Here is a 144179-nt window from a genome sequence, read left to right on the forward strand (position 1 = left end):
GTCATCAGGTCTTCACATGTACTGAAGGTAAAAATCACACTGGTGCTCTTTACTGTGGCGAGCTACTGAAATGCCTAATTATCCATTATATTTAACATTTTTGGCCATTACAATTATTGCCATGTGGACAAAACTTAATGTGACGCCATATGAGGCATTCTAGAAAATGTGTTTCAATAGGTATCAGGAGTCATTTTTTTTCAAAAAAATATTGTAAGCAAAAGTGTTGTGTTGGACAATAGCACAATTGTGGGAAAGTAATTGAAATGTATTTATTATTTGATTATATATTTATAATAACAATTCTTTGATTATTTTACTCTGATTATATGATAAAATGGTTGTTTTAACCATATAGTAATTCATATTTTTATAATGGATTTCCACAGTTTATGATGGACAAGGGTAGAACAATTAAATATATATTACAAGGCAAAAAGTAGCAAAAGTGATGAATAAGTGATGAATGCACGGTAAAAAGTTTCTAGGACAGTTTTTAATGTGACCTTCATATAACCATGAGGAAAAAGTTAACAGAAAAATAACCATTAAAAAGTCTGAATAAAAATCAACCCAAGGGACACAAGAATACCCAATGCCCATAAATATTTATTGTACATAGTATGATTTGTGCAGCGGTTTAAATATGAACATGAGTTAAGTTTTAAGAAAGCTGCTAGTGAATTTAATTGGCATAGGTAGGTTGGAGTTTTCTGCGTGACCTCTTTCCTCTGACATTTCTCACTGTTTCTGCTCTTTCTTTGTTCTGGCTGCTGGGAAACTGTATCTGGGGGTTATCTCTCAGCTTCTCAGTCTATTTTTGTATGTGACGGCAGTTAGTTGCGTGACCTTTTGCTAGATGTCATCAGAGTGTTTTGCCCAGTGTTTGTGCAGTTGCGGTAAATGGCAGCATCCAGAACTTTCTCTGCCTTCCGTGCGTTAATCTCCAAGACTGCCTTCCAAGTTGTTTTTGTTCATCAGCCGGTTTTATTGATCCAAAGTAAATGAAATGATATGTGGCTGTTGTCTACGTATAGACAGCATTTATTAAAAGTGGAAGAATTGTGCTTGAAAAAATTGTATATTCAACTGATTTTATATAACATAATCATATGTTGAAAGTTATTTCAAGAAAAGTTGGCAGCAGCTTGGTGATAGAGATTTCCTCACCATGACCATTTTAAAATTAAATCAAGGGCCAGGAGATGGTGGTGAACGTTGTATTTATCCACACAAAAATAAATCTCCTACCCCTGCATCACAGCCAATCCTCACATCATTCCACCTGGCTGATTTCAAACATTGAGCGACTGCTATTAGACACAGCACAGCTGGAGAGAAAGCAGCAAACTGGAGCTCAGAAAAAGCTTTTAGTACACTGATCTGAGACCAGCTGCACAGACTTTCTTTCAATTACTACGTGTAGTTTTTGAAAAAAGGGGCAGCTGCTCCTAGGTCACTGTAAAGTCTCTGTCACTCTCGCTAAGAACTTTGCACTCTCTTGTCTGCTTCAGTGCAGACAGACTCAGACGGCTCTCGCTGTTGACTCGCTGGCTGACCGCACAGCACCCGTAATTTCCCTGTCCATCTTAGGCTTTTAGTTACCAGAGTGAATTGGTGCAATTACAGTCATGGGCCAAATTAGGCAGCAGACTTAGAACAAAAGTTTTCATGCAATAAAAGTTTTAGAACTCATATTTGCCTCGTAATATGAACATGAAAACATCTGTCAACAACAAAAAACAGATTAATAATTTTCAAATATCCTCTTATTATATTATATAAATTAGTTGTTTAAGAATCCCCCAAAAAAGGGCTTGACATTTTAAGTTCAGTAAAGACATTTGAATACAATAAGTAAGAAATGTAATTTATGTGTCAGGTTGATATGACTTCAAATCTTCTATCATTGCAGCAATTACCTGTAGATTAAGATTTATATACAAATTATTTCCTTTATTTAGCTTAATTTAGATCAATAATATGTGCTTCATATCACGTTTTTAATGAGAAAAGAAGTTTGATGTGATATAAATGATCAAACAATGCAAGCATATTCATTATTCATAACACAGTACATGCTGGGAAGAGGGCAAATGCATGAAGAACAAATCTGTACTTTCAGGTTAAGATCGATTGATTTTCAATAAATTAAATAAATTATTATTCTAATTAATTAAACATTAAAATTTAATATCAGGTTAAACCGTTAATCAAAATATTTACACTAAATTAGGAGTTCAGCTGTGTTAAAGATTTTACAAGCTATTTGGCACCTCTCTAAAAGAATTGGAAAACATTGGTGTGGCTATTTGTCTCTGTCACTGATAAATTAAAAACAGTAAGATATTAGTTGTAAGAGTCACCTGAACAAACAGTGGCAGTGTAAAGTATAAACTACCACATCTGAGATGACAATGACACACAGCCTTGAATTAATTCCACATCCTCGGCTCGGCTTGCAGGAGATGCCATGCCATGTTTGAGTCAGACAGGTGAAGGAGTTTTGACATGATCTTACAATGTATCTCTCACATCGCCTCAGGTAGAGCAACGATGCGACAGGAACATTAATAACAAAGTAAATATGAAGGGAGAGAGATGCTCCTAGTAGATTTTTTCATTGTAATGTGAACAAATGAGGCCAATTGCTCTGAAAAAAAGAGTGAAAGCAGCTGAAACTTTGATATTAGCCTACAGACAACAATACGAAGAAATGTGGAAATCAAAATAACCACAGTGTGTTCTCATGACTCAATGGACAACTTAAAAAAACCTAAACAAAAAATGTGACTTGGATTTTTTAGCTGTTAATATGATTTAGTCAGATTGTGATTGTATTAGTTAAGGATTGATTTTAGTTGATTGAAAAACTTTTAACAAACTCAACTTAATCTGTAAAATGAATTAAATGTAAACTTCAAAGCGATCGGCTGATGAAAAATGGAGGCGACAGGTGACCAGTGTGTGTCCTCAATATCAGCTTCTGTCTTTGAGGGTAATATTCAGTGCCTGGCCTCCCTTAAAGAGCAGCACATCATTTGCATTCCACCCGTCTCTGTGATCTCCTTTTGGATTAAATCAAAGTTGTCCATGGATTTATGCTCTTCTCTTTCATTTTGCGCTTATCAAAAAGGTTGATTGTGTACAACCTGTTTCATTTCGGACTGAAATTAAAGCACTGTGCAGGAGAAAGGAAATAACCAGCTGTATCCATGCAGCTATGATTTTCAATATTTCACGCTACTTGTTAAAATTATTGCACCCAAATTTGAATTTTGCATACTAGTTATATTACTTTAACTGAATCATCATGTATCTTCATAAATCTTTTATTGTTGCTGGTGTAGCGTTTGGACCAATCAGACACCCAATTACTTGTTATATTTAACAAATAATCTCTAATGCCCCTTCACCCAACCAAAGGGCCAACTATGAGGGTCTGTGGACCCTTCCCCCGAAATGCATCTAACATCTCAGAAAGGCAGAACAGGCCTCTGGTTCTATGGCAACCAATCTGATAACACTAGTTTTATTGCTCAAAGGAATGCGGGCAGAGCAACACTCACTCCATTTCCCCTTAGGAAAGATACATAATGCCCATAAAATGGATGCTTCTCTAATTAATTAATAGGAAAACCTTTCTTAGAATGAACACACATATCCTTCGGGTCATTGTGTATATTGTTATTGTCCTTGTATATTGTCTTTTGTATTGTATACTGTTTTATGTATGCTTCTGATAGAATCACTCGTTCATGTAACCTTAGCTATTCCATGTTTGGTCTAGCAATTCGTCTTCGGATGATCTAATTGAGAGTGTATATTATATGTTGATACCTATGCAACATATCAGTGTTCTAAGAATCTTTACTAGTTTGTATATCAACATCCGATCCAGTTCCATATGCAAATTACCATGCTTGGAGACAAAGAGTTGTAAACTTTCCCTCCAAAGTTCAAGACAACATTGGCTCTTTGACATCCGAAAGGAGTGACCTCTATAGTAGATAAAGCTCTCACATCAGTGACCCCGGCTGCCAGTCTGCAGTACTTTCAGATACTGAGAAGATGAGGATGTGAGCTAAAAGTCTTCTGTACCTTACGTTTGAGCCAGGCTTCGGCCTTGACTTTCCATTCATCCAAGATCCTAGGATCTCATCTGATCTCATCTCTCTTAGTTCTCTCATCACCTTCATCTGGGAGAAAACTCTCCCGAACATCACCGAGCCAGAATAACATCTTTTGGAGTTCATCACCCTTCAAACCCGGAAGAAGTTGAAGAACTCCAACACCACCAAACCTTCAAACCATCAAAACCTTCATCCGAGACTACATCCGGACACTCGTTCAATGACCAAGGCAATGCAAGTATCGCACATTTAACTAAATGAAACAGAGGTTTAGTATAAGCGGTAGACCCCGTTGTAAAACGGCGCCGATGGTTTTTAACTCAGGTGGTTCTGACTCATTTTCCATAACTGCATTCTCTGGTTTCTCTAATGGCTTCATTCATCCACTTTAGCTCCCCTTTTGTATGTACGCGGGAGTGTATGTTTGTTTGTTAGACTAGTTTGTGTTAGTGTTTAGTTAATAAAACTCTTGTGCACAAATTACATGAGTTTCTGATTTTTCGTCCCTTTACGATTTTGATTCTTACTACATGCTCTAATGCATTAATACTTAGGAAAGTATTTTCTGTGGCCACGAAAATATCCTTTCTTAGAGTTGATATGAACTTACACGGAATGTTCGCTGGACGAAACAGATTAGTTGATGGCAATTTAATTCTGCTGTAGTTACTACTTGCAGCTGATATAAATAATTGTAATTAATCATAAGTAATTGTAATTATTTATATACATTCCCCTTTTGAGTTGATTTGCTACACTGGTAAAGCTGTGTAGCCACTGAAATATCTTTTAATGTGGTAATTCTATTGTATTTTAGCATCACTTATAAGAATAATATGGCTTGTTTATGCCTTTATGCAGTTGTCAGGTTCATGTTCAGTCTATTCAACCATCATGTTGTGTTTCAGTCCTTTTGGATTTTCCCAAAAATTAAAGTTCTGTCATTATTTAATCACCCTCCACTTATTCTAAATCTGTACAAGTTTCTTTCTTCTTTTGAGTGCAAAAGATGATGTTTTGAAGACTGTTGATAATCAAACAATTGATGGTATGACAAATAAGGTTGATGGCAAATAAGTCTGTTAGTGTTTTGGATCATTATTTGATGTCAAATCTGGGTCCTGAAGCAAATCAAGGCCAAGTAGTTCATGAGATTATTTTTGTGCAGCATGGTCTTGATTTGAAATTGTGTACTTAATATTGTACTTTTTTAAATCACCTCCACATTAAACCATTCACTTAAATGTAATATTTAATTAGAATAAAGCTTCATTTAACCCATTTCTATTAGACACAGCTGGAAAGGACAGACTATATCAGAAATATGTTCTATCCTCCAAAAGGTGCCTATTAAGGGAGATTAATTAGCATGCAGGAAGATGTTTGATTACAGGGTTCAACTTATAGTCGAGATGAAGGCTCATGTGTTATGCTATCAAATGTAACCTCTAAGAAATGTCCTTGTACAACAGTAATAAAGTATTGGAAATGTGATGCTTTGATAAATGTAGAGGATGATATGATCACAGAAGATGAGTGAAACGCTGCCCTCTAATATTTTGCTTCCTCTGAGGTTTATGAAGCTGATGGAGAAAATGCAATTCCAATAGGTTACTGCATGCTTCCCTGTAAGGTTTGTTTAAGATTGGATGCATTTCCTCTGGGGTTCGGTTATATTTGCTGATGGTTTTGGTTATGTTTTATGGATGTTATATTTCCTATTTTTCCCTTATTGGATTCATAGGGCCACAAATTGACTAGACATCATATTCTTTCATTTGAACAAAATGCATTCTGTTTGTTTATAAATACATACAGCACTTCTATCTGTAGCATTAGGCAGTCCTTGATTAGCATGATTTGAATAAGCAGTCTCTTATGCCATGCGACAGGCAGACAGAGAAGATTTGCACCTGCAGGTACGGCCTTGTCACTTCAGACACTCATCACTGCTCTTGGACAAATTCCAAACTCTTGGAGTTAACTTTAGTTATCTGAACTAAAAATCTATTTGGGGTAGTTTCTGGGTCAAAAGAATAGGACAAAAATATGACAAAATTTGTGGACAATTTTTGATGTAATAGTTAAAAGAGGTCATTTTCCCAAGAAGTATAAATATTTCCATGGTCCATGCGAATTCATCACTAGTATTTACTGATTTTTTTTTTTTTTTTTTGAATTTGTAAGTAACACAAAGATTATTGGGGTATGATTTAAGAGAGAGAAAAAAAAATATTTCAGTTTTTCTACTTTAAAATGTCACATGCAATTCAGTGTGTAACTTGCCATTGCTTCCCATTGTTTGTCAAATTTACTAGCAATTTCTGAGTGAAAATTGTTTCTACACTGTTTTTTTTTTTCAGTATAGGTCACTTAAATGAATGTCATGACATTTCTTTACGAGGCATTTTAGAAAAAAATAAGTTTAATGCTATTGATGTTCCATTTCCATGTTTGAAATGAAATGAGGGTGTGTAAATAATGGCGAATGAAAATTTTTGTGTGAATTAAACCTTCAAGAAAATAAAAAGGTGAGGGGAAAATATGATGATGTGATAATGACAAGAGAAAGAGTAGGATTTTAACACTACAACATATTGGTCTGTTCATTTTTTAATACTTCACATGTAAAATTCACTTCATGAATAATTAACCAAAATGTATTACATTCCCCATTGTTGAAATCTTGTTCTGCTTGACTGGAGTTGATTGACAGTGTCTCAATTTTCTGCACAAAAGTGAGTACAACTAAAAATAATCACAACGATGTATCCTTCCAGATAAAATGCTGAATCAAATAAAGTCCTGAGATGCTGAATCAATACTGAGATTATGGTTTGCATCTAAGTTTTAAAGCAGGCACTAGCAGCTACAATAAACCCCAGGTTCATTTGCATCAGGGCTACAAACAACATCCTAAATGGGAAATATATATACATACATATATATACCGTATATTAGTGCTGTCAAACGATTAATCGCCATTAATCGCATCCAAAATAAAAGTTTTTGTTTACATAATATATGTGTACTGTGTGTATTTATTATGTATATATAAATACACGCATGTATATATTTAAGAAAAATATGTTACGTTTAAATCTTAAATATATTTATATATGATATAATTTATATGAATATAAATGTATCCATGTAAATACATGTAAATATTTTCAAAATATATGCTGTATGTGTGTGTCTTTATATATACATAATAGTACACACACATATACCCAGTACACACACATATATTATGTAAACAAAAACTTTTATTTTGGATGCGATTAATCGCGATTAATCATTTGACAGCACTAACACACACACACACACACACACACACACATATATATATAAATGCCCCTAAATGTAGTGGAGTTATGGCAAATTCCTACAATTCTGAAAGCTGAAATATCACAACATAAACATTTGATCAACAATCCAGTGTTGATTGTAATCAAACCCACTCAGTTTTTTTGATTAGCTTCTGGTTATTAAGCTAAAATGTCCCTAATGAAAAGGTGCAGTTCACTTCTGTTTAGGCTGTAGGCAAGAGGCTGAGATTGCGTCAATGGAGTGATTTGAGTTGCTGGAGGAAATTAGTGAACATGAAGGAGCATGAATAACCGAAGTGTCACCTCAGCCATTCCTCTGTGGCAGAGTCTCTAACGCCTGTCATCCCTCGCTTTTCACAATCAGATCAGTGCAGCCAGAAGAAATAACAATCTAATGATGCAGAAAGAAAAAAAAACAGTTTATGTGAGCACCTGCTTAACCCTGTGTGTTCAGTGGAAAACATGACACTGCCAAAAGGTTTATGATGCTGAAGATGGTACAGGAGTGGTGATTCTGATCCAGTCATGGAATATTATAGTATATTTGGGTGTTTTTTCAACTTTTATGTCCTACTTTTATGTGTTCAGTATCATTAAATCTAACTATTTTTGCTTTTGCTATATGAAGGTGACAACAAAACTGCTTTCATTGCTTTTTTTCCTGTAATCTTTTTGCCAATAAACACAATACATCATACATGTGGAACTTTAAGGAAAACAACAAATTGGATACTTTTTGTAGACAAATTCAACGTGACAAAATGCCTTTGCTGAAGACACCCATTTCAGAATCCCGAAAAGCATCATTCTTTCTGACCAAGTATTATTTCTTATTGATGCCCTGCTATAAAAACATCAAGTACTGAGCCACATAAAAATGAGAATTATTGGTCTGCTGGTCTAATCATGACACTGTGATATCACTGGAAAGCACAGCACAGTAATAAAATGATGTTTTGCCCTATAGCACTTTGTAACCATTGCCTGACGGAGGCATCTATCTAATAATTTCTCTCTGTGATAGAATAACCTTTTATTATAGACAAACAGGTATCATCTGACCCTTCAGGGTCCACAGTGCGGATAAAGAAAGAAGAATGCACGAGTCTAAACGAACGGCTTTGTTGAGCCTTACACTACTGACTCTGTTCTTATTAAACAGGGGAACACCAGACTATCAGGGGAGTCTGGATGAGGATAAGCAGTAAATTAAGATGTCAATTAGCAAGCATTTGCTACTTCTGTGTCACGTCTTTAATTCAATGAAACTCATTGCTTTGAGCTGCACAGTATTTAGTGAACTGTACACTAAAGCCTTTTAGGAATCTGATTCATTTTAGAAGCCCTGCATGGGTATGTCATACGGGTATGCTTGAATTTAGATTCAGGCATTCAGCTGTGTAGTGTGTGCATATCAAAGTAATATCAGCGAATGATTTCACACCGCATACTCTTTGGTGTGTGTCACAAAATGGGGTAAAATATATTAGATTAATTTCATTTTCTTGCAGTTTACCTGACCTGATTGTAATTTACCTGGCCCTTTGTCTCAGAATTTATTTTATTTAAAGTGGTATATTAAAACAGATGCAGAGACTATAAATGGTTATTGTATATTTATATTATGCATTTATACTGTGTGTGTGTGTGTGTACACAGTATTTATGTAAGATTTTGTTAATCTCATATTCATTTTAGTCTATTTCACCACAGGCTGTCAAAATCGTTTAATTTCTACTTGATTTTATGGGTTTTAACTCGATTGTCATCAGCAGTTAATTTCAGAGTGTTAAAAAAAAGCAGTGAACTCATCACTGCTGGTCATCATGTTTTTATAAGGCTGCAATTAAACATAAGTCAGTTTTAGTGGGTTGACATTTTTACAGTGTAATGGTGCAGTGGAGGCTTTGTTGGACTGAATATACTGTATTTGTAGTTTCATTAGTGCATTAGATTTTTCATTGATTGTTTTGTATTATATAAAATAATGGAGATCAAAATTAAAGAACAATTTATGAACACTTGATTTTTTTGAGAAATTATTCTATCTTCATTGTTCAAAATTTAAAGAAATTTTATTTGTGGCTATATCATGCTAGTAGAACAGTGTCTTACAAAATAACCAAGGCACTGCAACAAAAACCCTTTGTTTTGTGGAAAACACAGTGATCAAAATTAGAGAACAGCAATGATTGTAGCACGAAGAACTAAAATTTCTGAAGGTTACAGCAGTCGGAAATTAGTAGGAAGTGTACAGGCCCATGCTTTGAATGACTTCAGTACATCTGCGGCCGCAGAACATCACTAGTTTCTCACACTGCTCTGGTGTGATCTTGATCCACTCTTCTTTCAGCCTCTTCCATAGTTTGGTGACTGTAGTGGGATTCTTAGCTATAACTTTGTCAACAAGAATTTTCCAAAGATTTTCAACCGGGTTTAGATCAAGACTCTGGGCCGGCCATTTCATTATTTCAGTGTTCTTAGCTTCAAGGAACTGCTTTACCCATTTTGCACTGTGACAGGAGTATTTTCTTGCATGAAAATTGCAGGCTGAATGAGCGATGCTTGCAGGGAAGGAACTGCATGCTGCTGCATTCAAATTTGCATTCAAATTTTCAGTTAATCAAATTCAAATTCAATTAATCTGCTGCAGAAAACATCCCCCAAACATGATACTTCCTTCTCTACATTTCACTGACTTTTTACACACTCGGGGTTCAGTCTTTCCCCAGTTTGACGACGAACATAATGTTTCCCATCTGCCAAATAAATTAAACTTGCTTTCATAATTGAAGTGAACTCAAATTCTCTTAAACGTCGAGTCACTGCTGAGACAGATCCTTACCCTGTTCAGCTCTGAACTGGTGAGCAATTCCAGCTGCAGCGTTAAACCGATTGCCCGTTGAGATTCTCCACATTATCCTATCCTCTCATGCATTTGTCTTTCGTGAACAACCAGCATTTTTGGGGGACTTGAATGAGTTAGTGACATTGTAAAGATATTCTAGAAATCACACATTTGGAACGACCAACTTCTGTTGCAATGGCAATGGCTGCCTTCATCTGGACAACCTGCTGTCGGAGGACTTCAGTCATTTTAGAATGGCTCGCCATCTTGCAAAGTCAGTGAAAACTGGAAAGTTAGGCTGCCAGTTAAATAGAGATGATCAGATAATTAAAGAAATTAGCACGTGGTGCCAGATTAACACCAATAACTGGGAGGTAACTGAAAGTGTTCTCGAATTTTGATGCGTGTTCTTTTTCAAATATCTAATTTAAGTTTTTTTATACTGTGCTTCAGTATATATTTAACTCAATGAAATATGCTTAAAAACCTGTGTTTTTACTCCTGTTAGGATAACCTCTAATAGGACTAAGCAGTGAACTTGAAACTTAGGAAATTGTAGGTTGTTCTCTAATTTTGAACTCCACTGTATATATGTTTGTGTGTGTGTGTGTGTGTATTGTGTATATATGCATATGTTTTATATGTACATGTGTATACTTGTATCTTTTATGTTTATTTGTTTTTCTTTACAGATACAAAATACCCCATAATGCCGATTCCTCTTGGCAGTTCAGTTGCATGAAATTAATACGGCTGTTGACTGAGTGCTCTGAACATATTAAAATCTCCATATATCACATCGGCAGTGAATATGTAAACACAGTTAACTAACAGCCACATATAGTTACAGTCATCATAAAACAGAAATTAGAGTAATGAATCATCCACATAGTCGCTCTACAGAAGTGTCCTTAAAGACACAAATGTTACTTACACAAGCACACACTATTCCCTCTGCTCACACGTATGCACACAGGGCTCTGATCTCTGAGGACAGGCTCCGAGGGACACATCGACCTGAGAAAAACAAGCCCAATGGTCATAATGAGAGGCTTTTCATTACAGGGCGCAGGGATTGGTGTGGGGCGGGGGTGCGGAGAGCAAAGAGGGGCTGAAGGAGGCAGATGCTCAGCGCTGTATAATCACAGCCTCCCTCCTGTGCCGCTGGACTCATTTGTTGCATTTCATTTGTGGATCTTGAGATTAAATGTGATGCAATAATGCCATCTCTGGAATACCTGCGGGCGTTAGTGAATCATTAAGCACTGCACACACACGTTTGTATGATACACCCACATAAATGCACAAACAAAACTGTCACACACACATTCTTGCACACGCACTTGAGGAACAGTAAGAATCAGCAGCAGGAGAAACTTGCGTTCATGTGGCTGCTTCAGTGGCGCTGTGGGTGAGAGGGGGTGTGTTCGGATCCCACTGGAGGAGCCAGTTACGCCGAGGATGCGTCAGGGAGCATGACTGCTGCCGGAAAGGGGCATGACATGATCTGTCAGAAGGCAGTGTCTCTCATAGTTGACCTCTGTACGCAGGACAGCCCGCGGCTGGACCACAACACCTGTGAGGAGTTCCTCTTTCTCATCTCCAATCAAGAGTACAACCACAAGGATTCAGGTAATGACCAGACGTTTCCTTTAGATTTATGGTTATGCTGTTTGTAGAGTGGATTGTTTTGTTATTGATGATGTTTTTCTGAATGAGAATCTCATTTAAATCAGAAATGGTTTTATTTTGGCTCAGGAACAACTGTGAAGCAGAGCCAGGCTGGTATCAAGTTAAAAATTACCTACTCTCAGGATAGCATCACTCACGGTTTGACTGCATTCCTGTGTGGGTTGTAGAGGAAATAATTATTTAAGTCCAGAACTGCCAGCACTGCCAGACAAAGATTCCTATCAGATGATACTCTTAAGGAAATTACTTTGGCATTAACGGTTTCAGTGTCCCCGAGAGATAAAAATAGTTTGGATTTGCCACAGTGCTTATAAACCGTGACAGAAAAATTACTGTGTGCTCATGCTTTTATCAGAACTATGTTGTATTATTATTAGATGTGGACTAAAACGTTTGATCATGTGTGGTAGCCTTATCTGAAACCTTTTTTTTGTTTGGTAGCAGGCATAGATTCAACATTTTTTTCTTGAGTTAGCATCCCATAGATCTGTTAGAACATGAACAAACTGCCTTTTTTTGGATAAATTAAATTAAATGTGATTTTCAGTGACATTACGGGGCTTGGAAAGTTGTAATGTGCACATCTGTGAAATCATTGAAGATGAAAGGGCAACCATTTTGAAAACGCATTGCATTAAAAGTAACCATGTTAAATTTATTAGTAAACAATTATTTTAAAAATCATATTATTAATCTTTTATTATTATTATTAATCTTTTATTAGTTTTGTTCATATTTAAAAAGCATTGCATTAAAACCAATCATTTTATATTGAATGAAAACAAACTGTAAATTAGATTTAATTACCTTATTCATATACTTTTAAAGCTAATTTAAAATGGCTGCTTTTAATGTTTATTATATTTATAAACATTAAACACACACAAGCTGTAAAAGTAATTAAAATCAAAAAGGCAATAATAATAATTGCATAAAATGAAAAAATAAAAACCACTATATTGTATATCAAAATAAAATATTTTTCATGAATATTTTTCATTCTAATCTAAAATGTTTTAACGTTATGTATATTGTATATTTCAATGTATTCTATAATGTATTTTTGAAAAGTAAAAATGTATTTATTTAAATTCTTAAACTTGAGGAGAGATTTGAGGTATAAGGGCTTTTTGAAGGTCTCTTATATTATTTTGCTCTGCTCAATCAATTCGCTTGCAACCAGACTGGAGGTATTTTTGGCTGGTTTTGTTGTTGTCCTTCTGCCATGTCGATGTGTTGACAGACCCCTGCTTGGAAGAAATGTGTCAAGTGAATGTAGACAAAAATCTTGTCACTTTGTATTAACCTCACGAGGCAAATCGAAGGCCCTCCAGCCCACCATTGGCATCCATGGCTGAGCCGTGGGGGCACTAAATGCCACGACATGTTATCGGACCATCACTGTGAATCACTAGTGCCAGATAAAAGCTGAATAGAGGCTCTTTTCTTATATTGTTGAGCAGATTTAAAACCAAGTGTCTGGTTTCCCTCGGAGGGAAATGTCAAGCAGCTTGCTGTGTTTGAAAAGTGGGAGGAAACATTCCTCAGGAGTAATTCGCATGGAAAATCTCACATTGTGAGATAATTGTGCGAGAAGGTGATAATCTTGCATGTCTCAATGACAAAATGTTGTTTTTGTACTATATTTGTTTATCATTTTGGAGCATTTCCTCCTGCCTTTTTGCTGGCTGCTAAATAATTGCGATTCTGTAAACAAGCCAATTTTCGGTGTCTTCAAATGTCAGAAGCCTTGTCTAAGACTGAGGCATTCAACATGTGCGTCTGTGATTTCTAATCTCTGGCGGATGCAAAATTTGAAACATTCTGACAGAAATCAAAAAACAATAACATGTTTCTGTGTTTCAAATCCAAGCGTGTCTGTTCCAAGCACACTGAGGTAAATACTACATGGCTCCAGGTTAGTTTGAAAGTATTCCAGCGTGAAAACCTTCATGGGATTGGGTACTGAAGCACAGATGCTGTTCAGGGAAGGCAGGACACAGTGTGGCTGTGGATGATGGATGGAAAGCCCTGCACAATCCTATTAACAGTCAACAGATGTCTAAAGATGAGACACACAGTAGAGGAAAAAAAACAACATTTACCTCTATGAGTTTGGAGTGCTGTTTAACTGAAAACAGACTGACGCTCTCACAGTTGTCCTTGTCCGCATGAAAACATATTGAAATGATGGATGCCAGATCACAGGTGATGTGTCAGATTTCCACATCAGCTCTAATTAGATTGTATCTCATTTTCACAATCCCATCATGGCTTTATTAAGCCAGACTCCCTGCAGAGGACATTAGTAGCACATGATTATTCATTAGACTCTGCTGCATTCTTTGAAAGGATGGAGAAAGTTTTGCTTTGCAGGTGTGGATAAAAGCAGTAGTGCAAAATAAGCCACTTTCTTTGTTGTGCTTTAGAGTTTTGCTCTACATGCAAATACGTTTTCAATAATTCCTATGTGTCTCATCAAGTCTTTTATAGAAAACACAGTCTTTAGCCTGCAAATTGGCCGGCAGCCATTTTGGCTCGAGAAGATAATAGACTTTTGCTGCACTGGTGTTAACGGAGGCAAATAGATGCTACGACAAGTCCAACAGCACTGGCTAATTTACATGATTATTATGTGTCTTTCTGACACTGCGGTAATTGTTGCTGTGGTAGATGAGTGTGTGTGTTGTTGGAACCCAAGCTTGAGGGAACTGGGGTCTGAAAAGAGAGAGGTGTGAAAACCAGTCTGTCTGATATAAGTACAAGCTGCAGCTGATGAATACAAATAAACCATGTCTATACAAATCATTAAAACAGCTCACCCTTTTTGGTATATAATTCTTAGTTAAGGATCTTCAATAATGTCAAGCTTTGCTTTGGTCACATTATCAGATAATGCCAGTGGAATAGGAAGTGCTATATATAAACCAAACTGGTGCTTCTGTATAATTTAATCTAATAAGGAAATATTACATGAGCAAGAGTGATGTGGTTCACAGCTGTAACGGAGTGACAGAAGCATGAGGCGTGCGGATCCATCTGTAGAGCTTTATTAAAAGGCGTAGTCATGAAACAAGCATTGGTCGATACACAGCAAACAGACATAGATGAGGCAAGACAAAGAGTGTTCCTAGGACAAGCGTGGGTCTTCGATCGGAGAACAGTATCCAACAGGGCAAGGCAAAGAGAGATAATCCAGGTACGTGAGCAGTAATCCAGGCAGGGGCAAACACAATCCGAAACAGCAAGGCAAAGGGTTAAACCAAGATACACAGGCTAGAATGAAAACAGGCAAGGCAAGACTATGACTATGAAAACTACGATACACTGTAAAAAAAATTCAGTAAAATTTATAGTAAAAAACAGCTGTGGTTGCCGGAATTCTACCGTAAAAAATACGGTAACAACATTTTAGGTTGTACTGTTTTAACTTAGATTTACAGTTAAATACTGTTATTTCATTAACTGATATAATGTTAATATACCAACCTATTAAAGTACTGAAATCTGTTTTGTACCTTTGAAATACACTGATAACCACCAAATGCAGGTGGTGATGAGAAAGTCACATAATGAACCAAAGCCCATCACAAGCAGCTTTTAAATAATAATATAGAAGGTGCACAGTGTCATTCACACAACACTAAACACCATCATGGTGAGACTCATTAAACTGAAATATGCAATAAACATTAATTTAACAACATTAGATGTAACATACAACTGTAATAAAAACTAAGAAACATAGTTATTTCAAAGAAAAAACATCAAATTCAAACAAAATTTGAAATGCAATGCATGGAATTCTGGGAACGTCAGTTTACGTTTTTCCCTGTAAATTTTACAGGAACTTACCGTTAACCATTTAACAGGTTTTTACTGTAGCATTTTCACAGTTTTTTACTGGTAGCGATGTGTGCTTACAATACTCGGCAGTGAGGAAGAGGAAGTCCAAAGTTTATGTAGTATGTCTGATGGGAATTGGCTGTGTAATCAGTGCATTCAGCTGTGTGTGTATGTGTCATCAGTGCAATGGATGATGGTAACTGTAGTCCAGGGTGAAGTGCAACAGTTAGTGTAGTGCAAGAGTCAATATGATGAAAGAGCGACCTCTTGTGGTGAATCAGCGGAAGTTCATAAACCGGATTTGTGCCAACAACTGTGCTGGTATTCAGTATGGATATAATATTGCTTTTATTCAGCGGTTAAAAAACAAGAAGTTAATACTGACTACCTTAAATTATAGATACACTGATGCCAGTTCATTTGTTTATTTTTGATATTCTGAAAAAAATTGACAACAGAAATCATCTCCAAGGAACATAAATAGTGGTGTTTCCTTTTTTTTGTTAACAACTTTTTATTAAATTTTCTTCTGGGAACAGTAGTAAAAAACAAAAAGCTACTGAGCAAATTTAGAACCCACCCCCACCCACAATAAAATAATTTTTACAAGGATTTTAGAAAAGATGACAACATTAAAAGCTGAATGCCATAAATTTACATTTTCCACATTAGATCCATGTATACGAGAAGCTGAGAGTTCCATCGAGATAATGTCCAACAAATACACAGTCCAGGTTCGTCTGTCCATTGTGTGAGGATTTCAACGGTTGAATAACAATTTTTTTGCTGCTGTGAGAGCAGCTAACAGTAAACATCCTTATTGGATGCACAAGGTGAAGTCCCAAAAGTCATTCATGAAAAAATGGCGCAGAGTCAAACATATCTCTGTACCCAACAAATAGAACAGGTCCTGTGAGAGCTCAGTCCAAAAAGGGGTCCAAAAGAGAGAGGGGCACTCCCCAAAAATACAATGTGAAAACGTACCTAAAGATCCTTGCGAACAGAGATTACACTTAGGAGAAGATGACAGATTCATATTCAGAAAAAAAAAAAAAAGCTTGAGAGTGTGATTCCTTTGGTCCAGATCTATCTAGAATATGCAACATTACAGAATTCATATCTGCACCCAATACAATTTCAAAATCCGAAAATTTCAAGAGATAGGTTGACAAAACAGAGAAAAAGTAGGGTCAGGAGTACACGGGGCATAAACTGAAAGAAATACAATATTCCACTCTTGTTTTTATATCTGTTATTCTATCGTCTGTATCACAATCTTTATCTAAAATAGTAATATTTCTATTGTGTCTTCCGCTCCAATATTAGGACACCCTTGGTTTTAGTATCCGAAGATGAGTGAGATACCACTTCATAAAACTTATTATTACACCTGCGTATGTCCTCCTCTTTCAAATGGGATTCTTGAACTAACACTATGGCCCCGTTTACACTAGTGCATTTTCGTTTTAAAACGCATAACTTTTTCTACGGTTACGCATATCGTTTACACTACTCCGGCGTTTTCAAGGTTGAAAACGGACACTTTTTCGCTACAAACCCCGTTTTAGTTTAAAAACTCCAGGGTTGCGTTTCAGTGTAAACGGACCAAAATGGAGACTTTTGAAAACGATGGTGTGACTGCCCACATTCTCTCTGCGTATCCTTGACGACCATGTAAACAATAACATCATGCACATTGTTGTACCCATATACAGTGCCCTCCAAAAGTATTTGAACAGTGAAGACAAAATTGTTCCGTTGGCTGTGGAGTCAAGACATTTACAAATATGATGAAAAGATGAATATGAGACAAAACTACAGAATGTCACATTTTATTATTAGCGCTTTCAACGTTTTGTTCATCCCACTCATTGATGTGAGCATAAGTATTGGGACAGTTGAAAATAAGGCAGATATAAAAGATTAAAAGCTATTATTTAGTTGCAGATCCCTTGCGCACAATCACAGCAGTGAGTCTGTGACCCATAGACATCACCAGACTCTTGGTCTCATCTTTGAAATACTTTTCCCAGCCTTTAATGCAGTCAATTCCAATTGTTGCTTGTTTTGGGGAGTTTCTGCCTTTACTCTCCTCTTCAGCTGGTGCAATTCATGTTCAATCGGATTTAAATCTGGAGATTGACTTGGGCAATCTAAGACTTTCCATTTCTTTGCCCTTATAAATTCCTTGACTGAACTGGCAGGGTGTTTTGGGTCATTGTCCTGATTCAATATGAAGCACTTCCCAATGAATCTGGTGGCATTTTCTTGAATATTGGTAGGCAAGATGGTTTTGTACCCTTCCAAATTCATTCTGCTACTGTCATCATACAGTGCGTTTTCGTTTTAAAACGGCGTTTTAGAATGAAAACAATCCTCGTTTACACTGGCGTTTCACTACATTACACAACCGAAAACGCACGTGACCATTCATGCAGGTACAACCGTAGATATGTATAGGTAGATCCCTGTTATTTAGATGCTTGGAGCGGTCAAATGAGGATCTACCCATACATATATATGGGTACAACAATGTGCATGATGTTATTGTTTACACGGTCGTCAAGGATACACAGAGAGAATGTGGGCAGTCACACCATCGTTTTCAAAAGTCTCCATTTTGGTCCGTTTACACTGAAACACAACTCCGGAGTTTTCAAACTAAAACGGGGTCTGCAGCGTTTTCAAAAGTCTCCGTTTTCAACCTTGAAAACGCCAGAGTTGTGTAAACGATAGGCATAATCATAGCAAAAGTTATGTATTTTCAAACGAAAACGCACTAGTGTAAACAGGGCCTCAGTGATTTAGAACAAATTGGTTCAGTAAATGTTCCATGAACTCACTCATAAAGACGTATGCCAGAAAATTCTATGTCTGAATTCATAGTATTCATAAAACAAGATTCTGGAGTGCACATTCAATGGACGCTTTACTATCCCATGAGGCAACGGGACAGGATTTGTAAATGGCAGTAAGTGACGCAACTGACGCTGGATGGTCATGTGACAGTGGCAACATGGTGGATGTATACTACCCATATTCATACTATAGTGTAGTACCTATTAGACAGTATGCCGTTTCTGACACAACTAGTCACTTTTTTTATTCCTATTTAAATCAGTGATTTTGAATGAATGTGTTGGTTGAATGATTAATTGACTCATAATGACAGTCACTTATTTTGTTCCTAAACAAAACAGTGTTTTAATAAGTCGATTTAGTGAATTATTAAATTATTTCGTTATAAAGACAGTTGCTGCATCCAAAAGCGCATACACTCTGAGTAGGTGCTTATTCAAAAGAAGTAATTACTTTGTGACTATTAAAAAAACTTTGTATATAGTATGACTTGTGTAGTATGAATGTAATTCAGGCCGTACTACATTCATCATGCTGCCATTGTCGTGTGACTTACCAGCATGAGTTGTGTCTCTTCTCTGTCATTCACAAATCCTCCCCCTTGGCCTTATGGGATAGTAGTGTCTACTGTATGCACACTTACGAACCTCGCTGGAAGTAGTAGGTCATCTGGGTACATTTCACCTACTGTTTTTCATCTACTATTTTGTAGGTAAATATATTCAGAAGCTGCCAATCACTGGCCCTGTCCCAAATGCCACACTTCAAGTGCACTTGCGGTCTTGTGGGCATACAATGACAGCCATATTCATGTGTCCATTAAGTCCACGAGACCATAGTGTGACCTATCTGTCATTTTAGCTTTTAGAAGTGTGCTCACAAGTGCCACCTTTGTGGCCCCCTTTTGATGCGCACTCGATGCACACTTCTGCTGAGCCCACACTGAAGCGAGCTCTGCAGCAGACTTCACCAGAGTAGCCAAAGTGGCATTACGTCACAAAATTGTGGACTCTGAAGAAGACCGCAACGGTTTAGGGGGCGATTTGGGACGGGGCCACTCTTGTTCTTGAATGAATCAGTGAATTTCAGTGAATGATTCATAAAGGCCATCACTTGTCACCACCTACTAGCACACTCTAAAAAAAATGCTGGGTTAAATACAGCCCAGTGCTGGGTGAAATATGGACATGAAATAAATGTTTAACCCAACCTTCTGGGTAGTAGCCCAACTGCTGGGTCAAAACAACCCAATAGCTGGATTTGTCCATATTTTACCCAGGGCTGGGTTGTATTTAACCCAGCATTTTTTAGAGTGCATAATTAATTAACCTAGAAAGAATCTCTGAAAAATATATAATATAACATAATGCTGATTATTTTAACATTACCTTGTAATAAGATCTTTTACAGTCCCTCCCCCATTCTCTTTTAGAATGTTACCAAAGGTTTCCTTGCTCATCTCAAGAGTGAAGAGAACCCCAATAGAAAACACACTGTGCCATTTGTGTGCCCATACAGAAAAGCCTATTCTTGATCTCACCAGAACAGCAGCATAATAGAGTCAACTTACACCAACTGCATGACCAAAGCTGCAGGGTAATTGCTAGACAGATTAATGAAGGGAGGGGAGAGGTTGCAGCACCCTCATTGCTAACTGGATGAGAACACTTCATGCTTCACAGACCAAATTGCTAGCAAATTCCACTGCTTTTATGGCCTAACAAAGAGTATACCTTTTTGAAGAAAAACATTAGTCATTAGCAGTTTCACTCTATGACCCTGTTTGCACATGGTATTAAGATCCGTCTCAGGTGAGCCGATTACTGCTCAAAATTTGTGTTGTGCGACATGAGTCATCATAAGTATATTGGAATATCTCCTTAAAGCAAATTCTGTCCGTGCTTTGGAGTATACCAGCAAATAGATAACCTCAAAGCTAACAAGCTTTAACTAAAAGCCAGAAATTTGAATTTCATGGGAACTTTAAACCATATAAGGTGAAAGTTTTTAGTAGCTTTGACACTAATTCATTAGAAATGATTTCAGTTTTGTGTACTTATTATTCATTGTGTTGTATTGAGCCAATCAATCATTGCAAATACATTATATGGCATGTAATATCTTCCTTGTCAGTGTAATGCAAATGAGGAAGCATGTTTGGCAGCAAACTCTTCCTCTTGTTCTGTGTCATGCTGTGTTAACAGACAGTCTGGGTGTTACGGTGCTGCTAGAGCATCTGCTCCAACAATGACAAAGCTTTACAGACATTATCTTCCCTGTTTCCTGCAAACCGCTCAGTTGAAGAAGCTGTGTTTTCTTGTAAAGTGTTATCTTGAACCCCCTGCAGTTATGGCCATCACAGTAGGGGCCGACTTTATGGGCATAATGTGAACAAGCAGAACCGTACTATCACGGTACATCAGGGACAAAAAGAAAAAGATCATATGTGAATTATCTTTCACAAAAATTGATTATTTTTGTTGTTGTTTTTTACTTTGCATGTATGTTTTTGCATAAAAAACATGCATGTTTTTGCCTAACCTCATGAGATGGCTTTTAATCCATGCCCCTTTGCTTTAAGGACTTCTAGATAGTTGTGTTTTTACTTTTAAAATTCACTTTCAGCAGATCAGTGTTACTGGTAACTACAGCTAAACTAAAACTATTAAAAATTGGTTGCTATCAAATCAAAATTGTGAACATACAGGGGTTTAATGTTAAAAGTTTTTTTTTTTTTGTGTGTGTGTGTGTGTGTGTGTGTTTGCCCTGGGACTACAGAGAAAAAATTAGCCACCCTGACTAAATCTGCCACATTTTTACATTAAACTTAATTTTACATTACCTAAACGAAAATTATAATTGGCAGCTTATCGAAATAAGTAATACACTGTAAAAAGTGATAAGTTGACTTAACTTTAAAAAATTGAGGAAACCCGTTGCCTAAAAATTTGTAAGCAAATGATGATTAAAAAAAATAAGGGAAGTGAATTGTCAAGTTCACTTAACTTTAAAAAAAAAATATTATTATTTACTTAATAATTTTAAGGCAACAGGTTTCCTCAATTTTTTTAAGTTAAGTCAACTTATTACTTTTTACAGTGTAATAATAATAATAATAATATAAATAAATCATTAATAATATATGAAATATAAATATTTATAAATATACTTACACTAAAGTTAAAATGAAAATATTAAAGTATGAATAAATACTAATGTAATAGTAAATTATAGTATTTAAGTATTAAATAACATTGTAGTAGATATACATATTTACAATTCACAGTCTTAGTCCTAGAAAAATGAAAACAACCGTATTGATGACTTATCCTGAACTGCACAGAATTTTGTTCAATCAAATACTTTAATAAGAATGTCCCGCCTCCAATTCCACCTGCAACTGACCAGCAAGTAGCAAATCATGATTTATGACATAACTAAAACATACTGGCTATTCATTTTTTTAATTTTTTTTTAAAGACAAGCCCTTCAGTATGTCTCACCTAGACTTGCTATTTCAGTAGGAGAGAAAACTGCACTCATCAAGCGACTGCATGGCATCTTTAAATTTCAAATCCGAAAAAATTGCTTGTGGCTACATAAACAATCTTTTACTAACTGAGGCAATCAGACAGTAATTGAAAATTTATGAAAGGATCAAAAGGCATGCGAGTAGAAATTTGGCAAGACAGGCCTATTTGATTTGATTAATGCAAAGTCAATTGTGTATTTTAGAGCTGCATTTACAAGGGAGATTGTTGACAAACTCCTTTAGATGATACATCTGAAGGTGTTGATTTGTTATGCTTATGACTTTATTTTCATGATAAACTCTCCTAGCAGCATAATCTTCACCTTTTTGTACCGTATATTATGATTTCATGCTCTCTGGCCTTTTTAAGACACTCATGACTGTTTTTAATCATGCATGAAAGTTGGTGACCTTTAGGCCACTTCTTTAAATTCCAACATGCAAATCTAGAATCCACATAATAATTCATTTTCTCTCAGATGACTGTCTTTCACTGCGACGTAATCCAGCGAGGCGGGTAATTACGAACAACATAAGAGTGTATGTTTTCCTGTGATGTCAGTGACATGTTCTTCATTGGCCTTCTGCTGCTTTAATGTTCTAAACAGTGTGTGAAAACAAGCCTCTCGTTCAGCGACAGCACAATGTCTGAAGCCTACTCCACTCATCTGTTTACGCGCTGAGCCATTTCAGTTCATTAAACTTCAAAACAGTTATATTGTGCAGCCGAACAATAGACAGCGGTCCAAAAGAAAACCGTTATCTCTCCACACAAGCACTCTCGTAATGACATTGTGGATTGAATTGAGTTTGGAGTGCACTCGTCACCAAACCACAGGCCCGCCTCGTAAAAAATGCATTCATGAGTTGCGGGTCGAGTTAGATGTAATGTAATTAGAAAATGTGTGATGTACATAGAAAAATGTGGAATGAATGCAGTAACCATTAAAACAGGTGCTGGAGAGGGCGAGTAAAGGGTCGGGATATGAGACCCACGCCGCATGTTAAACAGCCACGAGGAGTCATAGGTGGCTTGAGAGAGGGAACATTTTGCTCCAACGGTCTGATATGAATGTTTAAAATGAATGGTGTCTTTAAAACAAGATGAGATCTCTATGCCTGTCACCTGAGGAAAACTTGCTTTTTTCATCAATGGCCAACAGAAATATCTGTTTATTTATGGAAGCCCATTTCTGCCTCAAAGTAAAATAACCAAATAAATAATAAATTAAAAACAAATGGGATTTCTATTTATTTTTCATAATTGAGACTTACAATTACAATTTCATATCTCACAATTGTGACTTTATAACTAAGAAGTGAGACTTTATCAGCCATATTTTAATGTTAATTTTTTATTTTATTTAAATTTTAGACCATATGTGCACATTTTCCACAAGTTGATATGATTGTTTAGGGTCTTAATGAAAAGTCTATAACATACTTTGGTTAAAATTTCTCAATGGTAGTGCAAAAAACACCTTTTTTTCCCCTGTCAAAATCGGCTTTGTTTTCAGCAAGCCGTTTTTTAGTCCATGTTGCTTTAAATGCTAATGAGCTCTGCTGACCCCGCCCCTCTCTTCCGCGGAGTGACTAGCAGACTGTAAACTCCAGCCGCGAAACTGGCTAACTAGCACATTATTAGGAACAGTGATTTGCAAAGATCCATTAAAAAAAACCTCATACTCGCTTCTTCTGTAGATGAAGCTGGATCACGAATGATTTGCGCGAACATAGACGCATTTCTGCAGATCGGGATCGGTGCATTCCTTTCAAAACGAAAGTAACATGAATCCTCTGAGTCTTCAGCGGCTCAGATGTCAGGAATAAATGACGACTGCTATTCATTATTACATCCAACAACAAAACACCTCAATCGCTTAATCGGAGACATTCTTGTCTTCCCCTGCACCGGAGTCGACACAATGGCGGACAGCTCTCAGCTCACTCAGGGCGGGTCTAAGGTAAGACAGTCTTGTCAATCAACTATGGTGGGAGTGGCCTGTGCAGAACTACCTCATTCTGACAGGAATCTCAGAACAGCCTGATCTGAGGAAGGGGATTTAAAAAAACAAAACACTGGGTGGTTTGTCTCACAGTTGCAACCTTATTTGTTTAGTAATTGTGTCTTTAAATCTCACAATTGTGACTTTTTTGTCTTGCTATTTCACACTTGCTACTTTATTTGTCGTAGTTCTGACTTCATATCTTATAATTGCAATTTTGGCTCACAGTTGTGACTTTCATTTTTAGTAATTGTGTCTTTATATCTCACAATTGTGACTCATTTTTTTTTAGTAATTATATCTTTATATCTTAAAACCTTTTTTGTCATAACTGTAACTTTATATATCTCACAATTCTGACCTTATTTCTTCTAAATGCAAATATCTCACCATTACAACTATTTTTTATTATTATTATTTCTACTTAATTTATTGTAACTGCAACTTTATTTCTCAATACTGAATATTGTAGTTCTGTTATGTATTATAGCCTATTGTGTATTAAGCAAAATTTTCTCCAGGTTGTGCTGACATTATACCAGTGTTGGCAGGTTAGTATTATTACTCCATAGTGAAATATTTGGAGACTGTGAAGCAGGAATTTTGATTGGCATGTCCCAGATTTTGTCCTGAGAAACTGTTATTAGTGATAGGAAAATAGGATTGTGACTGCCTGAAGCCAGCAACTCCAGAGACATTGAATGATAGGAGTTCAATCAAGAGAAGCTAATGTAGATTAGCTGAACAATATGGAGGATTTCTGCTGACTATTGTACTCTCTCAAGAATTCAAGAGAACACAAAACACTGCAAAACACTTCTAGCTGGGAACCTGCTGCACTGGTGTAAACTGGCAGAGTCAGTATCATGACTGTGATGTCTTAAGTTGCCAAATATAGAGAAACTGTGAAAAGAAAAGATTACTGTCAAAGACTAGCATCACTTTAGTCTCTGTGCCATTTAGAATCAGCAGGATTTGGGGATTTCATTCAATAGCTAAGATTCAGTGGATTAGGCATTGTCCACTGTGTCATTTTTTCAGTCAGCTGCGTTTCAATGCCTCTCTGTTCCTCGCTCGTTCTCGCTTTCTTTGTAACAACCAAACTGCCTGGCTTTGTTTGATCAGGGAAAACAGGGAAATTGAGCTCTCTGAAATGATTGTGCTTTCACATTAGAGCTTTAATTTGGTTGTTTATTTGCTGTGAAATTAATTGAACTGCCAATGAAAGTCATTGGCTCATGAATGTGCTTGCAGACAAACATGTCTGAAACCAATGACGCAAATTCCCAGGGACATAATAGCTTTGATTAGCTCATGTACTGTAGGTTGTCGTATATATAAATCACCATTCCCCCACTTTTTTTCCCACAGTGCCCTTTTCAGATAATTTTCACAAGTCCGTCCATAACCTTTTCTCCTCCTTTTAAGTGTGAATGCCAGTCCAGATGTGCTTTCTTAAAGGATTGGCGGATTTCGACGAGTCTTAAAGCACTCCCAAAGCATCTGAAAATAACCAAGAGGATTTTGATTTTACTTTTCCACATGCTGAGTCTCTAAAGCATGAAGCTTCAATCCCGAGCCTCTTTTGCTTTGAACCTCTCGCCCAGAATCTCCCAGCAGGCTTCCAGGTGCTGTCAGATCTGTGTCGTGCTTGCTGCCAAAGATGACCTGAGGTATAGATATATGGCTCATTAGAAAGATGAATGGCATGTCCGGTGATGCCTGACCCTGAAGCCACGGCTTGTGAGCGTTCAGAACGCAACTTCCTCACATTGCGGATGCAGGCACCGTATTTCCCCTGGAGGTGCTTTAAAAGCATAACCTCTCATGCGTGAACTTTATTGTGTCAAAAATGAAAAATTCTGATGTGTTCTTTATTGACACTCAGAAACCTTCTCATTTGTCTTGAAAATACAAACTTCCTGGCATGTATAAATAAATGAGGCTCTCTTGTGCAAAAAGCTTGACTTCTCAGTGAAATTGCCCACAGTGTCAGCCTTTGCATATATGTATAATTTCACAAAAGAAGATTAAATGTTGCGACGAATCGCTGTCTATGAAATATGCAATGATGTGACCCTTTCTAGAATTTTCCATATGGTCTTTCATAGTGATTTCCTTCCTTATACTGCATTTGAAAGTGGTAACGGGAAGAAGAATTAGTAATGCAGCATCCTTTTAATTTTTCACCTCCCAAAAATAAAAATTCTGTCAACATTTACTGCGTTCATGTCATTCCAAATGAATTTGATTTTCTTTCTTCAGTGCAGCACAAAAGGTGAACTCCCCTTTTTGATACAACTGAGGACACACCCTGATTTCACAATAACAATATTTTAAAATAAGAAGATACCTTTTTCCTTTCTAAACGGAGCGACACATTAAGGGAAATTAATTTGGTGTAAAAAAGTAAATTTACTCACATTCGTGTCATCCAAAACAGCTTTCAAGCTGCAAAAAAGTCATAAAGGCACCACAAAAGTCTTTTAAAATGTCTTCTCAGTGTTCCACAGAAGATAGTAAATCAAGTATGTTTCGAATGACACAAGGGTGAGAAAATGAGTCATTTCCATGTTTGGCTCAACTACCTTTTTCCATTCAATAAAGCTTTTGAGTTCCAAAAATTACAAATGCGCCATAAAAGTGGTCTGTTAGACATTCAAAATGTTGTTTTCTATGATTCACTGAAGAAATGACAAGAAGTGGGTTTTGAATGCCACAAGGGTGAGAAAATAATGAGAGTCATTACCATGTTTGGCTGAACTCCCCTTTTAGATAAAACTGAGTACATACCCTGATTTCACAATAACAACTCGTTTAGGCTAAGCAGACACCTTTTTCCTCTCTAAATTGAGCTACAAATTAAGGAAAATCAATTTAGTAATTGCAAAAAACTAAAAGAAAAGGCAATTTTACACCACAGTGCTGCTGAAATCACTCAGGGGCTCTTGTGTAGCGTTGCATACATTATGTGAATCAAAATAGCTCTCGTTCTTTAGGGATGCTGAAATAGTTCCAGTTTGAGAAACACTAGGTGCGCCCTGGTGCAGAAGGTAGCAGCAGGAGGAAAGTGGTCCCAGGGTTTGACTGCTCTCCTCATTGACTGTGCTCAGCTGAATGCAGCTGATAGGGTGATGGTAATCTAGACGGAGTGAGGCAGGGGGGAACCGCTATCTCTCCAGCTCGGGTGAAGATAGTGCTGCAGTGTGGTTCAAAACCCACCGTGGACGCGGCAGCCTGAAGCTGGGGTGAAATACAGCCATTGGAATATTAAAAGGTGGCGTGTCTCACACATGTTCTCCGTCCATCCATCTTTGCAGCTGACACGGCTCTCTTTAATCAGTCCAAACTGCATAATCATTCCTTTTCATCCATTGACACATCCTAAACTCAATCGATCTCCTGCATTCACTAAATATGTTTGATATTCATGAGGTTGCCTCATTAATTTGCATGCACCAAACTTATGCAGCACCGCTGCTTTGTTATTCTACTTGGATCACAGCTGTTTCTCTGGTGTTTTACATCTCTGCCCCCGTGACAGAGAGGTCTGTGCCCTGCGTGTTGTGTATTGCGCCGTGCGGTGCAACACCACTGGGATTATGGGAGTGTGGAGTGTTTGTAAGTGTGCGTAGAGCTCAGTGAGGGATCTGCCCCCAGCCTTTCGCCGTATCTTGCTGACTGGCTTGCTCTGACTGCCATAGAAACGGGGTTCTTAAGCGCGGTGGAGGCTCATTCTGCCTGGGCGCTGCCGAGCGTAAGCATCACAGGAGGAGAGAGAGAGGGAAAGTGTGAGAAGAAAGACACAAGTATTGGTGAGTACAAAAATGTTGGACCATTTTAGAGTAGTTTGCATTTGTTTGAACAGCTTGTGAATGGGTTTGTGCATCAAGGGAGAAACAGGTTGCATGAGCATGCTGAAACAAAGAGGCTTCCTATACATGTGCTGCTTTGATTTTACAACTGTCTGAAGTAGTTCCTGCTGGAAAATTCAGATTATGCTTGCTAAATCTACCTTTAAATGCTTTTAAGGTGGATTTTACCTGGTCTAAGCTGGTTCTTAAGATCTTAAACAACAACAACAAAAAATAGCTCAAAGTGGTCAAGCTGAAGCATGGTGACTGACTGGTCAACCTGTTAAGACTATCTAAAGCTTAAACACTTAAAATGGATTTTCCAGCAGGTGTATCAATGTGCGCATTTACTATGTGTGTGTGCACGTGTAGCGGCGTCCATCACATCAAAGGGGGGATGCAGTTGCTTGTGCGCTCTTTATCGCTTTTATTTTATCTCTCCGGTTGAACGTGAACACTTTGAAAGCAGACGATGACTGAGTGGCACTGTTGGTTCATGTTTTTTATCCCTTGCCCTTTCAAAAGCCTTTGTAAATATTTAATCAAAGGGGTTTCTGCCCACACCACGTCCTCTGTGTGTGTTTTTGTTGTTGTTTTCTGTCTTTTATGAGTTCTTTCCATCTGCCGGCAGAGAACATACTGATTTAAGTCTGGCAGGTGAATTGTGCTCAGTGGCGCATAACAGCGGCTGTGATCCTGTATCACTTTGTGTGTTTGTTTGTTTGCGTGTGTGTGTGTGTGTGTGTTAAGTGAGCAATCATGGCTGCAGGGTACATAAGTCCCCCCCCACCCCCCATCAGCGATACTATCTTACCTGCTGCACAGGGATCCTAGCGGCGCATTGAGTTCAAGAACAGTGCATGGGGTAGATGTCAGGTTCGGTATAACTCAGCCTGATCAACTGGGGGCAAGTCTCGGTGTCTCACCCTGCTGGAAACCCCTCGTAAATATGTCAGTCCATCTGTGAAGCACAGTGCCGGCACTGGCACACCCTCGTTCCAAAGAGAGAGAGTTCTGCTCTGCTAGTGCAGCAGTGCAGTCAGAGAGAGCCAACTTTGGCTGTATCACCTCCCAAATATACAGCACTATCATAAATCAATAGTGTTGAATTATGCATGGAGAAGAAAGTGTTTTAGGTGCTGATGGTGGAACGGTGTGAATCTGCGCCTCACGGCGCTATTCTGTGTTTTGTAATGCTGAACATTTCTGCGGTGTCTCTTACCCCACTTGTTTCATGCCGTCAATTTGAAGACCATCTTATTGCTGCAGTGTGTGCAGATGCTTAGTGATCACAGGGCAGATCATGTGCAGATTAACACACTTCACTGACATGATGGGGGTTGATTAGCCTGACTACAGGGTTTTTCTGGTTCTGCATCTCTTTTACTGTCTTTTTCACTTTCTATCCCTGTCTTCAATTTCAGTTTTTCTCCTAAGGCTTATTCAAAATATGTCTGAAAGATTTTTCAGACAGAACATATGCGGCCCAAAAAAATAAAGTATTTTTACATAGAAGAAAGGATGCTAGTTAGCATGTCTGCATTAGCCCCTACTGGTATATGTTGTAAGTACACACTCTTGTATTGTAACTAACATGTATTTCGCTAATATTTCAGTATAATATAGTAGATGTTTTGTCAGATCCTGTATATTTTGTAGTGCTTTTAAAAGGATAGTTCACCAAAAAATGAAAATTTTGTAACTATTTACGAACCTTCACGTCTTTCTGAACTTGTATTTTTTTTTATCATTTCATAACAAAAATGATGACAAATATACCGGGTTGTGCTGGGTGATATACCAGTTCAAACAGTAAACCAGTTTGAATTACGTACACGGTATGAACTTTTAAAAAACCAGACAGCGTTGTGAATTGAGAGGAGATCCTTGTAAACTGCATACATGTCTGACTAATAACACACAACTAATTTTTTAACATGGCAAAAAAACAACTGTAAACAGCCATTAACAGAAGCCGGAGATGCTGAAGACGAACGCAAAGAGGAGAAAATACTGTAGCAAGCAGAGCAAGATCACTGTTCTCCATGTGTGAAATGTTGGAGGAAAATCCTAAATACTGAATTGGGGTGGGGGTTTATATAAATGTATCTCTGAGGGGAACTGACTGTCTTCAGAAAATTTTAGATGGTATTTTCTTTTCATCTTACCTCTGTATAATGCATACTAAAGTACTGTTAATAAGTGCTGCGCTGCTTTGTTTATAGCGGTAACAAAGGAAACGCTGGATCGTTGCTGATCCATAAGTGCCACCTGCTGTCTAAGAGTGAATTTGCATTCTAATTCAGCCCGTCTGTTGTTTTCGTTTGGTGCAGATATATTATGTAGCATAATTTCACAAAGCTAAAGTCACACCATTCTATTTTGCTTTAAATTTTGAAATGATACTAATCTAATTTACATCAAAAACTGCTCATGCTGTGTGTTGTTTGGATCATGATTAAAATTTAATGCATTCTGATTCATATAAAAAAACGTGATATAGATTTTTGGTCAAACCGCCCCGGCACTAATAATAAGTTTAATGCATTTAATTTAAAAATACATTTTCCATGACAAGCGTGCTTGGAAACAGTGCAGTTATTGTACACGTGTGTGTGTGTGTGTGTGTGTGTGTGTGTGTGTGTGTGTGTGTGTGTGTGTGTGAAATGAAAGTCAGTGGGGTCCAGTGTTGTTTTTGTCATTGTATGGACAACAAATCAGTTGAATCATTCTTCAAACTATCATCTTTGATTTTCTGCTGAAGAAAGGAAGTAGTTTGGAATGATGTGAGGATAAACTACCCCCTTAAAGAGTGAAATGGACTGTTTTGACAAGAAAGGATGTCTGCCGTCTTTCACATTACAGCTCAGGGTATAGTTACCAGAAAAGTTTTCGTGATTGTTGTTGTACCATTAGTGGTGTAATGACATCATTTTTCCTGCAGCTCTAGAGAGTGATTAGTCACATGACATTTACAGCACAAAAACAATTGTGTCCAGAATTAAATGTACATACCATTCAGAGGAATTGGAATGGTAATGTATGTCATTTTCCCGGTGTTATAGATCAGATTAACATATTGCAATAATCTGTATTTTTACATGTAGATGCTAAATTAATATTTTAAATTGTTTGTTTGCGGAAAAAAATCACTTACCATGTCACAAATCCTTTATTGTACTTGATGTACATAGTTTTGTTTGCTGTTGCTGAGTGTCGTTGTATCTTACTTGTTGTAAACAGGCCTTAACAACATTACACACGAGCTGACGGTGTCAAGAGAGAGGTTACCCAACGGTTCTGGCCCTGCAGAACGCTTTAGGGCTTCACAAATGTCACTGGCAGACAAAACTGTAAAGAATTCCCATGTAACAGCTGGATGTGTGAACCAAGTGAGACACTATGGATTTTGTAACTTGTAAAGTCTGTACTGGCAGGTGGCAAATGTGAGTGGCGAGGTGTGAGATGTGCTCAGAATGTGTGTGTGTGTAACCCCCAGAGAACCAGTAAAGGAGCAGTCTGTCTTATGACTGTAAAACTCAGTAGCGCTCTTCCCCAGGGGTGTTACTCTGGATCAGACCAAGTCTACACTTTTGAGTGGAAAATTATTGAAAATAGCATCATTCAGGCTAGTAAAACGTAAAAAGAGATGCAGATATTGTGCTTCTGTGAGATTGGGAGGGCAGATGTTGGCTGTTTAACTTGAATGGATCTCATTTTTATGATAGTCACACACACACACACAGAGAGCCAGAAATCTCTATGTATCCCTTTGTGTGCTACAGTAGTTTGTAGTGTGTTCTGTCAATAATTTACCCATGCAGTATTAATTCCTCATGTTATTTTAATGGGAAATTCTCCCTCAAGCAACACTAAGGACACTTGTCAAACCTAAACACTTCAGCTTGAGCAGGTTCTGTAAAACTATCTCCCATGTGGAGATTGTCCTGTGGGCAGTAAACATGTTTCTTCACAGTTGATCAGGATCAGCAAATCAATCTTTAATGTGTCGAGGCAGTAAATGAAGAATGTTGCACAGAACGTGGTGAGAACAGTGCTCGTTTTTAAAGGGATAGCTCACCCCAAATAATTGTTGCAAAACCATAACATGCTCAAGAAGTTTTTTTCTTCATATAGATCTTTTTTTTTTTTTTTTTTTAATATCAGTTAGGGTGACATTTGTCAAATAAAGCAGGTAAGTTTAAATACAACAAAAATATATTAATTTAATAACCAGGCCAAAAACAGTTACAATAACAGTATTTATTAATGTTCTGAATGAGTTCCCTTTCATATTTTTAGCTTTCATTTAGTTTGTTTTAATAATTTCGTCATGTGCTTTTGTCATTTTAATAGATTTTTAAAATATTTCTATTGATCTTTATTTCATTTAGTTTTAGTTTGAATAATTTTAGTACTTAAACATAATTTATTTCAGTTTTTCATGTAATATTTATATTTATTTCAGCCTTTTACTCAAAAGCCTGAGGAGATTTGGTAACACTTTACAATAAGGTTCCATTTGCTAACATTAATTAACATGAACATTCACTAATTCATTATTAAAATCTGAAGTTATCTGTTAATATAAATTAATGGACCTGAGCTAACATGAACTAACAATGAACAGTTGTACTTTTATTCATTAATGTTAACAAAGATTAAGACACACTGTAACAAATGTATTGCTCATTATTAGTTAATGCATTAATTAACATGAATTAATGAACCTTATTGCAAAGTATTAATAGTTTTCTACATATTTAGGTGAGTGCCTTTGATTATTCCCTCATCTCAGACATTACAAACAGTGATCGCATTTGGTTGTGTTACACCACTACTCACTGGCTAAAGTATATTGTTACTGGAAAACTATTGGAAAATAGGTACATTTTTACAATTATTTACATCCCAACTCATACAGTGGCACATCAATAATATCAATGTCACTGATTCTCGAGTGTCTTGTAATCCAATGCCACATCAATCCAAACTGTCATTATATTGAAACGATCAACAGTGTGAAGGATTCTTCAATACTCTTGTGTTTCACAGAAACAAGAACAGCATCCACGTGAGCAAATAATGGCAGAAATAAGGGGGAACTACACATGCCTTTAAACCTGGGCCCAGTTTTGATGCATTAGCTGAAATATGATTTTTTTTCCCCACCCTGTTCTATTCTACATTGAATATGTGCAAAATAGGCTCCCCAAGCACTTCTCATCAGTACTAATGCGGTGTGATGTTTCGCCCAACAGCCCCATGACTCCCGCTGTCATGCCACTGTCAAGTCACGGATCAGTGAAGTGATGCATTGCTCTCTCTAGTGCTGACATGATGTTTATTTCATGTCACAGGCCAAAGGCCAGAAGTAACCAAGGCTACAAGCCATCAAGGCAACTGATTAGTCAGCAATTTACAAAAAGCATTATTGTTATTTACAAAGGTTTATATGTGCAACAATTGTCTGCCTGACCTTCAAGTAAGCCCTGATCCAGTGCAGGCCTGAGGTTGGTTGGTTGTGAGTAATGAACATAGACAGTTTTGACAAGAAAGGATGTGAAAAGCTCTGATATTACCTTCTACTGACACTCTAGTTTCTTCAACTTTTATAACCATATAAAGTGTGTGTGTGTGTGTGTGTGTGTGTGTGTGTGTGTGTGTGTGTGTGTGTGTGTGTACATGTGCGTATAATTTAAAATCTTAAAATTATTTTATTTAATATAATCATATTTTATATTATATTCTTTTTTCATTGATTATTTATGTTGATTAAAAGCAACAAATTTAACTTCCAAGCAGCACTATTCATCATGCATTTCATACTCGATATTTGTCCTACTATTATTTTCTCCTTCCAACAAGCTAAATGTTTCTCTTTTGTGATTTTTTTGCTTACATAAAATATCTATTTCTGGCAAGAGGCTCGTCTGACACATGATATTAATGGCTAAACACAATAGCTTGGCTTTTCAATTTGGTTCACGCACTTTTTCTCTGGGATTCAATCAAATGCTAAACGAAAGCATCTACCCATGTTCCATATTTTTATAAAACCGAAACTTTCACAAGATCAGGCTGACAGAATCATGACTCATTTTAGCAATAACGTGTCAAGAGAAAATCAGACATAATAGGCTTTTTTCCCCATGGACAGACAGGGCTTACCATTTTAATGTCAGCTGTAGTAAAAAGAAGTGAAACATTAAATGAGCCTAATCTAATTTTACAGCTAAGAAATGAAACCCTGCTGAATTTATTGTGATACGTGTTCAGATGAAAGCAGCCATAAACTGGCAGGAGATGCGTGGGCCAAATCCTACAAAACTTTATCACGTTTTTCATGTCACATAAATCTCCCCGCGCTCGTATAACGCTCCTGGTGTCCATCCGATGGCATCTGCCTCCATGATTTCTGGGATGTGTTTTTGCTCTCCATGAAAGTTCTATAAATTAGGTATATATCACTCCTGATAGAACCAATTAAAGTCCAGGATATGTGTAATAGGAAGATATGTGTGATGGGTTCAGTTATTAAGGAGATTGTAAATGCTGCAGTGGGCAGTGGGGACAGACAGCAGGCCTTTTATTGCCAGCCCACACGGTTAATTGGTCAACTGACAAATATGTCACATACGTGTGATTGTACTTTTTTGTAAAATAAAAAAATAAATTAATTGATTGTTGAGCCCATATTGCATCTCCTACATTTCTGTTTTGTTTGTCTGAAATGCACAGGCAAAGACAATGTCTGCTATCAGTATTGCAACACACACATAAGGAAAAGTGACTCAAATTTTAAACTGCACCACCAAAATATAACTTTTGTGCCATATTGAAACGCCAAGAACAGAAAAGGTTTTTTTTTTAAATACAGATTTTTTTTTCTGTCAAAAAATGACAAAAACACTGTGAAAATACCAAGGTAGTTTATTCATAATTTTAAAAATCAGTTTAATAGCATCTAATATACTAGTGTGTTATTATATTACAATTTTAAATTAAATGTAATATAAAAAATATATTGTGCTTGAATTTACTTCAATGTTTTGCATATCCAAATTCTTCAGAGGAATCCTTCGCTCTGAGGATAAGACTTCACTTGATCGACACCGTTGGTGGTTGCTGGATTAAAGTCATTACAGCGACAGTTCTCTTATGAGTCTGTCCTGGATATGGCTGGTATAGCAATGCTGAACATTAAAAATGTTCATTGATGTTTTTTTATTCCTTCTTCCACCCGTTCGTCTGTTATCCCAATTAATGTGTTTTCTGTTGATATAAAAGCACAAGTGGGTGTATTATAATAGAAACACTAAAAATAAAGATGATTATTATTTTACATATCAACCAGGGTTTAAATTAGTCATCAGAATTAATTTTCTCTTCCGAAATGGTTGTTTTAAATGTAGATGTATGCAAAGACCTGAATAAATACTGCAGCCTCACCCCATTAGATACTGGAGTAAAAAGGCTGAGCCTGTCATAATATTTTTCCAAACTGAAGTAATGATGTGCAAGTGTTGGTGTTATAGTATGCTCAGTGTGATATAGTATAGCATATGCCAGTTTAATATAGCTTTATTGTCTTTGGTAGTGAGACAGAAACACACAAAGGAGACATATAGTGTCACTGGAACTTGGTGGTTCTTATTTTGGTGCTGGCCTGTAATAAGATGTCTTGTAAAGTACACTGTTCAAAAGTTTGGTGTCAGAAAGATTTTTTAAAAAAAGGCCTCATCAATATTTATTTGTTTAGAAATTATAGTAAAATATTTAATATTTTAGTAATATTTTCAAATATTATTACAATTTCATATGACTATTTTCTATTTTAATATATTTTAAAATGTATTCATTGCTGTGAAGGCAAAGCTGAATTTTCAGCAGCCATTACTCCAGTCTTCAGTCTCAGTCGAGCTGCTTAATATTTTTGTTGAAACTGTGATACATTTTTTTTCTTGATAAATAGAAAGTTCAAAAGAAGAATTAATTTTTTTGTTTTAGCATAATCTCAATGTAAATAAATAAATGAATAAATAATCCTGCAACATGTTTAATTTGACCATATATAATTAGACATATTTTGCTCGATCGTAGGATATTAAAGGATTTCTAATCACACGCCATATTAAATACTCAACACAATAGCTAAACATGGAGCGTCTTTTATTAAAATACAGAATAACCACTGGTTTATCATTTGTCGTCATATAAACACCTGGCTACTGTTGAAATGATCTGCGCTGGCATGTTATTGCTGATAGGGCAATGTGGATGTGAGGAAGCACAGCAGCTGTATGTGATTTGTAGCACCTTTCGCACAGAGGTCTGTGTGGTAGATTCAGATCGATAAACACTTTAGACAATCAAGCTGTGTTGAATAAAGGATGTGAGTTCAGGAATTTAATAGCGTGTGTGTGCATGCAGTCTGTTGCTAAGCCATGGGAACCATCCTGTGAGATATTCAGGTAGGAGGTGAGCAGATTACTTAGCGTTGTCATGGGACTGGCTATGGCAGCGCTTAACATTATGCTTCACTTCATACATATTTCCACTGTACCCATGAGTATTCCTTTCTTCTTTTTTTTTTTCAATTTTTTCCCCACATCCAAATATTGTCACTTAAAAGTTTTCAGTGAATAAGTGAAAACATGCTTTCTCATAATCTACATTTTTATGGCTAGATTGACAAGCTCTGCTAATAATAGGGATTCAGTGCAAAGAAAACAATTGTGTGCTTCCCTTGCAGTCTGGAGGTTTACCAGAGACAACATGCAAAGTCAAATAGTCAGAAAGTCCTTTTCAAGGAAGTCTGTTCACTCTGCAACTATATTTTCGCCTCCAGGCTGCTTTTTTTTGGACATCCAAGACCAAATCTTATCTACTTGGATGAGGATGAATGAAATCCTGAAACTGCTTGCCACACTCACATTTAAATAACATATTTAATTGGTTACTAGCTCTTTATTTAAAAGGTGAACTTATTCTGCTATATTGTGTGATCTGATTTTCCCATTTATAAGTAATATGAGTGCACATTTTTTGTATATATCCAAAGTTTTGTCATGAAACTCTAGATGGTGCAGTCCGATAGGTCTAACTCGATCTGACATAATGATATCATCAATGGCGTAGCTGATTGGTTCTTTTTGTATCCGCAGCCAATGAGCATGCTGCTCAACATTCAAATACTCAGCTAGTGCTTGCTGTAGCAGTTGCAGTGCACTTTAGAAACCCTCCACCTTCCCCAGCTCCACCTGTATAGATCTGCTACGGGGTGATTCATGTATGTTACATATGGGGGTTATTAATATATGTTATATGTGCAGCAGCAGTATTTCTTACATGCTCACAGCAGCAGCATTTCAATGACACTGGTTACTGACAACTTGATTTGATATTGCGTTCACAGCACGAGGTGTCGGTATAAATACAAGGTGATTAAATATGACTGTTATTTTGCACTGCACACCAAGACTTATTGACTACCTTAAACAAAAAAACTTTTATGCATAAAAGAGGCTATATACCTACATTTTTCCCCTTCTATTTTTTCCTTTCTCCATTTTTCCATAATTTAAAGTGCTTGAAGGAAAAAAATCTCCTTGATGTTTCAACAGATGCTTTATTTAGGGCTAAATTCTAAAATCACCGCCTGTCTGTCTGGTGTATTTGAATATGATTTTGTGAATATAGCATTTTCTTTGTCTCTTGGTTATCATTATCCTTAAGAAACTGTGTCTGTGGAGTTCTGCGCTTTCAAATGTTTTGATGATAGGCTTGCGGTTCTCTTCTTAGACCCTTGTATTTAGCTTAAAGTCTCATATGAGCAGGATATTCCTCAGATCACTTTCACTTACATTCTCTAAGTCTTCTTGGAGTCTGTCAAGCTCTGGGACTGTGTGTCATTGCTAAGAACATTGTCCAGATGCATGAGACGGTGTTACAATGAATTTATGAATATGTGCCTGAAGCTCTACGAGAGGCTGTTTACCTCCCAAAGTCTTAGTGTATGAATTCTGCATTGCTCCCAGCAGTCCTTCAGTTTGAGAACCCCGGCTTTGTTTGCTGTGGCGCTCCGCCATTTGGAGATCCAGGGAATTAGGGGATTTGAGATTGCAGTGGAGAAGGAGCTATGAAATAGAGCAATCTAAAAATGGCCCGGATGTGGCATGGAGATTTACTTGCAGAGCTGATATTTTGCTCTGTGAAGAAGCAAGGAAAAAATCTCCCCCTAAAAAGCCTGGGATGTCATGCAGCATCATGTGCTGTGATTTATACAAGCAACCAACTGAAGAATGTTCTCAAGGCTGCACCTTGATTTTTACACTTGTCCTATTCACTCAAGTCCTAGGAAACACTTGTCCTGTATTCTCTCCCATCGCAACATTTTAAATGCTTGATCAGATTTCCATTTGTTTTATATATTTATTAAAATATTCTGTTTATTAAAATATTTAAATAAATAATATATGATAAATATTTATAAATTAGTAGTTTGTAATTTGGCTCTGTTCTTTATTAAAAAAAAAAAAAGATACACTACCATTCAAAAGTTTGGGATCAGTAGGTCTCTTACCCTCAAGTAAAAACAGTAATTTTGTAGAATATTAGAATATTATCTGATTTTTTTGCCACAGTTACTCCAGTCTTCAGTGTCACATGATCCTTCAGAAATCATTCTAATATGCTGATTTGTAACGTTGTTATCAATGTTGAAAACTTCATATTTTTAGGAAATGCTGAGACATGCTTTTCAGGATTCTTTGATTAATAGAAAGTTCAAACAAACAGCATTTATTTTGAATATATATATATATATTGGTAACATTAAAAATGTCTTATTATTATTATTATATACATTATTATTTTTATATAGCCTATGTTATAAATGCATCCTTGCTGATTAATGTGCTAATTAAAAGTGGTAATAAAAAAGTGCTCTTTTTGAACAATAGTGTATATATATGGTACTGTTACTAAAAATCACAGAGCGCTCTTTACTGAGCTGTCATATTGATTTATTCAAGCCGATGTAATTGATCTTGAAAAACGTAGCAAGGCTTCGTTGGACTCGGAGGCTTTAGACCTTCTGTGGTTATATTTGCATATATGCTTTGGCAATAGACCCTATTGGAGACAGATTTACACTTTGCAGTGCATTCTTCCACCAATTCCAGCATCGATATTAAATGTAAATGTGTTCACATGGGAATGCAGATCTAGTTCAAAGGCATGATATGACAACCTCTCTGAGCTTGCTAATGGTGGCCACTGATTGTGTTGCCAGTTCCTATCAGTGTGCTCCCATTGTCCTGAAAATATCAGCTGTCAGAGATGCGTGGGAGGAAGAGAGACTGTGTAATTGAGGGCCGCTGAGTTGGGTTAACACACAGTATCCCCCTGTCTTCCTGATTGCCCTTTGTGCGTGGGCAAATTAGGAAGTGTTAGTACAGTTTTCCATTTTGTTGCAATTTTACCCTGTAATTAACAGAAGGACCATGATTTAATTGGCTGTATTTCAAGGTTCAGATGACCCCTTAATGTTGTTGTTTGTCGCCTGGCGTTTTATGTCCTCACACGTTAATTCTTCATTTCATGCTGTCCTTTGAGCACACAACAAAGCTTTTTGTTTTTGCTCGGGATTCGATGATGAGAGCTGACAGGGCACGCATCGCGTCTTATAGCTGGGTTTCTATGGAAACCAGGTTACATTGGAAGACATTTGAAAGGGAAAACCCTCGGGCCCCAGTTTGTGCTCTGACTCAGTTTCAAAACAAATCTTAATTGAATTTGTGGGCCTCCTGATATTACTCATGTGCTCCAGACATGGCTCAACCCCAGTGAACCCTGTGCCTGAGGAGGAGGGGGGAAATTAACAGCACCCTTCTTTCATGTGCTATCTCATAGGACAGCATGTTCTCTCTGCTCCTGCAGCACTGGGCTGGAAAATTTTGCTGAGCGCCAAGAGAGACTTATGAGAGGGGATACAGGTTCCACAAACATGAATGCTGGATTTATTATGCATCAGAGGTCGAGGTTGTTTTTTCAGGATGATAGCTATATGGAGAATAAATAAAAGCATGGCTGCGTATCTAATTGGAAGGTGTAGCTGCAATCCAGTCCACTGACCTGTGCTTTCTTGTGTAAAAAAAAACATAATTATATATATATATATATATGGAGATCTAGAGAGAAATACATGCAGAAATATATTACAAATTTATTTTAAAAAAACAATGACTTTTTTCTTTGATGAGCATGTTATTTTCTGATATCTATCTATCTATCTATCTATCTATCTATCTATCTATCTATGTACAATACATGTACACACACATCTATCTATCTATCTATCTAATATATATATATACACTGTAAAAAAAAATCCAATTAACAAAATGCTGGAAGGGCAGAAATATTTAAATTGAACTAATTTTATAGCTTTGGCTTAGTTGAGAAGACATATTATATTAAGTTTGCACAAATATATTTTAAAAACATTAAATGAATTGTTATTTTCAAATCCAGTCAGCATTCAGAATGCTAAATGTTGAATAAACTAATAAAAACAAATCCAGCCAACACTGAGATCATTCTGCACGTGCACGAGCCTGAGTGACATCGCGGGAGAAACAGCGCCGCCATCTCGTCAAGTTCATGCCTCTGGTAAGTTACACTAAACAAATGTTATTTTTTTAGACTAAATTTAACGAGAAAATCATGCAACATATTCGATTTTTATTTTTATTTATTTATTTTTGAGTAGACATTTAGAAAGTGTTTTATGAGTTGTATATCCGAAGAAAAGTGGATATTTAAGTGTATGTCAAGTTCAGGCATCAGGTAAGTGGCACTGAATAAATGTGTACTTAATGTTAGACTGAATTTATCAAAATGTATATTAAAAAAGGTGTAAATGTTTTATTTAAAACATATATATTGATACACAAACATACAACATATATAAACACATCGAATAAGCGAATATGTCTGAGGGAAATTTATGTGAAGTTAACTTAAAGTTAACAAGTAACGTTAATTTAGCCCTTGTTTAATCCATAAAACACTTAGGGCCCTATCATGCCCGGCGCAATGCGGCGCAAGTGTTTTTGCTAGTTTAAGCCTGACGCAGTTCTCATTTTCCCGTCCTGCGCCGCGTTGGTTAAATAGCAAATGCATTTGCGCCCATGGGCGTGCTGGTCTGAAAACGAGGTGTGTTCAGGCGCATTGTTGGCGCGTTGCTACTGTATTTTGAGGAACTGAAAATAGACTGCGCCATTGACTTTAGACCAGGTTTGAGTTGGTCTATGGCGCAGTCTAATATTTTTTTTGTTATTTAAAGAGTAGAAAATGCGCCTCTGGGTGGGTCCAAAATGCACGTTCACTTTGCTTATTACACACAGGGACGCTCAGCAGCACACAAACATGCCAAATTATTAAAAATGTAAGGATTACAGTGTAAAAGAATATTATTGTGTAGGCTACATAAATATAAAAATGTACATATTTATAATACATGTTATAATGGATAGTCATTGCGTGTATCAGAATTAGCCTACCTATTTGCTCGCGCATGAGCAGATCCGTTTGCTCTCTGGAGACGCGTTCAGTCTGTGCGCCTTAAAATTCTGCCGTTTAAATAGCGAATCCGCCATGGCACGAGTGCAACTCGATCTTAAAGGGAATGGGAGATGAGACTCTGATTGGTTTATTGCACGTTATGCCCAAAAACACCCATTACTCATTAAGAGAATAGGGACAACCCGTTTAGACCATGCACCCAGGCGCTCCGACCGTTTTCCCGTCGTTAAACTAGCAAAAGTGGATTTGAACACGTCCTGAGTGCACTTGCGCCATGCGCTTTAGACCATGCGCTTAGATCATTAAAATAGGGCCCTTAATGTCAAAAGCTGTGTTACTATAATTAATTTTGGCGTGTTGTATGATATTTTTGTGTTTCCGTGACGTGAAAAGATATGAAGAGATCGCACGGTCTCTCTCTCTTTTATAAGCCATTATGCTTAATACCACTAATGTAAACCACAGTAATGCGCTCATTTGAAGTTAACATGGGCGTGTTGAATGGATTTTTGCGTGTGTAAACTTTTGCAATTGTCCCGTGAAGTAAAAAGATGACATTAAACGTGACTGACAACATGGTGAAATGTCACTCTTAACAAACGGGGCGGATTAACGTTACACGGCGTTTCTGGTCTCGTGAAGGCGCTTCGAAAGAGAAGTTCTTCATTCCGAACGAAAATGAACAACTGAATCGTTTCACAACTTCAAGGCCATTCAAAGCGTCTTAGTCAGTTCCCTAGGTAGTGAATCAGTAGATAGTGCAAACGAGTCACTGCACTGGGAAAGACCTTGGCTTAGTAAACACTGGGACAACTGATCAATCAATTTGTAAAACGTCACCATTAGTATTTATCAACAACAGGCAGGACCGTTATATTTTGATATTATTTTTATGCTATTTAAGGTAACTTAGCCCTATAATATGAAATGTACATGTTCTATCACAAATCCAGTCAGCATCAATGCTCCCTGTTGTGCAATGGATTGTGGAATGGATTTGTGCCAAAAAAAAGGGTTGCAACTTCTGTTTCATCACAAATTTAATTAACTGATATTGATACATTGTAAATGATTTTTAAAAAAGGCATCATTTCATTTTTTTAACTTAAAGTGTATACTTTTCTTTCTCCATCAGGGTGTGGTCAAAGGTTTCATTGGTGCTTTGTCATCGTTGGAAGATTTCAGATACAACCCAGTCAGTTCTTCCAATGCACCAAACACTGGCTCGTGACCAGACCGCTCCACTGCAAATACATACTGTGTGTATCTTCAAGACTAGGAGTTTATTGTTTTCATTGTATTCCAGGTAATATGTGTAAATGTTTAGAGTTTTTACTACAATTATAATGTGCTTTATTGTTCTCAGTGGCATCTATGCTAATATTAGTCTGTTTCTTTCTTATTCCGAGGTCACCATAGCCACCCAGATCCAGTCCGTATCAAGATCAGATGGTGGATCAGCACCTAGAGATGACCTCGACAGCCCTGAATGTCAGCGGAGACCAGGACACCTAGATGAGCCCCAGAGACAGATCCCCTCCGAAGACCTCGTTGGGACAAGACCACAAGAACCAGACAAGTCCTCTGCTCAATCTGACCTGTGTTGCAGCCTAGAATTAAACCACACCATGCTGGTTTCGTCTGTCCAGAGGAGAACTGCCCCCAAACTGTGCCTGGTTGCACCCAAGGTTCTGTCACCAATGAAGTTTTGGGTCCTTGCCGCTGTCGCCTTTGGCTTGCTTATTTGGGGACGCTTGGCTGATTGCAAAGACATTATTGGAAGAGAACTAAACTGGATGATGTCAACACTGAATCACCAATGAACTGACTTTAACTGGAAAAATTACTCTTGCATTATTGACAAACTATTTTCCTGTTTGACTCTGTAAAGCTGCTTTGACACATTCAGTATTGTATACAGCGCTATATAAATATAAATAAAGGTGCTAAAATTTTGTTTAGCTTGTTTAATTTTTCTTATTTTAATCTTTCTTTTCTTAGGTCATTAAATAAAGTTTAAACTGAATTTTGCAGTTGTATTACAGATGTAATGTTTGTCAACTGGAGCTTTAAAGGGATAGTCCACCAAAAATGAAGATGTGCTGTTAATTTACATTAATTTACATCTCAGGCCATCCAAGATGTAGGTGACTTTTTTTCTTCATTCCTGTATGTTTAGTTTGTATGAAAAATGTTATAAATGGAGATTGTTATTAAATAAAGGCTATTATGTGTTGTAATTAGTGTGTCTTTAGTGATTGATAAACACCAGTCAATCATTTTTAATAATTTTGTTAAACTATAAAAATATATGTTTATTTATTTCTTACGATAATTGCCAAATAATAAATCTTAGTTGAGGTAACATATAAAACACATGGAGTAAACGGTTAAATTTTAATTGACATAACTCGCTGTAGTCTTCTAAATGTTTGACCAATTAAAACATTTTAGTTGAATGGACTATAAAACTAGTTCAGTAAAGGTTGAGCCAACTAAAAAATAACAATTCAGATAACGCTTTGAAGTCAGAAATTGACTGAAAGTAAAATTTCTGTGGAACTAGTTACTAAATAATAATTAGTAACTAAATAATAATATATTTAATACCTTTTTTGGAAAATTTCATTTCATTATATTTCATATAGTGAACATACAAAAAAAATAATAATAATAATTTTTGATGCCATTTACCTTAGTTTTGGCTTTTGATGTTAGTCCATGAAACAAGTGAGGCTTTTTTCAAATGATCGCTCAAACGTATGACCTCTGTCCTGGTCAGCCCCGGGAAAAATATACTTTGACTGACTGATTACATTTATGAACCATTATATGCACAGCTCATTAGCTATTATAACCAGTGTTGTGTGGAATATCATGCTGGGTGGCAACCAGGTCCATGGGGAGTCACAGTGTCACACTGTTTGGATTCATTATCCATATCTCAATGGATGGAAGAAAAGCCCAGTGCTCACATTGCTTTACTGCCGCATGTCTTCTGTGCTGCTGTCTTCATGCTGATTAACAGCCAATTTATCCTTAATGTCCAGCATACCATAAACTGCATACCATAAATGCTCACACTGGGTAATAGCCTTATTTAATTTCTTTTGGATGTGAAAAGGATTGAATTTACATTCTTATACATTTTATCACAAATTTTATACATGATTAAAATTATTATTTAACCACACCACAAAACTGCCACATCAGCTTGACATTATCACCGCTGTCCAGCTGCGCAGGCTAGCCAAACTTATTAGAAATCAAAAGACAACAGAGGCAAACCAGTGGGAGCCACATTTCAGAGTCTGGATCATTTCAAATGACAAAACAGAAGCTATATGGCAGCGTTTGAATGTGGAAATCCTCTGAACACACAAATCCCTGGACCTAGAAATTTCATATCCACTCGGGATAAACCCTGAGCCCTTCAAATGGGCACTTTAGAGAAAGCAGTTTACAGAATTTACAGAAAACCCATGACAGCTTACTCACATGAAACGGGGAACTTCAGCAAAAATACAGCTTGTAACATCAAAACTATTAGAAACTTTAGAGAAGCTACATCAGCACTTACAGTATGATGCACTGCAAAATAAATAAAAAGTCATTAAACCAGTAAGGTGGAGTGGGGGAAACGCCCCCCTTAAGGATTATGTAATTTTTTTTTTGGTGAAACAAAAGTTAAATGTGTCCGGAAAAGTTATCATAGTTTTAGTGACAATGGCATAAATTATAAACCAAGTATGAAAAATGTCCAGAGTTTTCAAGTTATTAGATTTTTAACAAAATTTTAATTTGTACCAAAGGGGGCGTTTTACCCCCAGTGCCCCCCGAGTCTGACAAAGCAATTTGCTTTAAACAGTGGGCGTTTTACCCCACTGACTATGTTTGAGACAAAAATTATGTAATTCTGAGAATATAATTATATTTTTCTTAAATAACACGTACTCCCTATCTACAGGCCCTACTGTTCTCATATCATATATAACTGTGATGTTTTACAAAACAACAAGCTTTAAAACGCTTTTTTTGAAAATTAGATCATTTACTGTGAAATCCGTTTTCTCACCGGTGCATCACCAGTGTAAGCTTCATGGTGAAAACTTCTACATCACTCTTGCCACCGTAGTCCATAGTTATACAATACAATTTTATCTTGATTTTATCTCGTGGTTATTTTGGGAAAAATAGTAGGGAGGTGTTTTCCCCCACTCTACCCTATATTTGTCTTGTTTTCAAGCAAATGTCTAAACATCCTTAAAGCAGGATGTATGAAGAAAGTGCGCCGCTATGGTTTGTGGGTTCGGTAGAAATCGCGTTCTGCATTCCCCGCAGTTAAAAAAAATCGTGGCCCAGGGGTCCCCCTCATTTGAAATCTCGTTCCCCCCTCTGGGGCCCCCTCTAATGGCCCCTTGGAATCATCCTAACCTTCCCCCCATCACGGCGCCCCTGATGCCTGGGAAAAAAATGGAAAAATACATTTAAATAAAATTACCACTGGGGTTAGCCACTGTAATAAAATATTTTGTGGAATATATTCCACAAAAATATTAAGCAGCAAAAACAGACAATGAGAATCAACACGGATAGGGAATGTTTCTTGATTTCTTAATCTCCAAATTAACATATCAATGATTTCTGAAGGATCATGTGACATTGCTGCAGAAAATTCCGCTTTGTCATCACAGCAATAAATTATAATATAAAATGTATTAAAATAGAAAACAGTTACGTTAAAAATGCAATATTATTTCCCAATATTACTGTGTTTTAATATGTTAATTGTAATAATATTTCTCTATATTACTGTTTTTAATGTATTTTTGATCAAATACATGCAGCCTTGGTGCAAATACATATGCCTTCTAAATATTTATTTTTGTGTATATTATAAAATATATTTTTATATTTGAATGGCTCCCAAAGTTTTGATTAATTTCTCCAGTTCTGCGTTCTGACCTTGAGTCTTCTTTACTTTGTATTGTGTGCTTACAGTAGTCACGTAATGACAAACAACTTGGCAAGGAATGAGGAACTGAATGAAGAACAAAAGTTCTAAAAGACTCTAAATTAGATGTAGCCCCGAGCCCTTTGAACTGTCAGTAGAGATTTATATTCCATTTGAGCAAGGACACATTGTACACTCCTCAGGAAACCCAGGGAGATCCTAGCATACATTATTTCAAATAAATCAAACCGGTCGAAGCAGTGGGCGGATAGTGTTGGGATAAAAAAAAACGCAATCAGTATTTCTTACTGTGCAAACACACCACAGACGGAAAATATTATTGCTATAAAGTCTATAGAACCTGTATTCCTATAGAGCTCCCACACAAAATGACAGATCTCCCTTTTCTTTTAAATTAATGTTTACGTGGTGCTTGTCAGCAGTTTTGGAGCTTCTCCAGTCCATTTGTTCTATCGCAAGCAAATTCTCTGTAATCGTGAAGAAATGAGTTTGAGCTTGCTTTCCGCCTACATGCATAAGAGCCATTGATAGGTGGAAAGCTTCGCGGTGAGAGTGCTTGATATTCCTGCGGCATCTTCTGCTAGCATTGTTCCCTTGGAAATAGATTATAGGCCTGTATCTGTGATAACTTTAATTACATTTCGTCATTTCTGCACTGTGTGATTGTGAGTGTGTGCTTGATATCAAATTCAGTGTTTGATTTGCAGATGATTACAGTAAACAACTCCATAGATAAGAGTCATTGCTCATTTGACCCTTCTAATGCACTTTTCTTGTCTGTCTCACTGTTTTGACCATCTGTTTGTCCATATTGCGCGGCCCATTGCTTCCGCCCGGCTGTAGACTTCGCTGTTGGCCTCCCCATCGGTGTGATAATAGCGTGTGGCTTGGCGCTGCTGTTGCTCACTGCATTCGTCTCCTGGAAGCTGTGCTGGGTCCCTTGGAGGAACAAAGCCCTCTCGTCGAGTTCTGCGGCCCTCGCACCTGACGACTGCCCCTCGTTTCATTTACCGTCTCTTCTGCCCAGTCCTCAGCCGTCTGAGGTCAATATGGCGACTGAGAAGGAAAAGTATCCTATGGCGTCGATGGGCTTCCTGGAGGCAGCTGTTAAAATAAGTCACACCTCTCCCGACATCCCTGCCGAGGTGCAGCTCTCCATGAGGGAGCACTTCTTGCGCCGTACACAGCGCATGCAAAGACAGACCACAGAGCCAGCGTCATCCACCAGGTAACAGTGCCAAATTACACACATACACTACTGTTCAAAAGTTTGGGGTCAGTAAGAATTTTTTATGTTCTTGAATGTAATATTCAAAAATAATAATATTATAAAATGTTATTGCAATTTTTATAAATGGAATTTATTCCTGTGATGGCAAAGCTGAATTTTCAGCATTATAAGTCTTCAGTGTCACATGATCCTTCAGAAATCATTCTGATTCAGTTTTTTATGACATAATGCTTGCCCATCAGAGGCTCTGTTCTTTATTTTGATATACTGTATGTTCAGATATTTTAGCAGCCTAAGAGTTTGATCAAAACAAATGCTGGCATATTCTGGCTATCCTAAAAAAAAAAAAAAAAAACAAGCGAGGAAAGTGTTAAAAGTAAAAAATAAATTATATATATATATATGAAGTGATTTTTGGGGTTAGATGGCCCTCTGAGAATTTTTATGATTATATTTTCATATAATTTAATAAAATCTTTTATTCAAATGATTTCATATTTTACATGATTAGCACCTTTAAAAAAAAATGATATCAGATATATTTTAATTTAGATATATTTATTACAATTCAAGACACACGATTTATGTAGCAGTTTATGAAACAAATTCGAGAAAATAGTGTCATTTGAGTTTAAGTTTTGTTCTCATCCAGTAGAGTAAGTACAGTCAAATAATCTGAGTAATAATGAATACTAAGTGTTATTACTGAATATTAAGTATTAGGATATTCTGTGAAAATCAGATAGGAATTAAATACATTTAAAAAAGGAAGCTTCTTGCCCAAGGTAGGGGCCATTTTGCCACTTTCAAGACATTCAGTGTTGCACAATAACAAAATTACTGAATGTTTTCATTTATTTCCCATATTTTCCCATTCATCTCTAAATATGTTACAATTTAATTAAACTGCATTCCATCCTTCCCTTTTTCCACATCTTTTATACATTTTCAGCCTGTGCCTGCAGTCATTTACACACCCAGTGCTGCATACACACTTACACATTTCATTAAAATATGCAGCATTGTATAAACCTGAAGGAAATGTATACTATGAATCACACTGTCAGACCATTTACAGCAGGACTCAAAAGACCTCATCAATCACATATACCCAATAACAGAATCTCCCATAGACATTACAGAGCAGATGAACACTGACACCGACAAGAGAAGTGTAAAAATATTTATATTTGACAGGAATATTGCTGATGATGCATAAATATTTAGAGGAGAGTGGGGTCTTTCATCTGAGATTGCTTTGTTATTTTATGCCTTCAATAATGTATTTCAGTGTCACTTCAGGGCAAGTTTTTAATGTTTAGCTGCTCTATAATCCCTGGAACCAAGACAAGTTCTGCTCATGCATACTTGATTCATTTGGGGTAGTTCCAGGACACGCTTAATTACAGCACTGTACTTGTCCACTTCAAATTAAATATTTGTCACGTACGATTTGCCCATTAAGAAGTAATATTTAATTGAGCTTCAGTATTTGGCTGCTCTTGAAAATTTTTTCCACAGCTTTCGGTTATACAGAGTATTGGCACAGCAGTGGTTTTATTCATATTAAATAATATGCAGTTGAATTAACTACACCAGAATTCATCTTAACACTCCTTTTGAGAACAACTGTTACATAACGAATGAAAGGAATGCTTGCTTTTGTCCTGTACATAGCATTAAGGTTTGTCTTCACTAGAATTAAAGGGCCAAACTGGTTCATTTGAATGGGTAGCCACACAATATTGGCCTTGTACCATATATTTTATTGGACAGGGGTTATCAAACCTTTTGATGGCAAAGAACACCAAATGTGAAGGACCTTCTTCTTAAAATATAAAGGCAGCTCTGTATATTTTTATGTATGAAGATAGTTGTTTGCTAAGTTCAATAATTGGCTTTTTATTGCAATTGTACTGAAGCCAGAAGAAATTATGACAAATGATAACAAATTTATATATATATTATTATTATTTTTTTTAAATGTATTTATACAGTATATACAATGTAAAAAATATATTTAAAAATTTTGGAAAACTAGCACATTGTACAAGAAAATACTATTTTAGAATCTTTCTCATTTTGTTTAATTCAATGTGTTACTTGCCATTTAATTGTAATTAATTGTGAAATTTTTTTCTGGACTATTTGTTTCAGTGTATGGATATTTAAGTGTGTAATATATAATATTTATTATGTAAGTATAACATTAATGTAATATTTATTAATATAATTATAACATTAAAGATTTTAAAGAATTATAACATTAAAGACGTTTTGTGGCCCCTGTGTTTAAAAAAAAAAAAAAAAAAAACTTGCCTTGGGCAATCGTTCAGTTTTTAATCCAACTTTTTCTGAACACTCATCAAATCCCTCATGCTACTCTTTCACTTCTTTATCTCCTTTTTCCAGGCATAGTTCCTTCAAACGTCACCTTCCCCGTCAAATGCAGGTAGGGAGTCTGGACCTGGGAGATGACTATGAAGTGGATGAGCAGCCAACCAGCATTGGCCGTATCAAGCCTGAACTCTACAAGCAAATGACCACAGAGAACGACGAATCCGGCAATAGCAAAGGCGGCAAAAACTGTGGCAAGATCAACTTTTCCCTCCGCTATGACTATGAGAACGAGATGTTACTTGTCAAGATACTCAAGGCATTTGATCTCCCAGCCAAGGACCTTTGCGGCAGCTCCGACCCATATGTCAAGATCTACCTGCTGCCAGATCGGAAACAGAAGTTCCAGACACGAGTCCATCGTAAAACACTCAACCCCACGTTTGATGAGTCCTTCCAGTTTCCGGTACCCTACGATGAGCTACCCGTCAGGAAGCTCCATCTCAGTGTTTTCGACTTTGATAGGTTCTCACGGCACGATATGATCGGGGAGGTCATACTGGACAATCTGTTTGAAGTGTCTGATCTCTCAAGGGAGACCTCCATCTGGAAAGACATTCAGTATGCTACCTCTGTAAGAGAACCCTGCTGCTCTCTTTTCTCTTGATGTGTTTGTCAAGTTATGATAGTACAAATTCTGCTGGTTTTTAAGTCGATTTTTTATGGAGAGAGATGCACAGTAAGCATGCACAGATATGTATTGATCACATACTTATCAGATATGCAAATCAATATACAATGGGGTGCAAAAGTTCAAGACCACTAGTCTTCTATTTTTAATACAAATGTTTCATTATTAATTAAATTGGAAGCATAACAATTTAGAGTTGAATTGTAAAATGTAGAATTCATAACGTTTTCATATTTGTTTTGAAAACATCTGACCAGGTGTACAAAGAAGTTCACATTAACAATTGAACAATTTCAATTTATTTATTTAATTAATTTATTTATTTATTGATTACATTTTCAAATGTTCAGATCCAGGTTAAAATGAGATTTATTAAATCTTACATTTAACATCTACTTTTTAAAAATTATTTAATATATTACAACTTTATATTAAATTTATATTAAATGAACTACCGTTCAAAAGGTTTGGGACTGTTTTTTTTTTGTTTTTTTGGAAAGATATTAATACTTTTAACACCAGCATTAAAATGATTTAAAAATGGCAGTATATTGTTACAAAATAATAATCTGTTGCAGAAAAATAATTTCTATTTATCTATGGACCCTGAAACAAAACAAAAAAAGTCACTGTTTATACAAAATATTAAGCAGAACAATTTTTTTTTTAATGGTTCTGCTTGGTGAGCATAGGAAACATCTTTCAAAAACATTAAAAATCATACTGACCCCAAACCTCTGAATGGTAAGATTTTCTATATGGTCTTAAACTTTTGGACCCCACTGTATCACAAGAAAATATAAACCTGGTTAGTCAAGTCTGAAAAATATTTTTCATCTGCAGCATTCTGCACAAATAGTTCCATTTTGGTTGGCAAGAGAAGGAATGATCCTGAAACCTCAGCAAGTACTCTTGATATTGCAGTTTGTGTAGATTAAAAAATCCATCGACTAAATAACAAAGCCATTAGATGCCAGCTAAGGTATGTGAATTAGCTTGTTGCATTATTGACATGGTCTGGTAAAATGCAGTCACAATATTCAACACGTTGTCTGCTGTACACCTGCTGATGCTAAGACTGCCAAATTAATGAGAGTTCTACCCTACCCTCATTAACACACAGATAAGGTAGTAACTGACAAATGAAGATGACTGACACATGCTGATTGTGTATGTGTGGACAAAATAATTGCCTAATTTTCGTAACGGCCACTAATAAGAGGTGCTGCCAATCACAGCACAATATTAAACGCTTAAGTTAACCTCCAAAATAGGTCCTGAGGTCATCTGAGGTCAGCTGATCACTCCATAATGGCAAGTTAGATGAACTTCAACTGCTCCTCGATGAGTCTTATTTCTCTCTGTTTTCTAGATTTACAGCTATTCTCAGAGGGGCGATTCAATAAGCCTGTGGTTATTGCTTTCATGGCAGGAGGCCGGCTGCCCCTTGAACAAAAGCACACCTTCTATTGCACTTGGCAGGAGATCTGAATCTAGAACTCAAAGCACCTTTTTTCAAAGCAATCAAAAAATCACTCAAAAATGACAATACGTTCATCGTTTACTCACTCTGAAGTCATTTCACACCTGCATTATATTCTTTTTTTTCTTTGAACACAAAAGGAGATGTTAAGCAGAATGATAACGCTGCTCTTTTTCATACAACACAAGTTAGAAACAAGGGACTCTCAAGCTCAAAAAATTACACGAAGAACCATAAAATTATCATAAAAGTGATCCATATGACTCATGTGCTGTATTCAAGTCCTCCTCTGAAGCCATACAAAAGCTTTGTGTAAAAAAGACTAAATTTAAGTTGTTATTCAATTATACAATGTGGATATGTGTATTCAAATTTGCATTGTTATTCAAATACAACATTCAAATACTATTCAAGTTAGGTGCTCTCAAATTAAAAAAATGATAAAAAGCAGATTTATAATTGATATTTATGCAGTTTGATTATGTTGTTTTGTTCAAATTTGGTGTCGTGATTGATTTCAAGACACAAGAATCAATGGGATTTGAAATACTGACATCAAACATGGTGTGAAACATCTTGACGTGCCAAATTTAAATAAATATATATAAAATTCAGATCTATAGTGGATGAGACGATTATATGTGAAAAATCACTTACATCTAAATTCAGTTCTTTTTTGGCTTCAGAAGACTTTATACATTTTAGAAACTTGATAATAGGTGACTATTCATTTTCATTAGAAGGATAAGAGCAAAAAAATACAGTTATACTTTTGTATTTCACAAAAGAAAGAATAGCACAGGTTTGAAATTACAACGAGTAAATTGTGACAGATTTTTTTACATTTTTTTATTTTGGGGTGAACTGTCCCTTTAAGTTGATGCCAACAGACAGCGAACAGCGTTCCAAAAGACATTGCCAGGTGGACTTGGGACAGAAGGACATTTACTAACTCATTTAGTCACTTAATGAGCTCAAGGACTGAAGTAGAGTGAAGCTTGAAGGAATTTGGTTCTGGTCAGAGTCAAATTAGTAATATTCACTGTGTCTCACATGATTACTCTTTTGGAAATCAGACATAATTTTACAAGCTTTGTTATTTGATGTTATATTTATTTATTTATTGACTTATTTACTTACTTATTTATTAAATCACTTTTTATCCTGTGCCATAATGAGAAAGCAATGTTCAGTAATATCCAATGATTTATTTACTTAAAGTTTACTTGCTTTAGAAATATTTTTCTGAAACAGTTTTGCACCTTTTTGTACTCTCAAGCTTGCATTTACCCATCCATCAATCTACTTTAAAAAGTCCCTATATGATACTGAAGCACAACCTGCAAATAATCACCTTAGAGGGCTAGAGAGACATTAAGCCACAAGTAGGGGAGTCATGGGATATGTCCTTCAGAGAGTGGCTTACTGAGCTCATTTAAAGTGATTAATATTTACACCAGACTTAATACCGCCGAGAGGATGATGCTAACACACTAACTCCAGCACTGTCAGATAGCGTTCTTCGCCTTTGCATTGCACATGCTTAACTTTCAGAAAAGTGGGTGGTCTTGAAGTCTAAAAATACCACTTTTCCAATGCATTGCGTTTCACCTTTTAAAAATAGCTGGATTTGTTTATTTTGTCTAGATAGATCTAAAAGAAACCCACTTGGATCAGCTGTGAGGAAAATGATGGACCTTGTGCCCTGGTGGAAAGGCTGGTGTGTTGATGTTTAATTAACGGTTTGCTTGAGTGGTGTCCAGGAGAGCAGCGTGGCTTGGAGAATCGCAACAACTAATTGGTCGCCGTGGATGTATATCGGACCAAACAGGACTCCTTTAGACCTCGATATTGAGTCATGGGCTTATTAAACCCAACGTTCATAGTCAAAATGCCAAACCACATCCTCAAATACCAGTAAATAACTTCTCGCAGCGCTAACTAGCTTTTAGCAAAAAAAACTATGGCAAAGTGACTGACATTCTATTCATATCTATTCAGGCATTGAGCAGATACAAAAGCAAATAATAAATGGTACACTATCAATACTGATGCAACAATTCCTCCATTTAAAAGATTTGTTCATGAACGAAACACCGCTAATGACGGGTAGCCGTAGCATTGGTACGTTATTAAAGAAGGCATTTTCCACGACATAAAAAATCATGGTTTGGTAAATTAGATAATTAGGACATGAAACATGGTAATTATGAGGTAAAAAGTCTAAATTATGAGATACTAAATCAGAACTATGAGATAATAAGTCTAATTTATAAGACAAAATGACAATAAAAGTCATAATTATAACAAAGTAAAAGAATTCACTTTTTGTCATAATGACTTTTTTATCTTAATTTCAATTTATGTCAGTTTTGACTTTTTGTCAGAATTTTGACTTTATCTCATAATTTTGTCTTTTCATTTTTTTCCCTCATATTTTCTACTTTTTATGTCATAACTATCACTTTTATCTCATAATCATGACTCTATGTGGTGGAAATGGGTTTCCGTACTCTGATCTTGACCGCGAGTGATGCTGGGGAAACAGTGCCTGTCTCTGGTACATTATTGCACAATTACTGTTTTTATCACTATTATCTGGTGCTATGGAATTAAAAAGGTGACCTTTATAACAAAGTGTGCCAATACATCATGCTACATTGATTTGTGTGTGTCTGTGTGACAGGAGAGTGTGGACCTTGGGGAGATCATGTTCTCACTCTGCTATCTACCTACGGCAGGCAGATTAACACTCACTGTCATCAAATGCAGGAATCTAAAGGCAATGGACATTACAGGATATTCAGGTAGTATTTCATCAGCTTTACTGCCTTTGACCATCAAAATACAGACATGAGATTAGAAGCAGGGGAGAGTGGGGGAAAATGTGTCATAAGCACTCTTTTAATATAGCATCATGTGAACATACATTTAGAAAGGGCCCATTATATACACATGAGAAAAGCATTTTTATAATAAATGTATTTATTTATTTATTTTTTAATTAATTAATTCATTCATTTATTTATTTATTGTTAATTTTGTACAAAGGAAATTTATTCTTCATGTTTAAAAATATACAGTATATCATGTTGGTGATCTTCAACTATTTAAAACCGGGTAAATTATTTGTCTACATATTCTAAATATTAAACCTTTTCAGGTTTAGAGAAAGGTTAATTTTTTTTTTTTTTTTCATTTATGCTCATATTTTGATTTAAAGGTGACATGAAAATCATGACTTTTTGCATCACCAACCCAGAAAACATGAAAAAAAAAAAATATTTGCAAGCCTTTCTCTGCAAGCTTGTGAAAAGATGAGCTGCTCAGATTTTGCTCCCGCTGTGATGTAGAAAGGGGATATTATTATAATATTACATACAGCCCCTTAATCTGCAAGTTTCCACCCACGGCGCCACCGTTGTGTTTTCGCAAATGGCGAAAGTTCGATCAAAGCATGCAAACAGTTCCATCTTTGGCTGCACTGACAAGCACAGAACTCTATTTAGAGCCTCTGAGGAGACAAGAGAGTAGTGGATTTATTGAATTTACTGTATATTATGCTGCTGCCACACAGATCTAATATAAACATGCGATTTCCCAGCTTCCCCAGCTGTTTACCTTCACAGACATAACTGAGAAAAATGACGTGGTTTTAACATAAACTTGTGTGTATTTGACAGTTTAAGCACAATAAGACATGAAAGACAACTTAATTTAGTACCCACATGCCATGTGACAGCCGCTTTTTGTGCGCGTGCTTCGGGTGTGTGCGCTCAGGAAACCGTATATCAGAAGTTTAAACTAATACGGCATGATTTAAGCACAATAGATATGATAATCAAATCCAAACATTATTTTTTTTAATATAATAAATGGCTTGTGGGGTATTTTGAGCTGAAACTTCACAGACATATTCTGGAGACACCTGAGACTTATATTACATATTATAAAAAGAGCCATAATAGGTCTCCTTTAAAATATAAATCATTCATGCATTCCGCAATGATTCAAACCTCGTGACGCATCCTGAAATAAAATTATGTGTATTAGTTTTACCTCAGTCTCATTTCTCCTTGCCAAGAGGACAACAGAAGTAAAAAGTGGCAACACTCTCCCGATAATTGCTCCATTTGGTTTTATGGTTTCTCTTTTGTTTTCCCATATATTGTTAATGCACTTTTCCCGCATGTTCTAATCATTGGTTCATGTTCCAAATTGGCTTTTGTTCCCAAAGGTAAATCAGCAGCATCACTGAGCGAATTAAACCCGAAAGTCTAAAGAACCACTCCGAATATGACGAAGGGAACGATTTTAAGCTTCAGTAACATGAATTACTCACACTATCTTGGTTTTCCCTTATAATGACACAGTGTGTCTCACACCAGACATTTTTACTTTTATCTGCTGAAGAGTAAATATTTTTCATTTGCAGTAAAATTGAATTCACATGAACTGGATAATATCTATTAAGAAGTGCCCCAAGCAAATTTGATGTCAGAACAAGTACTTCTCATCTGATTTGTTCTGCCCAAGCTGGAAGTAGTTTATGGCTTGCTAATGCACAAGCATAATAGATCAGACAATTTGTGCAATGATGGAGAGAGATGGAAATCAGTATGCAGCTCTGATGTGAGAATCAGCACTCAAGTCATTCCATTAAAGCCCTGAATCTCAGTGGCCTTCCATTCACACAGAATATTAAGATGGCTCAATGAAGATATCCGGCATTCATTTCTAATCTTCTCATCTAGTACTTTCATCAACTTCAAGCTATTGTTAGAGGATTAATTAATTGAAACTAGTGCATACTACAATATGTTTAAAGATAATTTATAAAAGCTCAAGCTGCAAATGTGAAATTAATAACAGTTATATGAGCTGAACTGATAACGGTGTTCTCTCTGAGCAGATCCCTATGTGAAAGTATCCCTCATTTGTGATGGAAGACGCCTGAAAAAGAAGAAGACCACAACAAAGAAAAACACCCTGAATCCCACTTATAATGAGGCCATTATCTTTGACATCCCTCCAGAGAGCATGGACCAAGTCAGCTTGCACATCTCAGTCATGGACTATGACCTGTACGTAACACAAACAGCTATTTCTCATTTTTATATTGAAATTTAAAGGGACAGTTTAATAAAAAAAAAAATCATTTACTTACTCCAGTGTTGCAAATATGTATATTTTATGGCTTCAAAAGGCGTGTGGACTTATTTGACATTTAAGATACTTTTATGATGATTTTGCATCCTTGTTCTTTATAATTGCATGGGGGAAAACATTTTTATTTATTTAACATATTTTATTATTTTTATCAAATAAATAATTCTTAATGTATTCTTTAAAAAACTGACCAGTTGAAATAACTTGAGAAGATGATGACAAAATTGACTTTTGCAATTCAGGCTTCTAGAAGGGAGCTGATTTATTCAAGATGGATGTATTTCTCTTTTGTTTTCATCTTCTCTAAAACATTTTATACATACTTAACCTAAAAATGCTTTACCAATACTATTCATCAGTTGTCATGCCTATTAAGCTGAACTACATTACAAATAACAACCAGTACAAAACACATTAGAATAGCAGGAACACCAGACATCAGAATGATCTCATGGTTCATGTGCTTTAGTAGGAAGAGGAAAAGGTCAGGTGTCAGAGCATTTAGCACTCACCTCTCTACAGGCGGGTGACTGGGCAAAGAACCAGGTATATATTTTACCCAACATTCTCAAGTCTCAAACAGTCTGTTTGTGGTACTGAGAGTTTCTGAGAAAGGAACACACACTCTAATAAATGTCAGAAACTGCTATTTCACAATTCTCTTCCGTGGGTTCACAAAAGGACTCACTTAAAGTTCAGCACCGCTGAGGTAAATGTATGCTGATTTCTTTATCCTGTGGCACATCATCTACTCTCTCTGAATATGCACATATTTTTACACAAAAATACCATTTTGCAAAAGAGGGTGTGCTGGCATACAAACTCATACTGTATCATTGTCTTTTAACAAAAGGCTTTTAGGTCATGCAAACTTTGGTATATTATTCATTGCCAGTGTGGATGTGTTTATTTTGGATCAATTAAAGGAATAGTTCACCTAAAAGGGAAAATTTGCTGAAAATGTACTCACCCTTAGGCCATCCAAGATGTAGATGAGTGTGTTTCTTCATCGAAACAGATTTGGAGAAGTTTAGCATTACATCACTTGTTCACCAAAGGATTGTCTGCAGTAAATGGGTGTCGTCAGAATAAGAGTCCAAATAGCTGAAAAAACATCATAATAATTCATAAGCAATCCATCAATTCATCCAGTCCAGTCCAGACCATCAATTAAGATCATGCAAAGTGAAAAACTGTGAAACTGTGACCATTGCTTCTGGCCAGAATATGAGTTCATAGTCCATAATAAGGCTTCCTCCTGTGGGCATTGCCTTTTCACATCAAAATGCACCAAAATATTTGTTTAGAACTGTTTTGGACTGTTTTTGCTTCTAAACCCTACTTGATCTATGCATATTTCTCTTCTGAGTGAGGACAACATTTGCACTGGAGAAAGCAATATTATGGATGAATGTCTTAGTGATGGATTTATTGCAAACACACAGTTTGTGGATTACTTGCAATACTTGTGGATTATAGTGATGTTTTTATCAGCTGTTCGATCTTTCGTTCTGATTGCACCCATTCACTGCAGAGGATCCACTGGTGAGCAAGTGATGTAATGCTGATGTAATGTGTCTTGGATGACCTGAGGATGAGTAAAGAATTTTTTATATATTTTTGGGTGAACTATTCCTTTACATTAAAGGAATGTACAAATTTATAGAAAATTTCGTAACTCGGCTCTCTGTGGTCATTAAAAATCCCAGGATGTCGGGTAAATGTAACAAATTATTTTATATTATAAATGACTCTTTTTTTTTTTTTTTCAGGGTGGGGCACAATGAGATAATTGGTGTGTGCCGTTTGGGCAGTGGTGCTGAAGGTTTAGGTAGAGACCACTGGAATGAGATGCTTGCATACCCCCGTAAGCCAATTGCACACTGGCACCCCCTGATGGAACCTAAGAAATCAGAAAAAGAGGTAAGTAACCTCACTCCAGCAAATGTAAACATACAGTACATATGAGTGGTAGATATAATAACTCTCTGAATTACTGTTAATATAGGACTAAGAACTAAGTTTTTCATATGCAAATTGCATTTCCAGAATTTATTTCTGACCAGTCACCAATCTTTCTTTGTAAACATTCAGATCCCTCTAGTCACATCCGCACACTTGTACTGTGCTTCATGAATAATGCATGAGAAGAATATGTCAGTGCTGATTTTAATTCACACACTGAAATTCTGTCCCCTTTCTGACCTGTGTTCAAGAGTTAATCATGAGGGGGGGAAAACTGTATTTGTATGCAAATGTCAGTTTATCACAATTTGGTCTCTTTGTTTATTTTAATCATGTTTTTGTTCTGTTAAAAATAACAATATGTAGTTTTAATGAATTTTGTCTTTGTTTTGAACAAATCGCAATAATTTAAAATTAATTTGAAAAGAATAGCATTGATTCGGTTGAGGTCATGTCTGGGCATCTATGCATTGTGTTTGGAGGTGTAGCTCTTGCTCTTTAATCTGAATAGTTAATTAAGTAAGTCTGAGCAATAAACAAAGGCTTGCTTTCACAGACTGCAAATCATTGTTTTTGGTAATTAAATGGGTTATAGTTGCGTGTTCAGTACATTTAAAGTTAAATTATCATATTGTACTAGAAGTCACCTTTATTGGCATTCGTGTTAAGATAACTAATTGTCATTAATTAAGCTGAACAATGCTCACATTGTCAATTTTTATACTGAATAAATTAGTTCAGGCTTGCCAAGTCTGCAGTTTTCCAGCAGAATTGGGGTACGTTTAAACTGTTGTCATGGGTTAGAGGTTTGACATATCAAATAAATTGTAATTGACAGAATTCTTTTTAATAATTTTCATATTACTCCAGTGATAAAACTAGTGCTAGTTTTGTCTAAGACCGGAACTGGTAGTGATTTTCAAGTTACAATTTTGTATAATGCACAACAGTGACTGTTCAATATGTAATTTACGTATGGGAGTGGCATATTTTGAGTTTTGATATCAGGTCATTGGGCTAGTTTGGTCTATTTTTAATTGGCCATTGGGCTAGTTTTGTTACATAGACCTGGCAACCCTTAATAGTGTACCAGACAATTCTTCTGCTAGTAAAGACAAAAGAAGACAAAGAAGTCTTTTCAACAAAGGCTAATTCTCTTTTTGCAACTGTATTATATTGCAAAATGCAAATAATTGCATAAAACATGAGTAAAATCAGGTCAGAGATTAATCAGTTAAGTTGGTTAATTCGTACCTGCATGTGTGCAGTTTGCTTAAGTGGAACAGGATTAGATGTGATTGGATTTGCTCGCTTTGCTAAGTATAAACAATATACTGTATATATTTATTATTTAAAAAAATATATGGTCCCACTTTATATTAGGTGGCCTTAGCTACTGTGTACTTACATTTAAATTAATCATTTGATACAATGCACTTACTGTGTATGTACATGTTTTTACATTGTACTTATATTTTTTAAAAATACCAACGTAATTACATCTGTAATTAATTTCTGTAATTACATTTATAATTACACTGTTGACCCATCCCTTACACCTTAACCCACCCTTAAACTTACCCATACCACCAAACCTGTCCCTAACCTTACCCGTATCCCACCTCTATAGCAGTAATAGTGTTTTGCAATACAATATGACCACAATAAGTACATTGTACTTATTATTTTTTTATGTAAGTACATAGTAGTTAAGGCCACCTAATATAAAGTGTGACCAAATATATATTTTTTCATATATTGATTTCATATATTTTTTATTATGGAAAATAATTAGCTAATAACGAATATGCTCAACTTGGAATGTAACTTTAGAGACATCAATTTCATGCAACCACAAATTGAAATCCACTCTTCTAAGCAATATTTGGGTGCAGTTCTTCTGCTATAACAATAAACTGCTCTATAATACTCTCATTGATGGGTTTTTCATATGTCTTCTCTTACAGTGGAAAGCTAGAACGGCCAGTTTTGACAGTCAGGGGTCTTGTCCCTCCCCCAAACCTCCCGCCAGCCCTTGATCAGAGCCATATGTAAAACTACAGGCTCGGCATCCTCCGTTTGTCACTCCGATGAAAACGAGAGCCCTGCTATTTCCGTTTTCTCCTATGGGTTGTTTTAGATGGTTCCCTAACACTGATCTAAGATCCTGCTGTCTTTGCCCTGATGTTCCTGATGTTCAAGCTGTTCCAGTCCGTACGCTCCTCAGTCAATTCTTGGGAGTGTTGTACAAACCTCTGTACCCAGAATACTATTCAAAGCCAGTGTTGTGTTCCTAGAATAGCTTGGTATTGTCAGCGGAGATGTTTCTTTCCAATATGAATTTTCCTGAAGCATTTGAAATCCGATGCGGTGTTCTGCAAGCGGTCTACATGCGAACAGAAGTTTCCGCACAACACTGCAAGGCTCTTTGTACATGGCTCTGCTCAGATCTAAAGACTTTGAAAGTAGGATCAACTATTGGAAGTACTGAGAATGAGGTCAGAAAGCATGGTGTATAAAATATTGAGGGAAAAGGACATTGTTTCGTGTGAGTGAGAAAAAAGAAGGGAATGGATTTGTCATGTGCTGTATACTAAGAACAAACCATTTTCTCTGTCAAATCCTTGTATGAAAACTGTGTGAAGGTACAAGTTTTATGAAGAATATTTAAATATTTATCAGTTTATAGATGTTGTGTAAATGTTGTGTGTAAAAAGAGACTAAATTTATCAGAGCACAACAAATTTTTCCTATCCTTTAATTTCTTGCCAAAACAAAGATGTTTACGTGTAAAGAAGTTCCTGTTCACACACAAAAACATTTCACATGTAGCTGAATAAATTTATGTGATTACATTAATATTCATCGGTGAGACCTGGAGAACAAAAGTGGGCATTTAAGGTAAAAGTGCTGAAATATTCATAGAGGTCTGATTTGATTTATGTGGCTTTTATTCACTTTGTTATAATAGCATTTAAAAAGCTACAGAAGCGGTTCTGTATCTTAGTAGCACTGCTTTTAATAGAAATTCAATTCCTCTTTGAATCCTCCTGCTGTTTCAATCTAATGTTGACATCTCGTTCATCTTTTGACATGTAATTTCATTGTGAGTTAAATTGGACTGTCAACGTTTTACGTATTTTGACATATTGTCTGGGAAAATGTCTTGAGTAAACAATGTATGCTCAAATTTATAAAATATACTCATATTCTGTACTGTATAAAAGAGCAGGGTTACATTATAAAATGTAAAATTATAGGCAATTAACCAACGTTCATCTTCAGATTAATATTTGATTTGATTTTCATGTAGACAAAAGGGATATTTGAAACTATGTGAATTAAATAGTGAATCAATCATCTGTATAACCAAACAATTTAATATATAACTGTCAACTGATCAGTTTCTGTAAATTAAATTAAAGAAAAGAAAAAAAACTAATGCCATGTTGCCCAAGAATTATTTTTATAATATGTGATGCTTAACAAAGCTAAACTGAGCAATCAAAATAATAATTAGTATTACTTTTTGGATTTTTAATGTCATAAATGATTTAACAAAATTCAATACTTTTATTGCCCGCAATATTTTATTTGTTTATCCCTGTGGTTTCAATCATTTTGTTTTTACGTGGTTAATTCATTGATAACACAGTTTAACTTGGAATTTAAATTTAACAGACATGCTCAGGCAAACCCCTGCTAAGTGCTACATTATGATTACTGTAGTTAAAGTTTCTCCAGTCATTTTTTTTTTTTTTAAAGAAAAGAAATTACAATACTGCATATGCTGGAAACAAATTACATAAATGCACAGAAATGACATTAGTTCAGAACTTCCATTCAAGGTCCTGGACATTTTGACTGTATGTTTTAAATAAGAAAAGACCGAAAATTCAATGCACGTACAAATGCACAAGAGCTGACCATTGATAGAAACAACCTACTATGCAGGAAGTTCATTGTCACAGATGGTGGGCACAGCTCATGATACCAGAACAAAGACTTTACACTGATCTCCAGTTGGTGTTGCTGAAATATCTTAAAATATATATGGCACATGGGGCTAGTTTTACATAATGTCCTCCATCATCTCCTAGGGTATCTGTTAAGCTTTAAATATTTCTATATAGTAAAATAGATTTAATATTTTAACAGAATCTTTAAAAATTCCAAGTCAACTTGTTGAAGAAATGGTTGTGACAAAGTACAACTTTTTGGTCCTGTTTTTACAATATCACCAATGTTGTAATACTCCGATAACATAGAGTGTGTTTCTGTAGGTGAATGTAAAGTTAATAAGGTTCAGATCTGGTTCTTTACCTCATCACTAACTCTTGTGTGCTGGTGTTTTAACAACCTGTTTTTGCCCCCTTGTGAATCTGAACAACTTTCTAATTTTGTATTGATCATTTGTACTTGCAATATAACTTGTAATGTTTGAAAAAGTTCTTGTATTTCAAAAATGCCAAAATAAAATGTTGGTTCAGTCATTTCAAGGATAGAGTTGCTTCTTCTCAGTCTTGTGAACATCAAATCACAAATGGTGGGTTAGTATTGATCAGTCACTTATATTGAGACTGTTTATCGTCTCATATTTTTAATAATATGTGCAACAAAAGCAATATACCTTTGTATTCCTAAAGGTAAAGGATTAGTTCACCCAAAAATGTCAATTTTGTCATCATTTACTCACCCTCAAGTTGTTCCAAAACCAAAAACTTTTTTCATTTATTGAATCATTTTGTTAAATGCTGTTGACCATTTAAAGGGTTAGTTCACTCAAAAATGAAAATTAGCCTGTGATTTACTCACCCTCAAGGCATCCTAGGTGTATATGACTTTCTTCTTTCAGACGAATCCAATCAGAGTTATATTAAAAATTGTCCTTGCTCTTCCAAGCTTTATAATGGCCGTGGGTGGGTGTTTTTTTTTTTTCAACAGTCCAAAAGAAGTCAAATAAATAGAAATAGAAGTCCAAAAGTGCATCCATCCATAATAAAACATGCCTCACATGGCTCCAGGGAGTGAATAAAGGCCTCCTGTAGCGAATCGATGCATTTTTTGTAAGAAAAATATCCATATGTAAAACAATATAAACATTTTTATCTCACTTCCGCTGACTGTCGTACGCGGAAGCCGTTCCGGGCGGATGACGTAGGAAGTATGCATAGCGTATTGTTTACAGGAGCAAAGGAAGCAAAGTATCCTTACTCCTCTTGGCTTATATCAAAATCCTCTGACATTTTTCTTTACAAATCCTCATTTTGTACTTCTAATTCGTGACCGGCATATTGTTTTGCTCTCTCTCCCCTGCGCTTCCACGTTCATCACTAATCGCTGGGGCGTGCGCTGCGCATACGTCCTATGTCAACTGCCTGAAACGGCTTGCACGTACAACAGTTAGCGGAATTGAGAGAGAACTGTTTTTAACGGTTTAAATATGGATATTTTTTCTTACAAAAATGCATAAATTCGCTACAGGAGGCCCTTGGAAGAGCAAGGACAATTTTTAATATAAATCTGATTGGATTTGTCTGAAAGAAGAAAGTCATATACACCTACGATGCCTTGAGTGTGAGTAAATCATGAGCTAATTTTCATTTTTGGGTGAACTAACCCTTTAAATACAATGAATGGGAGCAAGGAAACAAAACTACCATAATAAAAGTGGTCTCATAATTTCAAGTCTTCTGTCTTCTGAAAACACAAAATACTTTTATGTGAGAAACAAACCTACATTTACGTTAATTTAAATTAATGTACTGCAGAAAAACAGCAGGGTTCAAATTACAGCACACAATATTTTATTAATTTGTTTCCTCTTCAGATTCATGTTTTATTAAAAGTCATATTATAGCTTTTTGTGAGAAAAAGACCCAAATTAAAGAACAGATAATCTTCAGTCAACTGCTGCAACTAAATCATTGAATCAATGATTTGAATTTGAGACCAGATTCAGTCATGAACAAATGATTCAGACCGGTTTTGTGAACTGGATTAACTAATTCATTTAAAAGATCTGACTGTGTGTGTGTGTGCGTGCGTGTGTGTGTGCGTGTGTGCACGCGTGCGTGTGTGTGTATATCTATATCTATATATATATATATAGCTGTGGCACCTCGGACACCCTGAGTTCGAGTCCCAGCTCACAGACCTTTCCCGACCCCCTCTTTCTCTCTCTCTCTCTCTCTCTCCCACTTTGCTGTCTAAATACTGTCCTATGCTAATAAAGGTAAAACACCAAAAATAAATCTTTAAAAGTTCTAACTGTGGTTTTGTGTCCTTTTTGAGGCTCAAATGCCTTATTCCTCATCCAGTGTAACTGAAAGGAAAATATTCTTTAAAATGTTTTCTTTAGAAGAAATTACTCCATACTTGACAATATGAAGGTGAGTAAATAATGGCATGATTTTTGTTTTCCGTAACTGTCCCTTTAGGAAAATCACAAACTTTTTGTACCCAGGAATATACAGCCCTTTAAGAGCTTAAAAAAGGGTCACTATTCCTCAGGTGGTGGCATAATCGCCCATAACTTCTTCTTCAGTGCTAGTTTATACAGAATCTGGTACCCATCATCCCAAGCATAGAGCTGCCGCTCCTCGGAATTGTATTTGAGGCTGGAATGGGCACCGTAGCGCCTGGGGAAATAAATCAAAGGGGCCTCGCCACTGCTTACCATGTCATTTACATCAAATACACACTGCACACGTGAGCGGCTCGGTGGCTTGGTGTTATAAACCACATAAACCGTGCCACAGACAATAAAAGCAGCTTCAGCATTATTCCTTGGACACGCCGTGTCCCACATCTGCTCTATATCCAGAGAATCTATATCCATCTTAGCAAGATTAATAGTGTCTCCAGCCGGATACAGCGCCCATAGCCCATCCTCATCCGCCACCAGGTCCACCAGCGTCTCTGGATTGAGCTGGTACACCGGGCTGCGGTCATCCATGGGGAAAACTGCGCTGTCTGCAACCGAACCGTTCTTGAGGTCATACTTGATAACTTGGAGCTCTGAACTTTCACTGACGTAATAGAGAAAGCCATCGTAGACTGCATGACCGGTCCCATTCCAAGCGATGGACACGGTGATCTGCCTGCCTTTAGATACGCCTGATGATGCCGAGAGCGCTCGCACGGAGTTGAACTCGTACAGCGTGTTGTCGGACGTCCCGTTGAAGGCGTAGACTTTTGCTGATCTGGCATCTTTGGTCCAGACACCTTTCGGGCTTCCCAATCTCTTAAGGATCTTCATTGCTTTTAGACTGGATACGATGTTCACGCACACTGACGATGAAAACAAACATGATTAATGTCAACGGAAAGCGTCCTATGATTAATATGGCAAACTCTGAAAGCAATTTATACAGACTGCTTAGTTTGCACAAGCACTGGAAGACAGCTTTATGAAAAATGAAGCCAAGATTGTGAGTTTAAAGCCTTGTTTTGCTTTATTAAAGAAATAAACCAAGAAAACTGACATTGTAAGCCTCCAGCAGTGAAAGCTCCACCCTTAAATGTCATGTCTGCTGACATAAATGTGCAGGCAAGGGAAGATTGTGTGGGGCTTAACGAGGATAATTGTTAATACTCTTCATTATAATACACAGGCCGTTGGGAACTATTTCCAAGATACATAATTTCGAAGACACAATTTATTGAAACGTTTTTTTGACTCTAATAGATTCTTCTGTCATAATTTGTCACATTTTGCTGCTAAAATTCTATTAAATTTATTCAATAAATGAAAGAGAGTCAGATTGTTCTAAAATAATATAATAAAGCTTATAGCAATCATTCAATCAAGTATATGCTAATATATATTTATTTTATAATTTTTTCCCACTATTTATTTGTGGATTCCCTTGTCAGTGCTTCTCTTTGTTCTAAAATTGTTTTGATAATATATACAGTAATGTTAAAACATTTGGGGACAGTAATACAATTTTTTATTTATTCATTCATTCATGCGTTCTTTCTTTCTTTTGTTCAGCGAGGATGAAAAGTTACAGCAAAGAGTTTTACATTGTTACAAAAAAAGAAAGAAATTCTGTTTTTATACTCGTCATCAAACAATCCGGGGGTCATTTCTGAAAGATCATGTGACACTGAAGTAATGGCTGCTAAAAATTTAGCTTTGCCATGACAGGAATAAATCATTCTACATTATATTATTATTATAATTTGTAAAAATGTATTATTGTTAATATTAAAAATAATGTATTTTATGATCAAATAAAGGCAGCCTTAGTGAGCAAAAGAGACTATTTAAAAAATTTTAAAAAATACATTAATGTACAACATATGTATGTATCTTTTGTTGCCAAAGAAATAAATTAATTCTATGAATTGGAATTTTGGATTCAGCCTTGAAATGTCTTGGCATTTACTGGACTATGCACAGTGTTAACAACACCGCACTTCAGTGGAGACAGAAGAACAGCCAAATGAAACACATTTACATTCATCTGCTTTGATTCCATCATACTGGATAACAAAATAGGCTACAACCCAACAGTTGTGTAACATCTAAACCAAAAGCCAACTGGCTAATCCAGTGAACCGATTGGCTTGATTCTTTATTCCTTGTTTCCTAATCAACAGAACACACCACATGTTTCCTCTAAATCAATAAATCCCCAGTATAAGCCAAGCATTAGCAGAAACCAGGGTTTTTGACATCAAAGCAAAGACTGTTTGGATGAGACCGCCACATGGCCTACAGCACAATCCCAATGTGGGGGAGTGTAATTGGGATGATAGTTCACAAAACAAACAAATGTCTTAAATAAAAGCACATATGCTCTTCGCTCATACTCTCTGTCTTGAATTGCAGCTATTAATTCTCCAAGTTTGATTTTCCAGTGTTACAATTTTCCAGAGAAAACTCCAAACCTTTCCCCCAAACTGGTCTACTTTGTAATAGCATGCTAAATTTAGCTAGTCTCCCTCGACCAAGACTACGTCAAGGCTAAAACTGAAAGTACATGACCAAAAGTTGAGCTTCAGCTGTCGAAACTCAATTCTCCCGACTCACCAGACAACTCAAAGAACTCTTCCTTCTTCCTCTCTCTGACAACCACGTCCTGTTCCACCATTTTGTCTGCTGCTTTCATACAAGGCTTAGGGGGATTTTTGGTTTCAATGTAGTCCATCTCACGCTCCACACGGTCTACCCGTGCTCCTGCGCCCTCCATGTCTAAATGCAGTTTGTTATGCTCCTTGCCCAACTTCTCCAACAGGTCTGCGGCCTGCTGCCTGAATTCCTTCAGGTCGGAGTTGTAGCGGTTGTTCTGTTCATGCCACAAGGAAATGCGTTCCTGGAAGAATGACAAACACACTAATGAGTCACTCAATTGTTTAAGATGATCACAGAGTGCAGCAAATTCTTTCCAGTGATAAACTTATTCCAATGGCAAGTTTTCTGTGCATTATTAAAGAGCTTGTGGTAATAACGGTACAGAAGTCTTCTGAACAGCAACTGTTAGTTTCTTTTTCCCGGTCAAGGAGACCGTAGAATAAAAAGCTCATTCATTATTTGAAAGGTTTATCTCAATCGTTATCTGGAGTCAGGAGATGGAGAACCTGAGTAATGTATTTTCGAAAGGACTTGAGGGAACTCATTAAAGTACAATACATAATTTTGAACAAATGTGAAAAACCAGTGCCTCTACAATTTAGAAATTCACCTGTTCTTGCCGAGTCGAAGTTCCACATATCAGATATAATAAGAGAAAAGCATTAATATGCAACATATTTACAGCTATACAGTGACTTAATTGTAGGATACAATGGATTTTTGACAAAAATTAAATTATCACATATATTATAAAATACAAATTTATTGTGAAATATTTTTCCAATTTAATAATGTTTTCTATTTTAATATATTTTAAAATCCTTGGGATGTCAAAGCTGAATTGTCAGCATCATTACTCCAGTCTTTAGTGTCACATGATCCCTCAGAAATCATTCTAATATACTGATTTGATGCTTAAGAAACATTTCTTACTATTATCAATGTTGAAAAAAAAAACTGCCACTTTTTAATGGAAACCATGATACGGTTTTTTTTCAGGATTTTTACTGAATAAAGTTTGAAAATGTGAAAAAAATGCAACATTATAAATGTCTTTAATGCATTCTTGCTGAATAAAATAAATAAAAAATAAAAAACTTACTGACCCCAAACTTTTAAACTCTATAGAGTAACATTAATTTTTCTTCAAAGTGCTTAAATCAGTTATTTCAGCAGCTGTCAAATAGGTTCAGTGATTTGAGATGCAAAGCCTCCTTGCTGCAGGGGCTACAGAACAAATATATGCTCAAACTTTTCACAAAAATATATTACTGTATTAAAAGTATGTGAGTATGGTGCAAAATTGTCAATACTGCCATTAAATATGTACAGCATCACTGTGGCCACCCCAGGAGTCTTATGCTCCAGGCTAGCTGCTCTAGCTGAATTTAATATTACATGATTTTGAATCAAAACAAACTTTGTTTTGCATATATTTTGTTGCACCATTAAATATTCATTAAAAATGCATTTTTTCAGTCATCATATATTACTTTGGGACCAGGAAAAAACTGGAGGAGTTTGAAACTGAGGAGCTTTCAATCCTGTTGTACTCAACCTCACTCTCATTTTATGAAAAAGACTGTTTAGTAGTTGAATGGACTCCTGCTGATACAGGTAATCAAGACAGACCTGTCTGCATATGATATATGTAAATTGACTGAATAAATGTATTATTCTAATGAAGTGTCTACTTAATCATGAGTAATTATTTTGGTTATTGAATCAGTATTATATTTTTCAGCTCAGCTTCACTGAGAACAAAACTGCTGAGTTACACTATTCTGTCAGTCAAGCTGCTGTGGGGTACAACTTCACTCAAGAAAAGAAAGTTTATGTTAAATCTTAAGTAGATGTGAGACAGCGCTGGTTTAAATAAACACTTTTGGATCTCCACTTTTTGATGGTTCACTGCTGTGTTGGGACGATGTGTCTGAGGAATGTGAGTTACTTCAGGGTGTCTGTATCGCTGTTACAGATATTACATTTTCAAGTGTTTTTGAATGTAATAAATACATTCAAAGATGTATGTCTAGAAAAGTGGACGTCTCTGTAAAACGGCTGAAAACTAGCAGGACTGCAGAAAGTATACTAAATGCCAAATTTCTCTTACCTCCATAGCGAGCATCCTGTTTTCCAAATAGTTCATCAGGCCCTGGTAGTGGTACTGGCCTCTTGAACGAGCCAAAACGGTCAACAGAATGAAGAATATGGTGGCTTTCATGGTGGTTTTGGAGAAGGGACACTCTCAGGTACTCCACAAAACAAAAGAACACTCCAAACTCTGTGAGGCTGATGTGCTGCAGCTGCTTACGGGCCGCCCTTGTCCTCTAGTGAGCATGTGAGAGGAGAAGGGACCAGAAACACAGACTTCCAGGGTTTCAAATTCGCTGGCTCTCTCACTTGGCTGGAATGTTTTTACTAACACTGAGGGAGGAGCCATGTGTCTCTGGCCTCTCTGTTCTCTAAGAGAACCATGTAGTGTGCTTGAAAGATGAAGTCAGTGAAATGCAGTAAAAAATACTAAATATATAACGTGTTATTTCCAATTTCTGGAGCTTTATGTTAAAAGTACACTCTTAAAAATTAAGGTTAAATATGACAAAACTAATTTGTTCTGAGTTAACCAACAACCCCATTTCTAAGTTTTAATAGAAAAACCTCTATCATGTTTGCTTGATCAGAAATATATCATATATGGATGAGAAAATCACATCATCCTGTATGTAATGTTATGTAAATACCACTGAAAGGGCACTCGATTAATTTAAGGTGAAATGCAATTGAAGATCCCTTGAATGCCGAACTGAATTATGCAGAGAGAAAATCATTCATGTATTGCCGTTTTTGATTATTATGATAAACAAAGTAAATTTTCCTCAATTCTCAAAGGAAAAGCTCTGAGAACTGAAGACTGTTGTTAAGAAAGAATGTGTGGTTTGACTGGGTCAACACTTTGAATTTTTTGAAATGCTTTGTACTGTATGTTACATTTTTTCTTTCTGCATTCTCAGAGGTTTAACCTTTTGTTTCAGTGCCCCGTCGATGTGCTCTCCAGGTTAAATGACTGAAGAAACTGACCTTTTGTTTTGACAGACAGATGAGCTCTATCAAGGATTCACGCAGCCTGAGCTCAATACCAAATATCCAAGAACAAAATGTCAGAATTAAACACTCTTGTCATAACAATCTATATTATGTGTTACTGAAGAAAATTAACATAAACAGCAAGAACCTGAATGAAGAGGATCCATGTGTAGGCCTACACAGAAACAAGTTTGCAGTGATCAGATCCTACTGCTCTAAGATTGTGTAAAAGTTTATTTTTGCATTCATATAGCCAGATCAGTGTAACTGGATAAGTTAAATATATAACCATACATGCAACAGGGCTACAAGGATTCACTGAAATGCTGTGATTTAACCTTTTCCTGTCTCTCTGATTTTCTTACTATTTTTCTGGCTCGCTTGTGCAGCTGGTGTCGTCATGGCAACATTCTCAGCTTGCAGACTGGGGGCCATGAACCCCGTTGAGCTTTCTGACTGATTTTATGCCACTGACCCGATCTACAGTTACGTAGTGTCATGCAGGGTTTGTGAGGCTAAATACAAGTCAGTCTATTTTAAAACAATGTCCTTTTTTACATAACTGCTGTGGATATTGACAGCCAATTGTTTATGGAAATAATCTACAGTAAAATATACTACGACAATTAGCTAAAAGTACTCACAAAACTCATTCTCGGTGGCAAATTTGTTTCATGTCCACTAGATGGAAGCATAAGCAAACTGCAAAAATGAGTTCATAGATTACCTGACTTTCCAATCTATGGTTCTCTTTCCATTCCATTCCATTTAAATATATTTAAATATACAGGAGTGTAAAATACTTGAGTAATTTTGCTTGATTACTGTACTTAAGTATTATTTGGGGGTATTTGTAATTTGTTCAAGTACAATTTAAACTGCCTACTTGTACTTGATTACACATTTGAAGAAAAAAACAGTACCTTTTACTCCTTACAATTTTATTTCATCTTGAAAAGTACTCATTACATTTTTGCATTATTATTAATGCACATTAAATATTGTAAACTTGCTTTTGACGTGCATGAACCAATGAGGTTTGTTTTTACACGTTCACAACATGTTCAGCTTCAATTATAACTTTTATCAGGTACATTTCTGGCTTCAAAAGTTCACCATCAAATCTGAGAAAGCATACTGAGATACAGTAGCAAAGTTGCTTGATGAAAGTGTAAATTCAATTTATATTTTAGTGGCCATGATCGCTTTATTAATTAAATGTTACTACTCTCCAAAAAGTGTTTAAATGAACAATGTATGTTAAATTAACTGTAAATCATGTTTAGTGATGTTCTTACTAGGGAGTGGATAAGTCGTATTATAATGATACACTGAATAACACTTAGGATTGTCAATGAATTAATTTTTCTAACAAAGATTTTTAGCCCATATAATGCAAGTGTATGAGACCACTTTAAACATACAAAGTTAATACAGCGGTCAAATTTACAATTATTCTACAGCACATCTTAATATTGTTTGGTGGAAAGGGCATTTTATATCTCTGCCTACTCTGGAACTTTATTACCAAACACATCTGTGACCTCTCGTCATTACGCGATTTCAAAACCCACCTTAAAACATTTCTTTTTGCTTCTTGTATCTGTGTTTCCTGACTGTATGATCTGATTCTTGTTATGTATTACATGTTTATTCTTATACATCTGTATCCTTGCTGACACATTTATTTGCTATATTATTATAAAGCGACCTTGAGTTTTTTTTTTAAATAAAGCAAATTCTTATTCTTATTATTAGCATTATTATTATTATTAATTAGTGTTTGCATTTTTCTTACACACACCTATCATTAACAGGGTTGTCATATTCACTTTGTGTAGTTTTTGAAGCTTCATCTTTGGACATGCCGTACACTTGCATTATATGCAGAAACATGGATTATTTTTTTCTAAAACATTTTGTTTGTATTCATCTGAGGAAAGAAAGTGGTGAGGGATGACATGAGGGTCTAAAGGCTGTATTTGTTGTGTTCCACTGTGCTACATTTTAATTGTTGTCGCACTAGATTGATGTTTTTGACCTGCATCCATTGTGTTTTGTTTTCTCCCTTTAACCAAAACAAGAGTTAAAAGCTGAACTAAAAAATACATACATTTCAGAATGTCTTATTATTTGGTTTGTCTCTCTTTTCCTTTAATGACAGCAGCATTTGAGCTGCATTAACGCCACAAGTTTGCGTAAAAACTGATAATGTTCTCCAGCAAGATTTGAACATCTTGAGCTTCAGTAGAAGCAAGAACATCTGACTATCTGTACAGAGTCACATGATCAGTTACAAATTTTCTTATTTGATTAGTGCAACAGTGCACAAGATTTCTTTATCATAACACTTCTGTTGACCCTGCTGAATAACAACAGTATATATATATACAAAAACATATTTGTGCTCATGTTATTTATAGGGTCATTATGAAAAAAGACAGTCTGACTGAGAGTATGGTGCCTGCAGAGTAGCAATTTTCTCGTAGAACACTTCTAGCTCCTAAAACACAGCCTAAATACATATGAAAAGAACGATTTTTATTGGGTCGAAATAATGATTGAGTAGGTCAGAAAGCATGACCACCTAGTGCCAGGTCATATAAAAGAACAGACTGTGCAAAAGCACCATAAATCCCTCTGCCTCTTGTAAATAGCTTTAATACACCCGAGGCGCCAAATCACTTGACCTGTGTTAGCCTCAGCGTTTGGGAACTTTCTGCTTGACTGAATGTTCCGGACCCACCCCCTCTCCTCCCATTCTCTTGCTGTCAGTCCAGGTAATAGTCAAGGCATAATTAGCAGCACGCTCACTTGATACTTATTTTGTCTGACTCCAACCTCGGGCACACTTTGTGGGCTTAATCAGGTTGTTGTGGGCCTTGAAAGCCTGGACTTTCCTCTCTACTCTTATGTGATTCATTGAGTGGTCATTGAAGACGGGTGTTATTTTATTATAAATGGTTGTATTGGTGTGATTCATCCCATCCCTACTTCTTAAGATTAGCTTAAGGAAAGGAAGTGATGTGTGGCGATCTATACTTGGAATTTGTGCACGCAAATTTGTCCAAGTCGCACACACACACACACACACACAGAGCAGTGGGCAGCCATTTATGCTGCAGCGCCCAGGGAGCAGTTGGGGGTTTGGTGCCTTGCTCAAGGGTATCACCTCAGTCACTGGACACTCACTCCCACCACCTACAAACCCTGCCGGACCTGAGACTCGAACCTGCGACCTTTTTAAGGTTACAAGTCCGACTCTCTATCCATTAGGCCACGGCTGCCCAATTTAAGATTTTAAGAAGATAACCTAAAAGTTTTAAGATTATCTTAAGTAGGCCTATATGAAGTACAAAATTAGTCGATGCAGGCAACAGCCTTGGGCAGCACACCGACATTTCTTTCATGTCATATCTCCACTGTCCTATCAAGAAAAAAATGCAAAAATGCCCCCCAAAGTGAATAAGGTGCACATTTTTCCACCTGGGGTTAAGTGCTTTCAGCAAGGTCTGGAGAAATTTCCCGATTGATTGCGATGCTCATTTGAATGATTTTTCTAAATTCTTTAGCTCTATGCCTTTAAAGTGTGTATTTCCTGTCGCTTTTATATGTTTCAGGCCAATTGCAAAGGAAGTAATATCTTACCTGAGTTGTGAATGTAATTTCGCTGTGATGCAATAAAAGACAATGTAGCACAAAATAATGGCTAGAAAGTCGTCTCGGGAGATTCCTGAAACAAATGCTTCTTGTTGGTGAATGAACCGCGTGACGAGTGTAGACGATTTTTTTAAACAAATGACTCTCATGAGCCGGTTATTTTTAGTGAAACAGCATAAATTGCAACCATATATCCATCCGTTTTTCAAAATACTTGTCTCTCCCAACATTTCTGACTGCAAGACATAGCAATTTATTGTCCAAATTCCGAATCAAATTACTCTTATGAATCGGTTCTTATTCATTAAATCTGCAGTCCGTAAGTTTTGCCTTTTTGTCGCCATCTATGTTTGAAAACCTGGAATTGCAAGCTGCTTGCAGAATTATCTCGCTTGCGTGGGTTGTGAGTTGGCACGGCTCCAGCGCGATGAATCTTTTGAGGTGAATGTGTGGCTGTCAGTCACCGCACCAGTGTGGATGTTTACTGTACTTCGCAATCACAAATTCTAGCGTATGTCTTGGAAGATACGACCCAAATAAGAATTTTCACCGTATTGCCATCTTAACAAGTAACAAGTCTGCCAGGTTTGTTCTGACCAGCTGAGGAAAAAAGCATTACCATAAATCTCGCTACTAATGGTGATTAAATCTAAAGATCAGTTAGCTCATATCACATCAAACTGTGCAAAGTATTATTAATGTTATACTTTATTCTCAAATTTTTAATATTAACAACATCAGCATTGAGTGACTATGAGTATAGTGTGTATTAGCGTGTAGATTTCAATTTCTGTACAGTCTAATATCTAATTGTCATGCCATTCGAATTTCATATTAAGAAATTCTTTTAACCCAAAAAGCAAATTATTCTGTCTTCGAACTGGTTTTCTTTAAAGTGCCCCTATTATGGGTTATGAAAGGTTCATATTTTGGTTTTGGGAGTCCCCAACAACAGGTTGACATGCATGCAAGGTCAAAAAACACTTTCATTTTCTTATAATATGCATTCATTTTTACCTTATTTGCTCAACGACTCCCAAACGATTCGCTCAACGATTCATTTTTACAACCCTCCTTTGTGTGACGCTAATCTGCAGTGATTGGTCGATTTCAATTAAAGCAGTGTTTGTGAGATTTTAATGCTTAAAAAGCGGCACCTAGTGGCAAAGAATGAATTTGCATTTTCATTCAGACCAACACGAAAATCAAGTTTTCCCAGGTCTGCGGGCACAACAAGTGGGCGGGCAATATGCTAATGTTTCATGTTGTCTTCAACAGCTTGGGATTCGTTTTAAAAACGACTCCTTTCAATAATTCAGAGTCAACTCTTTCTTTTGAGAGACCATAACTTTATACACGGTGCACTTTCAGATTTAGAACTTTGCAGGATGTTTTCATTCACTTAGCTCTTTGTTACACACTGCATGAAAGGTCATTTTCAAAAATCCATAATAGGGGCACGTTAAAATACAAATCTTTTATAATCCCAGGCTATCTGCAATCAGAAGCACATTTAAAACTGAAATATAACTTCCCTGCTAAAAAAAACCCAATAGAAGCCAAATAGAAACCATCACAGAAATCCCAATGGTTTCCATTAAAATACCATTATAAACCATTAGCTTTTTCCAGTAAAACCATTACAAAATTCTTTTTTGTAGTGTGTTTTGGGCATTTTTCCAATAGGATTTAACATCCCACCAATAGAATCCATCACATACCAGTAGACACCATTATAGCTTCCATTAAAACCAATACATTTTCTATTGTGTTTTGGGCAGGGTTCTATTGTTTTTTTTCAGCAGGGTTAATTTCATTCACATGTGTTTCATAAACACATAATCCTTTCTGGATTAAAATCCGCCATCAAAATGATACATTTAATTGTTCCAGCTGCTGTGAGAAAAGGCTAAATAATCCGCCACCTGCAGGATCCTCACATGCGATAGCCTACTTGCCAGGATAACTTCTTTATGTTTACAGATGTGAATCGGGCTAAAGGCGATAGTTTTGAACACTGGCTTGTTATGTATTTGCTCAAATATTGATTTCGGATCATTTTTAACCAAAAAAAGTTATGGACTGCAGCTTTAATCAAAAACATACAGCAACCATGTAGCCTGATTTCCTGAACGAAAGATACTTATGAGCTGGCTCTTTTTAATGAAGAAAAAACATACAACCCGACCAGAGTATTCCGATTCGAATCAAATGACTCTTATAAGTCGGTTCTTTTTGGTGAATCAAAAACACACAGTGCTACTCCAGATGAGCCTTTTCTAACACTGCTCTTTATAACTTTTATGATAGACTATCTAAGCTATGAAATTTACCCAAAAGAATTCAAATAGAACCATATGGAATCAATTTGGGAGTTTATGAATTGAAAGCAAACTGAATTGTGTGCAGACATTTGTGTAGGTGGAAAACAAATTATTGTTTGTCAAAGAAACATAGTCTTGAAAAATGTACCCTTATTAGAAGTTGTAGGTTCTTGAAGGAGCATGTCTGTGAATAATGCCGCCCTCATATAGGTAATAATGAAGGAACATTTATATAAACCAAACTGAATTATGTGTTGTTTATGCAACATTGCAACACTGCATAAAAAATGTTGCATCTCTTTTACCAAATCCATTTTCGAAATGTCATCACGCCCCTAATTGGTACATTAAACTACGTGTGTTAGGTCAGCTTTACAGACATCAGACAGGCAGAGGACAGTTGGCACGGCTTTGGAAAAGTTCTAACAGAGCAGCATTCATTTCAGAGAGCACACACAGTACAGGCCTCTTGTCCAGCGGGTTGGCCATTGGAAATAAAGACACAGTATCTAGACATGTCCACAGAGAGCTAAATCCACAGGCAGTCGTCCCAGTACAGGAGCTCCCAGCTGCCTGGCGAGCTGTACCCCCCACACGGTCTCGGCTGTCCCACAGGCTACGTCAGCGGCCAGACTACGCCACCTCTCTCTCCTCACTGAGAACCAAAAACAAACTCTCTCATCAAAGACAAACCTGTTCCCTCGTACCTCACACATGTTCTCCGACAAGCAAGTGGGCTGAAGCAAGTTAAGCACAGCACGTCTTTTTAGGCCCCGCTACAGCTGGGAGCCACTTGTGGGTTCATATGGGCCGCTGGTCAATGGCCAGCCGTCATGGGGCTTCCAGGCTCTTTGGCCAGGCTGAGACCTCAATGTCATATTGCCAATGCTCCGCTTGTTCTCGCTCTGAAAGGCTTTGTGAGGAATTGGGGGGTGTGACTGTGTACTATTATATCACCGAGCACTAATTACACCAGCACTGCTATCCACAACAGGACTCGACAGCCAAACATGTTGTCTCACGCTCTACTCCAAACAGCCCAGCTCTCACCGCTAGTACTGTAATATGACTAATATATGTGGAATGCTTCAGAGTTTGTTCAGTGTGTGCTACATAATACAATTAACAGTATCGCAACCGCAGTTGTTATTCATAATGGAGATAATGATGGATCTGGTGTAACAAAAGTGGCTCAAAAAAATTAAGTCTCGTCAGGATTTAGAGATTACTAGTATTTGCAAAAGGAGGTATGATAAACTTTTGTTACAGCACAGTAAGGATGAGTTTTTCTCTTGACAAACCAACAAAAGACTCAGGATTCAACTGATTATTTTTGTTTCTCATATCTTTGACTGCATTGTAATTTAATTCAGAATATGATCAAAGAAGAAATTTGGCTGAATATCATTTTATAATGTTACAAGCTAGTCAATAAAATGATACGAACTTCCCTCTTATGCCAATAGGTGGCAGCGAGTGACTTTATGAGTGAGTCAAAACAGTTCATTCAGTCTTTATGACTGAGTTATTGAATCATTGATTCAACTGATTTGTAGCACTGCTACTTGCTCGGAGACACGCTCTGCTGCAGTTTTGTTTGGATCTGTTTTTGTCGGTGGAGCAAAACCAGACAAAGTAACTAGCAACAGTAGTTTGATTTGAACGGTAGGTTTATTTGAACAGTGAGAGACAGAATAACAACAAAAAATTCCAGAAAAACGCATTTCAAAAAAGTTATAAATTGATTTACATTTTAATGAGTGAAATAAGTATTTGATCCCCTATTAATCAGCAAGATTTCTGGCTCCCAGGTGTCTTTATACAGGTGAGAAACTGAGATTAGGAGCACTCTTTTAAAGGGACTGCTCCTAATCTCAGTTTTGTTACCTGTATAAAAGACACCTGTCCACAGAAACAATCAATCAATCAGATTCCATACTCTCCACCATGGCCAACACCAAAGAGCTGTCCAAGGATGTCAGGGACAAGATTGTAGACCTACACCAGGCTGGAATGGGCTACAAAAACCAGATGGAAGAAACACAAAATACCTGTCAATCTCCCTCGGTCTGGGGCTCCATGCAAGATCTCACCTCGTGGAGTTTCAGTGATCACGAGAACGGTGAGGAATCAGCCCAGAAATACACGGGAGGATCTCAAGGCAGCTGGGACCATAGTCACCAAGAAAACAATTGGTAACACACTACGCCGTGAAGGACTGAAATCCTGCAGCGCCCGCAAGGTCCCCCTGCTCAAGAAAGCACATGTACAGGCCCGTCTGAAGTTTGCCAATGATTCAGAGGAGAACTGGGTGAAAGTGTTGTGGTCACCAAAATCCAGCTCTTTGGCATCAACTCAACTCGAAGTGTTTGGAGGAGGAGGAATGCTGCCTCTGACCCCAAGAACATCATCCCCACCGTCAAACATGAAGGTGGAAATATTATGCTTTGGGGGTGTTTTTCTGCTAAGGGGACAGGACAACTGCACCGCATCAAAGGGACGATGGACGGGGCCATGTACAGTCAGGGCCAGGGCATTGAAGCCAGCCAGGGATGGGTATTACACCATGACAATGACCCAAAACACACGGCCAAGGCAACAAAGCAGTGGCTCAAGAAGAAGCACATTAAGGTCCTGGAGTGGCCGCCAGTCTCCAGACCTTAATCCCATAGAAAATCTGTGGAGGGAGCTGAAGGTTCAAGTTGCCAAACGTCATCCTCGAAACCTTAATGACTTGGAGAGGATCTGCAAAGAGGAGTGGGACAAAATCCCTCCTGAGATGTGTGCAACCCTGGTGGCCAACTACAAGAAAGGTCTGACCTCTGTGATTGCCAACAAGGATTTTGCCACTAAGTACTAAGTCATGTTTTGCGAAGGAGTCAAATATTTATTTCACTCATTAAAATGCAAATCAATGTATAACTTTTTTGAAATGTGTTTTTCTGGATTTTGGTTGTTGTTATTCTGTCTCTCACTGTTCAAATAAATCTACCATTAAAATTATAGACTGATTATTTCTTTGTCAGTGGGCAAACGTAAAAAATCAGCAGGGGATCAAATAATTTTTTTCGCCACTGAATTTAAAACGTAAAAATTTAATCTCTAGCTTCCGCTAACTGACGTACACGCGTTCAGCGGATAATGTAGGACGTAGCCAAATGTGGTGACAAATGCAGAAATGATGATCACAGAAGCACAGTGGACAGACCAAAACAAAACACTGTTCACGAATTAGAAGTACAAAACGAGAATTTGTAAAGAAAAATGTTGGAGGGCTTTGATATAAGCCAAGAGGAGACTGGTTTTCCTTTGCTGTAAACAAAATTTGGTTCTCGTGTGACTAGCATATTCTCACCACAGCTTACACTACGCCTACGTCCTACGTCATCTGCTGGAACAACACTCTCTGAATGTGCGCATGACAATTAATAGAATCTAGGGATTACATTTAATAAAGTTTTAAATATGGATATTTTAAATTCGGAAGACTGGCCCATGAGAGTACACGAACAGGGCTAGAATAGATGCTTTTTAGCAGTTTTACATGGTGAAAAATGGTACTATATGAGAGTCCACCCAACTCTCAGTATGAGAGTTTTCTTTTTTGTGCTGAAATCTTTTAAGAGAGGGTGGTGTGAAAGAATATTTACAAAGCAAACACATAGTGATATTGTTGAGCTTAACCACAGGATGGGGGAGGAAGCGGGCGTTGAGGGGAGATAGAGGGGAAAAGAGAAAGATGAGGGCATGTAAGCGAGAAAGAGATGCTGCTACACAGTCAGACTGTCTGGCTACAGCAGGATCCCCAGCACTCAGCATCACATGATTCCAGAGGTCAGAGGTTATCCCAGCTGATGAATATCAGGCTGAGGCCAGTAGCACTCACTAAAGAAAAGGAGTTGTTTTCACTCCCAGAGCCTGGAAAGTTTATTTCAGGAATATATTCTCCCAGCATGAGATTGTAAACCTGTCCCACATTGGGAAAATAATGTCCACAAATGTTCTTTTTTTTCCCTCCAAGCGGTATTTTTTAGCAGCTAGAGTATCTGCAGGGTTTTTTTATTTTTTTTATTTTCTTTCCTTAAAAGCATAAATGCAGTCGGAAAAATAAACGTACATGTAAAAATAAAGATAAAAACATTTCTGCAAAAAAATAAATAAATGAAAATAAAAAAGGAGATGTACATTGTAAACTGTACATTGTTTACAAGTGTTTCTATGTTTTTCTAATTCAAAATGTAATGTTTAATTCAATGTGTTACTGTTTGTGAACTTTACTACCAATTTTTGAGTGAAAATCTAAATTTTTCAGTGTATTCATACTTTTCATACTAAATAATTACCCTGTATTCCTAAAATGAATACATCAAAATTCAAATACATCAATCTTAACAGAATTATGACAGGCACTTCATACAACACCTTGCACTTGTGATATTGCATGTGTAGCTTGATGGCCCTTTTCCCCATGTCCCTTATATTAATATCAGAATTGAAGCTATGTTAATAGAATTATCACAGGCACTTCATTTAACGCTTTGCCCTGGATTTTGAGGAAAGCCCTCTGATTATTGCAGCCATGTGGAGAGGACAGCCACATTATGAGCTGCAAAGCTGGTACAAATGGAGAACTAAGCCACAGCCTCAATATATTCTCACCTGACTGTGATCTCACATTCAACTCTGTGACTGAAAAATCTACTCCGGTATGTTGAGGAAATGCAGCCAGCCGGCAATGGTATGCCAAAGTTAAAAGGTGTGCAAATTATGAGTTTGACAGTTATGTGGTCGAATATATTTCATTTTCATCCCTTTATCTTTCATGCAAGACACAGGCCTCATCGCAGCAGGGGCTGAGAGGCATCGACAGAGGGAAACCGAGTGACTCTCCATCCAAATGACCCGGCAGACACCCCATCATCACCCAGCAGAAGATCGCTTTCCTAAAACGAGCATAAATGGAGGTATTGCTGTAATGGCTCTGATATTTTTGACATTTATGAGCTCTATAACAAGGAGCGGATTGAGTGATGGCGCGGTGGCTGGCTGAGAGGCCAAAGGGGGAGTTTGTGTGTACGGGGGCTGCACAAAGCCGTGTCAAACCACAGCACATACCATCACCAACGGGAGAATGAGAAATCCATTTGGATTGTTGACATTGAACTTTATGAACCAGACAAGGCAATTTTTCAGATTTTTCTCCTTCTGGCTGTCTCCATCTCACTCCTGTGTTACTCCTACTTCTCTCTGGAGTAACCTGGAACTCATAATCAACTGTTTCAAAGGAAAAGCTGAGTTAATGTCTTATAGGTGATCGCTGGTTGTAAATGTCAGTGTCGTTTGAAAGCAGAAAGTGTCTTGAAAAAATATTGCTTCAAAAACTAATGATGTTATCATGATGATAAAAAACAGGAAAGTATGATATAAAAATATAACTTAGGATGCTTTTATTTTGCACACACATATAACATTTAAAATGCCTTTGGGAACACGAGCAATTGATCAATGTTTTTAAAGGTTATTGAAAAAAACTAAATGTATTCATTAAGTGACATACTGAAAAACAGTATGTTTCAGTGTAATAACAAGAAATGTTTCTTGAGCAGCAAATCAGGGGTGGTAGATGAACAAATTCAGAGTTATAGGATTAGTTTTGAGTTGACAAAACCAAACCACTCCAATCTGGCTTTATTGGTACCATGATGCTGATCATCAGCTTTCTTTGTCAACTGAGGCTTTGATCCTGAGTTTGTGGAGTGCGTGCACATGAATGTGTAACATCAGTGGTGAACAGCCAATCACAACACAGAGCAAGTGTGATTCCTTCTCGCGAGAGAAACTCTTTTGTTAAAGGTTAAGAGATTAAAGAATATGAGGAATTTAAACGCATTTCCACTGAAGTACTTGTCCATGAAAGAGGACAAATAAAGGAAATTATCTTGATCTATCAGTGCAGTCACAAGTTAAACTTGTGAAGTTGGTTTATATAGTTGATAATATATAGCGATAGAGACTCGAACATGTAAATTCACATGTAGCCATTTGTTATCTATTGATTCTACCACTTATTTATATTACATATGATCTGTATATATTAATATTCATTTAAAATAAATGCTTTATAATAACTGTTAAACTAAAAGTGCTTGTGTGTAATGGATTAATAATAATATAAATCATATTATAATTATATAAATCATATGGAAATTGTAATTATCAATAAAGCCAGACAATTTTGTTGTATTTTTTTAAGGTATTTATAGTGACCTTTAATTTGTAGGAAGAGAAACTGGGGGAGTGCTTTTTTGTGTCAGACGTGTCACTTTGCTCACATCTGATTGTGCCAATTTCAGTTTGAGATCTCTAACTCCGAACATAACCTGCCCCGGAGCAGGTTAGCTGTGGGGTGTAAGTTACTATGGCAATGAACGCAGCTAAAAGCCAAGCCACATTCATGGTACCTAAAACCCAGGATTGGTGCAAACTAAACTGAAACTTACCTGAAGGTTGCGAGTTCGAGTCTCAGGTCTGGCAGGAATTGTGGGTGGGGGGAGTGAATGTACAGTGCTCTCTCCACCCTCAATACCATGACTGAGGTGCCCTTGAGCAAGGCACTGAACCCTCAAATGGCTGCCCACTACTCCGGGTGTGTGTTCACGGTGTGTGTGTGTGTTCACTGCTGTGTGTGTGTGTGTGCACTTTGGATGGGTTAAATGCAGAGCACAAATTCCGAGTATGGGTCACCATACTTGGCCACGTGTCACGTCACTTTCACTTTCACTTTTGTAAAAACAATATAAAAATAAATTCTTAATTGAAGGATTGGTTCACTTCCAGAATAAAAAATTCCTGATAATTTACTCACCCCATGTCGTCCAAGATGTTCATGTCTTTCTTTCTTCAACTGAAAAGAAATCAAGGGTTTTGAGGAAAACATTCCAGGATTTTTCTCCATATAGTGGACCTCATTGAGAGCCAATGGGTTGAAGGTTCATATTGCAGTTTCAATGCAGCTTCAAAGGGCTCTACGCGATCCCAGCTGAGAAATAAGGTTCTTATCTAGCCAAACAATCTCTCATTTAAAAAAAATAAAAATAAAAATGTATATCCCCCAGGAGCAGTGTGAGGCACATTTTATTATGGATGGATGCACTTTATTGGACTTCTTTTGGGCTGTTGAATGAAAACACTGCCATTATAAAGCTTTTAATAGCCAGACCATTTTTTAATATAACTCCAATTGGATTCGTCTGAAAGAAGAAAGTCATATACACCTAGGATGCCTTGAGGGTGAGTAAATCATAGGCTAATTTTCAATTTTGGGTGAACAAACCCTTTAAGTTAACAATCACAGGTAACCAACCTCATTTTACCTTTGTGAGTCATTGAAGTACAGATCTTATGTTGACAATGTGATAATTTTTGAGCAGAAATTTGTTTACTCCATCATGCAGGCAAGTTCAGCATTGCATTTTCCCATCAGTCTGTCGCGGGGAACCACAGCCCCTCCACTTGTCTTATCACTCAGAGCTGAGATAATAGGGGCAGATTTACTCTGATTAGTGCTATTAGTTCTATCCCTGTCTCCTCATCACAGATGCTTGACATGTTTCTCATAACGGCCCAGCACAGTGGCGCTGAGCAGAGAGCTTGACTGACGGCTGCTCCTTGACACTGGAGGTCTGTGGGAAGTTACAGCCTGACCATTCCACATAATGAATGTATCACTGGATGTTATTTAAGTGGAACGTCTCTCACAGATTATACTGTGGCCTAAATGGAGTTGTTAAACAGCATATATGAAACACTGTCAATGACTAAAGCTAGATGGGACAGTATGAGAAGGGCCACGTTCCAACAGGCATATTGTGTCTGGATGCCTGACTCAAATCTGTATGTGCAATTGTCTCTAATTGTGACATTGATTCGGGGAGATCTGCATTCTTCGGCCTCTTACGTTTTTCCAGTGTGGGTCTCGGAGTCTGGGGAACCATTAACACGATACCAATCTAAACCAATGGCTCCAGTTCGGGCCTCCCACGGTCTCCGAAGGGCAACCTGTCCAACCCCGAAGTACCAAAATCCCCCTTCCCCCTTGGTTTTTGCGGACAGAAGGGCATTAACGTGAGCAGTGTGTCATTGACAGATGCATGTCAGAGCCGGAGCAATTATGAGTACGCTCTCAAAGACAGCCTGTGTCATCACGTCTCGCAGTCGCCGTTCTGAAGTGAACATGCCCAGCCGCTGTGCGTTTGTGGGGTAATTAACCTAATGATGCCGCTATGTGATTCATAATGTATCTTCACGAGTCTTTCCTCAGGGTGTTACTTTGCAGTTTTGGAGTCGGAGAGATTATGAAAATGGAGATGAATGCCAGCTGGAATTGTGTGTAAATATAAGATGATTTGTATTTGCTTATGTAAAATCACACTGCACTGTAAAACAAAGAATGTAACATGTTTTCACAATTCTAAAATTTTACAGCATAATGACATGATGAATAATGCTTAATGAAAAAAAATCTTTTGAAACATCCCAATTTCTATATTTTTAACAGGAATAATTAAATTAAAGTGTTATAATTAAAGTGAATATCTTTGGTAATAGAGCAGCATTGGGTAAACTATCAAAATTAAAACAATTGTCACACTTTAAGAAGTATTCAAATATATATATATATATATATATATATATATATATATGCATATTCGTTATTTTTATTTTATTTTTTTTGCCAGGTGCTGTTTTTACTAATTTTATTTATTCTAGCATTAGTTAGGATTAGTCCAAACAAGGTGTAACGTGTAAAAATAAATATTTAATAAAAAAAAAAAAACATTTATTTCATGCTATGTTTTTATTATTATTATGATGATCATCGTCACCATCATAAAAGTTATGGAAAGGTACTTCTAAGGTTGCCTGTTGAAATGTGCACATGGTGTTTCCCTTGAATTTACCTTCACATGTATTTGTTTACACAGATAATTCATGTGTGTTACATTGTTAATGTTTGTGTGACAGATTTTTATTAAAATAAATAAATAAAGATTTAATTATATTATGTTTAGATTTTAGTCTTTGTAGTGTGTGTTTGAGATGCTATTCATGCAAATGTGGGAAATTTATAATTAATTTTCATATAAATTAAAAATATGTTACTGGTGTTATTGTTACTTGTGCTACAACCATTGCTTCATTTGTGAAATGAAATGAAATGAAATGAAATGAAATGAAAATGAAGAATAAAAATCAAGTTGTCTTTTGTGATTAGCAGTAATGTCAAAATGTTAATAAATACTTACCATCTGGTTTTAATGACGCTGCATCAGGTAAGCAGTTTTCACAGCCCATAATGGTAGAGGCACACCTTTCTATCCCCGCTCGCTCTCTCTTTCACTCTCTCTGCATGCAGAATGAGACAGAGGAATAGACAGAGACAGGAGCATCGCTCTCATTCCTGGCAAGGCCTTCAGTGTTTTACCGGAGCCTCCTTGTCTGAGCAATAGCTCCCGCTCACAATTTATAGGAAAATCAGTCGCTGCTCACTGTCTGTGTACTTTGCTCATTCCAAAGCTTTACAGTGCTGCACATTGTAACGTAAGCTTGGAGAGACTTGTCAGGCTCATTTATAATCCAGAACACCACAAATACAAGTGGGGTTAAAAAGAGAGTGGGATAAAAGAAAAGAAAGAAACTATGTTGCCAGGTGGGGACTTAGAGACAGGCGGACAAATAATAATGCTAATAGCGATAATAAACAAAAAGAGTGCTTTTCTGACAAATTTCACAATGTGCAACTTGAAATATCCCAGGAAAATGTCTTAGACAGTTTTAGGCAGTTTTCTTTGACCTCATCCAATCTTTCACCCAATAGACCGAAACGAGACAGGATCGAGCCGCTGCCATGGTGACCGGTGTGTTTGGTGGCGACTGGTATCAGTGGGGCTGGGGCTGCGCAGAGCTGTTTAGAGTAACTCGGGTTGCCATGAAAAAATCTGAAGCATGCACAAAACATAATATACAGGGACTCAGCGTCGCCCAGGGAGAGAGTCTCTCTGTCTGCTCTGCTCTCTACAGGTGGCCTTGTTTGGAAATGCTGACAAATAGGAAATTTGGAGCAATAGTAGAGAACTATGGCTCATTCCAAACGTCCACTGCGATGGTCTTGTATAATGTCCAGAAACACTTTTTGTGTCTCACTTCAGGGTTTGGTCATGTGGTACATATGCTGTAGTAGTGTAGGAAATGCCGGGGCTAGTTCTCACATGGGCTACAATATATCTTAACAATAAGGTTTGGTGTCAGTACAAGCACAAATGCTTGTTTTCTCTGTGGAGTTGGTTTCACAACTATCTTAAATATTTTTTGTGAATTCAATCCGTCAGAAAAAACAAAAAAAAACACTGTGTAATAGCTGTTGGGGAAAGAAATGAACAATAAAACCACACTGGGACTTGGTGGTTCAGCTATATTACAAAAGTAGTTTTTACCAAAAATTATGTTCTTAGAGCAAGTTCATAAGTTGTCACATGCATTTCATATGCAGTAACTGTATACAGCCATTAAAATTTTTATGTTATCGGGTCAGTTATAATGTTATCATTTCCTTAATGCTTTCCTTAAACAATGGCTTGTCATATTCCTTACTTTTTTTTTTTCAATTTTTTGCTGTTTCATTGTAGTTTTATGAAAAAGACCATTTAAATAGCCCACATACAGTTATGTTGTGAAAGGTGGCTGTATTACTTTAAATAATATTTCATATTTTGAACAAAGGTTTTATGGTTTTATTAGTGTCAGTAAAGAGCAATCTTCCCAGTATAGAAAGAAGATTTTCTTCAATACAGAAATCTCAGAAAATTCAATTATATTTAAAATGACACTACAGTTCAAAAGTTTTGGGTCAGTAAGATTTTAGATTACAAAAAGTAATACTTTTCTTCAGCAATGTTGCATTACATCAGTAAAGTGGCAGGAAAGACTTATAATTTTACTAAAGATTTCTATTTTCTTTAATATTGTCTATTCATCAAATAATTCTACATTATATATAGACAGACAGACAGCAGATAGACAGATAGATAGATAGATATACAGACAGACAGACAGACAGACAGACAGACAGACAGACAGACAGACAGACAGACAGACAGATAGATAGATAGATAGATAGATAGATAGATAGATAGATAGATAGATAGATAGATAGATAGATAGATAGATAGATAGATAGATAGATAGATAGATGTAATAACATGAAATAATATTTAGCAAATTACTGTATGCAGCCTTAAAATCTTACAAACCCCAAACTTTTGAACAGTGTAGTGTAAGTGCAGTGTAGTGCAGTCAGAACTTTAATATATATTAAATTCAGAATATATTTTTTTAAAGGCCTATATTTGAAATCTTCTCAATAGATTTGAAAAAGCTGCTGTTATTATCTTATGAAGGAACATTTTTGTTTTTTACAGTGCAACAATGAAGGCATAGATTTGTGAATAGGAAGACTGTTAAGCATCTAACGGTGCCTCATTTTATCTCTGGAGTCAATCCCTGCACGTCTGTGCTGTTATCTTCCTACCTGTCCTCTTGTTGAGGATGAGGAATCTATTAATTAAAACATATAGGCTACAGCCATACGCTGTGATTGTTTATACAGTGCTCAGTGAACAAGGAAACTTCACATTCACAATGGAACCATTCATAAACGTTCACTCTCCTCTCTGAAAAAAAAAAAAAAAAAGTTGCTCTTAGCATTTGGGCAAGAGGTAATTGGGATCACTCAGCTTGTCTGATGCTGATAATGGGGCAATGGGAAATTCCTGTCAGAGAGTTTGTGGTGCAAGGTGGTTTCGCAACTGCCTTGGCAGGCTCCGAGCGCTCCACATTGGGATGGTGAATGAGTCGAAGCATGCTCACATAGCTGTCATTAAACATATTTAAAACAACAACATAACAATAAAAAGACAAAGCCTTTGCAGTGATAGTCCTCCTACTATTTGAGAATTATTAATGGCAATATGCAAGAACTAAGTCCTCTGTGAATAAGACCTACATTTTTAAAATTTTATAAAAAGAGGCTAAGGGCCGCTGCCAAATTACACATTAATACAAAACCACTGAATACAAAGACAAAGATTTAAACAGAACACTTAATGAATGATGTTGGCCAATGTTGCAGCTATTTCATGGCTATAAAATTCATAAAAGTCATATTTGTTCTCTAACAGTGTCTATCAGTGAACATACATGCCTCACCAAATAACTTTTTTTTTTCACCTGAAAATCTCAATTGATAAATTGTGTTTGATAGTATATATACACAGTACTGATGTATTGTTTGACAGTGGTGGAAATTATATTATATTTTTGGTATAAAATTACTAAATAAATTCGATCTCACACTATTCACTGGCTTTTGAAAAAAAAAAAAAAATTCATGATCATTCAGTGTGGTAGAAATAACTATAGGGCAGAAAATGTAAATAAATCATTTTCATATAATTGTTTAACTGGTTTATGTTTATTTTTTTAGTTGCAGTCTTAAATGTGACCCTGGACCACAAAAAAAAAGTCTTGAGTGTCAATGTTTGATGTATGGTTTGTTAGGATCAGACAATATTTGGCCGAGATACAACTATTTGAAAATCTGGAATCTGAGGGCGCAAAAAAAATCTAAATATTGAGAAAATCGCCTTTAAAGTTGTCCAAATTAAGTTCTTAGCAATGCATATTACTTTTAGTAAACTTGACAAGTTTTGACATTTACAGTAAGAAATTTACAAAATATCTTCATGGAACATGATCTTTACTTATTATTCTAATGATTTTTGGCATAAAAGAAAAATCGATTTTTTTGAGCCACACAATGTATGTTTGGCTATTGCTACAAATATACCCCAGCGACTTAAGACTGGTTTTGTGGTCCAGGGTTACAAATGTATTACAGTCTTAAATGTATAACCTTACACTGTAAAAAGTGAAAGTTGACAACTTAAAAAAAATTTAGGAAACCGGTTGCCTTAAAATTATTCAGTACATAATAATAAATTTTAATTATCATTTACTTAAAAATTTTAAGGCAACGGGCTTCCTCAATTTTTTTAAGTTAAGTCAACTTATCACTTTTTACAGTGTATGTAATAGAAAAATAAGTAATAAAACATACACATAAAAAGGCATTTCAAAAGTAGTAAAAATGTAAATTAAAAAGTTTTTCAAGGAACTTTTGTGAGCCTTATTTAACAAAAAGAAAGAAGCTGATATCTGTTAAGATCAGTTATAAAAATCACTGGGACATCTTGTCTATTTTTTGTATTCAGTTTTGTGGCACACTCACATTTCCACTGTTTCTTCTCAGTCGATTCTAACAGCTCATAAAAGAGTTAAAAGACTTGATTAGTTCTCTTTAAAAGTGCACGGCAACATTAGTGTCCTTAACCACATGTTTCTGTGCTCCAATTAATGTTATTTTAAGAAAATGTCCATGCAGCCCTTCAGCCAAGAGTTTTTATGCCAGGCAAAGCATAGTTAGTTTTTAAAACCACATGTTCCAATAACCACAGTATAAATCTACAACTAAATTGTGAAGGAGTTTAGCTGTCTATGTTTTCAAACATTTGACTGAAAAAGTAATGTCTAGAAATCTTGTCTAGAACATAACTCACACATATTAAACAGCCTTGTTCAAAAAGCTGTAGTATAAAATGTGAAGGCCTTACATGGGTTTTTATTGATGTGTTCTATAATATTTACACATAATAGGAAAGCTTCATTTAAATTGGGATCACCCAAAAAGCAACAGTAATTATTAGACACTTTTCCAAATGTCAACTTATCTTATTCACTTTTAGAGCTCATTCTTTTGTTTCGAGCCCATTGTGATATGATGTTTATCTCCAGTATATATCATAATGGCAGGGGAAGTCCTTGAAATTTATCCTCCAAATACAGATTAATGAACTTAAGCTTGCAAAATACAGTCTGTTTCTGTGTAGTAACTGTATCGAAATGAATGTGGGATGGTTAAGATGTGCTGCGGCTACTGTGCGGGTCCATGCTGATAATGATAACAGCTGAAAGATATTACCTGCAGACACTGTGTAACTAGCATTCAGGTTTCAATTATTATCCCTAAGTGCAAAGAAAAGTGGTGCAAAATTGTCACAAGTGTTGGGAGTCTTTTATGTGTACATTTTTCACATAATAAGGGCTTAATTTAATCAAGCTGTTGCAAAACTGTTGCAGACCTGGACACAAAAATAGAAAGAATCATCATCACCTATTTGCTGGATTTTCTATTCTGTTGGCCAAGCATTATGGAAAATCTGTTGTTAAATCAATTACCAACATACATGCTTTCTGACGGTGCATAGTAAACTCGTACAGAATCCAGTCATGTATGCACACGTACATACTCAGAACTAAGTGTCATTAAACTGTTACAACAGAACAGTGTTGTTATCATTAACCTACACTAAAACTACTAAAAAAAAACTTTCTTAGTTATAAAATAGAAATGGTTTATTCTTTTATAACTAAAAATAAAATATAAATATTTGAGAAAATTGTAAACTAAAAACTTTAACACTAAGGTCTTATTCGTTAACATATTAATGCATTAACGAGCATGAGAGAAAGAGAAATATATTTGAACAGTATATATTAACTTTTGTTAGTTACTTAGAGTGACATATCATGAAAATCTGACTTTTTCCTGTTTAGGTGCTATAATCAGGTCACCGGTGCATCTACCAACCCAGAAAATGTTAAAAGAAAACCAACTATTCTGGAAAAGGGGGTGGGGAGCAGCAGCTCATTTGCATTTAAAGAGACATGCACAAAAACAGCGTGAATGTTCTTCCATTAAAATAGGCATTTTCAAAATAATATAATAAATGATCTATGTGGTTTTTTGAGCAGAAACTTCACGCTTCTGGGGACACCTGAGACTTATATTACGTATAAAGGGGCATCTCCTTTAAAATGTCAGTGGTCATGTTAGTTCATAGTGCATTAACTGATGTAAACACAACTTTTGATCTTAAATGTATTAGTAAATGTTGAGATTAACATTAGCTAAGATTAATAAATGCTGATGAAGTATTGTTCATTGTTAGTTCATGTTAACTAATGTAGTTAACAAATGAAACCTTATTGTAAGTTTTAGCCGAAATTTTTAGATCTTGCCTTTGCAACTAATTAAAATAAGTTTAAGTACTGAAATTACTAACTGAAATAAAACAGAAACTACAACTGAAATAAAAATAAATTAAAACTATTTAGAAATATAAAAAACCTAAAACAAATGAAAAAAAGCATGTAACAGTAACTAAAATTAGAACTGAAAATATAACAATAGTAGCCCATTAAAAATATTAATAGTATAAATAATACTAAAATAACACTGCAGCAGACGGTTTTACAGACGACTGATAATGTAACCACAATGCTTTGTATTACAAAGCTGTGGTATTGGCTTATAATAAAAGAACTTCACCAGAGAATTAACAGCATCCTTCAGAACTTTGTTTTGAACAGTTTTGGTTCTCAAAAACCACTTGGGAGGTAGTACCTTTTAGGTACTAATATGTACACGTCAGATAACTACTTTTTTGTACCATCTTTTCTGAGAGTGTAAGTAGAAAAGAAAAACGAAAAGGCCTATTGATTGAAGATGAGGCTTGAAGGCGCAGTGGCTTCTGCGAAACCACAGGTCTTGTAGGGAAAAAAAACATTATTTATCTATACAATCTAAATGACACTCAAATGATTGGATTTCATAGATGGGTCTCTAGTGTGCCCAGGTGGCATACTGTACCACCATCAGTCTGTCAGACGCGCTCTTGTTTGCCAAGGTATTTGAGGTATCCTGGATTATTTACAATGCAAATGATGCAAAGAAGCATTTTCCACACTACCGCACCAAAGAATATTTTCCATGAGCTTCATCGTGCGGCACCGGGAGTACGTCCTGCCTGCTTTATTGAGCAGAGAATTACGAACGTTAGCAAGATTTCAAAGCTCATAAAAGTCATTTCGAGTCAACCGCAAGCTTGCCCAGGTGAATAGATAAATTTTACATTTATTGAATATAGTTTCATTTCCATTACACCACAATACAAGCAAATACTGTATATTTAAGCAGGTTTGCTTACATTATTTTCACTTGTATTGAGATCTACTGGAAGGCTAGAAGCCAATTAAAAAAATAAATCTGTTTTAATTGGCAGATACATTTAAACATAAATAATCTGTATGGAAAATTGTGCATATGCTAATATATATGTGCATTTTAATTTTGATATTTACTGAAGTTTATAACAAAGACGACGTTTGGGGGAAAATGAAGAAAAGCAACACATCTGAAAGAAAGCAAGAATAAACTTCCATGGAGACGTGAAAAACAGAGCATTCAGATGACGTATTTGGCTTTGCAGTAAACAAAATGAGAACTCAGCAGGACTCTAACATGTCTAATCGATCATGGCAGTAGCTTTCCAAACACACATTCACACACACTCCTTGATAAAAGCTATTGTTTGGGACTGTTAGCTGTTGGACGTAAAAATAGACTGAGTCATTCATCTCGTTTCTTTTCTTGTATTTGGCTGTTTCCTTCTTTTGGCCAAGTATAATGGAAAATCTGTTCTTTTATCAATAATCAAGTCACTACAACATGCTTTTCTGAGCTGCATAGTAAATAAAACTAGCTTGTTATATTTAAAAATACAGGCATGTATGCACAAGAGGAGGTGAGCATTTTGTGTGACACCTCCAAAAGATCTCAAAATCCTTAAAGGAATAGTTCACACACAAATGAGAAAATGTAGAAATTTCTCTTGCCATCCAAGATGAGTTTTTTCTTCATTGAATTAGATTTTGATAAATTTACCATTAGCAATTTTAATGATGGATTAGGTTTTATCAGCTGTTTGGACTCTCATTCTGATGGCACCCATTCACTGCAGAGGATCCATTGCAAGTGACATAATGCTAAATTTCTACAAATCTGTTTCAGTGAAAAAGAAACCCATCTTGGATGGCCTGAGGGTGAGAAATTTTAAACATTTTTCATTTCGAGGTGAAATATTCCTTCAAGATAAATTCAAAATAGTTTAGCTCTTGTATTGTATAAAACCTCTCACCATAGAAAACAAACTGTGTATATAAACATTCTGTATAAACACTATTAATTAGGAGGAAGGGCAAAACAACACAATGTCAAAATACAAAAATCTCTTTGTATACATCTATAAATCACAAAATAGGACATGTTGAGTGGAAACAGTGAGAACTGATCTTTCTGAAGAGGTAAAAGCCTCATTGTAGACGGCACATGAGAGAGGCAGATGTGGATCGACTGTCCTCAGTAAAGTCTTTCAGTTTTGCATCCAACTGTCTCTGCTTTGTGGGTTTTAATATGTCCATGTCTCGTCCATGAGCAAGCCGAGAGCTTTGTAGCAGTCACATATTGTCTCATGAGGATATATGGTGCTGGATGATAGTCCAAAGAGGAGCTATGCAGTCTTATGTGGCCTGCCAGATATAGTCTGGCTGTAAAACAAGGTTATACCCCCAACAACATGCCCATGAAATCTGAACCATTCTGTATTGTGATCGATGCTCCAGCTGCATTGTCCACGAATATGGAGGTATACTGCCCGGCCTGTGAGACAGAAAACATCACATTATTTAAAGTCGATGTCAATCTGCAACACATTTTACTTCATTTTATGTATTTAAAGAGGTCATGATCTGACTTTTATTATTTATTTTTATTTTTTTGTACTGTTCTCTGAGGTCCACTTATAATGTTATCAAGATTTTTACATCAAAAAACATCATAATTTAGAAGTAATAGGCTATTTTCTATCCTGTTTTGACCCCCTCATCAGAACACTCTGTTTGAATAGTCGTGGCGGACTGTAGACTTGGAAGTAAACGCCCACTGCTATGATTGGCTAATAGTTGTGAATGTTTGACAGCCTAAATTCTTCACAGATGGACACTGATGTTATTTAGGTAAAAAAAATGCATAAATACTCAGTACATATCAAACGATCTGTAAGAAGACAAAGCAATAGTGATCACGTAATGAAAACAGTTCATCACACTTAGTCAGCACAGCACCGTCTTTTAGATTCAGTCATTCTGAAAATCAAATTATGCCTTGTTTGCAAAACAAATCCGCGGTAAAATGAAGTGAACAAAGGACCAAGTTCTTACTGACCAAGTTCTCTGGCACTTCATTAAAAATAAAGTTCATCAAATAAAGTTTATGATTTGGTATCCGTGTAGACCTGCGTTTGCAGCTCTTGTCATTTACCTACAACGTGCGCGAATCGGTGGGCGGGGCTAAACAGGCAGTGATGTGGAAGCAGGCGTTGATCTACTTCTGCAGAGGCAGTGTTTATCCACACTATTACATTCAAGACAACTTGTAGTTTTGGCAGACTGGTTTCAATATAAGCTGTTTTTACACTAATGAGAGAGTTTTAAATTCTGAAACTTACAGGATGTTTTTGTACAATGATCACTAATATGTCAAAATACAGTTCATGACCCCTTTACGAAACAGGTTATTCAGCGAGATTTTTGGATAATGAAAACTGTGTGCTTCATACCAGAATTGATCCAGACTAAATGTAACGTTTACAAAAATATCTATTTAGATATTGGTTAACATTATCCACTACGAACTAAGTTAACTCTTTTTTAAATAATAAAAACATGCACCGATGAATCACTTACAATAAGAACAGAAACATTGTGATTCGTTTTAAGTTAAGATTTTAATCAGTGTTTTGTTTTTGTTTTTTTGTTTTATCTTAGCAGCAGAAACACCAGATTTGTATGATAAGGATACATACAACTACATAAAAGTAAAATTGCATTAAACTGAGCGGAGTGTGTTTAACTAATTCTTACCTGAAGTTCCAGCAGTCCATGGACAGATACTGTAAATATCTTGCTGTTACTCTCAAGGCCAACAATCATTTCCAAGGATCTATTACGGTACAGAAAATATTTGTGAACAAATTATTGATTTGTAGAATTCACAAGTCAATACAAAATCAATACAGTCAGTAGAGATTAGATTCTTAGTGATATGTTCTGTTGCATAGAAGTTATGTGAAAGTTCACAAATTCCCCTATCCAAGATATGGAAGCAAAGCATTGGTTAGACCCCTCTACTCTACTCAACTTAATTCAATTCAATTCAATTCAATTAAAATGTATTTTATTTTTTTTATTTTTTTTATTTCAGCAAAAGATAAAGTAGTATAACTGTAAAATAATTCCATTATAATTAATTTTTACTTAGTGAAATCATGGCACAGTGTTAAGGTTATTCAAAGAAAGATCACTTTGTTTTGTTATACATAAAAGTACATTCCTACAAATGAATAATTTTCCTTTAAAGGTCTCTATCAGCACTTTGCAGCAATAAATTTGAGGAATTACCCTTCAGTACTGTTGCTAAGACCAACAGGGAGCCCACGAGTCAAAGGTGGCGGTAAAGGTTACTAAGGTGACAAGGACCAGACTGAAGGTGAGAGGACATTTTTTAAAGGCCTGCTCCACTTTAACACAGGAAATGCCTTGCTGGTTCCACACAAGCTAGAACAGACAACATGCTTTACAGCCCATGCGTTACTGACTTAGAGCAAAAGAGCGCTTCCAGGCTGATCTGCCACCCCCATTCCCTCTTCCCCACCTCATGTACCCCTAGTAGTTTGTTTTTCTCTTTTCTTTTAAGTAAATTCATTTTTGTTTGATTTGTGAAAAAGGATTTTTATGACATGCACTCACACGCTTAAGCCACTGAAATAAAAACCACATGCTCTGAATGTAAAAAGGAGCTCAAGAAAAATACTAATTTTCATCATAAGCGATGTATTCCTTAGAGTCTGAGTCATGAATTTATATTGATGTGGATGTGGTCTGTGGACAACGGGTCCAAAATCGAATGTTAATAAATAGACTACTTGAGGGTAAATTATACATAATGTAATCATAATAACTTTTCTAGCAAAATTGCTGGTGTCAGATTTTCTCCTGGATGGTTCTGCTAACAGAACTGACACTAAGTCTGACAGAAAGACCTGAAATCAACGAAAATCACAAGAAACTCTGTGTGGCCAGTTGGAAACACACTAAAATTCTAGCACTTTAATTATATAGTTTGAATGATTCATTCACGAATCAAACATCACTACTTCTCTCAAGAGGTTTTCAGTAAATAATAATTTAAATTTTAGTCTGCTTATCACACAAATCTATTGTGTGACTTTATAGGACTTGTCCGGAGCCCCTAAATGGACATTGTTGGAGAAAAAAATATGAGATGGGAGGAAAAATGTATTTGAAAGCTTTTGGATTTGCTCGCAAAATGTTTGCGATCCCTGAGTAACATTCTCTTCAAAAGTATTGCATTACCCAGAGAAACTTTGCATTTGCTCACAAAAGCACTGAAATATAGTTTTTCCTCCCGCCTCACATTATTTTTGCGAGTGAACACAGTTTCTGGGGAACGTAAAAGCATTACATTTATTTTTTTATTTTCTATCACAATTTCCCCTTATGAGCTCCACAGACTTGTAAAATAGTATAATGTAGTTGTATGAACCCAGTTTATGATACTTATATTTTGTGTCTATTTAAAGAGATAGTTCACCCCAAAATTTAAATAGTTGCTGGTAACCATTGACTTCCATAGTATGGGAAGAAAAAAAAATACTATGGAAGTCAGTGGAGACCAGAAGCTGTTTGGTTACCAAAATTGTGTTCAACAGAAGACAGAAACTTATATACAGTAGGTTTTGAACAACATGAGGGTGAGTAAATGATGACAGAATTTCATTTTGGGTGAACTGTCCCTTTAAGCTTGTTTGCAATGGCATGAAAGCTAGTATATAAAAAATAAAAAAAAGGTAAAATGTTCCTTTTATGTTTCACAGAAGAAAGAACTTCATACGGTTTTGGAATGGCATAAGGCTTAATAAATTCTGAAATAATCTTTATTTTTGGGTGAACAATCCCTTTAATGTGAGATAAAGCAAACTTACGTATATCTGTGGCAGAGTGATTCAATGCAGATCAAAACTCGGACATTGTCTCTGGCTCTCAGCTGGTTCTTACTTTTCTTCACCTCAGTGTGGTCTGCACGAAAGTACACAAAGTACAAAAAACTTAGATTTCCTGAGAATACGTTTCAGACATGCACTACAAACTGTTGTATGAAGAGTAAAGGCTGTTGAAATGTTGTTTGACAGAGCTTTGTATGTGAAGCACACGATGCCACAGTCAGTCATGTTTGACCTCCAGTTGCGTCTAAATATTGGTCTGTTCTATAAGTCTGCAGTGGATTTGTGAATTTGTTTGGGGATGTTGATTTTCTGCCACAGTCTACTGCAAAGAGCCAATTCCTTTTCCCGGAGCTGCATGGCGGCGCCACAGCTTAGAAGAGTTTTGCATTCAGAGTCCCTGGGGCTTATTTCAGTGTAACTCCACATAAGCATCATGTCTGAAAGGAACGGATGAAGGATCACTGTACCCCCTCTTCAGAGCATCAACCAATAAAAACAAACAAAAAAAAAGTATGGTTGTGCGCTTCCAAGCACGGCACAAATTTTTTAGCTTTTTAAACATGCAAGATTGTGCAAGACACCCTCAATCTCAGCAAACAAATGCAGCACGGTTGGAATGTAAGTTACAGGGGAATGCAATCCATCTGTTGCGAAAGTGCCAAGTCTGAAACACATCCATTACATGATGGCATCTCCTGATAGAGTTGACATTGAAATATTAATTTGTACTCCATGCATTTGTATTTATAGCAGAGAAACTGCATTTTCAATTAATCTCTCTACAGATAATTTTATCCAAAGCATTTTTTAATTTAAAAAAAAATCTACATATCCATCACATTCAAAGGTTTGGAGTCAGTAAGCATTTTTAATTAATATTTTTTTAGGAAGAATGCATTAAATTGATCTGAAGTGACAGTAAAGACATTTATAATGTTACAAACATTTTGTATGTTTTCCAAGTAAACTGTTCTTTTGAACTTTCTAATTATCAAAGAATCCTGAAATAAAATGTAACACGGTTTCCACAAAACTATTCAACAGCACAAGAGTTTTCAGCACTGATGATAATAATTAAAAAAAAAAAAATTAAAGACCAAATCAGCATATTAGAATGATTTCTGAAAGATCATGTGAGACAGAAGACTGGAGTAATGATGTTGAAAATTCAGCTTTGCTGAGACAGGAATAAATTTCATTTTAAAATATACTGAAATAGAAATTTTAGATTGTAATACTATTTTTTACAATAATAATAACATATATATATATATATATATATATATATATATATATATAATTACATATAATAGTATTAATAATAATATATTCTATTACTCTTTTGACTGTAAATTGTGTACCATCCATATACAATTTTACTTTAAAAATCACTGTAAATTGTGTACATTTTTGAACCCATTGTACCCATGTTTGAACATGGGTTTGATTCCGCTAATCATTATCATACCTCCAAACCTCATGTCTAAGACTGAAAAAGTGTAAGAAAACAAAAGACAGAACGTTTGTTACTGGTGAGGTGAACCCTTCAGCCTTTCCTTACCAATATGAACGTTGGCAGAGAACTGATAAATTCCAGTTACAGGAGCTGTAAATCGGCCAGTGGACTGATCCATCCCCGTCCCTCTGAGGAAGGCACCTTTGGCAGGAGGCTGAAGGTATGAAACAGGTGAGAATTATAGAGGGCCTACAATGAACACACCTAATAACCATTGATCAACACCCTTCACTCAATCTCTATCTGAAAATCATACTTTGTAAATTGCTGAGCATTCCAAGCATCTCAAGAATAGGTTTTTCAGCAGAATTCTTGCTCTCCACACCCTAATAAACGCACATGCAAATCAAGCATTCTGCATACAGCATTCGAAAATAAACCAGTTTTAGGGCTCAGTTTGGGAGCACATAACCATTAAATGGTTAGAAATATGTAGACATCTGCCAAGAATCCTCCGATTCTGTTTTTGATCATAACTGCACGCTGCAGCCATGCCAGACCACATTATTCTGCATTACGCCTCCAGAACCCACCAAGAGCTCCAGACTCAGACGCTTTTATAATGAGTCCTCCGATTAGTGTGCTAAACACTGTTCGGTTCTGCCATTTTTGTGCTGTCAGCTTCGAACACATACAATGAATGCCTTTCATATACATGTCAGATCCCAACAGATATGTGAGAAGAGCGTAATTTTATTTGACATCTATTTCTTCATTGGATGAATAAAGCTTTGCATTGACATTTACAACCGTTATTTCATCCATTTGACAGATTTGAAAGGCTATATGATCATAATTTCTTTAATACGGAAAGTAAGAATCATACATCCTCAGTGATCAGCAGAATTAAATTGCTCATAGGAGCTTAGATTAAATCTTGTCCACATTAATCAGTCGCAGTTTTTTCCGTGACTAAAAGACGCAGCTAAAACATGGGTTTTCGGTGTGTGTCCTTGGCTGATCAGAATGCCACAGGGTAAAGCTCTTCCTTGAAACAGCACTGTTTCAAATGGTGTCTATTTTTATACACACCACTCACTCGTCCAAAACCTCAGACAGAGTACCTTTTGTACACCACCAAGACAGCAATGTAGCACATTTGAAAAAGGATATATTTTTTAGGAGGAGGGTGGATTAGGCCCTTCTTGATTGGCTGAGTAAACATTCGGCCAATCCAATGTCTTGTCACTAATGTTCATGTCAAGAGTCAATCAGGAGGTTACAATCACAGGTGGCCTTAACGCAGCTGTGTCTCTAAAGCTGATTGGGGTGGAGTTACAGTATCTGTCTGACTGGCCGATTGATTTTGTAATTCTGTTTGGTGATGGAGAAATTACACACTTCGCTTTGAACACACCCACACAGGTTGGAAGCGTTTCTAAATGGTATTTAATATTGTGTAAAACTGTCACCATGAAGAAGCCAAATGGAACCAAGACAAAATAAGCCAATCTGAAATTATTTGCAACAGCCTGGAGTTTCTTACATTCTGGCAAAAGCCGATCCCACTGCCGCAACGAGACGATCACATGTTCGCTTTGGAAGCTGTATCATTTACTGTAAATGACTGTGCTTCTAAGTAGCTGGAATGCTCATTTGAATTAGCATTAATGTGAATTTGCTGTTACCCAGTTTTATATGCAGTGTTTCCTTTGTTTTTGCTGGGCTGTTAACAATAATGTGCTTAACATGCAGCACAAGTAGAAAAGTCTAGATATAGGCCTAATTGTGACTGATTGTATTATTTGACCATAAGCTATAAACACAATAACTTTTAAAAACAATAGCTTAACAATAACAAAAGACATCAATGTCAAATGGATGATTAAAGAGGGTCACTGGTCACACTGTAAAAAGTGATGAGTTGACTTAACTTAAAAAAATTGAGGAAACCCGTGGACTTAAAATTTTTAAGTAAATAATAATTTTACAAAATAAGTGAATTATCAAGTTCGCTTAACTTTTTAAAAAAAATTATTAGTTACTTAATAATTTTAAGGCAACGGGTTTCCTCAATTTTTTTAAGTTAAGTCAACTTATCACTTTTTACAGTGCAAGTAAGGAATAATTGACGACGGGCCGTTAAATTATTAGAAAATAATGCACACCCGAGGTGGTGATGCAGCCACGACTCTGCAACTTGAAGTTCATTTTCTTAAAGAACAGCGCTGTTGTTACCTTGCTTGTGAGAAATGTCATGTAGCTTTTAAGTTGCTAAACTATTTTACTGATAAAGGCGTCAGAGTAGTACTAGCAACATTAACATGCATGTTTCCGTGTCCAAACTGCATCTGTAAGGGAAAGAGCGGGAGAAATAGAGTATGTGATTTCCATACATAATAAAACGGAAAGTTTACTATATTTATTTGTTTTTCCAGTGTCGTTGTGGGTTTTGACTATTTTTCTGTTGTATGCTGTAAGGACCTTTGAAATGACTGAAATCATTTGGCGAAGTGATATGGACATGTAATGCGGTCAAGAACTACGCTCACCATGTGTTTCCCTGAAAATAATTGCACACCTTAGAACGTTAGTCAGACAATCAGATTCAAGCATTCAACTGCCCCGTAGTATAAAGCTATTTAAAATGTAAAAACTGTATTTTTGCCTGCATTGTTTGTCAAAGCAAAAAGGCTAAAACTCTTGCTGTGATTGAGACAAAATATCCATCAATAAAAAGCCAAAATCATTGCATGAGTTTGATTTTTTTTAACTTTTAATATTACATATACAGCGCTGTTTTCCGATTCCCAAAATAAACGTTTTAATGAATGATTTGTTTTTCATATAACAATGTGTAATTAAAGATACATTTGTCAGAAATATTATGCAAAAATAAATAAATGAAATATGTCACCAAAGATATGTTTTTTGTTTTGGTTTGGTTTTGTGTATTAGATCCATTATGATGGATAGATATTCCATTATGATATAAGACAGATATATTTACTGTCTGCACTTACTGTCTGAAAGTTCTGCAGTTCAGCCAGAGTCTTTTTGTCCACAACGACAGGGCCTTTGAGTTTGCAGTGGAAGGCTTCCTCGATTCTCCTGTAGGAGGTCATACTCTCTAGGGTTATCAGAGCCGTGGGCAGCTGACTGGGTTCGTTGGGCCTGTCCACTGCTGCTCGCCTCTCTGTGGCCTCTGTTCAAGCAGATCACAAGTAGACACATCGCTGTATGCACTTAAAGACACCTCATCACTGTATCTCTCAAAATGTCCAGCCCATCTTCATGATAGCACCTTGATGATGATAGAAAATGTCCATCACTGGGATTGTGGGTCCTCACCTTTGATCATTTCTTTGAACTCTCGCAGCAGGACCTCTTGAGTGACCTCTGCCCCAGGGGATCCTGGGGGTCCCTGAGGCCCTGGAGGTCCAGGAGGGCCCGGGGGACCAGGCTGATAGGCAAAGAAATATAACTGTTATAGAATTTCAAATCAATTTAATCAAGATTCAAATTTCTTCTAATGCTCAAAAGAGCATCTCACTTTACGTAATGACGTGTTACAACTTGAAATGTGGAATGTGTGATGCAATATATTACAAATTCTCTGGTAGAGATAAATTATACATTAAAAGTTCATTCTTAGACACTCAACTTTTTTTGAAGTGCAATACATATGCAATGGTGCTTTCTAGTTCGTATATTGCACCTGAAGTTTCAGCAAGTGTTGGCTAAATGTACTAAAATACAAAAATACATGCACATTGCTGAAAAACATCACTGTAGTAGGTGCTTGGCCAGAATGTGTTTAAAAAAAGTTGGCACATCATGACTGGAAAAAAAACCTTAAAGAAATAATTAACAAAAATGATAATTTGCTGAAAATTGACTCACCCTCAGGCCATCCAAGATGAAGGTGAATTTTTTCTTCGTCAAAAACAGATTTGGAGAAATGAAACATTATATCACTTGCTCACCAAATGATGCTCCTATGCAGTGAATGGGTGCCGTCAGAATGAGAGTTCAAACAGCTGATAAAAACATCACAATAAACCACATGTAATCCAAACCACTCCACTGAAGTAAAAAGCTGTGTTTGTAATCAACAAATTGATCTTTAACAGTTTCTTCTGACTAAAATTTGAGTCCTCTATCCTTAATATAGCTTTCTCTAGTGAAAAAAGTAATCTCGTCTGAATCAGGAGAGAAATATGCACAGATCAAGCACTGTTTACAAGCAAAAACAGTCCAAAACAGTTATAAACAAATATGTAAACTTAAATGAACTTTATCACTGAAGGAAGCATTATTATGGACTATGAACTCTATTTGGGTCAGAAGTGATGGTTTTATGTAAAAAAAAAAAAAAAAATTGCCTTGATGGATTTGTTTCTTACATTCACTGCAGAGGATCCATTGGTGAGCATGTGATGATATACTGTAATGTTAAATGTTTATGTTCTCCAAATCTATTTTGATGAAGATACAAACTCAACTATATCTTACATGGCCTGAGGGTGAGTAAATTCTCAGCATTCTTAAATTCCACATTTTATCTTGATTTATAAGAATTTTTCTGTACATTCCGGGTGAATGAAAATTCCTCTCCTTGCCACAGTTTCAGCTCTGTCTCATGTGCTACTGTTGATTATGTGTTTGACATTTGATAATATGTGATTGTAAAGATTTTCCGCACCAGTGGTCGTTTTCGCTTTCGGCATTTTCCGGGAAAGTTGCCCACAGGTCTCTTCACAAAATCCATCCATGATCCAAGAGGGTCCACTCTCTGGTTCTCACTGACCTGCTGAATAAAAACACAGAAATGATGACATGCGTGTTGTTGGTTTTTTTCTTTTTCTTCATATTTCTGTATAGCTTGAAGTATTCCGGATATAATGCACACATGAAAAAACTGCCATAATATTAGGTTTAGTTAGTGTACACGTCAGAGCGGATGCATAAAAAAGGTATGCTACTCCCATTTTTATATTTGATGAGTCACTGAGAGAAGTTCTAACTGTGTGATTTATCAGATATTTAATCCAGAGATCATTCTCCCGTTGGCATTGAGTGCAGCGCATTGTAGCTATGTAACGAAATCCAATGAGTCATAATTTCTGCTTACAAACCCTCACAGGAAAATTATGTCTAAAGATGCTATTAAATGGTGCCAGACATCAAGGCAGGTTGCACCACAGCAGTAAAGGAATGGGTCTCTTGTGTGGCATGCAGCACTACCTCATGCCAAACACAGTCAGTCAAATTTTCTCATGAGGATTTTACTCTTTGCTTAATTACTCCTTCTCAGTAGTTCTCTCAGGTGCTACGTCAATTTTGCCCAGTAGGGTCTGTGAAAAATAAACAGCCTTTCTAAATTGATCTCTCTCAACAAGTTTCCATGAGCACAACGTTACAGTTCACCTAAAAATGAGAGGCCCGAGACATTGCATTATACTGTGGGTTCCTTTTTGCAACTCTTTAAACACATACAGTGGCTTTCAATGGAAACATTGCTTGCTTCTTCTATTCAATAAGCTCTCAGAGCCTGAAGTTCATTTCTGAGAGGTAGATTTCTAACTCAGAAAGAGGTTATCAAATATGCAATCTGTGATATAACTCATTCTATTTGGCAACAGTTTGAACCCTCTAAATCCCACGCTGGAATGACTTCAGCAATGATCAGCCAAACCAATGACATCTCCCCCTTTTTTTGGTGGTTCTACAATTTGAGCTACTTTGTCAATAGTAGCTTTCAGAATTTTATATAAAAATGGTTTAAGATGGCTGTCTAGTTGAAAGAACACACTGTTTGCAGGAGTGTGATGAAAAATTACTCCTGTACATCACACCCCTACAAAGCACCAATGAAGTAATCTGCTGTTACTCAGATACATTTATAAAGTAGCAATCATACAATGATCCTTAAAATTTCATTTAGACTATCAAAATGATTCTATATCTCACCCGTCATTAAAGGTGCCATAGAATGCATTGATACAATATTTTAAATTGTTCTCTGATATCTACATAGAAGGTAAATTGCTTAGGTAAGGGCAAATATTCTCCAGAAACGGTTTTACATGTGCATTTACAACCCTAGGATTTCTCCCTAGAATTAAATGGTCTGTTACTGGCTTATTTGGAGGGTCATGAATAATAATGTTGAGCTCTGCTCTGATTGGCTGTTTCACAGTGGACTCATTTCAGTAGCTCACACAGCAGGAAGGAAACACAGGGAGGAAAATATATATTTAAATACTTTCTATCACAGTTATATCGTCGGGTAATTATACTGTGTATAAAATGCGGGCATCAGGGAGCCGCTAATATGCAGGGCACTGAAACTGCGTACTTTCAAATGTACAATCGCTTTTTACTTTCACTTTCGAGATTCGCAATCCCAGCTATCAAGGAGCTAACCATGTCCCTTTAGTGGCTCGCGTTATTTTCTTTCCATGCCTTTCTGAATACAGACACCAACCCATCCCTGCACTTCACATCCCCTGCACAGCCAGGATCATTACATTTATTTCCATGATCTGCCATTTTCGCTGTTGTCCTCACTTGTTTCTTCACAATACCTGCAGAACTTCTGATGGTTTGGCTGGCGGCTGGCCTAGAACATGGGCGTGTATATGCAAATGTTGGGGGCGTAACTATTAGTGATCCCAACTGTTACGTTCTGATTTGCCTGTTTTTCAGTGGTCTTTTTTATTCACTTGATTTACATAAGAAGGAGGAAACAATGGTGTTTGAGGCTCACGGTATGTCATTTCCATGTACAGAACTCTTATTATTCAACTATGCCAAGGTAAATACAGTTTTCCACTCTATGGCACCTTTAAGATTTAAATCCTAATTTGTGCATTAAAGTTCATCTATCAGTTTCAAAAGCTTTAATTTTAAAATGTGAAAATCCGCTCTACATATTTTGACTTTCAACTGAATAGCATTTTGACAGTACTCACAAATTTAACTAAATATGAAATCATTATATAAATATGAAATATAAATATTTATTTAAACATAATTATTACTTGCTCAACTAACCACCAACAATGCTGAAGAGCTGATGATGTTTTCGCTTAGATGAAACGCGAGGCTTTATAAATCCCAGTAACCACAAATATGAATTGAATCTCCTTGAGCCCTTCCCTAAACTTCAAGTGACTGCGGTCGAGATAGAAACAAAGATAGAGACAAGTTGTAGAGGTGAGCTGTCTGAAATGGAATTTGTTTAGGTTTGGCACCGAGACCTGGATCACTTATCTGTTAAACTAACATGCTGCATCTCTTCACAGAAAGACCTGCCTCATGTTAAGCTGCAACAAAGTAACCCCTTGTTTTTCTTATACATACTGGAATGGGACAAGCTCATATTTTTGCTTGGGTGTAATTTTTTCCCTCTCCCTCTATTCTTGTGACAGGAGACAAAATAAACAATTTAACTAGCACACAAGCCTCTCGCATGTTGGATGTCTGAGTGTTATTGTTGTGAATTAGGAGCCCGGAGACAGCCAAAAGACAGACAGATTTGTACAGATACTGTTACAGCAGAAGGCAATCCCTCAGATCTTCCCCAAACACTGGGAGAAGACGTGATTTGTTTCTTTTCCATTGTCTTTTATGGAATGCTTTATAAATACAGACTGTATCATCAGTATGTCAAAGCAGCGCAGAGCAGGCTAGTCGTGCCAAAAAATGATCCACAGGATTCTAATATTACCAAAAAGAACAAACGCTCAGGTCATGAAGTCCTCCGAATACTGTTGATTCAACACGGTTCTATTAAGGATCAATATCGACTTTGGCGGCTCCATTGAGTTGTTTAATTTCCTGTGCCAAATAGAAGTATAAGCCACAGATGCTAGCACAGAAGCTAACTTAAAGCTTAAGGGGAATGTACTCTCTTTTGGCCTCGGCAAGAGAGTTACAACCAGTTTCCACAAGATGGACAAGTCAACACCTTCACTTCAAAATATACGAGGAACTTCCATTAACACTTCAGATGATCAGAGTCGGATCAGTTGGTGTACGGGGAGGATCCATAACTCTGTCAAGACAAGGATTAACTTGCCTGAAGTTGCTGCTTAGAAATGTCGTCGAAGATTGTGGAGACACATCTATATTCACGCAATCTCATTTCATCATGTTCCCTCATGTTCTTTACTCAAAAAAGTATAAACCATTCTCTGACTGTCAGAAAGCAAGGATTCTATAAGTATGGACATACAGTTAAAGTTCTCTGAAATGTTTTTTGGATACAAAGGAACATTTTCACAGAGACTTCAGGCTGATACGGAATGTGCAGTGGTTTGCTCAGTGCGATAAACTTTCCAATATTTCAGAGCGCTGTGTACACAGTCGATTCGGTTGACAGCGGTAGCATGGCTTGTATGAAAAGCCCTACACGCTGAAGTATTTCAGATCATGACAGATCATGGCAAGCTATTATTATCTCAGCATACCACTGGGGTGGATTTTTCTCTGATGAGTTTGTTTTGGGGCTGTTAAAACAGCAGAGCTTTGTGGAGCAAAGCTGCCAAATGCTCCATTAGACACTGAGTAAAAAAAAAGTCAAGCAAAGAGTTTCGATGAGAGTCAGAAAGAAAGCTGAGAAAAAGAGACTTATGAGACTTTATAATAGCCCCACTAAGCAAACACAAAGCTATTTTCACATAAATAGATGAACACAATATAGAAGCTGCAGCTATTTTTTTTTTTTTGGTTAATTGGTCAAAAGGTTCGCACAAAAATGAAAATTGTGTTATTTACTTAACCTCATGTTGTTCCATACCTTCCTTTCAGCTGTGGAAAACAAAAAGGGACATTTTGAAGAATGTCCACATCATGAACAGCCACTAACTTCTAAATGTCTAAAAAATATCTGCTAACTCTTCTACAAGTGCGAGCAGGAATCTGTAATTACAAAGTAATTTACTTATGTAGTGTGTCAAACTTCTGTTTAATTGTAAATGGTTGTTTTCCAACTGCAATTTTATTTTTGGGGTTTACCAGAACAAAGTGCCTGAGCAATTCAATTAAATGTAGTGCACCTATTAGTGTATAATTATAGATTTTTCTGATGATTGCTGAAAAAGCATTGCAGTAATTAGTTTCAATGATTCATTTAATAGTCTTAAAACATTATTTAGGTAATAACGGGATATCAAAATTCCAATATTTATTTTTAGTTTTGAACTGTGTTCAAATAATTAGCTTGATTAACAATGCAACATTTCTCCACAATTCTTAGTGCTCACTGTGTATTCAGAGAAAAGAAACAAAAAATCTGTTTATTTTCAGAGAAAAACGTCAGCGACTATTTTTGTGGCAGCGTGCCACAGCAAACATAAACACGGCCATAAAAATCTGCCTTGAGGCCACAATCAACAATTATGCAGCAGTGTCTGATTGTGAAAAACCTTGTAACCTCATCTAGGCTGTATATCCATTTCATTACACAGTCTGAAGGTACGAAATGACACAAAATGTTTTTACATGGCATTAACTCAGTGACAAGTATATAGTCCAGACTTTACAAACTGGGTCTGTTCTAACACAGCCATGAGGTTTAGTGACATTTTATGAAGAAATTGCTTCTGTTTGTTGATCTTTGTACCTCAGGTCCAAAATTTACCAGACATTACAGTAACACACTGACAAGTATGTAGCTAAAAATACCCAACCATTAGGTCTATTTCTGTCTAAATGTAAAACTTTGTAAAAGTATTCAGCCCCAAATTCAAATGTCAATATTGGAAATACTATTTGACAATTAAAAATACTTACAATGACATGTTTAAAAAATGTTCCTCGGGACTGTTGTCAACACTACAAAGATGCAATAGCCATTCCCGTAAAAATAACACTCCTTGACATTGAAAAATAAATAAAGCACGCAATACAAACACATCAGAACTAGTTGGCAAAAAACACTATACAGGTGCTTTACAGTGAGAAATGGTGACTGAGGGCTTTCCCAAAGTTATTGTTGTTTCTAGAAGGGTGTATCATGACTGTCTGTGCATTCATCCATGCATGGCTTGATGAGTTTACCCATCCCATGCCTTTGGGCAAGGATCCCCCTTTACCATATCAACAAATAGACAGATTTGCGTGCACCCTCCATGTCACACACCCATTATTTCCCAATTCACCCACCATTTGTCATATATACCCTGACTCATAAAAGACACCAAAATATGGCTGTACACAAATATTCGCTTTTCTTTGTCTCATGTACACGGTATGTGTGCGAGAGAACAAAGTGAGAAGATGGTATGTTCCCAAACACAGCTTTATGGGTCGGTACACAGATTTATGGGTTTGATTATATGGACGCATTCACACCACACCTCAGATTCTTACCTGCAATTATGGTTTCTTTTGGTACCAAGTCATTACTGCTTTGGAAGTCAGAACATAGAGATACGAAAAGAGAAATGATTATTTGGCTGGATATCAAGCAGCAGAAAGCTTCAAAGGCCATCATTTAACAGGTAACAGACTCGGCACCACTGTATATTTCATTACCGAGGCCTCATTATTCTGTAATTCCTTCCCTGTGGACAAGGTCTGATAACTAATACACTCCAAATGGTCGACAGATAGAGTTTTTCTTTCACATGTACATTGAATATTTGTTTGGCAGTTACCATAAAGCTCCTTTCATCACATTCTTACGTGAGCAGTGAAACAGGCAGTTAACCGCTTTGTTATTACTCAGGGGGGGAACGCTGGAAATGCGCCCATTATAGGCCCACAGGTCATTAAACAGTGACATCAAAGACGTCTGAATCCAATTTACTCTCTATCTTCACTCGTACCAAGCACAACAACATGTATGTGTCAGAATACACTCGTAACTTTACAAAACTAACATGTTGGCGAGGTAATGAGGCTCCGTGTTGTTTTAATAACTCTCGCTGTTCCATGCCATCATAGCAGGGTAAACATTGTTTAGATATTTATATGTATATCAAGTGTGCATTCCTGGCTAGTGAAGACATGTGAGGGGAGAGAGAGCCACAAGACTTATTATGAGATCTACTGAGGAATTATCCTGCCCTCCTCTCGCCATAAAAAAGTCAAAGAGTTGAAGAGAGTCTGATTGCAGCGTCACACCTGCTTTGTGTGCAAATTATAACGTTGAGCTAGTTTGCACTGGTGCTCATTTCCCTTATTATCTGTGGTAGGTCAAATGGACAGCCGAGAAATACTTCATATAAACACCTACACCGACGTAATGTGCGTGTGAGACGTTCATATGAAGTCTTATTGGAAAAGTTGTCTGTCTTTTGGTTTAGGGCAGGTTTTTTGATTGGAATTATTTGTACCCCATTTAATGTCTGTACATGCTGTTCCTCTGATCCCTGTACTCTGTGTCCTAATGTGAATGTCCTAGTGTCCACTGTTCAAGTAAATAGCAGGGCTGGATTAAAATTAATCACGTTTGCAAATAAGTCATTTTTAATGTTAAACTTCAGATTTATAAAGGCTGTTTTTGAGAACACAATGTATTCATGGCTTCTTCAGGTAGAGCTACTGAAGCCAAAACAGAGACAACTCACTATTCACTGTGTATTGATTCCTGATTGAATTGAATTTGATTGATTCACAAGCTTGTGATTAGATTCCACTGATGATTTATACAATCTGATTCTGATTCATTAGCCTATATTTCTGTCATATGAAACAAAAACACATCTTAGATAATTTTGTAAATTAGACAGGTAACTCATCTTTTCGAATAACCATTAAATAAGTTGGCTCAAGAGACTGAACTACACTGGTCACACAGAATGTTTAGATTTTTTTTCCCATTAATTGAACTACACTGGTTGCACTGCACTGTATGTTTTAAGTCACTAAAATGAACCAGCTCATAAGAGTTGTTCGTTCGTGAGGTGAATTACACTGGTTGTGCTACGTTTTGATTTGCTAAATAGAACCGGTTCATTAAATGAACCTGCTTATAAGATCCATTTGTTTGTGAATCAAATTATACTGGTTGCATTGCTTGTTTTTTGATTTACTAGAAAGAAGCGCAGAAGTCTTGTTTGTTCATGAATCAGACTATACTGGCCACGTCGATTTTGAATGAAGCCTTCATCACACCTTGCTAAATGAATAAATGTAAATGAAAAATGCAGAACGCAGTGACATCTACAGGACAATAAGCACAGAGTAAAAGACAGATATTGAGATTTTAATAATCGAAAAGGCTTATATTGGTAGCTGGACATCAAGTAGCATACTGTATGGATCCTACAAAACCCACCTATACCTGTAAAGATGATCTCCATCCCTATGAATGTCACACAGGGTCCCCATCCCGAGTGATGCTTTCTGGCAGTGACAAATCTGGCAAAACACTGGGTTTTAGAGTGATTATGTCATTACTCTCTGATTGTATGGGACAAGATGAAAAGAATGTAAGCAAAGAGGGGGAGAGTGACTAATCCTTCTCGAGGTGTCCTCTTTCAGGACCCTTTCTGTGAGGCTTTGTGAGGGGCTTATGCGGCCTGCTGCCCCAGTTTTTTCAGGGGGCCGCACCGCCCCTATCGGATGTCCCAGACACAGCGGAGTCAGCCTGGCCTGTGAATGACAGAATCAATGGGCTGGGAAAGAGCTCTGCCAAGGGTCTTTAAATATCTCCCCACCTAACCTTCCCAGGAATTACATCATGGCAGCCTGCCTGTGCTGGGCCATGAAGGGAGGAAGAAGAAGATGAAGAAGAGGAGGTAGCGAAGGACACACCTGGGATGCAATGAAGGTACAGTATCAAGAGCTTGACTCAAGGTCAACGGGCTTCTTTTACTGTCTTTTCTGTCACATTTGATCAATTTAATGGAAAAAAAGTCTCCCTGACCCCAAATGAGGCAGGGTTTCCTTTTAAACAATTTTCACTCAGAAATCGATAGCAAATTTCATAGATTTTGAAACATTGCAAGCAACACTGAGATAACCACAAAATTAGATGTTATAACCCTGAAATAGTAGTACACATATACATGCATTTTGACTGTCCCTTTTTGAAAATTCCTTCATATGAATGTCAAAATAAACACAGTATGGAGATACGGCACAACCAGACTGTTACAAAATCAGTGATGTGTAAAAACTCAATAAGACAACAACCCCTGTCAGCAAGATCACTGAAGCAGTTATAGTAAGAGTGGTTGGCACAGGGGTAGCTGGGAGTTACTTGAGAATGCCAACTCTATGGGTGGGCTGAGACAGGAGCTAATTTTCCAATGGAAACCCTGATATCTAAACAATACAGGCGCAATAAACAAATACAGAGTTGGAATAGTAATATGTTGGCCTTGTTGGAGCCAGAAAATGTCAACGCACTTATGCACGATAATTCAGCTACGGACAACACGATATGATATTTTCCAAGGTTTATGTACATAGAAATGAATGGTAATTCTGTATTTATTTATTTTATGCGCAAATGCAAATGCAAAAGAGTCCCTGTTTACCGTTCTCATCATCCGTAACCTACTAACACCACAAGTCTCAAACAAGAAACAAGCCCTCTTTCATGTTCTGGTAGAGAACACCTACTGAGAAGACTAATCGATGCTCTGATCAGACCTTCTGAATGTGCATTCTTCACATATCTCACACTTCAATCATCCATTTCACACATTGGAGCCTGCAAACCGCTCTATTTATCATTCTGAATCTCATTCTGTTCTGGAGAATTAGACCTGTCTAATTCCCAAGAAACATACATGTTTGAGTCTGTGCCAAGCTAATCAGAAATGGTTGTAGCATCTCCATCATGGGCTTTGGATGAGCTTGATCTAAGCTTGTTTAAATAGCCAAAGTTTGCAAAGCAGCCGGCGACTTCTGCTCAGGTGCATTTACAAAGTATGATGAGAGACAGCTGTGGGTGCCAAATGCAGTCGACTTTGCTTTCTGATGAGTGTGCTGACATATTTAACAGAGCATTTAAAACACATCATTCTGAGGTATTTTCTCTGCCTGGCTGTTACAGGGTGATTGTGACACACTGTGAGGAATGATTGGTTGCTAAAATGCATTACATTTACACATTTGACAGATGGTTCTATCTAAATAATATAAAGTGCATTTAAGGGATATAATTTATTATTCTGTGCATTGCCTGTGAATCCTGTTGAGCTACAGGAATACTTAGTGTGCATTAGTGTACCAACTATAAATAAATAATATAATTATATACATACACACATATTACCGTTCAAAAGTTGAGGTCAGAACATTTTTTAATAGAATTATCTTATGTTCACAAAGGCTACATTTCTTTGATTAAAAATACAATAAAGCAGTAATATTGTGAAATATTAACTAACATAACATACTATTTACATAGCTATTTTAGAATGTAATTTATTCCTGAATTTTCTTGAGTGTCACATGATCCTTCAGAAATCATTCTAATATGCTGATTTGGTGCTCAAGAAACATTTCTTAATATTATGTTTAAAACGGTTGTTCTGCTTTATATTTTTTTGGAAACAGTGAATTTTGTTTTTTCAGGATTCTTGAATAAATAGAAAGTAAAAAAAAAAAAACATCATTGATTTGAAATTGAAATCTTCTGTAACATTATAAATGTCTTTACTGTCACATTTGATTAATTTAATTTAAAAAAATGTACAAACAAATCTTACATTACAAATATTACAAATCCGCAAACATTTGGTAGTGTATATAACCAATGTGTTGTATCATGTCTTCTATAATTTTTCATGCAATTTTAGCACCCAGTTAGGGTGAGGTTCTCAATAAAACAGAGCCCCAAGACATGTAAAACATAGTAACAGTGGCGTCAGCTGTCTGTGTGTTTTCACAGCCTTGAGACTGACTGATTACTACAATATCAGAAGTTTCTTAGTAAACTGAAGAAGACACATTATAAGACTTTTTTTTTTTTTTAAATCAATCGTTATCAAAAAACACAGACATATGACATACCCTGAAAAAGTGCAAAAATTGTACTTTTAGCTTGGACCGTACACAGTCCAAAATACACTGTTGGCATATTAGCACTTTAAGATAGTAACTTGCACCCTTAAGGTAATAATAAACACATTTTATGGGTATATAAGGTACCAATGTGCACTTTTGAGGATGCTGTCTCAGTATCAAACTGTTGTAGCCCTAAAGGGACAATTTCCAAACATTTTTTCTATCAGTGATCTTATATAAAACAATAATTTGACTTCTGGTGTGGAATCATAAGCATATTCATGTGCAGAGCTGGGAAATGAACATAGCTTAAACATATAAGAAAAGCAATAAGAAACTATCATATGACATATATGATGTATACCTTCGTACTGCCATCCAGCTCCTCGCTGTTGGAAAGAGTGGTGTTGAATGCTTCGGTGTGCTGCGGAGCAAGCTCCTTCGGCCTCTTACGCATCTTCCTGGCCTCAGCCCACCCTAGAAGGATGCACTGGCTCCAGAGCACTGCCGTCACCACAGCTAGCAGCCAGAGACGCATCTTCAGCCCACCAGCCAGGAGACCGTAGTATGTTCAGAAAGCAAAGGATGTTCTCGACTTGGGGAAAAACAAAAGAACAGCGAGACGTCCCACACGCTTGACCTCACTGGAAGAAAAATACTGTAATAGGCAGCCAAAGTGATTAAGGGACTTGTCCGCTCCACCTGATACCTCAGCCTGGTCTTGATCTTCTCAACAGCCAACAGTGTGAAGCAAGCGCTCTTTAGGCAAAAACAAAGCAAAGCTTACTCGACTATGAAATGTGTCAAGTGTGGAGTGGTCCTGGGAAATGACAGGTCGTCGCTGAGCTGACAGCAAATAAACCCATTAGTGAGATTTTTCACGCTTCCTGCCCCACGGGGGGTAGCAGAGGGCAACTGAAGAAGGTCCCAATGTGGGAAGGGGGGAGTGGATGGAAATTACTCAGATTCCCTCTCACTTTCTCTCTGGTTCTTTACCTCCGTCTCGCTCCTACTGGGATGTGGAGTCTTTGTGGTGATGCATCTGAACCGATTCTCTGGTAAGCAATGCTGAGCTCTTGCCCCATCAGTCTTCACATGTGGTTCCTTCTTGAAGCCGAGGTGGGAAAAAAAAACGTCCTGAGGGAATTGGAAGTTGGAAACACTCCAGTTTTCTTAGCCTTTGGCCTTCTCCTGCTTTTTTTCTCCTTGCAGGGAAAAATCAGTCCCCCACGGCCAACTTCAAAGCAGAGAAGCACTTGACGGGACGATCGCACCCAAATGTATCAGCCCAGTTCTGCAGGGTGACAAAAACACATGCACGCTCACCTCAAAGTGCGCGATCTGTGTGGACTTTGTGGTAGGTCTTGCTCACAGTTGTGTTTTCACCCTCTCCAGATCTTATGCTGTTGCTCCTGCACTCTCTCACTCTGCATACAGGAGGGCTCGCAGCAGAGTTTATCACAGCCCCCTCTCTGTCTCTCGCTCTTTCTCTTTCTCTCTCTCTCTCTTTCTGATTCCCCTGCTTCTCCTTTCCTCATCAGTGAAACTGGCAACCTCAGTGGGCTCAGCCCTGTTTTATCTCACTAATGAAATACTTAAGTCTTGAGGGAGAGCTCTTTGGCAGGCAGACTCTAGGGAATGCGTGTTCATGTGTGTAGGTGTAAATCTCTCTCTGTGTGTGTGTGTGTGTAGTGTCCTACTTTGCAGTAGCCCAGTACATGTGACATTTAGTCTCAGATAATTCAAACAACTCAGAAATAACAATTTTAAGGCACTAGAAAGTCATGTTTGACCAGCTGACTAGATATATGGGTCTTTTAGAGAAGAGCTGAATGTTTATATGAATTGATGTGGAGTCAATCATCCATTTGCATGTGTCAGAAACATATTCCATAGTACAAACAATATTTTTCTACTATATACAACAATTTGCAAAACATTGCATTAAGGTTAAGAGTCATTTTAGTGATCCTAATAGTATTTTTTACAATATAACCTTGTCATTAATCGATTATTTTTCTTACTGTTACACATTAATGTAAAATGCATGATCCTATTAATCTAAGTGACAAATTACATTATGTAGATTTGCGTAACTTTGTACAGCACTGTCTCACAGAGTAGAGCAACACTACTGAGAGATATCGTAATGCCTTGACGCTCTTCCCCCCTCTGGTGGCTGGAAATAAAGCTGCAATAATCTTGCATTTCGGCACAAACATTTGTCAGTCTAGTTTTTTATGTATATTTATTTAATATGCAAATGTGATGCATATTAAATCAATATTAAAATAAAAAAATATTTTATTATATTTTATTGTTGATTTACTGTATTATAATACAGTAAAACAACAATATTGTGAACTATTAATATAGTTTAAAATACTGTTTTCTATTTTAACATATTTTAAAATGTAATTTACTCCTGTGATGGCAAAGCTGAATTTTCAGCATCATTACTCTAGTCTTCAGTGTCACGTGATCCTTCAGAAATCATTCTAATATGCTGATTTGCTGCTCAAGAAACATTTCCTATTATCAATGCTGAAAACAATTTTTGCTGCTTAAACTTTTTATGCAAACCATGATACACTACTTAAAATTTACAACTTTACAAACTTTATTGTTTGTACTATGGAATATGTTTCTAACACTCTCAGTATGTGTGCATGCAGATGGAGGTATTTCATATTAGACTCATAATAAATTCATATAAATGCTCAGATCTTCTCTAAAAGAACCAGATCAGTCAACTGGTCAAACATCACATTTACATCACAGCAGTTCTTTACCAGTTGTCTGAGATTATATAAAAATGGTTCTAATATTTCACAATATTATTATTATTATTATTTATTTAATTTGTTTTTTTTACTGTTTTAATCAAATGAATGCAGATTTGGTGAGCATTTTAACTATTCGTTCTTGTACAATTTGCAGAATATACAATTTAACAGCATCCAAAACTGCATAAGCTGATATCCAGTGGGATTTAAATGACAGAAATATACCTACCATTGTCTACTATCCAATACACACCTGCTTGAGGATCTGCTTTGGGCAAAGGTAGCACACTTGTGTGCAGGTAGACTATTTCTCCATCTCACAGGAAAAAATAGCAAAACGCGAGACTGATTAACCTCAGGTTCTATAAGCCACCATCATTTAAACTTTGCATCAGATCCAGGACTGTTAGCCTATGTGATCATGTTCATAATAAAACTTGTACTTTCTGTAACTGTTCAACATACCCCCAAGAAACTAATGTGAGTTTGAGACAGCATTCTTTAAAATCTAAGCAAGTAAGTCTTTCAGCACAGATGGTCAGAGAGAGAGAAAAAAAAACTGATATGAAAGGTAAACAGACATTTAGTGTATATTTCATAGGCATAGGTCTGCTGGTACAGTAGATGGCGATATGTGCGTTATCCCTCATCTCATGTTACACAAGAAGAAGACACGCGATCTTGACAACGTAGCAATGTTTCTTTCCTGAACGTCTTTCTGGTGTCAGTGTGTGTGTTTGAACTCTTGCGGCTATCGCTCTGTCCTGTGTGTGTTTGTGTGTTATCTGAGTCCTGAGAGGGAGGACGTCCCGTTCAGGGCCATAAACGGCTCCAGTGACCAGCGTTTGGTCTCGAGTGGCGACGTGTACAGGAACTGCGCGATGAGCTGCACATAAACAGTCGCTCAAGGTGCTTTCAATACCGCAGGCCACTGCCTTCTCTTCATTCATCTGATATTTTATTTTTGGAAAGGACCGTTCAAACGTACAGGTAGGTAGCTTGTTATTTATTTCCGTTCACAAGCTGCATATGTATTCGTCCAGACAGGTGTTGTTAGATTATGTGCTAATTCATATTCTGTTCTGAGTAATATTGGGCTCAAACTAATAAATTAATTGCTATAACTCTGTCAGTCCATCACGACCTAAAGAAGTCTTTGTATTTGATCTTATTTGATTTGAGGTTTACTGTAAATAAGTAATTTTTCAGTAGCAGATTGCACAGTCTTATTTGAATATGTTGAAGCCTGCTTATTATTTGTGCTTTAATGTGTTTTTATTCTATTTGCAGTGTTTGTACAATTGTTTGTGACGTTCAAGCAGTAAAACCATGTCTAACCGGAGAAGACCTCAGCCTGGCCGCTTGTGCGCCTCAACTTTGGCAGTATTTGTGATGCTGGCTTTGAATGTTCAGGCCAGGCCAGCAAATATATCAGCGTTAAAAGACAAACACCCCAACAGCAAAGAGGACAATGAGATCCTTCCACCTGACCATCTGAACGGTGTGAAGATGGAAATGGACGGTCACCTCAATAAAGACTTTCATCAGGAGGTGTTTCTGGGGAAGGAGATGGAGGAGTTTGAGGAGGACTCAGAGCCCAGGAGGAACAGGAAGAAGCTAATTGAAATCTTTACCAAGTATGTGTACAGCTGTGGAAACAGTGCGATTTTCCCATGATGTGCTTATGTGTCATTCTAAAAGCATTTCTAGTTTAACCCAATGAGCAGTGAGCAATTATAGTAAGCTGTGATGAAACAGAAGTAGTGATAAGATCTTTTTTTTTTCTGTATTGTGACATACATTTGAGCAAGCTTACAGTCAAAAGGAACAGGGTTTAAAAAGACAACATGATTGAAGTCCTGCATACAGTCTGGTATCTTTGTCAGAAGATTGACTTGTGATATTTTGATTAAATTACAAGCTAAAAAAAATAATTTAATAAAAAAAATATAATAATAAAAATATTGTTCACATTAAGATGCATGTAGAAAACAAAGTGAATTTCTATTTCATGCTAACTTTAAAAACAATCAAGCATATGCATTAAGCAAATGTTTGGTTACTTTAAACTGTTGATGCCAAAAATATCTTTGAAAAAAATGCAGTTTTTTAATTGTCTAATCAAACCTTTACTTTCTGTTTCTAGGGTGGATATTAATAAAGACAGGAGTGTCAGTGCGAAAGAAATGCAGCGCTGGATCATGGAGAAGACAGAAGAACATTTTCAGGAGGCCGTTAAAGAAAACAAGCTCAGTTTTCGTGCCGTAGACCCTGATGGGGATGGTAAGTGGATGTTGTAATTTACACCCATGCCATAATGAAATGATATGTCAAGTAGAGATATGTTAAATCAGATTTCTGGTAAGTTTAAACATGATTTGTAGTTATAAATGTTTCCTGTGTTTCACAGGAGCAAAATCATACGTATATTGTTTTTGACATCTGCCATGATGATTTCTTAACACTTAACAATGGTCTTGACTGCCAATTTGTCAAATTGCGCTCTCTCAGGACATGTAACTTGGGATGAATACCGTGTGAAGTTTTTGGCCAGTAAAGGTTTCAATGAAAAAGAAGTGGCTGAGAAGATAAAAAACAATGAAGAACTGAAAGTGGATGAAGAAAGTAAGTTGTAATGTAGAAGAAGCATTTGTCAAATATGGTCTAGTACTCATAACAAAGCCTTTTCTAATGATATGAATAAAATATGGCCTCACTACAGCTCAGGAGGTTCTGGAGAGCTTGAAGGATCGCTGGTTCCAGGCAGATAACCCTCCAGCTGACCAGCTGCTAAATGAAGAGGAGTTCCTCTCGTTCCTGCACCCAGAGCACAGCAGAGGCATGCTGAGATACATGGTCAAGGAGATCGTCCGAGATCTTGGTAATCTTAAATTTATGCCTGAGAAATGCCAACACAAATTCATTGTGATTCTTAATTATAAGCGAACCCTATATGTTTCCTAAACAGATCAAGATGGCGATGGAAAGTTGACTCTTGCTGAATTTATCTCCCTCCCCATGGGAACTGTGGAGAATCAGCAGGCCCAAGACATCGATGACGACTGGGTTCGTGAAAGGAAGAAGGAGTTTGAAGAAGTCATTGATGCGAACCATGATATGATTGTAACCATGGAAGAGCTGGAGGTTGGTCCTCTTTTATCAGTGCTGTTAAAGGTTAATAACACTTTTATAGCATCTAATTTGAATGTATATCTGGATGTACACGTATCCCACAGGAATACATGGACCCTATGAATGAGTACAACGCCCTGAATGAAGCCAAGCAGATGATTGCTGTGGCAGATGAGAACCAAAACCACAACCTGGAACTAGAGGAGATCCTTAAATACAGCGAGTACTTCACCGGCAGCAAACTCATGGACTATGCCCGTAACGTACATGAGGAGTTCTAAGACAAGTCTTTATGAATAAGAATAGCATGTATATATCCCTAAAGTGTCGCAAGGATGATCTTTGCTTGCTTCCCAGACTGGGATCAACAAGTGCATTTGGACATGTTTGTAAATGTACAAAACCTCAAGCCACAAAACCTTCTGTTATGTTGCAATACGCAGATATGACATTATTAAGACTTTGCTTTGTAATGTCATAGATTTCCATTTGAGCCCCATAAAGTTCCATATAATTAATTTTATACACTTTGTCACTTTCATCAGGTGTTTGAGTGTTGATAATTAAGAGAAATGTCTGTATATGAGGAATTGGTGAGGGGAAAGATTGTTTTCCACATGAAGGTGGAATTTATTTAAAAAAAAAAAATAATTAAAAAAAATAGAGTAATGTAAATAATGCTGTTATTTGGAGTGCCATAATATATAAATGTATTCACATTTTGGGTGGGTTGCTTTTGACAGGGGTTGAGCTTCCTGAGATGTGTTATTTCCAAAGATGACGAGCCAGCAAAATGATTTAGGGTGATAATTTTGTGAAAACTGTAACATACAGAACTATATATAGCACTTCTATTTGAGATCTCATCATTAAATGCAAAAATGCAGTGAAAAAGTCTAGTTAAGGAATCATATTAACTGAGAGTTCATAGGATAATTACTCCGTCCAGATGTGACCTATTTGCACATTGAAAAGTTTTTAAGAACCCCATTATGTCATAATTGTATATAGCTTGCATATTATTATTTTATTACTTTTAAGAATTCAGTTCACCCTGTTACCTCAGCAGCCTCCTATAGTCAGTGTAATAGAGCATCTTATTCCTTGATGACACTGAAGTTTCTCCATTGTCATCTGTATTGTAAAAAGTCATTCAAAGTGAGTTAATTTAAACATAAGAGAAATGCTTTGAGAGGAATTATATTATTAGGAACTATAATTTACCCTTTTGAAATTGCTATGAAAAATGGAAGGACCGATTCATGTATTTTCTGTATTTGAGAATAAACTTTTATTAAAATACACATTTGCCTCATGAAATTAGGCTAATGTGTCCTATTGACTGTGTGCATATAATTGAGCTCTAGTTTTGGTGTTGATCATTTTTGAGCATGCTTTAGTAATAGTTTAATATATCAATTTTATTTTATTTTGCTATATGAATTATTAATAACTGGCTTTTTGGATTCTATTGTGTGTTTATTGGATGTTAAAATATGAGCTGCTAATGTGTTCAGAATTATCCTTGTTCATTGACTGATCATATATTACATTCATCCTGTGGAAATTAAAGTAACTGCTTAAAGTAAAAAAAAACACTGAGTGCTGTTAAATGCTGTTACATTATATTGAAATAATATATAACACATAATATATGATACTGCTATTCATAATCAATGCATGAAATCTACATTACCTTTTAAATTACTCAAATTACTTATGTCGTGAAGACTATTAACATTTAATCTTTCCTGACATTTAAAACATGTTTCAGACTGTAACAATCAGGCTGATTTTTATTATTATTATTATTATAAATAAATGAAAGTGCGTGTCATTATGCATTCTTAGAATCAATTTTAGAGTAAATATTCTCCATAAAATCTAGTCATGTTAAGAACTACTGTGATGTTCCTATCCGTGTGTTTAAAAAAAATAAAACTTTTTGCGTTTTGGATGAAGGGGTGTGATGCACAGTATGTACTGTAAGTAATTGTAGTTCAATATACTTAAGTATTATTTTAGAAACATTAAACTTCATTAACTGACTTGTATTTTTACTCAGTTTATGAGGTACAAATATACTTTTTACACCTTAACATTTTGCTTAGACATTCCTGTTACATATTGATCATTATCTGGTGGATTACAACTTAAAGCTATCTTTATATTATCATCTTGCCAAACAAACGGCAAAATCACACTCCTAGGAATTAAACTACGGACTTTCACTCTTTACACTCCTTGTAAAGAGATATGATTTCATGATTAAAATTTACTTTTAATTTTGTAAGTACTTTGAAAAGTAAAATGTTTTACTTTCACACAAATAAGTTTTTATTTATTTATCTTTTTTTTTTTTTTTGGAGCTACTTAATTAAAAAAATTCAAAATTTTCACACAGTCCATGATTTTTTTACACTACTGGTCCAAAGGCTGAACTAATTAAGATTTTAAAAATGTTTTTGAAGGAAGTCTCTTTCAGTAATATCAAACAGTAATATTATTACAATAAAAAACTATCATCTATTTTTTTATATATTGTAAATTATAATTTATTTCTGTGATTGCAAAGCTGAATTTTCAGCAGTCACATGATCTTTCAGAAATCATTCTAACATGCTGATTTACTGCTCAAGACACATTTCTTATTATCAATGCTGAAAATATTTGTAGTAAGAAATTAATACTTTCATTCAGCAAGGATGAATTAGCCTACATTAATCATAAGCGACAGTAAAGACATAAATAAGGTTACAAAAGATTTCAAATATGCTGTTCTTTTGAACTTCCTATTCATCAAAGAATCCTGAAAAAAAAGTTTCCTCAAAAATATCAAGCAGCAAAAATGGTTTCCAAAACTGATAATAATAAGAGCCATTAACAGTAATTGACGATAATATCTGAGCACCAAATCAGCACATTAGAATGATTTATGAACGTGAATATCAGAATCCTTTATATCACTCATTATATGGATATTAATTTGACAATGGCTATTTTCTTGGTTTGCTGTATAGTTCTTGTTGTTGCTGTTTTTGGCTGGTTCAGTTCCTGTTCCTGGAACATGCAAAGCAGATCACATCCTGTTTAAATGGAGATGGTCAAAAAAAAAATTAGAGTTGATTTAATTGTTGATTAGTACATTAAATGTACTAATTATTAGAAATTATTATAATTTTTGCATTATACTTCTGCAATTTTTTAATTTGCACTTGGCATTGTGGACTGTGAATATCATTTGCTATTATGACAAATTGCTTGCTATGATCCTCATTTGCAAGATGTTTTGAATTAAAATTAACTAAATATACACATTGAAAACACGTACAACTGCTCATAGAACTAGTTTGTAAATCATTTCACAATAAACGGTCTACTATTTTTCGCTTTTTCATTTAGGCCTAGTGTAACCACAAGGAGGCGGTAAAGCGTCAAAAATCACAGACTGCTGGAATGAGCATATGTGCCTCTGAACTCTAAGACCCTAATAAATATTACTACATGTTCTTTACACATATGCCTTGCAAAATCCAGTTTACCTCCAGCTATTACTTGTGTTCACCTTAAAATTCATGCACAGCAGCAAGAATTTTTGCAAGCTTGACACATGCATGTCACTTCCACGCTCAATGCATCTAATGAGCATCCAGCTGGCAATCTTTAAATTATTAAAAGAAGTAAGAGTCTCTTTTCTGTCCAATACATAAAACCGTCCCAAATGCTGAAGTTCTAGCAAAGCTCTACTATAGGGTGTGGCATTGTGTAAAGAGCAGACAGACGGGTTTCAAGTACGGTGGTGGTAGAGAGAGAGAGAGGGGTTTTTTTTTTACTGCTAGAGACTGTTATGTAAGGAGGGAGAGTCTTCCCACCTCCCCTCTCTGTTTTTGTTTTTCTCAATGAGCCAGGCTCTCCCTGACGCAGGCCCCTGCGCCTGTCCACTAGGCCCCTTTCCTGGAAACAGAGCCTGGCAGGGGCCACTCAGGGGCAGGTTTGGGGGGGAGAGAGAGAGTGATTGTGGGAGGGGGTCTCCTTCCCCTTCCTGCAAATCACATGGCTCCAGACTTGAGTCTGAGCCTTACAGAAACCTCAGATTTGGTCAATCTGGGCACAGCTCTCGTTGAGCATATGTGTTCGGGTCATTGAGTGCATGGACCGTAAGTCACTGAGGGTGGGGGACTCTAGGCAGGATTAAGTAGTTTATATCCTGTTCACTGATTATTGATATGTACAAAGAGTCTGAAGACTGAATGAATCCTTACGATATCTCAGGATTTCAGCACTGAAAAAACCCATGTTCATATGTTGCGATTTGATAGACTGTTTTACGTGCATCTTTTAAAAAAATATTTTATTAATAATTATTATATTTAATGCAAGGCAAGTGTTATTATATTGACATGTATTATTAGTTATTTATATTATAATACTTAAATTTAATATAAAATTGTATATTCTATTTTTTTTATAATTATTATAATTATTATTAGTAGTAGTTAGTAGTTACTGCATTTTATTGGCCTACTCTTCAAATGTTTAAAATAATTAAAATGTTATGTTTTTGAAAAAGGTCTCATATGCTCTCCAATTAATGCTTTGTTTATTTTGTCAATAACACAGTTAAAACAGTAATACTGTTAACTATTATTACAATTTTAAATAACTGTTTCCCATTTTAATATATTTTAAAATGTCATTTATTCCTAGTAAAGCTGAATTACGCCATTATTCCAGTATTCAGTGTCACATGATCCAGTCTAATATGCTGATTTAGTGCTTAGTTAATATCAATTATTACTGGTGCTCAATTATTAAAAGTTCTCATTAGTATCAATGTTAAAAAAAGTTTTTTTCTACTTAATAATATTTGTGGAAACCATGACACATTTTTTAGGATTCTTTGTAAAATAGAAAGTAAACAACATTGATTTTTTTATTTATTTTTATTTATTTATTATGTTACTTACCTAGTAGTGTACCATGGCTTTTTTCAGCATTTATAACAATAAGAAATGTTTTTTGAGCATCAAATCAGCATATTAGAATGATTTCTGAAGGATCATGTGACACAAGACTGGAGTAATGACTGCTGACAATTCAGCTTCATCATTAGGAATAAATTCTTAAAATATATTCAGATTAACATTAACAGTTTAAATTGTAATAACATTTTACAATATTACTGTTTTTTTTACTGTATTTTAGATCAAATAAATGCAAAATACTTAATATTACATACGTAAAAAAATACTTTTTTCAAAAACGTTTCAAAAACAACTGCCAGATTTTGAATGGTAGCGTATATTTATAATAAACTGAAAGCATCTGATCTGTATGTTGAAGAGCTTGACCGTTTTCTTGTTTGCTTGTTTGCTTGTCTTGAAATGTACAACACAGATGGTTGAGTGTTAAGGAACAGGTTCTAATTTCGCTCCCTCCTTGTTCAAGGCACCAGTCCAGAATTGTAACCTTATAAAAACACAGCAATTAGGTTGCCCTTTTGGGTTAGGGCAGGTTCTAGGATTACCGTTTGGGTTTAATGAACTTTTTGGAGGCAGGTACAACTCCATGATGTTACCTACAGATTTACAGAAGGGATCTACTTGACTCAAGAAGATATTTGAGAGGAAAGTTGTTAAAAGTAATTGTCCCAAAATAGTTACATTTGCTTAAAATGTACTCACCATCAGGGCATCCAAGATGTAGATGAGTTTGTTTCTTCATTGGAACAGATTTGGAAAAATGTTTGCATTACATCACTTGCTCACCAGTGGATCCTCTGCAGTGAATGGGTGCCGTCAAAATGAGAGTTCAAACAGCTAATTAAAAACATCACAATAATTCACAATAATATTAATCCACACTACCTTTTACGTTTAAACCAAATATGAGTCAATAATCCATTATAATGCTTGATCCAGTGAAAAAGTCTATCCCCTGTTGTCCTCCCATATCAAAATCTACCAATACATTTGTTTTTGTTTTTTTTATGTTTTCACTTGTAAACAATGCTTGACCTGTGCATATTTCTCTCCTGATTATCAGCTGGTTGGTCTCTCATTCTGACGGCACCCATTCACTGCAGAGGATCCATTGGTGAGCAAGTGATGTAATGTTAAATTTCTCCACATCTGTTCAGAAGAAGAAACAAACTCATCTACATCTTGGATGACCTGAGGGTGAGTACATTTTCAACAAACTTTTATATTTTTGGGTGAACTATCCCTTTAAGAGCCAAATATTGGTTCTGTTAGAGTCTTTGCACACACTTTTGCTCGTTATGTATTGTAAATTTAAATGCTAAGAAATTAAATGAATAATGGAAATGTCATGTTTATGCTTTTCTCTTGTGAAAACAAATTAAACAAAAGGACAAACATACTTTAATCATTAGAATTTAATTGTGAAAAGCCTCCATAAATGCTTTTTATGATTATTTGCACCTTGAGTGACTGTCAGGAAGAGGTGTTAAAGCTTCTGTAACAAAAGCTTTGGTAACACTTTAGTTTATAGGGAGTTCTTACTATTAACTTATTAGCATGCTTATTGGCATATTAGCATACTGGCTGTTTATTAGTACTTATAAAGCACATATTGATGCCTTATTCTGCATGACCATATTTTAGATCCCTTAATCCTACCACATACCTAAATTTACTCAGCAATACCTTACTAACTATTAATAAAAATAAGCAGCAAATTAGGATTTTATTGAGGTAAAAGTCGTAGTTAATAGTTATATGACAATGAGTCCCCAAACTAAAGTGTGACCAAAGCTTTCATTTACAAAATTTTCACAGGCTGAAAATTGTAGTTATAAAAAAGCAAATTTTGTTGCTATTTATGAAGCAGAATTTATTATTTTACCATAAAAACATATTTTAATGTTTTATTATATGTTTTATTATCTTCTTTTTTGTTTTTAAATGTTTGAAATATGGTTTGATATTATAATGCATTGTAAACAAAATGGCTTTTTTTGTGATTCCATGCCTTCCGCTGCAGAGTTGCAAAAAAAAAAAAGAAAAAAAAAAAAAGCAGAACATGGAGCTCTCCCGCTTACACTTATTTTTGTCACATATCTGACATCTGCACAACTTCCACATTTCTAAAACTAGGAATGTAAACAGTGGTACCATTCTTGTTTATGTCTTGGTTTTGTGGTATAGAATTGGTCCCATTTGGGAATAGTCAGGAATAGATCTCCAACATAGGAGTTCTGGCCAGTAGCTACTCAGACTCGTAAAAACTATGCCTGTTATCCTTTTATCATTTACATTTACCATTCTCTACCTTTGTTCCTATGATTAAAAGAAAAAAATGGATAGAAACACAGAATTTAGAAAAATAGAATGAAGGAGCATAGCATTCATTTCTCATTGTTTGCAAACAAATTGGATGCTATACAATAATTAAATTAACACCTGGGTTGTGGAAGGCATTATACAGGGCAATTCAGTTTTCATAATTCAGAAATTATGCATATATATTTTTTCACACAGCTGTCCACTGCAGTTTTACAATGATGCTTTTTCTGACCAACTGTTTCATATCATGAAACATTATCAAAGCAAACAAGTTCTTATAACATGGTTTGTGAAGTTTGATTATTTTGTTCATTTTTAATTATGTTAAAGTTTAATGACCTAATTAATGAATTGATTTTAGTGATATCATACTCCAAGTATTTTACATTAAACTTGCATTAATTTGAGCAAATAAAATACAACATTTAGCACTCAATAAATATACATAAACGACTTTGAATAATAATTTAATAACTTGATTGTGCTCTAGTTTATTTATTTGTTAATGAACACACTAAAATGCCACTTTATTAATCATCGTCTTATAATTTTGGACTATTTTTTTTTTTTATGTTTGTTTGATTAAATTACCTTTTTTTTGGCACAGAATCCGCAGGTTATTTGAATTCTGCAATGATAACACAAACAGATATTTTGAATTGATCAATATATAGCCTTAATTAATCCACTTTATCATCATCGCAACTACAATGATGTTGAGGAGGATCAGCAGAAAAATGATTAGGTGGATCAGGTGTGATGCATTTTTAAAACCTGAGATTTTTTCCGATATTACCCGTTCATTCGCGTTACTCACTTCCTTTGCAATTTCCTCATTATTAAATTAGCATTCCGCCACTGCAATTTAGATTTAATATGACCGCTTCTGACTACTGATTTGCGACAAAACCAGCACTGGAATGTTTTCGGTGTGGAGTGTGCAGAACAGAAGAATGCTTCAGCTACTCCCACTTCCTGGAGATCCAATCCGAAACGACCAGCTGTTTCAAGGCGCCCCTGCGAGTCCGTCCAAAGCAAAACAATACGCGGAAAAACATAAAAATCGTCAATTATCGTCTACTTTCGCGTCTTATCTTCTTAAATTTGACTTCTGAGCGAATTGGTCGTGTCTTTTTCAAAAATACTATTTTGGATATAGCCCAGCTACGGAGTTGTTTATCTGTAGTAAGGGGAACTTGAAACCGTCCTTGCCCCATGTCCTCGGTTGTTTTTCTTCTTTCGCCTGGATTCTCCATGTTGTTGGAGAAAAAGTGAGGGCTTTACCTAGACTCGAGGGGGCTATGGATAAATATACAAGCGATAAAGTAAACCGAGACGCGAAGCCTAGAAAATAGCAGATAAGAGAAAACAAAACAAAGTGTCATGCCCCTCCCATGTGGAAGAGAATAGAAGGCGGGAATAAATAAATATCAAAATATTTTGTCGCCGTAGGTTTGAGATATTTTTGCGCGAACGGAAATTATTCATTTCAAGCGTCGCTAGCTTTTAATGCCACTAAATGCGGACCGACTGTTTGTCGCTGGAAAAGGTCGGTTGGACGTTGAGGGCTGTGCGTTTGTTAGATGGAAAGTTCTATCATCACTCAAGTGCAGAGAGAGGATTCTCGGTTGTCTTCGAAGACAGGTAGGCAACGCACTGCCACATGCTAAACGGTGATGTTTTAGCGCTGTCAACTCTTTCTGGTCTGGCTTTATCGCGTCGCGTTGTTCGATGCGCGATTCGAACGTGTTCGACGCTCGCGCTGTGTGACAGTTATTTGTCATATCGAGCTGATTGACATGTCACAGTCGCGAGCGGAATTCGTTAAGTTCAAACCGTTGGAACTTAACGAATTCCGCTCAGTACGGCGAAATGTAAATCCGCTCAGTATATTGTATATGGTTTAATAACGAAGAATACATGTGTAACTTATTTTACCATGTACATGCTTTGCTGTTGCAGTCAGGCATTGCTGAATGTTTACGTAATATGTTGTTTTTTTTTTTGAAAGAATTTCAGACGACGTGTAACGTTAGGAAACGTTGACATGTTTTTCTCTCTGTAATATGCCTTTTTTTCTTCTTTTTATTTGGGCTCCTTAGCGTTTATTAATAAAGTATGTATTATTTGTTTCATTATTTATTTATTTATTGTTCCTTCACACAATAGATGTGATTCTTATGTTTGGACCTTATTTAAACATATAACCAATCCGGCCAAGTTCATTCGCGTTGCATGTTGTTTCCTCTTTTGTCGACGTCGTTTCATCGTTTGGTTAATGGATAATTTGAATGACATGTTGTTTTAACCTTATGCAGATTGGGTTGCAAAAACATTTTCTGTTTAATCGACTTACCTACACTAGCACATCTCACACTCCTACCGACGTTAAACTACACAAAACATCGAGTTGAAATGTAGAAAAACATCGGCCTAATGGAGAGCGCAAGGTGCCGCGCTGGAATGCACAACACACCCCTCAGCACACGCCCTCCATCTGCCGCGCGACGCTACGGTTACACGCGCAAACCTTAACGGTTAATGAAGGCCTTATCTAGACGTTTACCGAGGAAAGGCCACGGTGTTATGCGGAAAATTACATAGTAACCATTTTGTAACCCCTTACTACCTGGCGGGCGAGTCTATCTGCTCACTGTTTTGACGCGCAGTTCGTACCAGTGTTTATCGTGACTCTTGTAAATATGCGCAGAGCTGTGCGCTTATTATAGATCTGACGCAAAAACGATATAAACACCGGTCGTTCTACTATGACCGTACTTCACTGATGTCAATTCGGGTATTATTTCAGATGTTTACGATCTCTGGATTAGTGAATTACGAGCAGCCATAATGTTGGGAAAATAGCCAAGCCTAGTCTGCACAATTTCCTTGAAGACCGCTTGAACTCCGTTTGTACTCGCTGGCATAAAGTGTGCAGTGTGACTTTTTTGTTTGTGGCTGTAACACCAAAGGCTCTCAGAAATGATGGTGTTTTGGTTGTGAATATATGTGTGTGAGACAATAATATTAAAAGGTTAAATCAGTTTACCAGTATAGTTTAAAACATATGTGCTGATTAGCTTCTAAGACATAAACTTTGTATTTATGATGTTTTGAAAATCATTTTATGCAAATATTCAGACTCAGTAACTCTGAAACTATCAAGTGGTGCAACCCAGTAAAAAGCACTGAAATAGTTTCTTTTCACGTAACGTGAGTGTACTCTGTTCAAAAACATTTTCAGTGTTTTTCAAGGTAAAAATATAATGAATTTTTGAGTCATAAATATTTTTTAAAAATGCTTAAAAAGGTCAAAAATATATAAATATAAAAATACATATATAATGTGTTTTTTAACAAACTAAATGGCTATAATTCACACTTGTCAGGGTCTAAAAGGGTCCTCTGTACCGTGACATGACAACAAAATGGCTTCCTGCTTGTTGTTATGCCACACTGACTTTGATTTGTCTGTCAGCAGTTTTTCAAATATTATTTTGAAGAAACAATAACAAATATTTATTTACTATTGCTTTTACTACCAATTCTTTTTTCAAGAATTGAATCCTTTTAATAAAATTATTTTCTTTTTTAATTTCTCCAGACAGCTAAACTATGTAGACATTTTAGACCAGAAAATATCAAAATAATGTTAATTCAGCATCTGAAAATATTATAGAAGCCATATGCAAGTCATTTCTGTATGAACTGCATTTCTTAAAGTGTTTTTGAGTAATTTAATAGATCTGTACAAGTCACGTCATTGACCCCTAAACCAGATACCAAATGCTAAGAATGTTTGCAATGTTCATGTAAAGTTTTGTATGTCTTTGCTATAGAAGCTTGTGGAATTAGATTAAATGTTGATTAAAGTGGTATTCAAATCAAGCAAGGATTCGATTTTAGAAATGTATTAATGTAGACAGTTATGTCTCATTTTGTCATTAGCTGAATATCCATCGGTATCCAGCTGTGGTTTAGTTTAATGTACATCATAACATCAAAATGTAATTCATAAATAAAGGCAATAAAAGCAATTCTTAGTTTAAATATAAAGGTAATCCAGTATGGATGTTTTTCAGCAACTGATACTGAGGCTGATATGTAGAGATAAGGCTGACAGACTGCCGATATAAAGCCAATATATACAGCAAATGAGACCTACAGAAAATTGCAGTTATATATTAAATATTTGAAAACACAAAATATGCACTCGAGTAGCAGATAATCTGAAAATCATCAAATTAAAAAAATATATCAGGTGTGTTGATCACTATTAAGTCACTGTATATGTGCTTCAAGAGCTCAGTGAATTTTCATTCTAAGGATTATTTTTTAAATCAGATTTTGAGATACTTGAATGCATTAGAATTGTGTTTAGATTAGTGCTCAGACAGCAATCTGAATGCCTGAAAAATAGCTTCCATATGTATTGATAATACGATATGTGTAAAACTGGTTTGAGCAAATCTAAGACATTTTGTCTAGGAAAACATTGCTGCCGTTATACCAGTGTTTTCTGATCTTCACCTATTAGATGCAACACAACTGAGAAAAAAATAATAAGACCTTGTTGTTGTTTTCTTAACAGATTCCTTAGACTCCAGTTACACACAATCCCTTGAAACTCAAATCCGTGCTTGCCATTTAATTCACCTTGGAGATCTTTATAATCTAGGAAAATAGATGACAATTCACTGAGGATGAAATTATAAGGTTTCTTTTATTCAGCAGTTAAACTGTTTTTTTGGTAAATTGATCAAAAAGCACACACACACACACACTATCTCATTAGATTAGGTCTGAGCAGAAGTGTAATAGCTAGAAACCCTGACCACTTAAAAGCTTCTAGCAGAACCTTTGACGGTTCTTAACAAAACACCCTTTCCAGTCCGCTCTAAATGCTCGGCAGTATCGCTCCATCCTCATGTGAAAAATGTTTTCAAAAAAGTGCATTTGAATTGATGGATACATTTTCCTTGTACTCCATTTCCTGAGTCTTTTTGTTAAGCAGGGCGTTATCAGCGAGTGTACAGATGGGCAAATACAGCACAGAGTAAATGATGACGAAGGAGGCCATTTTCTCTCATCCTCCCTCTGCTGTACATGCTGCTCGTATGTTACATAAGATGATTCCTATGGCTACATAAGCTCCCATAGGGAACGAGAGGGGGAAAAGATGCCTGGGATCAGCCCCTGCTCATCATCACAGTCAATTCCTTTAGCTGAGAAAAAATTAAAAAATTCATTAGTAGTACTGAAGTTACATCACCATAGCAATAAAAAACAGATTCTAATCATTGCATGGCGCACTTTCATGCTGCGAGAGTTTTTTTTTTCTTCTTGGGAATCTCAACAGGCATGTCTGAACAAAATCATGTTTCACTTACATGCAGATATTTGCAAGCAAAAATATGCAAGGAGCCCCTCGGTAATGCACAACAAAGCCCGCTACAGATGTCGTGTTACAAAACATAGCTCTTATTTCTTGGTCTTGTTTCTGCCAGACTCTCCTGTGATGAAATGGCAGAAGCCGTGTGTGAGTGCGTTAGAGTGTGTGTATGTTTTGCTCCGAAGGTACAGCTGAAATGTGTGGGCTTTCCCGCCCTCTGAGATTATATAACATATACCAGCCGTGGCCAGCAGTCTCATTTAAAACAGATTTTCTCTTTCTTTGCAACGTGTGCCATCTCTGGAGAGGGGCGGCTGAGCATTTGGTCATTTTGATGTTGATAGGCGCCGTATTTACTGACGAAAACATACATTTCATTCCAGTGCTCTGAATTATTTAAGAGCTCTGTCAAGCCTCAGTGGTGCATTTGTTGTAGATGTATCTAGCTGACTGGCAAATGTGAATTTAAGTTTCTGTTTGTCGTCTATTGGAGACTACAGTGGTTCATTTGAAAATATTTATTAACATAATGCACTCTGGGTGGGGTTTGACAGTAGCACTTAGTGGGATTCAAGTGGGATTGTTTATAAACCACACAACATGAGCCTTTTTATGCTATGTTTATGCAATACAATTATCAGCGGGACTAATATATGCAAATTATGCATTTGAAAAAATTGCTTTGTGTTCAAACAGATCAGGTGAATAAAAGCTCGCCTCAGAAACCTGGGAGTAGGAATATCTTCAAAAAGCTCATCTGTTGCCTTCGAGCTCAAGATGCCCAACTGCCAACATCACCTACCCATGATGCCTTGCTAGCGCCTGAGGACAATGGGACCGTTGCCAAAGTATTATAGGAATCATTAATTAACACTGTCACTTTTTTGTTCTAGTTTATTTTGTATCATTGAAACAAATAAAGAAAGAAACATTTTAAGGATTAACTAGAAGTAACTGCCAGTCGTTAAATTGACATTTAAAAAAAAAAAAAAAGTAGTAAATTAACAACTGTTAAATAGTTTTATTAATAAAAAATCTTATATAAAATAATTATATATATAATATTAATATATAAAAACTATTTTAATATTATTTTAAGTGTGTGTGTGTGTGGCTAGAAATACAAAATATTACATAAAAATTATTAGAATTATGTATTATAATATGGATGTGTAAAATTAAATGTACTGTTCAAGCAATGAAGGGGCAATGCAATGTATTTTTTTTTCACTCAATCTTTATTTATTCATGTTTTTTTTTTCCCGTTTAACTGCGAGTTAAAAGCCACATGATTAGGAAATAAAAAATATTGATCTGTTACGTCTTATCTGTAGATACCAGGAGAGTGTCTACTGCCAACAGTGACCTCTGAGGACCAGGGGAAGATCTGTGTGGTCATAGATCTGGACGAAACACTGGTGCATAGCTCCTTTAAGGTACACCCAGGTTATTAACACTGATTGATATTGTAAATTTGTCATTTTAAGGAGCTTCATACTGTGTAACTAAGAATAGGTGCATATTTGAAATTTTAGCTGTACAGTAATTATTGTATGTAAACAACAATTATTTGCATGTGAACAGCTGCGTTAATAACAGTTTATCACTCCACTGGTGTTTTTAACTGTATCCACATTGTGTTTCTGTAGCCAATAAGCAATGCAGATTTCATTGTGCCTGTGGAGATTGAGGGGACCACACACCAGGTGAGATCTGATAAATGTTTGTGTATGTGAGAAACAGCAGTAATCCCCTGCCAGTGTGCACTGATTTGGGCCTGAGGAGAGAGTGGAGATGTTGTTGTATATTTAAAAGTGAATGATGAGCGCCATCTGCTGGACTGATGTGAGAACAACACTTCAGATTGTGACATCGCAAGATTGGCCATTAATTAATTTATTTTACTCCAAAAACCTTTATGATTCTTGTCAACTTTTCACAGAAAATCTGCCTTTGGCCTCTGCCTGGTTCAAGTAATCCAGGATAGGTTAGTTCCCACTAGTACGGCCTGTTCTTGATTACTTGTTTCAGGAGGAGGCTACGAGCCACAACACTAGATGGACCTACAGAGCATTTTGTGATTCACTTTATTTATAGAATGTTGCGACTCTAAAGACTCTACGGTTGAATGGTGAATTAAAATCATTGGTCACATAAACAACAACGAACCCATCTGTGTTTTAGGTGTATGTGTTGAAGAGGCCATACGTGGATGAGTTTCTCCAGAGGATGGGAGAACTGTTTGAATGTGTTCTGTTCACTGCCAGCCTTGCTAAGGTATTCAGACATTTATCACATTTAATTGGGAGCTCCGGGAAATAGAAATTCCTCACTAGTGCTGGTTAGTTAGTGTTATAGAGCTATGCTCCTGTAGTGTTAGATTTATTTTCTTCTCCAGTTGTCCTCATTCATGGCTGTGTTAGTATGCAGACCCTGTGACTGACCTGCTGGATCAGTGTGGCGTGTTCCGCACACGCCTCTTCCGTGAATCTTGCGTCTTCTATCAAGGCTGCTATGTTAAAGACCTGAGTCGCCTCGGCCGTGAGCTCCACAAAACCCTGATCCTGGACAACTCCCCTGCCTCCTACATCTTCCACCCCGAGAATGCTGTGGGTTTCACTGTCCTGCCGCTATTTAGCTTGTTTGTTAAAGCCTGCTTTTTAGATTTTCCCTCTTGCTATTTAAAGGGTTAGTTCACCCAAAAGTGAAACCTCTGTTATTAGTTAGTGCCGTGCTGTTCCAAACTTGTAAGACCTTTGTTTATCTTTGGAACACAAATTAAGATACTTTTAATGAAATGACCCTGCATAGGCCCAGAAAGGTAGTAAGGACATCGTTAAAAATAGTCCAAGTAACATCAGTGGTTCAATCTTAATTTGATAAGGCTATGAGACTACTTTTTGTGCGCAAAGAGAAAAAAAAAGACTTCATTCAACAATTCTTCTCTTCCGTCTCAGTCTCTGCAGCGCATTCATGACGTTACCACGACGCATGTGTGTGATGCTGCTGACGCAGGAGTTGGCGTTCTGACGTAGAACCCAGATACGCTGAGGTACTGTCTTGAATGTGCATCGAAGACTGATACAGAAGAGAAGAAATCGTTTAATAAATTTGTTATTTTTGTTTTCTTTGCGCACAAAAAGTATTCTCGTAGCTTCATAAAATTAAGGTTGAACCACTGATGTCACATGGACTATTTTAACGATGTCCTTACTACCTTTCTGGGACTTGAACGTGTCCGTTGCGTTGCTGTGTATGCAGGGTCAGAAAGCTCTCGGATTTCATCAAAAGCATCTTGATTTGTTTCTCGAAGATGAACGAAGGTCTTACGGATTTGGAACGACATGAGGGTGAGTAATTAATGACAGAACTTTTATTTTTGGGTGAACTAACCCTTTAACAACTGTTTATTTTTGCTGTAGTTGACATATCTACAGTGGGGTCCAAAGTCTCATATGCATTATATGTGTATATACTGCCATTCAAAAGTTTGGGAACTGAATTGTTTTTAAAGAAGTGAATACTTTTTAGTCAGCAAGGATGCATTAAACTAATCAAAAATGACAATAAAGACAAGGTTACAAAATATTTCTGTTTCAAATAAATGCTGTTCTTGTTTTGTAATGGCTACTGTAAATGTGTCTGTATGGCAAAAATGTAAAAAATCTAAATAGAAAAGTTATTTATAATTGTAATAACATTGGACATTATTGAACAAATAGTAGCACTGAGCATAAAAACTTTTTAAAAAAAAAACACGATATTTAAATGATTACAAATCTTTGATCGCTAATGTATGTACTATGTTATATAGAAACATATTCTATATATATAGTCTATCAAATATCATGTGTATATTATTAACAAATGTTTAAAAGCTGAACATTTGAAATTATATTGACAAATTTTACAATGTCTTTGATTAAAATGATATTTTGAATATTGGACTATTGGACCCTACAGTATATGTAACAAATTATTGATGTACCACCATCTAAAATGATCTTCATGCTTTTACAATACATAAACCCAGCAGATTAATATTATCCCAAAATGACTATATATTACTTTAAGCCAGTATAGTAGTGATGTATAGTAAATAACCTCTGTGCCTTTAACAGGTTCCTGTACTGTCCTGGTTTGATGATTCAGAGGACACTGAGCTGCTTCACCTCATCCCAGTATTTGAAGAGTTAAGTCAGGCTGACGATGTCTACAGCAGACTCGAACAACTCAGGGGTCCATAATCCCTACACCACCAGACCAGGGCAAACCTCCATGTTGTGTAGCACTGACTGCCAATCACACACGAGCGGCTCATATGACAGGAGACTCCGCCTTCTGACCTGAAAACAAACACGAAAGCTCATAATTCTGCTCAGCACAAAGTATATGCGGTTCTGCTTCGAGGTTTGAGGACCTTAAACCGTTAGAACTGAAGCCAGCTTTGTCTGTCATCGAGCTTGAATTTTGCAATAACAATTTACAGATTTTATATTCCTTTTTTACTCTTCTATTTTTTGTTATTAGCATTTTTTTATGTTTAAAATGACATTATTTGGGAGATTAAAACATAATCTGCGATTATGTTATACAGCTCAGCAAATAACAAAGCACAATAAACTTTCAGGCCAGTCTTTCTATGCAAAGTCCTACCTGAACTCAACCTCACACTTTTTAATCTTTAACATTCATATTCATACTTTAAAGAAAAACTAGTGCTTCTAATGTGTTCCAGATTCAGGCGAAAATGCCACAGGACATGCTATGCCAACATGCTATGCATACTTTTTCCATAAATGCAAATGTGACACCAAGCCCCCATTCATCGTTGTTTCTGATTAGTCGTATTACTTTACACAAGGCCTTGTTTAAATGGCAGTTTTTTTTTTTTACTGTCACTGAGTTGCGTTAACACGGCATTTACCAGTTTATTATCATACCAGTTTTTAACACTGTTTTATGTGAATTACAACTACATGCTTATCTTGACACTTCCTGTATTCAATCTTAAAGTGGCCTTATGTCTGCTTCAAGTGTACATGATGGGGTTTTATGATACGCGAGGGGCAGAATTAACACCACAGAATGAACCAAAGAGATTTATCTTGTTGAGTAATTGTCTTTCTCTCTGCTGTATTTATGCAGACAATTACTTGTACTGTGTATATTTGGTTGAACTTGAATTGTCTGTCTTTGTATGATACTGTCTGTCGACGCAGACCACACACTCCACCTCTGTACTTCATCTTATATTATTTAAACAGGATCATGTTTTTATAAGTTGTTTTTACTGTAGCACAAATATTCAAAATGGCCATGTTTTATATAAAAAGGGCAGATTATTGTCTTTTGTTTAAAAAAAAGAATGCCCGGATAAGATCTGTGTTGCCACGTTTTTGACTTTTGTATTTGCAACAATAAATTTTTCTGTGGAACATTATGTAAATGTTGTCTGCGTATTGTCTTACTGAGCCACTGTAAGCTATTATTAATAATAGTAATAACCTTATACATAGCTGCACAGAATTCAAACAGCATGTAAATAGCATTCAAATTCAAGACATCCACTTCTGAAATGATGAAACCCCACAAAACAAGCATTTGGATTCTTTTGCCTAAAATAATATTCATTCTGAAGCTGTTTGATACCAAATAAGGTGCATCATTATATTTATATTTATATATATAAAATCGTTTCAATCATCTTTTAGGTAACTTGTACATCCTTGTTCTGACCACTAGGGGCAGCAGAATCCAGCTAAGTTTATATGAAAACATCTGTATGTCACATTTTCTGTAATAAATACATCACACAAACATACTTAAAAAGGTTTTATTGAGTTGCATGAGTGATGGCGATTGCTTAGAAAGGAGATTATGAAAACACATTTATGGCTTTTGCAGAACAGAGTGAAAACAAAAATCAGATAGCACCTTATATAAACATTTTACAGATATATTAACAACTTCATCATAAATTCTTTTGTAAACATACCAAACTAATATAAAATATTCCTGACAATTACAACAAAGTAAATAACAAAGGTTATAACGGCAGGCAAATTAGGGAACTACGATAGTAACACAAACTACTTATAAAAAATAAAACAAAAGATTTTGTGTCAAATCAAGAATGACATGCGTATAAGATTGAGGATGACTACAAAGTTATTTTCTCTCTACAAAAATTTTACACAGGCCTGGAAAGACTGTTGGATGACAACGCATATATGCTTGGGAATGTTTCTAATTAGTCTTTTGTTGTGGTCGTTTCGTTAAAAAAAAAAAAAAAAAAAAAAAAACCGCTATTGAGGTCAGCACAGATTAGAAAAGATTGGGGTTGAACTATTAATCTACTAACCTATGGCTTTTTGAGCAACCACTTGAAAATGAAAAGTTTTTTTGCCTGTAATCCATTTTGCAGGATTAGCATCGTCTAACACATGCAACGCATCTTGACTTGAATTGCACCAAAATGCTTTAGGCTGAAGAAATACGACGGGTTTGTGGGGAAAAAAAAAAAAAAAAAAAATCAGGAATATCTGAATTGAGCCCCAAAAACCCTTTTGCTGAGTAATCAACATGAAACCTGGCCCACAGGAGACTAATTTCTAACAGCTGTGAAAAGATGCGTAAGGCAGAGTCAGCATTATTACGTCAACATTAAGAAATCGTCAGCTACCTTTTCAAAATTCGCATGGAACGATTTGATGATTTTTCTCTCATGTCTAGTCAGAACCAAACTGGGATAAAGAAAAATATCCTGGGTTTAAGTTTAAGCTTTGTTTGCTGATTGTAAGCAGGGTGATCCAACAACACAGTTCAAAATTAGGTCACGAGTCACAAGTTTCTTTAAATCGTTGCAAAACAAAGGTAATGTACACAAAAAACAAGTCATGGCCAGATCCGGAGAACAAACTAACCTAGAGACGCACAGCGAGACACGTACACAAAGTCAGGCACAGAACATGTTTGAACAAAACTTAAAAGGAGAAACCAATAAAAGGTGGTCTTGTCTTACCACACTATTCAAAGAAAATAAATAAATAAACGTAAATAATAATTCACTGTGGAACACTGTAGCTCTGTCTTATATGGATCGCACTTACTGTATGTTGCTGCTACGAGGGTTTTTTTTTCTTTAAACACAATGAATCAAAAGTCTACAGCTGATGCAGTTTTACACAGATGCGTTTTTCTTTTTTCTTTTTCATGAAATATGCATATTAAATTAATTGAAAATCACATATATTAACATTCACTTTTCAATAACTTTACACAAATGTTACCAAAGAGTGTGTGCACTGATGTTGCATGAGAACCAGAACATTCTGTGAGATTAAAAACTGGAAGACTGTCGCGATGAGCTCAGATTCATCCTTGAAACGTAATTTATGGATAATATAAGTCGAACGTTACTACTTTTGCTACCACTTGAAACAGAGAACACGAATGAGATGATCGAGTTGATATAATGGGCTAAAATGACACCACCACAAACACACTGTAAAAGTCTTCCTTCTTCCAACCATCAGGATAGAAACGTGGGTATTTCGTGGGTAAAGTGTGGCGTGGGATTTTCTTCGGTCCAAAAAAAATGGGTTATCCTGCAAGTATCCACCTTTGAAAAATATCTGAAGTGTCACGAGAATCGGGGGTTACAAAAAGGTTGTACCTGGTTATCATTCAGTTCCTTTTGAAAACACTTCAGCCTTGACTACCACACGAGGACAGGCTGTCATAGAGGGAATCGCTCAGGGACTCGGGGGTCTCCAGAACCTGGGGATGGCTTGGAGACAGGCCGTCGTCAGGTCTCTCTCTCACCAACTCCAAACCGGAGTCCCTCACCATGTCTGGGTTAGCGGGAATGCGGCTTTTGCCTCTACGTGCCTGACCAGGTTGAGGAAGACTTCTCGGGTCTCCCTCACGGCTGGCTACTGAATCACTAGTCTTGTTGCGCTGCAGGGAAAACAGGTCCAAAAAAATGCAGTGAGTGAGACTGAACAGTACGAACATGACAACACAATAATAATACTTTAATCATTTAATTAATCATAATAATACTTCATTTACAGTCTGTATGTGGCTATTAAAAGGCCTATTTAAGTATATTAGAATTCTAACTGCTGTACTACCTGTTATGGCTGACAACCAATGAATGATGGTTGTAAAATTGTATTTGTATTTTCTAGAAATAAATGACAAGTGCTAGAAGTGAATTTAGGCCCAACAACATTATAATGTAGTATTAAAAACTGATAATCATTTTGAAATTTGCTAAAATTACATTAACTGTTATTGTAACTCAATTTAAAGATTAACTTGCAGTGAACTTTAGATGATGGCAAAGGTAATCTAAATGCAAGAAAGTAAACATGCTGCTGAACTTTACCGTGTGTGCACTAACAGAAATAACACATTGTCCAAAAGTTTAGGGCCATTAAGGTTTTTTTTTATTTTTATAAAATAATACTTTTATAAGAAGGCACTAAACTGATCTAAAGTGACAGTAAAGACATTTTTGAATAAATGATGTTCTTTTGAACTTTTGATGCATCAAAGAATGAAAAAAACAAAAAAGAAAAAAAAAAAAGTAATGTTAAAAATTGTTGATAATCGATTAAATGTTTCTTGAGCATAAAATCTGAATATTAGAATGATTTCTAATGGACCATGTGACACTGAAGAATGGAGCAATGGCTGCTGAAAATTTTACCTTGCCATCACATGAATAAATTACATTTTAAAAATATAGAGAATGTGAAGCTACGTCACGCCGCGTTGCATTTTGGGGCGCCGCCGCCATTTTGAGAGGATCGCCCTCTGCTGCAAATGCTGAAATGAATACGGATTTTGTTTTGTTTTTGCCTTTAAGTTAAATATTCACATTCTTCATTGGATCGTTTGCAGAGAAGAGAAGCTAGTTCATCGCGTCGCAGGATAATTCGATTTTATCTCTAAGTTTTGTAGAATTTTGTTTAAAATGTTGATCTGATTACTGTGAAAACAGTGTTTGCTGCTGCTTCAGCCATCATATAGATTATCCAAATGAAGTGTTTGTTCAACAAGCTGACAGAAGAAGTCGCTCCATTTCTTTGTTGGAAACATTTAAATGATAATGAAGTATAATTGTTGTCACTGTATATATTTATTTTTCCATGGCCACGGAGGAGAATCAGAGATTGTGGATCACATTCAACAGACAGACACAAGCACACTGTATCTTTATATTTATTTCAACAAATGATAACTAAAATTAAATCACTGGAAGCTCGTGAACAGTTTTGTAGCATTTTAAAATGCTGGTTTAATGTACTAAGACAGTGATGATAAAAGACATACAGATGAGCCCAGAATATTAACGCAACCCGTTTAAACGTTAAGTGTTTTCCTCTCTTTAGAAAATCGTAATAAATGCTTATGCATTAAGACAGACAGTATTTAAAGTTCATATTTTGGGTTCGTCAGTTTTTCTGAGCATGGTATGCTTTATTAGCAGGGTGTGTACAGAATGTGGTCTTTAATACTGTCTTGGCGCATGAGAGGAAAATGCATTGCGTTCACATTTTGTGCGCACATAGTATGCTTTACACTTTTGTCTTATCACCATCTTGGTACCTTAAGCAACATTTGTAGCAACGACAGAAAATCTAAATACTGCCCTAAACTCAATAACGGAGCGGCAGCGCAATCCTCACAGTATGGCGGATAAAGTAGTTTCCCAGAACTCAATGCGGCGTGACGTCAGCTTCACATTCTCTATCCACCTTTTTCTTGCGGCCATATGTAAATTCTATGGGTTTAGCTTCTGGTCTCATCCGCGTCCAGCTATTTTTAGCTGTACAAAACAGTTGGTTTTGCTGCTTGATATTGAAAATTGGTGTCTTACTATATTATTTTAATATATTATCTTAATTATGAACACACTGGTTTGTAGTGCAAACAGTTTTACAGTTCACTGCACGTTGTTATTCTTCTCGTTATTTACTTATAGCGGCTAATGAACCGGAAGTCTCGCCCATAGGCTTACTTCCGCATTGAAGAAAAAGGTGGGTAGTCAATTTTAAATAATAATAATAATAATAATAATAATAATAATATTTCACTATATTACTGTTTTAGTGTATTTGTGATCGAATAAAGGCAGAAAAGAAAAAAAAAAACATTATCAACTCCATGCTTTTGAATGGTAGTGTATATAAATAGTTTTAATTAAATAAAAAATTATTGTAATTGTCTTGTTGGGTGACACTAGGATCTAAAGTGATACTCACCCTCTTAAATGAAGTCTTATGACTCACTGGCTCCACTCCGTCTCCAACGCCAAGAT

At 36.3% G+C, this 144179-nt stretch overlaps 7 protein-coding genes and 1 non-coding gene across 18 annotated transcripts in view; 4 read left to right on the plus strand and 4 right to left on the minus strand.

Annotated features, from left to right (window-relative positions):
• Positions 1 to 11788: 11788 nt before the first annotated feature.
• syt6a (synaptotagmin VIa) lies at positions 11789 to 64386 on the plus strand. Its single transcript, XM_058763846.1, has 8 exons — positions 11789 to 11945; positions 27875 to 28063; positions 47511 to 47895; positions 50311 to 50869; positions 55096 to 55216; positions 57322 to 57493; positions 59351 to 59501; positions 61511 to 64386. Exons 1-8 carry the CDS (start codon positions 11789 to 11791, stop codon positions 61580 to 61582), a joined length of 1806 nt encoding a protein of 601 aa, XP_058619829.1. The 3' UTR covers positions 61583 to 64386.
• Positions 30207 to 30273, minus strand: LOC131532727 (small nucleolar RNA SNORD19). Its single transcript, XR_009268958.1, has one exon. It is a non-coding gene; the product is annotated as a small nucleolar RNA SNORD19 (small nucleolar RNA).
• LOC131532373 (uncharacterized) lies at positions 40610 to 43610 on the plus strand. Of its 4 annotated transcripts, none has more exons than XM_058763954.1 (3): positions 42161 to 42706; positions 42828 to 42998; positions 43080 to 43610. In XM_058763954.1, exons 1-3 carry the CDS (start codon positions 42615 to 42617, stop codon positions 43513 to 43515), a joined length of 699 nt encoding a protein of 232 aa, XP_058619937.1. In that variant the 5' UTR covers positions 42161 to 42614; the 3' UTR covers positions 43516 to 43610. The 4 variants fall into 4 exon arrangements, 2 of the variants coding, with proteins under 2 accessions (XP_058619937.1, XP_058619938.1); XM_058763955.1 differs by having other exon boundaries at positions 43112 to 43610; XR_009268884.1 differs by lacking the exon at positions 42161 to 42706 and adding an exon at positions 40610 to 40777 and having other exon boundaries at positions 42828 to 43610.
• olfml3a (olfactomedin-like 3a) lies at positions 64380 to 70999 on the minus strand. Its single transcript, XM_058763953.1, has 3 exons — positions 70742 to 70999; positions 68587 to 68869; positions 64380 to 66836 (listed from the first exon to the last, which is right to left on the minus strand). Exons 1-3 carry the CDS (start codon positions 70850 to 70852, stop codon positions 66046 to 66048), a joined length of 1185 nt encoding a protein of 394 aa, XP_058619936.1. The 5' UTR covers positions 70853 to 70999; the 3' UTR covers positions 64380 to 66045.
• A 23294-nt stretch (positions 71000 to 94293) lies between these two features.
• Positions 94294 to 134536, minus strand: c1qtnf12 (C1q and TNF related 12). 6 transcript variants are annotated; one of them, XM_058763479.1, is made up of 10 exons: positions 133845 to 134536; positions 130811 to 133679; positions 115594 to 116523; positions 104959 to 105066; positions 103605 to 103716; positions 103277 to 103458; positions 100359 to 100467; positions 98777 to 98870; positions 96636 to 96714; positions 94294 to 95373 (listed from the first exon to the last, which is right to left on the minus strand). In XM_058763479.1, exons 3-10 carry the CDS (start codon positions 115765 to 115767, stop codon positions 95275 to 95277), a joined length of 957 nt encoding a protein of 318 aa, XP_058619462.1. In that variant the 5' UTR covers positions 115768 to 116523; positions 130811 to 133679; positions 133845 to 134536; the 3' UTR covers positions 94294 to 95274. The 6 variants fall into 6 exon arrangements, 5 of the variants coding, with proteins under 5 accessions (XP_058619462.1, XP_058619464.1, XP_058619460.1 ...); XM_058763481.1 differs by having other exon boundaries at positions 104959 to 105063; positions 130811 to 134536; XM_058763477.1 differs by having other exon boundaries at positions 130811 to 134536.
• On the plus strand, positions 118657 to 122451 carry sdf4 (stromal cell derived factor 4). The gene is made up of 7 exons (XM_058763475.1): positions 118657 to 119005; positions 119306 to 119652; positions 120162 to 120298; positions 120527 to 120640; positions 120738 to 120896; positions 120984 to 121159; positions 121252 to 122451. Exons 2-7 carry the CDS (start codon positions 119345 to 119347, stop codon positions 121426 to 121428), a joined length of 1071 nt encoding a protein of 356 aa, XP_058619458.1. The 5' UTR covers positions 118657 to 119005; positions 119306 to 119344; the 3' UTR covers positions 121429 to 122451.
• Positions 129239 to 139289, plus strand: ctdsp2 (CTD (carboxy-terminal domain, RNA polymerase II, polypeptide A) small phosphatase 2). 2 transcript variants are annotated; one of them, XM_058763482.1, is made up of 7 exons: positions 129247 to 130098; positions 134543 to 134694; positions 135181 to 135282; positions 135496 to 135552; positions 136031 to 136123; positions 136270 to 136455; positions 137968 to 139289. In XM_058763482.1, exons 1-7 carry the CDS (start codon positions 130038 to 130040, stop codon positions 138091 to 138093), a joined length of 777 nt encoding a protein of 258 aa, XP_058619465.1. In that variant the 5' UTR covers positions 129247 to 130037; the 3' UTR covers positions 138094 to 139289. The 2 variants fall into 2 exon arrangements, with proteins under 2 accessions (XP_058619466.1, XP_058619465.1); XM_058763483.1 differs by lacking the exon at positions 134543 to 134694 and having other exon boundaries at positions 129239 to 130098.
• Positions 139290 to 140411: 1122 nt separating this feature from the next.
• nckap5l (NCK-associated protein 5-like) overlaps positions 140412 to 144179 on the minus strand; it is a 27528-nt gene continuing 23760 nt past the window's right edge. For both annotated transcript variants that reach the window (XM_058763485.1, XM_058763484.1), the window contains exons 11-12: positions 144124 to 144179; positions 140412 to 141808 (exon numbers count right to left, since the gene is read on the minus strand). The exon at positions 144124 to 144179 is cut by the window's right edge and continues 93 nt beyond it. In XM_058763485.1, the coding sequence (XP_058619468.1) occupies positions 141557 to 141808; positions 144124 to 144179 (308 nt within the window). In that variant the 3' untranslated portion in view covers positions 140412 to 141556. The remainder of the gene's footprint in view (positions 141809 to 144123) is intronic.

Source organism: Onychostoma macrolepis, chromosome 23, assembly GCF_012432095.1.
Source record: "Onychostoma macrolepis isolate SWU-2019 chromosome 23, ASM1243209v1, whole genome shotgun sequence".
Classification (NCBI taxonomy): Eukaryota; Metazoa; Chordata; class Actinopteri; order Cypriniformes; family Cyprinidae; genus Onychostoma; species Onychostoma macrolepis.

Coding starts and splice junctions, on each gene's coding strand:
- ctdsp2 (XM_058763482.1), top strand. CDS start 130,038: ATGGAAAGTTCTATCATCACTCAAGTGCAGAGAGAGGATTCTCGGTTG. Junction 130,099..134,542: donor TCGGTTGTCTTCGAAGACAG/GTAGGCAACGCA, acceptor GTGTTCAAACAG/ATCAGGTGAATAAAAGCTCG. Junction 135,283..135,495: donor TGGTGCATAGCTCCTTTAAG/GTACACCCAGGT, acceptor GTGTTTCTGTAG/CCAATAAGCAATGCAGATTT.
- sdf4 (XM_058763475.1), top strand. CDS start 119,345: ATGTCTAACCGGAGAAGACCTCAGCCTGGCCGCTTGTGCGCCTCAACT. Junction 119,653..120,161: donor CTAATTGAAATCTTTACCAA/GTATGTGTACAG, acceptor TTCTGTTTCTAG/GGTGGATATTAATAAAGACA. Junction 121,160..121,251: donor TAACCATGGAAGAGCTGGAG/GTTGGTCCTCTT, acceptor CGTATCCCACAG/GAATACATGGACCCTATGAA.
- olfml3a (XM_058763953.1), bottom strand. CDS start 70,852: ATGAAAGCCACCATATTCTTCATTCTGTTGACCGTTTTGGCTCGTTCA. Junction 68,870..70,741: donor ACAGGATGCTCGCTATGGAG/GTAAGAGAAATT, acceptor TCATTCTTCCAG/GAACGCATTTCCTTGTGGCA. Junction 66,837..68,586: donor AGAGTTCTTTGAGTTGTCTG/GTGAGTCGGGAG, acceptor TTTCATCGTCAG/TGTGCGTGAACATCGTATCC.
- syt6a (XM_058763846.1), top strand. CDS start 11,789: ATGACTGCTGCCGGAAAGGGGCATGACATGATCTGTCAGAAGGCAGTG. Junction 28,064..47,510: donor GAAGAAAGACACAAGTATTG/GTGAGTACAAAA, acceptor GCCCGGCTGTAG/ACTTCGCTGTTGGCCTCCCC. Junction 50,870..55,095: donor ACATTCAGTATGCTACCTCT/GTAAGAGAACCC, acceptor TCTGTGTGACAG/GAGAGTGTGGACCTTGGGGA.
- LOC131532373 (XM_058763954.1), top strand. CDS start 42,615: ATGAAATGTACATGTTCTATCACAAATCCAGTCAGCATCAATGCTCCC. Junction 42,707..42,827: donor GATTTGTGCCAAAAAAAAGG/GTTGCAACTTCT, acceptor TTTCTCCATCAG/GGTGTGGTCAAAGGTTTCAT. Junction 42,999..43,079: donor TTGTTTTCATTGTATTCCAG/GTAATATGTGTA, acceptor TGCTAATATTAG/TCTGTTTCTTTCTTATTCCG.
- c1qtnf12 (XM_058763479.1), bottom strand. CDS start 115,767: ATGCGTCTCTGGCTGCTAGCTGTGGTGACGGCAGTGCTCTGGAGCCAG. Junction 103,459..103,604: donor GTTCAAAGAAATGATCAAAG/GTGAGGACCCAC, acceptor CTGCTTGAACAG/AGGCCACAGAGAGGCGAGCA. Junction 96,715..98,776: donor TCACTCTGCCACAGATATAC/GTAAGTTTGCTT, acceptor GTACCGTAATAG/ATCCTTGGAAATGATTGTTG.